The sequence below is a fragment of the Syngnathus leptorhynchus genome, chromosome 21 (genome assembly GCF_054491065.1).
Source record: "Syngnathus leptorhynchus isolate UIUO chromosome 21, UIUO_Slep, whole genome shotgun sequence".
NCBI classification, from domain to species: domain Eukaryota; kingdom Metazoa; phylum Chordata; class Actinopteri; order Syngnathiformes; family Syngnathidae; genus Syngnathus; species Syngnathus leptorhynchus.
The window spans coordinates 762,425-906,603 of record NC_141215.1 but is presented as its reverse complement, the minus strand read 5'-3'; the positions used below and the strand labels follow the sequence as shown (position 1 = coordinate 906,603).

The 144,179-nt window shown below is 39.4% G+C and overlaps 5 protein-coding genes, 3 long non-coding RNA genes and 1 pseudogene across 45 annotated transcripts; 4 read left to right on the top strand and 5 right to left on the bottom strand.

The window, feature by feature from the left end:
- The first annotated feature begins 26,369 nt into the window (after nt 1-26,369).
- LOC147039985 (DNA (cytosine-5)-methyltransferase 3B-like) lies at nt 26,370-29,473 on the top strand (annotated as a pseudogene).
- Nucleotides 29,474-31,848: 2,375 nt separating this feature from the next.
- On the bottom strand, nt 31,849-40,510 carry LOC147039984 (uncharacterized). Its single transcript, XR_015063128.1, has 3 exons — nt 39,506-40,510; nt 37,434-37,872; nt 31,849-37,359 (listed from the first exon to the last, which is right to left on the bottom strand). It is a non-coding gene; the product is annotated as an uncharacterized LOC147039984 (long non-coding RNA).
- Nucleotides 40,511-40,691: 181 nt separating this feature from the next.
- On the bottom strand, nt 40,692-53,157 carry LOC147039983 (uncharacterized). Of its 2 annotated transcripts, XR_015063227.1 has the most exons (8): nt 48,103-53,156; nt 47,973-48,019; nt 47,781-47,858; nt 47,546-47,671; nt 45,896-47,429; nt 45,738-45,809; nt 45,511-45,657; nt 40,692-45,166 (listed from the first exon to the last, which is right to left on the bottom strand). It is a non-coding gene; the product is annotated as an uncharacterized LOC147039983 (long non-coding RNA). The 2 variants fall into 2 exon arrangements; XR_015063226.1 differs by having other exon boundaries at nt 47,973-53,157.
- A 3,622-nt stretch (nt 53,158-56,779) lies between these two features.
- Nucleotides 56,780-72,111, top strand: LOC147039982 (uncharacterized). Of its 29 annotated transcripts, XM_085902915.1 has the most exons (10): nt 61,590-61,776; nt 62,087-62,170; nt 62,304-62,395; nt 62,630-66,965; nt 68,023-68,174; nt 68,245-68,369; nt 68,479-68,604; nt 68,704-71,019; nt 71,110-71,181; nt 71,263-72,106. In XM_085902915.1, the coding sequence occupies exons 1-7, from the start codon at nt 61,724-61,726 to the stop codon at nt 68,584-68,586; spliced, it is 4,950 nt and encodes a 1,649-aa protein (XP_085759041.1). In that variant the 5' UTR covers nt 61,590-61,723; the 3' UTR covers nt 68,587-68,604; nt 68,704-71,019; nt 71,110-71,181; nt 71,263-72,106. The 29 variants fall into 29 exon arrangements, with proteins under 29 accessions (XP_085759015.1, XP_085759017.1, XP_085759020.1 ...); XM_085902912.1 differs by having other exon boundaries at nt 62,304-66,965; nt 71,263-72,107; XM_085902914.1 differs by adding an exon at nt 61,876-61,914 and having other exon boundaries at nt 61,710-61,776; nt 62,087-66,965; nt 71,263-72,107.
- Nucleotides 66,424-111,091, bottom strand: LOC147039981 (uncharacterized). The gene is made up of 2 exons (XR_015063228.1): nt 80,668-111,091; nt 66,424-73,002 (listed from the first exon to the last, which is right to left on the bottom strand). It is a non-coding gene; the product is annotated as an uncharacterized LOC147039981 (long non-coding RNA).
- Nucleotides 104,524-115,666, top strand: LOC147039980 (uncharacterized). Of its 9 annotated transcripts, none has more exons than XM_085902926.1 (3): nt 104,524-108,831; nt 110,148-110,231; nt 110,363-115,666. In XM_085902926.1, exon 3 carries the CDS (start codon nt 111,269-111,271, stop codon nt 113,012-113,014), a length of 1,746 nt encoding a protein of 581 aa, XP_085759052.1. In that variant the 5' UTR covers nt 104,524-108,831; nt 110,148-110,231; nt 110,363-111,268; the 3' UTR covers nt 113,015-115,666. The 9 variants fall into 9 exon arrangements, with proteins under 9 accessions (XP_085759052.1, XP_085759050.1, XP_085759049.1 ...); XM_085902924.1 differs by having other exon boundaries at nt 104,524-110,231; nt 110,363-110,454; nt 110,689-115,666; XM_085902923.1 differs by having other exon boundaries at nt 104,524-110,454; nt 110,546-110,595; nt 110,689-115,666.
- Nucleotides 113,519-123,499, top strand: LOC147039979 (uncharacterized). Its single transcript, XM_085902927.1, has 10 exons — nt 113,519-114,112; nt 114,944-115,004; nt 116,067-116,088; nt 116,172-116,218; nt 116,333-116,410; nt 116,520-116,645; nt 116,762-118,295; nt 118,382-118,453; nt 118,534-118,680; nt 119,025-123,499. The coding sequence occupies exons 1-2, from the start codon at nt 113,519-113,521 to the stop codon at nt 114,992-114,994; spliced, it is 645 nt and encodes a 214-aa protein (XP_085759053.1). The 3' UTR covers nt 114,995-115,004; nt 116,067-116,088; nt 116,172-116,218; nt 116,333-116,410; nt 116,520-116,645; nt 116,762-118,295; nt 118,382-118,453; nt 118,534-118,680; nt 119,025-123,499.
- An 11,341-nt stretch (nt 123,500-134,840) lies between these two features.
- On the bottom strand, nt 134,841-135,812 carry LOC147039978 (uncharacterized). The gene has a single exon (XM_085902666.1). It carries the CDS (start codon nt 135,810-135,812, stop codon nt 134,841-134,843), a length of 972 nt encoding a protein of 323 aa, XP_085758792.1.
- A 51-nt stretch (nt 135,813-135,863) lies between these two features.
- Nucleotides 135,864-137,139, bottom strand: LOC147039977 (uncharacterized). Its single transcript, XM_085902667.1, has 2 exons — nt 137,051-137,139; nt 135,864-136,736 (listed from the first exon to the last, which is right to left on the bottom strand). Exons 1-2 carry the CDS (start codon nt 137,081-137,083, stop codon nt 135,864-135,866), a joined length of 906 nt encoding a protein of 301 aa, XP_085758793.1. The 5' UTR covers nt 137,084-137,139.
- Nucleotides 137,140-144,179: the final 7,040 nt, after the last annotated feature.

Below are 144,179 nucleotides of genomic sequence, written 5' to 3'. Positions count from 1 at the left end.
GCTCCTTCTGGGGACTCCATCGTTCTACTGGGTGACTTCAATGCTCACGTGGGCAATGACAGTGAGACCTGGAAGGGCGTGATTGGGAGGAACGGCCCCCCTGATCTGAACCCGAGCGGTGTTCTATTATTGGACTTCTGTAATCGACACAGATTTTCTATAATGAACACCATGTTCAAGCATAAGGGTGTCCATGTGTGCACTTGGCACCAGGACACCCTAGGCCGCAGTTCGTTGATCGACCTTGTAGTCGTGTCATCGGATTTCCGGCCGCATGTTTTGGACACTCGGGTAAAGAGAGGGGCGGAGCTGTCAACTGATCACCACCTGGTGGTGGGTTGGCTCCGATGGTGGGGGAAGATGCCGGTCCGACCTGGCAGACCCAAACGCTCTGTGAGGGTCTGCTGGGAACATCTGGCAGAATCCCCTGTCAGGAAGAGCTTCAACTCCCACCTCCGGCAGAGCTTTTCCCACGTCCCGGGGGAGGCGGGGGACATTGAGTCCGAGTGGACCTTGTTCCGCGCCTCCATTGTTGAGGCAGCCGACCGGAGCTGTGGCCGTAAGGTTGTTGGTGCCTGTCGTGGCGGCAATCCCCGAACCCGCTGGTGGACACCGGCGGTAAGGGATGCCGTCAAGCTGAAGAAGGAGTCCTATAGGGCCTTTTTGGCCTGCGGGACTCCGGAGGCAGCTGACAGGTACCGGATGGCCAAGCGGAACGCGGCTTCGGCGGTTGCTGAGGCAAAAACTCGGGCGTGGGAGGAGTTTGGCGAGGCCATGGAGAATGACTTCCGGACGGCCTCGAGGAAATTCTGGTCCACCATCCGGCGTCTCAGGAGGGGGAAGCAGTGCACGGTCAACACTGTTTACAGTGGAGATGGTGTGCTGCTGACCTCGACTCGGGATGTCGTGAGTAGGTGGGGGGAATACTTCGAAGACCTCCTCAATTCCACCAACACGCCTTCCTTTGTGGAAGCAGGGCCTGGGGACTCTGAGGCGGACTCTCCAATCTCGGAGGTCGAAGTCACTGAGGTAGTTAAAAAACTCCTTGGTGGCAAGGCCCCGGGGGTGGATGAGATCCGTCCGGAGTTCTTAAAGGCTCTGGATGTTGTGGGGCTGTCTTGGCTGACACGCCTCTACAGCATTGTGTGGACATCGGGGACGGTGCCTCTGGATTGGCAGACTGGGGTGGTGGTTCCCCTCTTTAAGAAGGGGGACCGGAGGGTGTGTTCCAATTACAGGGGAATCACACTCCTCAGCCTCCCTGGTAAGGTCTATTCAGGGGTGCTGGAGAGGAGGATCCGTCGGGAGGTCGAACCTCGGATTCAGGAGGAGCAGTGTGGCTTTCGTCCTGGCCGTGGAACAGTGGACCAGCTCTACACCCTCGGCAGGATCCTCGAGGGTGTATGGGAGTTCGCCCAACCAGTACACATGTGCTTTGTGGACTTGGAGAAGGCGTTCGACCGTGTCTCTCGGGAGGTTCTCTGGAGGGTGCTTCAGGAGTACGGGGTGCCGAGCCAACTGATAAGGGCGGTTCGGTCCCTGTATCACCGATGCCAGAGTTTGGTCCGCATTTCCGGCAGTAAGTCGGATTCGTTCCCAGTGAGGGTTGGACTCCGCCAAGGCTGCCCTTTGTCACCGATTCTGTTCATAATTTTTATGGACAGAATTTCTAGGCGCAGCCGAGGCGTTGAGGGGGTCCAGTTTGGGGACCTCAGCATCGCGTCACTGCTTTTTGCAGATGACGTGGTGCTGTTGGCTTCTTCAGTCCGTGATCTCCAGCTCTCACTGGAGCGGTTCGCAGCCGAGTGTGAAGCGGTCGGGATGAGGGTCAGCCCCTCCAAATCCGAGTCCATGGTCCTCGGTCGGAAAAGGGTGGAATGCCCTCTCCGGATCGGGGATGAGATCCTGCCCCAAGTGGAGGAGTTCAAGTATCTTGGGGTCTTGTTCAAGAGTGAGGGCAGGATGGAGCGCGAGATCGACAGGCGGATCGGTGCAGCGTCGGCAGTAATGCGGACTATGTACCGTTCCGTCGTGGTGAAGAGAGAGCTGAGCCAAATGGCAAAGCTCTCGATTTACCGGTCGATCTACACTCCTACCCTCACCTATGGTCACGAGCTATGGGTCGTGACCGAAAGAACGAGGTCCAGGATACAAGCGGCTGAAATGAGTTTCCTCCGCAGGATGTCCGGGCTCTCCCTTAGAGATAGGGTGAGAAGCTCGGTCATCCGGGAGAGACTCGGAGTAGAGCCGCTGCTCCTCCACGTTGAGAGGAGCCAGATGAGGTGGATCGGGCATCTCATCAGAATGCCTCCTGGACGCCTCCCTGGGGAGGTGTTCCGGGCATGTCCCACCGGTAGGAGACCCCGGGGACAACCCAGGATGCGCTGGAGAGACTATGTCTCTCGGCTGGCCTGGGAACGCCTTGGGATCCCCCGGGATGAGCTGGATGAAGTGGCTGGGGAGAGGGAGGTCTGGGAGTCCCTCCTAAAGCTGCTGCCCCCGCGACCCAACCCCGGATATGCGGAAGAAGATGGATGAATGGATGGATAGTCTATCTGATTTGCACCACAAAACAAAAGCAATTTTGAAAGATGTGTCAAATTAAATGATAATGGAATCGTATGTAGTAATACAACACCTTACTACATATGGGTTCTCTAAGTTATAAAACATAAATTTTGATTTTTATTCGAATTTCTAAGATTCTTGTGATAAATGATGAAAAGATGATTGTAAAGTAACTAAAGAAGGTACAAGACAGTGAAAATGTCTAATCGTTTGCTAGTTGGATCGCTCCCCATTCAGGGAAGCCATCCATTTATTTGCTAAGCTAGTTGTGGAAGCAGTCCAATTGCCACGAAAAGTAGCTACGTATATGCACGTGTGCAGGCCACACGTACGAGACTGATAAAGTGTCAAGATGTAACGGGCTTGCTGACAGAACCGCTTAGCTGCAGCGCAAAAGTCAAAAGATTCTCCACCAGTACGCTGGTAGAAGTGAGAATCACCACAGGATCTTTTCGTTATCCTACTGAAAACACCCGACTTTAGAAACCCCTATGGTTTTACAGTTGGGACCAAATTGATTAAAATGGGGAACGGAAAGAGCAAAATTAATATCCGAGATAATCTAAAATGTAAAGATTGGAAAATATTTGAAAGGCAGGATCCTGATCGAATTAATAATCTAGATAAACGGATCAAAAAATACAAATTTGAGGGAGAGCCAAAAGAAATACAAGAGCGGGAGGAAAAAACACAGGCTACAAATTCGAAACAAAAGATCTTAGTAAAAGTAAAATAGAGAATAAATTAGACAAGATGAGCAAAAAGGTGTTCTTAGTGTGCTCTTTGTGGTCTTTCATGTGTGCCAAACGTGTGTGCTAGCGTGTGTGTGTGCGTGCGTGTGCGCGCAGAGGATCCTCATGAATGAGTGTATGTGTGTGTGAGTGTGAGTGAGATGTGTGTCCTATGGAAGAAATTAGTCATGGAGAATGTTCAGGAGCCTGTTGAGCGATAATAGGGAAGTTGAGAAGTAGACGATGGTATGTTTAAGTTGGTTGGAGAAACTAAGATGATCGAGGTGTGGCAGTAGAGAAAATAAGGTGTGTGGCAGTAGAGAATATAAAGTGTGTGACAGAAAGTGACTAGAAAGGTGGCTTGATAGGATGAGAATAAGAGACAACAAATGTTGTGTCGAAGACAGTGAAAAATGTTGAATGTGAACATGATGAAGGGGGAACAGTAAAGTAGGCCTGCCCTTTGAGAGGGTGAGATTGAGGAGCGTGCCTGTGCTTGCGCGTAGTCGCAGGTCTGGGCTGTGCACGTGGGCCTGTGCTATGCTCGTGTGGGTGGTGGGCCGGCATCATGATTGTTGCAGGAAATGGCCAGCCTGTGAGCAATCAACATTGATGCCGCGTCCCCCCCCTCGCACGGGGTGTGCTATGGCTGGGTGAGGCAGAGAAAGTGTGAGTTTTTAAGAGAATGTTTGAAGAAGAGTAATGCTTAAGGAAGTGGTGACAACATTTGCATGAAGGATAAAAGGCACTGATGAGAAAAAAAGTATAACCAAAACGTCATCCTCTATGACGTTTGCGCAGCGTTGTTTGTTGGTATTGTTTGTGAGCTGTGTCTGTGCTGTTTTTTGTGTTGTCTGTGTGCTGTCAGTGTTATGTGTTAAAAGGATGAAATTGGCTAGAATAGGTGCAAAAAATTTTTTTTGTTAGACTGTAGTCTATCTGATTTGCACCGCAAAACAAAAGCAATTTTGAAAGATGTGTCAAATTAAATGATAATGGAATCGTATGTAGTAATACAACACCTTACTACATATGGGTTCTCTAAGTTATAAAAACATACATTTTGATTTTTATTCAAATTTCTAAGATTCTTGTGATAAATGATGAAAAGATGATTGTAAAGTAACTAAAGAAGGTACAAGAAAGTGAAAATGTCTAATCATTTGATAGCTGGATCGCTCCCCATGCGGGGAAGCCATCCATTTATTTGCTAAGCTAGTTGTGGAAGCAATCCAATTGCCTCAAAAAGTAGCTATATGCACGTGTGCAGGGCACACGTACGAGACTGATAAGGTGTCAAGAGGTAACGGGCTTGCTGACAGAACCGCATAGCTGCAACGCAAAAGTCACTTCAAACTTTTATACACGCAGGAAGCAGATTAAATTACTGAAACATTTTTAAAGATGTGCAGCGACCAAGTCCATAGACTGAAATTCAATTATGGACGAAAAGAGGGGCAAGAGTAGAGAATGGCATCTATAGATGACCAGAAGACTGACCTATCCTACCAAAAAACAAAAACAACGATAAAATGGGCAGAAATATTGAGCCATGGTGTGTCACATGGCTCAAGAGGAGGGATAGTGGGGCAGGTCAGTCAGCTTTATACAACATATGGATTTGATTCATATTCAAAACATTTATAAAAAAAACAAAAAAAAAATAAAAAATTGTAGAGCTTGTTTGACATGTGCTAAAGACAATCCATAGGGTTATAATGCCAGATCATAATAGATGCATTCTCAAAATGGATTGAATTGACTTAAAAATGAACACTGAATGCCTTAACAGGGGCAAAAATGTTATGTAAAGAAACAATGACGTTGTTGCATGTTGGGTGGCTATCTTTGTTGCCGTTTTGTTAACTTTAACAATCTGGTATTTGTGGGAACTAAGAGTCATAATGAATAGGGGAGAGATGTATTGGCAACTTATATAGAACACTCCCAAAATTATGCTGCATTGTGTTGATTTAAAAAAAATCAATTTGGCCTTTGCAGTGTGATCCGCTGTGTTGCATCTGGCCATGGAGAAAGTATGATGTTTATTTGTGTACTTTGTCAACAACCGATGTAGATGTTAAAGAATGAAATTAATATCTCTAAAATGAATGTGGATAATTGGTTTCAGGTAACTATAAGAGTAACTGGTAAAAGAAACAAATGGTTGACAATGGCAAAACAAGCTGCAAACCAGAGAACAAGAACAAAAAAAGTCATACGTCAAGTCAAGTCAATTCTTTATGTTGTACCGTTGCCATTGACCAAAGATTGTGTGAAATCTGTCACGCCTACTGATTGTGAAATGTGCGACAGAGATATAATATCTGTTGAGAAAAAAAACAAAACAAAACATTGCTTTCAGAGAATGTAGTCAAGCGAAATTGTATATGTATCGACATGCCAAGATCTGGGGAAAAGCTGGTAAAAACTAAAATGCCTTTAAATTTGAGTGGCGACGATGATCTGACTGAAATTCATGCAATTGGAGTCCCAAGAGGAGTTCCTGATTGAGAAGAATTAATTGACCAAATTGCAGCAGGATGGGAGTCCTCCATTTGCTGCTGGTGAACGATGAACAAGAACGTTGACAGGATGAATTACATCCATTGCAACATGCAAAAATTGGGCAAACAGACACAAGCGAGACTTGAGGCAGTGCATGAACAGCTAGCCTTCCCCAATGGCCTTCCAGAATCGCTTTGCTCTTGATATGTTGTTGTCTGAGAAAGGGGGGGTCTGCGCCATGTTCAGAGAACAATGCTGTACCTTCATCCCCAACAACACCACCCCTGATGGGAGCCTGACGGAGGCCATTGCAGGCCTGCGTTCCCTCAACATGAGGATGAAAGAGCACTCTGGTGTGGACACATCAATGTGGGACAACTGGACGGATGCCTTTGGGAAGTATAAAGCCCTTGCGTCCTCAATTATAGTGTTAATTGCAATATTTGCTGCTATACTCACCTTGCGTGGATGTTGTTGTATTCCATGTCTGCGTGCTCTGTTTATTCGTCTCATCACTACAGCAATATTGCCCATGGAAGACAAGATGGCCCGGGTATGCCTAATGTCTGAACGCCAGCATGTTGATGATAACGGTGAGGATGATGGAATTCTTGCATTTGAGTTTACAGACTTTTTCCCAGATCTGTGTGTTTCTGAATGATGATGTCGCAACGGTTATCCTTTTGGTGTGAACATGTTTGTGCTCATACTTGTGATCCGACAACTGAGAGAAGTGGTTGTTTTTTGGTAATGTAAAAAATTTAGCAAATATGTGATAAACAGGAGGGAAATGTTGGAATAATCTCGGGGGAAGCCTTGGCCTGTGTTGGGTCTAAATATGATCAGACATTAAATCACATGCTGGAACGAAGAGGAGAAGACAACCAGGATGAGTTTACTCGCGAGGAGAACGATAGAGAAAGGAAGCTCAGTTACAATCTCCACCAGTTCTGAGTTCCTCCTCCACGTGCTCCTCTTTTTAATGTCTTGGTTGCCCTGGTTACAGAGGCGTTGCCACACTAAAGGGAGGGGAGATCGTGGCTGTAGCAATGCTGATTAGCTAAGGAATATAGTGTAGTGTGACCTAGCACTTGTTGGCCCTCGACCCCCGCATTGGGACTGCAGAGTCTGATTTCTTCCCCCAACCAGTTGTCCTCTCCATGAGTGGCCGAGTCCTCCTCGACTGTGATCAGATAACTTGAAGCACGTTGAATGTCGCTTACCTGTGGAACAATGCAACTAAACCCTTGCTAAGTTTATCTTCTTAGTAAACTAACACAACACATAATAATAATAATAATAATATCTAGTCCTACCTAAACATTTCAACACATATTAAGTAAATGTAAGGTAACTGGTACACAGTTCCTTAAACGAACATTGAGTAAATATGGGATAACTTTAATGTGACTACTTCAAACTGTATATAACCAGTTTCAATCATCTACAATCTATGAATCAAAGCTACAGTTAACTAAAAGGAATGAAGTCCCTTTAAACTGAACAAAGAACATTTCGCCTATGCAAAGAAGCTCTGCTCATTGTTAGTGAAGGCCTCTTACAAAACAAACACAAAAGTAACATAAGGACAGGAAGGAACCATAAGGCTGACGGAGATCAAAAGACATTCCTTAAACCAAAGTATTTGGTTTTAAAGGAGAGTCGTAAACTCGTAAAATATAAGGCCTCCTGGTATGGCAGGCCAAGGCTTCCCCCGAGATTATTCCAACAGCCTGCCAGACCAGGAGGCCTTATCTTTTACGGGTTTATGACTCTCCTTTGAACTAAGTACTACCTATTCAGTTCAGGGAATGTCCCCTCCTGAGACGCCGGATGGTGGACCAGAATTTCCTCGAAGCCGTCCAGAAGTCATTCTCCATGGCCTCGCCAAACTCCTCCCACGCCCGGGTTTTTGCCTCAGCAACCGCCGAAGCCGCGTTCCGCTTGGCCACCCGGTACCTGTCAGCTTCCTGCGGAGTCCCACAGGCCAAAACGGCCCTATAGGACTCCTTCTCCTACAGGCACCAACAACCTTACGGCCACAGCTCCGGTCAGCTGCCTCAACAATGGAGGCGCGGAACATGGTCCACTCGGACTCAATGTCCCCCGCCTCCCCCGGGACGTGGGAAAAGCTCTGCCGGAGGTGGGAGTTGAAGCTCTTCCTGACAGGGGATTCTGCCAGACGTTCCCAGCAGACCCTCACAGAGCGTTTGGGTCTGCCAGGTCGGACAGGCATCTTCCCCCACCATCGGAGCCAACCCACCAACAGGTGGTGATCAGTTGACAGCTCCGCCCCTCTCTTCACCCGAGTGTCCAAAACATGCGGCCGCAAATCCGATGACACGACTACAAGGTCGATCAATGAACTGCGGCCTAGGGTGTCCTGGTGCCAAGTGGACACATGGACATCCTTATGCTTGAACATGGTGTTCATTATAGAAAATCTGTGTCGAGCAGAGATCGGGTTCAGATCGGGGGGGCCGTTCCTCCCAATCACGCCCTTCCAGGTCTCACTGTCATTGCCCACGTGAGCATTGAAGTCACCCAGTAGAACGATGGAGTCCCCAGAAGGAGCTCTCTCCAGCACTTCCTCCAGGGACTCTAAGAAGGGTGGGTACTCTGAGTTGCCGTTCGGTGCATAGACACAAACAGCAGTCAGGACCCATCCCCCCACCCGAAGGCGGAGGAAGGCTCTCTTGCTCACCGGGGTGAGCCCCAATGTGCAGGCGCCCAGCCGGGGGGCAATAAGTATGCCAACACCTGCTCGACGCCTCACCGTGGGCAACTCCAGAGTGGAAGAGAGTCCAGCCCCTCTCGAGAGGGCTTGTACCAGAGCCCAAACTATGTGTGGAGGCAAGTCCGATTTAGGGCTATACAAATAAACTTGACTTGTCTAGTCGCTCGGGCTCCTTTCCAGCAAGAGAGGTGACATTCCATGTCCCTAGAGCCAGCCTCTGCATCCGGGAATCGGACCGCCAAGGTCCCCGCCTTTGACCGCCGCCCAGCTCACTATTGACCCGACCCCTTTGGCCCCTCCTATAGGTGGTGAGCCTATTGGAAGGGGGACCCACGTTTTCTCTTCGGGCTATGCCCGACCGGACGCCATGAGCGAAGGCCCGGCCACCAGGCGCTCGCCTTCGAGCCCCACCTCCAGGCCTGGCTCCAGAGAGGGGCCCCGGTGACCCGCGTCCGGGCGAGGGAAAACTACGTCCATATATTTTATTCTTCATAAGGGGTCTTCTGAGCCGTGCTTTGTCTGGCCCCTCACCTAGGACCCTTTTGCCATGGGTGACCCTACCAGGGGCATGAAGCCCCAGACAACATGGCTCCTAGGATCATAGGGGCAACATATGATATCCAAAAGATAATGTACCGTATTTTTCAGACGATAGGTTGTGTTTTTTTTATCATAGTTTGGGGGGGGACTTAGACTCAGGAGCAACTTATATGTGAAATTATTCACAAATTTTCAAAATTTATAAATCCCCAATGTAGTGAAACCGCAATAAACGAACCGTGATGTTGCAAGGAATTACTTTTATTTGAACTTCAACTGACAGCAGCGGCACAGTGCACACACGGCGGTGTTTACATAAAGGACAAAGGATTCGATCACGGGATTGAATGACTTGGAGTGACAGAGATTGTTTGATAAAATAGTTGTTTATAATTATATGGGCCTGTTGAATAATTTCAACTGCAACTGAGACGAGTCCGACGTCAGGGGCGCGGCATTGTTGACATAAAGGACGATCGATGGATTTAATGATTTGGAGTGACACAGATGGTTTGATAATATTGTTGCTTGTATAATAGTTATTTGATATATCATTTATACATCATTATATGGCCCTGCGGAATAATTTGAACTGCAACCGACGTCAGCGGCGCAGCGCACACCCAGCAATTTTTTTTATTTTTCTTATTTACCACACAAAAAAACAAACAAACACAAATGTCACATGAAGAAAGAAAATAATTCAAAGAAAATAGTCATGCGCAAGGAGGACGAGAAACCCTGACGGACGTATAAGGTGTCTCCCTCAGACTTCAAGTTAAAATGAAAGAAATTTTTTTAAAAATAAATCTAATCAATTAATTAGCCTACTATTTGAAGTAGGATTAAAATCTGTAATTAGAAAGGGATGGTAATAATAATAAACAAATAATGATAAATCCTAGCAAATAAGCAAATAATATCATCAAGGCAAAATAATAATAAACTGCAACTGAGATGAGTCCGACGTCAAGGGCGCGGCGCGGCATTGTTGACATAAAGGACGATCGATGCATTTAATGATTTGGAGTGACACAGATGGTTTGATAATATTGTTGCTTGTATAATAGTTATTTGATATCATTTATACATCATTATATGGGCCTGTGGAATAATTTGAACAGCGACCGAAGTCAGCGGCACAGCGCACACCTAGCAATTTTTTTTATTTTTCTTATTTACCACACAAAAAAAAACTCACAAATGTCACATGAAGAAAGAAAATAATTCAAAGAAAATAGACATGCGCAAGGAAGACGAGAAACCCTGACGGACTTGTAAGGTGTCTCCCTCAGACTTCAAGTTAAAATTAAAGAAATTTTTTTAAAAATAAATCTAATCAATCAATTAGCCTACTATTCGAAGTAGGATTAAAATCTGTAATTAGAAAGAGATGGTAATAATAACTTAATAAACAAATAATGATAATAAATTCTAGCAAATAAGCAAATAATATCATCATCAAGGCAAAATAATAACAATACCCAAGGTAACAAGCACCCTAGCTCAGGTAATTAAGCTTTGTCTTTGACCCCAAACGCACGACACAACGGAAATGAGATTTAGCCTTCAAAGGCGTGTTTATTTCTCAAAGTACAAGACAAGTCAGTCTAGGAGAACTCAGGAAATAAAGGCAACAAAGGTATTTCTCTTTAGTCTCTTGAAAAATCCACACGGGAAAAACTCGGGGGGGGGGGGGGAAACTAGATTTGTAATCCACAAAAAGAAATCCACAGAAAGTCAGGAATTACCACAGGTGAGAGGAGGCTTGTAATCCAAATCAAGAAGGAATCCAGCAGCAGCATCTTAGAGAGAGATCCTCACACTGGAGCTGACAACACGAACCTGCAACTGGTGACTGGGAAGCAGGCAGCTATATACCAGCCCTGCTGAGCTGATGAGCTGCAGGTGGTTGATTGCTGATTGGCCTCAGGTGCGAGATGAAGCACCTCTGGTCCTGGAAGGAGGCTTAGAGAGGCGGGTCCTAACAGTACCCCCCGGTCCACGGGAGCCACCTGGCGACTTGCCAGGTTTGTCGGGATGGGACCGATAAAACTCTGAGCAGATCAGGACTCATGATCACCTGGCGGGAAACCCAACTCCGTTCCTCTGGGCCATAGCCCTCCCAGTCCACTAAATATTGGAACCCCTGCCCTCGGCGCCGGACGTCCAAGAGCCGACGGACCTTCCACTGGGGGTGCCCATCCACGATTTCAGGGGGAGGTGGTGCTGGGGCAGGAGGCATCAGAGGGCTCTGGGAGACCGGTTTGATGCGTGACACATGAAAAACTGGGTGAATCTTCATGGAGGCTGGAAGCTTAAGTTTCACCGCTGCAGGGCTGAGCACCTTCGTGATCTCGAAGGGTCCGACAAACCGGGGATTCAGCTTCTTAGCGGTTGACTGGAGTGTAAGGTCCTTGGAGGAAAGCCACACTTCTTGCCTTGGACGATACACAGGTGCTGGGGATCGACGTCGATTGGCCCCTCGACGGGCCCGTTCCACCGTCTGGAGCAGGGCGGCTCTGGTGGTCTCCCAGACCTGACGACAACGCCTCAGATGCTCCTGCACCGAGGGAACTGTCACTTCTGACTCGTGTGCAGAGAACAGGGGAGGTTGGTAACCCAGGGATACCTCGAAGGGGAAGAGGCCGGTGGCAGAGCTGACCAGGGAGTTGATGGCGTACTCAACCCAGGGGAGGAAACAGCTCCAGGAGGTGGGTTTCTTGGCGGCGACACAACGAAGAGCCGACTCGACACTTTGGTTCATCCGCTCCATCTGCCCATTAGTCTGCGGGTGGTACCCAGAAGAAAGACTAACAGAGGCGCCCAGCCCCTTGCAGAATGCTCGCCATACTTGGGAGACAAATTGAGGACCTCGGTCCGAAACAATGTCCTTAGGAAGACCATGGAGGCGGAAAACGTGGCTTGTCAGAAGGTCCGCTGTCTCAGTAGATGATGGGAGTTTTGGGAGAGCCACCAGGTGTACTCCTTTACTGAAGCGGTCCACCACTGTCAGAATCACAGTGTTACCCTGTGAGCGAGGCAGTCCGGAGACAAAGTCCAATGCAACGTGGGACCAGGGCCGGCTAGGAGTGGGGAGGGGCTGCAACAGACCAGCGGGCGCCTGGTGAGAGGCCTTGCTGCGGGCGCAGACAGGGCAGGCCATGACAAAGTTCTTGACGTCATTTCTCATAGTGGGCCACCAGAACCTCCGGGCCAGGAAGGTGAAGGTCCGATGGACCCCTGGGTGACAAGAAAACCGACTGGCATGGCCCCACTGAAGAACTCGAGACCTGACTGAGTCCGGGACGAACAGACGCCGTGGAGGCACATTCCCTGGAGCAGGATGGGAGCTTAATGCTTGTCTAACCACGGTCTCAATCTCCCAGGTGACCACGCCAACCACTTAAGTCTCCGGGAGGATGGCGGTTGGTTCTCCTGATGGGGGCTCCTTCGGGTGTAGCCGGGAAAGAGCGTCCGCCTTGGTGTTGCGGGAGCCAGGGCGGTACGTCAGTGTGAACTCGAACCGACTGAGGAAGCTGGCCCACCGAGCTTGTCGACCATTGAGGCGCTTAGTAGCACGGACGAATGTCAAGTTCTTATGGTCCGTCCAGATGGTGAAAGGCTGCTCCGCTCCCTCCAAGTAATGGCGCCACTCCTCCAGGGCAGCCACCACCGCCAGCAGCTCCCGGTTCCCGATATCGTAGTTCTCCTCGGCGGGAAGGTATCGGCGGGAGAAGAAGGCGCAAGGGTGAACCTTCTGGTCGGATGCTGACCTCTGGGAAAGAACCGCTCCTAACCCGGTATCTGAAGCATCCACCTCCACAATGAACTGCCTCTTGTGGTCAGGCTGAAGCAGCACTGGAGCACTGGTGAACCTATCCTTGAGGGACTGGAAGGCAGTGCGAGCAGCCTGGTACCAGATAAATGGCTGGGCGGGGGAGGTCAGCCTGGTGAGGGGTTCAGCCACTCCGCTGTAGTTCCGGATAAACCTCCTGTAGAAGTTTGCAAACCCAAGGAAACTCTGCAATTCCTTACGGGTTGTGGGTTCGGCCCAGTCCACCACCGTCTGGATCTTGCGGGGATCAGCTCGAGTCCGGCCCTTCTCCACGATGAAGCCCAGGTAGTCGACAGAGTCCGAGTGGAACCGGCATTTCTCTGCCTTAACGAAGAGCCGGTTGTGGAGGAGGCGTTCTAAAACCCGGCGGACATGCCGGACATGCTCCTCGAGTGTCCTGGAAAAAATGAGGATGTCATCCACGTAGACTACCACAAAGTCATCGAGCATGTCGCGGAGAACATCATTTATGAGTGCCTGGAATACTGCCGGGGCGTTGGTGAGGCCGAACGGCATTACCAGGTACTCATAAAGGCCATGGGGTGTCTTAAAAGCGGTCTTCCACTCATCCCCTCTCCGGATCCAGACCAGATGGTAGGCACTCCGGAGATCCAGCTTGGTAAAGACCGTTGCCTGAGTGAGGGGCTCGAGAGTGGAACTCATCAGAGGAAGGGGATATTTGTTCTTAATGGTTATATTGTTTAGTTGGCGGTAATCAATGCAGGGACATAGACCACCGTCTTTTCTCTTCACAAAAAAGAAACCAGCTGCCACCTGGGAGGACGACGGTCGAATGAGCCCTGCCGCCAACGACTCTGAGATGTATTCTTCCATGGCAGCCTTCTCAGGGATAGACAGACTGTACAAACGGCTACCGGGCAGGGCAGCCCCAGGGCGGAGGTCGATAGCACAGTCATAAGGCCGATGTGGGGGTAGAGACTGAGCCCGGGTCTTGCTGAAAACCTCCCCAAGATCATGATACTCAGGAGGAACAGAGGAGATGTCAGGAGCGGGAACACTGGAGGCAGTACGAGGGAGCGGACCAGGAGCAGCTTGAAGACACTGGGCATGGCAGGAGGGGCTCCACTCCAAGATTGTGCCAGAGGACCAGGCGATGTGTGGCTCATGCTTCATAAGCCAGGGGCGGCCCAGAACCACAGGGATTAATGGGGAATGGATGACAAAAAAATGGATTCTCTCCACGTGGTTCCCTGCAACGGTGAGAGAGAGAGAGCCGGAACGTTGTGTGACACTAGCCAGTTGTCGCCCATCCAGTGCGAAGGTCTCCGTGGGTCTCTCCAGTCTCTCTAGTGGGATATCGGCCTGGTTAGCAAATTCCGAGTCCAGGAAACACCCATCTGCCCCAGAGTCAATAAGCGCACCAACTGTGAGTCTCTGGCCGGCCCATGCGAGAGTAACGCTCACCAGATGGTTAGCAGGAATGGGGTTGCAGGAACAGGAAAGGCGGCTCATCAGGATCTCCCGAGGTCCTGATGAGCCTAATCTTTTGGCAAGACTGGGCAGTTGCTGATACGATGTCCCTTCTGGCCGCAGTAGAGACAGAGGCCTGCCTTGAAACGGACCCCTCGTTCCGCCGGAGTAAAGCGTGTGCGTCCCAGCTGCATAGGTTCCTCCCCGGTCAATGTCTGGGATGTGGCAGGAACCCCTAAAGGGGGATTAACATGAACAGGGGTGCTGTCCGGTTGGGAAGTGGGCAGTGTTCCCCGCGGAGCTCGCTCGCACCTCCTCTCACGGAGGCGTCCATCGATCCGAGTGGCGAGGTGGATCAGGTCGTCAAGGGAGGTAGGTTCCTCTCGGGTGGCTAGTTGATCCTTCACGGCGTCACTTAGACCCTTCTGGAAAGTGACACGAACCGACTGGTCATTCCAACCACTCTCCGCCGCGGCCAGCTCGAACTCCAATGCGTAGTCTGCAACACTGCCGCTGCCCTGCTGGATACTGCTTAGTCGCGTGCCAGGGTCCCGGCCATAGATGGGGTGATGGAAAACCTTCCGAAGTTCAGCCACAAAGTCCCGGTAAGAGAGGCAGAACCCAGCCCCCATAGACCAGGAGGCAGTAGCCCACTGTGCTGCCCGGCCTGTGAGGAGGTTGGTCATGTAAGCAACCCGAGCTGCATCGGATGAGAACATGCTTGGCTGATGAAGGAAGACCAGCTCACACTGCATGATGAATGTGGCGCAGGTCTCGAAGTTGCCGTCAAAAGGTCGTGGACTTGAGAGACAGGGCTCCCGGGAGGCATTGGGCCCCGTAGGGTTAGCTGGGGTGACGCCCACAGGGGCGGGGCCAGCTGGGACTGCAGGAACTGGTTGGCCCTGCGGCTGGATGCTGAGGGCCGCTGTGAGAGCCTGTAACTGCTGCAGAATCTCTGCCTCTTGATCCGCCAGCGCCGCCTGCTGGGCTGCCAGAGCATCCACGGAGGCCCGCAGAAGCCGGACCTGCGCCCGAAGGCCCCGCACAGCAACAGAGGCCTCCCGCAGTTGCCGCGTGTGGGAATTAGTTAACTGAAACTGCTTGAGGAGAGCAGCGTGGACTGGATTAGTTCCCACACTGTCTGTGCCGGCTGGGGTCGTCATGGCAGGTTCGTACTGTTAAGGTTTGTCTTCGACCCTAAACGCACGACACAACGGAAATGAGATTTAGCCTTCAAAGGCGTGTTTATTTCTCAAAAGTACAAGACAAGTCAGTCTAGGAGAACTCAGGAAATAAAGGCAACAAAAGTAATTCTCTTTAGTCTCTTGAAAAATCCACACAGGAAAAACTAGTGGGGGGGGGGAAAACTAGACTTGTAATCCACAAAAAGAAATCCACAGAAAGTCAGGAATTACCACAGGTGAGAGGAGGCTTGTAATCCAAATCAAGAAGGAATCCAGCAGCTAGAGAGAGATCCTCACACTGGAACTGACAACACGAACCTGCGACTGGTGACTGGGAAGCAGGCAGCTATATACCAGCCCTGATGAGCTGCAGGTGGTTGATTGCTGATTGGCCTCAGGTGCGAGCTGAAGCACCTCTGGTCCTGGAAGGAGGTTTAGAGAGGCGGGTCCTAACAGTAATACTAGTCAAGTCAAGTCAAGTTTATTTGTATAGCCCTAAATCACAAGCAGTCTCAAAGGGCTTCACATAGACAATCAATTGACAATAATTCTCAAAGCATCCCCTGATCTTAGGCTCCCAAAAGGGCAAGGAAAAACTCAAAAACCCCTACCAGGGGAAAAATGAGAAACCTTGAGAAGGGACCACAGATGGAAGGATCCCCCTTTCAGGATCACCAGGCTGCAATGGATGCAAAGAGGGCACATAAAATACATAATATGGAAATCAAAAAGTGGATGTCCAGGCCAAAGCCAAGAGCTGTCGGAGGTGCCTTCGATTGTCCTGGCAGTGTCCTCCAGGAGGGTATTCCACTGCAGTTCCCTCATGCTGAATTGGTCCACGAGAATCTAGATAGCCATCGTCAGCTTGGGTGTCACCTAACCACCTCCCCAGCCGGGGAGGGGTGGGGGGAGTGGGGTCGGGGAGAGGTTAATTAAAGGCCATATCATAGAAATACGTCTTTAAACGTGTCTTAAATGTTTCTACTGAGGTAGCAGTTCTAATGTCCATTGGCAGGGCATTCCAGAGCTCTGGAGCCCGAATGGAAAATGCTCTAGCCCCTGCAGACATTTTCTTGGCCCTCGGTGTCACTAAAAGACTAGCGTTTTGCGAACGAAGGTTACGAGACAGAACATAAGGAACAACTAAGTCGACGAGATATGAAGGCGCTAAGCCATGCAATGATTTATAGGTTAATAGAAGAACCTTGAAGTCACATCTTAAATGGACCGGGAGCCAATGTAAATTGGCTAATATTGGGGTAATGTGATCAAATTTTCTTGTCCGTGGGAGCAGCCTTGCAGCAGCATTTTGTACTAACTGTAGACTTTTGATGCTGGACTTGGGAAGACCAGAGAATAATGCATTACAGTAGTCCAGGCGCGACGTGATAAATGCATGTATAATAATTTCGGCATCACCGGTCGAGAGGATTGGGCGAATCTTAGCAATATTACGAAGGTGAAAAAATGCTATTCTGGTTATATTTTTAATATGCTTTTGAAAGGAGAGAGTTTGGTCAAATATTACCCCAAGATTAGTTACAGTATCACTCTGAGTGATAGTACGGCTAACTAGAGTTATAGCGGTTTCCTTAAATAAATGTTGATAACGAGCTGGACCAATTATCAACATTTCAGTTTTATCTGGGTTCAGACGAAGGAAGTTGAGAGACATCCATTGCTTGATCTCTGCAAGGCATGCCTCAAGATTACAACAGTCCCGCGGATCTGTCATTGATAATGGCATATATAATTGGGTGTCATCCGCATAACATTGAAAACTAATATTATATTTACGTATTATGTTCCCAAGCGGAGTCATATAAATATTAAATAGAATTGGTCCTAGTTCCGATCCCTGTGGGACACCACACGTAACTTTATAGAGCTCAGAGGGCGCATTGCCATGGACCACTCGGTGCGTCCTGTCTGATAGATACGAATGAAACCAGTCTAGTGCTGACCCCGAAATACCAACACAACCTTTAAGACGCTCTAATAAAATATTGAAGTCAACAGTGTCAAAGGCAGCACTAAGATCGAGTAGTAACAATACCAATGAAGTATTTGAATCCATAGCTAAGAGGAGATCATTAGTCACTTTAGCAAGTGCTGTCTCAGTGGAATGATTAGCTCTAAACCCAGACTGAAAAGATTCATATCGATTATTAGCGACCATGTAATCAATAAGCTGCTGCGCTACTACTTTTTCAAGCAGTTTTGCAATGAATGGGAGATTTGAAACTGGCCTATAGTTACTGAGACAGTCCGGGTCAAGATTTGGTCGCTTAAGTAGCGGTTTAATGATAGCGGTTTTAAAGGCTGTAGGCACTATCCCAGAGGAGATAGACAGATTAATTATATTTAGAACGGACGGTCCTAAGATTTGAAAAAATTCTTTAAGTAGCGTGGTTGGAAGCGGGTCAAGTAAACATGTTTTTTGTTTAGCCGCACTAACTAATTGTGTAAGCCTTTCGAGGGACACGCTTTTAAAATTTGAAAGGGTTATTGCATGATCATCGGCGCCGGTAATCGGCGGTCCCGACTGAGTGATCGGAATGGTCATCTTGATCTGGTCCCTAATGGATTCAATCTTTCGAGCAAAGCTTTCATGAACTTGTCAGCCGAGTGAAAGGAGCTATCGGGGTTGGCTGGCGTAGTGTTAGCTTTGCCACCGTATCAAATAGGTATTTAGGATTGTTCTTATTGAGATTAATGACCTGCGAAAAATAACGAGTTTTTGCTAAGATAAGCGCATCTTTATATTTCAGGAGGCTGTCGCGCCATGCCTGATGGAAAACCTCAAGTTTGGTTAAACGCCATTTGCGCTCATGCTTTCTACTTAATTGTTTAAGCGAACGTGTTTCATCTGTGAACCACGGAGTAGGCAGTCTACGGCGAGTTTTTTGACGTAGCGGCGCCACAGAGTCAATGGCATTTAACAATGTAGCATTGAATTCATTTGTAAGATTATCAATAGAGCCGGTATATGAGGGCAATACGGCAGTTGCTGGTCGCGGTAGCCCAGATAGCGCAGTCGCAGTCATGGAGTTAATATTACGGCTGCTGTAATTCTGATTGCTCTCTTGTCTTTGACTAAGAACTAAAATTTCTAATTTTATTAAGTAGTGATCAGACAAAACAGTAGTGTATGGCAGTACTGTTATATTAGAGGTTGCCAGTCCTCGGGATAATACCAAATCTAAGGTATTACCATTCTTATGCGTTGCTACCTGTACGGCTTGCGTAAAACCAAACGTATCAATTAGAATCTGAAACGCCGAAGTAAGTGGCTCTGACGGTAAATTCATGTGGACGTTAAAATCGCCCATGATTATTATATTTTCCGCGTTTGTCACTAGATCAGCCACGAATTCTGAAAATTCATCCAGGAAGCTAGCGTAGGCCCCAGGTGGACGGTAAATAACAGCAAGATAAAATGACGGTAAAGCGGTAGATCGGACAGTGAGAACTTCAAATGTTTTAAATATGTTAATCGAACGAGGCGTAAATCTAAGATCGGAATTTGAGATGAGGGCAACACCCCCACCCTTTTTTCGAGGACGCGCCACATGCGAGCTCACAAAATTTGGAGGCGAGGCCTCATTAAGCTGTAGCAGTTCATTAGGTCTTAACCAGGTCTCGCAAAGACCAAATATATTTAGATTATGTTCCGTGATGAGGTCATTAACGAGAACTGCTTTTGTATGAAGCGATCTAATATTCATAAAACCAAGTTTAAGTGTAATCGGTTGGTCAGGGTTTGTATTTATCAGAGGATTTTTGAACGAAATGAAAGTAAGATTGTGTTCTCTAGGCCTGACATCACCTCTCAATTGTTTATTCGCGCGGTGGGACGATACAACCGTAGGAATTTGATAGTAAATATTTGGTACACACGTAATATTATCTGAAACAGGCACCATATCATCAGCTATACCGGTCGGGGTGGAGCGTTTGGATTTGTCTGCCACCTCAGTAGAAAGTGTGTTCATGTGTACTGTAGCACTATTCAAACTGTGACGCTCTAGTCTACACAAGGAGCTATGTGCATGCTGGAAGTCTAGCCTAGTGCTAGTTAACGTTAACTTAACTGCGGCCGTGCGAGTTGGGTTCGCCGCTAGCCTGGCCCGGACGCCTCCACGCTTTCCCCTCTTCTGCCTCCTCGCACACCGCTTCCGACGCTGCTTGTCCGGGGAAGGAGTAGCAGACGAGTCCGGCGATGATTCAGGCCGGAGCAGTTCGTACGGGGGGCAACTCAAGTCTAGCTTTATTTCTGGTGTGATGACAGTGATAGTCTTCCCTTCTGTGAAAGCTATTGAGTGTAGTGGGGAACTGATTGTGGGTTGCTTTGAAGACAAACTGAGCTGTGTGGAAAATGTTTACCTGGTATATGCTGAGAATTGATAGTTCCTGAAATACCGGGAGTGAATGAGCAAGGTAGTTAGCATGTAGAATGATTCGGACACAACGCTTTTGTAGACAATAGATGCAATTCAACTTGGTAGGATGAGTGCTGGCCCAAATTACGTTGCAATTGATATATGGATAGATTAGGGAGTAATAGAGCATCAGAGTTGTTTTTCTGTCCAAAGTATGCCGTAGTTTGCTCAAAATACCAGTATTCCTCGCAATATTGGAAGATATTGTACTAATATGAGGTTTCCAGCATTGTTTGTCATCAATTAATATGCCCAGAAATTTGACAGATGAAGAGAAATTAATTTATTGTCAATAAAGACCGCTACGTCTTTGTTGCCCAAACAACTTTTCCCACATTAGAACTATATATATATATATATATATATATATATATATATATATATATATATATACAATTTATTTGCTTTGAACCACGGAGAAAACATTTGCAATTTGTTGTTTTTTACTAAGAGAAGGTGTTTGAGATTGCTATGTGAATAAACATCATCAGCAATCAAGATGGTTGACAGATGGTGAGAGGCTCTACAGAGGTCGTTAATATAAATGAAAAATAACGGGTCCAAGAATGGAACCTTGTGGGACTCCACATTTGATGTCTAACTGGGAGGAGTTAAAGCCCTTAATTGAAACATATTGTTTTGTCTCTTTCAAGTAGCTGGCAGACCAATGCAGTGAGACATCAGAGAGACAAATATGCTTTAATTTTGATCAGAGAATCTCATGGTCTATTGTATCAAATACCTTGGATAAATCAAGGAAAACTGCAATCGAGTATTCTTTCATATCATGAGCTCTCTGATAAATGAGAGATAGCCATGTACGTTGAATGAGACTTACGAAAGCCATACCGGTGTTCATATAGTATATTGTGATTATTGAGGAAGCTACACAGTCTATTGTGGTCAGGTTTTTCCAAGATCTTGGACATGACAAGCAAAATGGATATTGAGCGATAATTGGTAAGAACTGTCGTGTCATCATTTTTAAAGATTGGTACAATTTTAGCCAACTTTAGTTCCTGTGGGACAAGCCCTTTGAGAAAGACAAATTAAAATGTAACACAAGCGTTTCACAATCCAGATTGCAACTTCTTTCACAAGTCTGGAGTCAAAGTGTTCATGACCAGAAGAAGTGTTTATCAGAGATGAAATTATGTTATGAATCTCTTGTTCAGTTGCTGGGGTCAGAGTAAAAGCTGCAGAAGTGTTAGTCTCCACTTGTAATTGATTGGGTATCTGCTACTTGTAGAATTTGTCTGGTTAAGGTTGGTCCAATTTCTGTGAAGAATTCATGAAATTTACAGCCTATTGTTTCGGGATCTGATAAAGGCTTGTCATTTACTATGAACTCAGAGGGGAATGGATTGGATGATTTCTTTTTATTCAGGAATTCCTTTATTGTAGACCACAAGGCTTTCATGTTCTTGCTGCTTCTGACGATTTCATCGGCATAATGTTTCTTTTTTGCAGCTCTGATCACATGGTTGAGTTAGTTTCTATATTGTTTGTACTTATCATGATTCATAGATAAAAGATTAGCGATGAATTTTTTGTACAGTTTATTTTTGTGCCTAATAGATTTAGTAAGTGTCCGACTAGCCCAAGGCTTCGAACAAGATTCACGTTTGAGACTTCTATTCTTTATGGGAAAAGAATAATTCTAACGCTTGGTCAGTTCCTCCAAGAATATTGTGTATGCCTGCTGGGGATCAGGGTTCCTTAATACAGCATCCCAGCTACCGTTTTGAACTTGCATTTTAAACTTGGAGATTGATTGTTGAGTCTATGTGTCCATAGGCTTCCCAGTAGGAAGAAGAGTGTTTGCTCATGAGGATGTAAGAGAGAATATGGGAAGGTGATCAGAGATATCGGCGTATAGAATTCCAGACGAAGTGATCTCTGTCAAGTATGTTAGTAAATATATTGTCTATTAAGGTTGCTAAATTTTCTATTATTCTCGTAGGTTTAGAAATCATAGGCTTAAAACAGAAAGACTGAGTTTGTTCCTCAGAGTCCATAATGTTGATGTTGAAATACCCCACGAGGAAACATTTCTTATTTTCATGAGATATTAGAGATAGCACATTGGTGAGATGGTTAACAAAATCAAGTATCTTAGATTTTGGAGGTTTATAAATGCACCCTATAACTGTTCGATTGGACTCTATGAATACTGCTTCTCCACTCAGCTCAAAGCATTGTTCAATATCAGGTCTTTCTTTATATTCCAACATACTACTAACATACAGTGAAACACCTCCTCAATTCTTGTCTTCTCCGCATCTGTACTTACTGTAATTGTCCAAGGCATAGTAATCAGAATTATCTTTGTGTACCCAAGTTTCAGAGATGCCAGTAACAGAAAAGGGAAAATTGAGGTTGGAGATAGTTAGAGCAAGATGGGCAAAGTTTTGAGGAAGAGTACGGGCATTTACATGCAGAAGAGATTCACTGGAATTATGGAATTGATCGCTGGCTGTTCTAAATTCATCATCAAGTAAATATTTGCATTTGTCAGTTACACTTTGATTCATGAAATTAAAACAATCAACATCAGGATGGTCAATTGATAATGTATTCCATGGAGAGTCATTAGTACTGTTGATGTCAAGTTCAATTTCTGCACTTCTATATGAGGAAATATTGTGCAATGTCGGGATCATTGAAGAAGTAACGTCAGAAAACCGTCATGCATCACAGAGGAAGTAGGCCTACCTATGCAAATTTGTCCAACTCCTCCAATCTCCTAACCATGATCACTCTAGCCTGCTCAGGTGCTCCATTCAGTTTTATGTACATTTTGCAGTTAGAGGACCAATCTTTCCCTCTTTACGGAGGAACCGAGCCCTCTTGGCTATGTCGGCATTGGTTTTGGTCAGATGTTCATTTCTATACACATTTGACCCTTTCAACATTCTACCTTGGCGCAGAAGGCTGGTTTTAAATTTTCTATTGGTGAACCTCATGATGATAACCGGCCTGCTCTTATCTTTCTGGGGAAGAGAATGGCAAGCTTCTATGTCATTTTCATTTATGCTGATGTGTTTTTTTTGTAGAAATTCTATCACTTGCTGCTGCACTGTATCTTCCTGATCACTAAGCTCTGTTCCCCTGGTCACAGCTCCTGACCTTGCCGCACCCGCGTATGAGCATTGTTGACATAAAGGACGATAGATGGATTTAATGATTTGGAGTGACACAGATGGTTTGATAAAAGTGTTTCTTGTATAATAGTTATTTGATATATAATTTATATATCGTTATATGTGTCACGATTGAAATGGAGCAGGGCGACCAAGTGCAGCTTGGACCAGGGTTTATTGGAGGAAACAAAGACAAACTCTGCAAACTGACATGACTTAACAAAACGATAACATGACTGACTAACCGAAAACAGACTTGAAAACGACAGGGACCAAAAAATACATGAAGACGACACGACATCAAAACAACAGCAACCGCAACAAAAAGACAATGATCCGACGGGGCATGAGGGGCAGACAGGACTTATATACATGACAGGTAGGTAACAAGAGGCAGGTGAGAATAATCAAACTAATCAGGGGCAGGAGGGGAGGGGCGAGCACACAGACCGAAACCATGACAACAGACACATGGTGGAACGGCTGGGTACGAGACGTGACAATATGGGCCTGTGGAATAATTTGAACTGCAACCGACGTCAGTGGCGCACACCTGGCATTGTTGACATAAAGGACGATTGAAGGATATAATGATTTGGAGTGACACAGATGTTTTGATAAAGGTGTTATTTATGTTATATTTATTTGGATAACTGTCAATGTTACGTCAGGCCCGTTCTCAGCTCTTCGTTTGTGTTTGTCACGTTAGCATACCGTATCGTTTAGCCTGTTGTTGCTCGTTCATGTCTGTTCTTGTTGGATTTTGTCAAATAAATTTCCCCCAAAATGCGACTCCGCTGCGACTTACATATGTTTTTATTCACGCGTTTTATGGCTAATGCGACGTATATTCCGGAGTGACTTTTAGTCCGAAAAATACGATAGATCGTACCTGTTTTTGCAAACGTGATTATGCGTTAGCATCTGGTATAGTGCATGAAGGCAAAGCATAAAAAAAAAATTGAAACAGCGATAAACGAAACCGCGATATAGCAAGGGATTACTGTAATTTGAATTTCAAGTGACAGTTAGCGGCAGTTGTTTACATAAAGACAAGGATTCGATCACGGGATGACGAAGATGATGAAGGGCCCCACACACTACCGGCATCATTAGCAGTTTTGTTTGTAAGTGACACGGAGGATTTAATGATTTTGAGTGATACAAAAGGTTTGAAAAACTATTATGGAATTTCCGCACGCCCGGTCCTACTCTACGGAGCCCTCATTCACCTCCGTGGATGGAAGTCTTATTTAAGACACTAGCTGCCAGTGATCATGCAAATCTTTCCCACTGAGGTGTTTTGGATGCTGTTTAATCTGCAGATTTCTTACCTATTTAGCAAACAATGTTTGCACTTTAATTTCCATGTTGAAACTTGAATTTTTGAATGGATTTGTTTGTATCCTACTGTTTTGGGTTTGTTTGTTTGCATGAAGTAGTACTGCTTTAGCAGGCACTGCTTGTTGCACAAAAATATGTTACAGTAAATTTTGTAAATGTGTCCTTCAAATGGTAAAACTATTGTAAATGTATCCTCCTACAATGTTTATACGTACTTATATGATCTGATTGGTTGTGATCCCTGATTGGTGCCCCTCGTACCCAGCCAACCCATCAGTGCAGGGAGAAGTGGCTTCATCAGTGATTGGTTTCAGATGTGCCACCAGGTGCACTGATTGAACCTCCTATTTAGAAAGGACTCTGTGCATTCAGGCTGGATGTTAGTGTCGTGAGAGTTGTGTTGCAGAGTCAATCTGTCTCCATAATTGCTTGGGTGTGTTTGTGCTGGTGCCCTTACTTTGTGTCAGGGTCCATTCACCTTGTGATGATGAGGAAAACCTTCTTAACACAATAAAGCATTCCAATATAATGATGGCAAAATGAAGCTCAAGACATGAAGCATTTCAGAAAAATGTGTGAAGTTGTGATTTATGTCTTGAGACATTGTATGCTCATTAGGGACACCTATTTCTAGCAATCGTGCGGAAAAATTATAGTAAAAAACGGAACAAGCTGTACCGCAGGGATTGCTTTTATGGCAGACAGTCGTTCTCTATGCTCATCTATAATAAATATGATTCTCTTTGCTCTTACTTGTCCGTAAAGAGTCGGACACAGGCAACTCAGTCACAGGCCATTCCAATTTAACAATGGCAAATTTACCAGCCTTTTTGTCTGCTTTTTGAAGCCTGCACTATGTTGTAAGTTCCTTTAGTCTTATGATTGGCAAAATTTCATGACAGTTTTGTTCCTTTTTCCGATGTCATTGATCTTGATAGAAATTTATAAAAAATAAAGACATCATAAAAACACGTCACGTCCTGAACCTAAACTCTCATGAGTGGGGAATTCAATTGGATTCTGTCGAATGTGAATTATGCTGGTGAAAATATGAAAACTTTGCTTTGGGAATATTGAAACTATGTCCCAAATTAAATGACCTTATGTATATAGATAATTCCTTGAATGATTATATACATTGTTTATCACAGGCGTGCTGTGGGCCAATTGGAATATTCATCTCCCTGGTTCCACTGTTTTATATGTCTTTGGCGCCAGCCATGATGTTCAGTTGAAATAAACTACAGTAACGGCAACCCTGGTGTGATCATTGACGCATTTGAGAGCAAACTTTTATATGGCATCAGGAATTAAGATGAACCTTCTCGCTGGCGAGTTTTTAACTTTTCTTTACCGTGTACGTGCAGTGCTTGTTTATTACGTTACGTTTTGTCCGCGTTGGCTACCATAACGCCAACAAGCCACTCTTCTCTGCAATGGCGGACGTATTTTGCAGGCCCGACCCCCTCATTTTCAACGAGAACATCACCGAGAATTGGAGGTTTTTTGAAAGGGAATATGTTTTCATTGCCGCGACACAGTCATACGGAAGAGGATTAGGGCCAGTGAAGAAAAAAAAAAACGAGGGGTGACAGGATTCTGACTTTTTTTCTCAGAATTCTGACTTTAAAGTCAGAATTCCCCATTTCTGACTTTAAAGTCAGAATTCTGACTTCAAAGTCAGAATTCAGACTTTATTCTCAGAATTTTGACTTTAAAGTCGGAATTCAGACTTTATTCTCAGAATTGTGACTTTATTCTCAGAATTCTGACTTTATTCTCAGAATTCTGACTGAATTCTGTCACCCCTCGTTTTTCTTTTTGGCTGCGCTTCAATGCTCTGTTTAATGGTTTAGGATCAATACAGACTCTTGGCTTGCCATTCTGTTTCTGTACCACCACCATGATTCAGTCCGTGCTGCAGTCAACAGGGGTGATTATTTCTCTGCGTTGCAGATCTGTGAGCTCCTCCATCAACGCTTTCATCAGTGCAACAGGGACCCGTCGCTTTGGCAGCTGTACAGGCTTCACATTGCGTTTATCTCCATTTTATATTTTCCTTCCAGACATCCATCTCCAGTGAACACATCGGCATAGCTTGTCTTAATCTGTTCCATTGTCCACTGTTTAGTTGAGTATCCCTGTCGTGACTATCTCATCTGCAGCCATGATATTCTCATGGTGCACTCTGATCAGCTTCATTGCCTCACTGGCATTCCTGCCCAGGAGTGGAACTGCATCCTCTGTATTTACCACTTGAAACTCTAAGCGACATTGTTTGTGATTTCGTGGATTTCTAAGTTTGATTTTGCCTTTCCCCACTGGCGTCACCTTACTTTTGTTATACATAACTAGCACTGTGGTAGTTGTTCCAGCTTCATGTCAGGGTTCAACAGGTTAATTGGAATAACATTGCATATAGCCCCACAGTCTATCTGAAATTTGACCAGGTTGTTTCCTAATAACATGCCAGCAAAGAGAAGCTGGGTGTTAGACTTAGCTGTGTTTATTCATTGCACTGTGCTCTTGCTGCAACCACATCCGTGCCCGAGCCTGTCTACACTCTAGGCACTGTATCAGTTATATGTGATACATCCTCAAATCAATCGCTCACGCCTTCTGTTACTACGGCCTTCACGTTCTGCTTCCACGTTTGGTCTGTTCTACCCCTGCATTTCACCGCAAACTGGTTCTCTTTGCCGCACTTATTTCCAAATGCCGGGCACTTAAACATTTCTCATGTGTCTTCCCTCAGAATTTACAATCCACCAAGTTGTCAAATTTTCTCTTGTACCGCATTTCTTGTACAGTGTGTCCTCATCTGACGGACCGGTGATAGTTTTAACATTTAAAACTTTTAAAAACATTTAACAATTATAAGTTACATCTGGCCCTTTGAGGACAGCCATTATGCTGTGGCCCTCAGTGAAAATGAGTTTCACCCCCCTGGATTAAAGCCTTCTACACAGCCAATGTGACGGACGAAGAATACAATGCCGTGACCGCCAAGAACAACTGTGACATCCGCCTGTATCTGCTACCTAAACCCGCTACTTAAAGCAGAAGGAAACTCATCTTCCGCTGAAGACTGTGAACCTGAGCCGCTAGCCAACGGCAAGGACCTGGGAATTGCGAATGATGACTCTGACAGTGAATGCTCGACGGCGAGCAATGGCGGGCATTTCAGACAGCCCCAATAGGCAAATTATACTGCAAGCTATCACAGTTATGGAATTGAAGGAATGGTATACAAAATATATAAAGCCATGTCACATAGCCCTTACAAAGTTAAAAAGCTGACCATAAATGACAGCCTACTTGACGTGAATGGCGACTCTGGCAAAAGGGTGGAAAACACACGACCCAGATATACAACACACAAAGGTCGACGGAAAGCCAATTACCAGGATGGAAACAGGTTTTTGACTGGAGAGCTCATATGGGGGAAGGTAGGGGGTTTCTCTTGGTGGCCCGGCTTGGTGATTCCTTGGAAAACCAAATTTTCACCTCCAGGTGTACGGAGGGTTGAATGGTTTGGTGATGGAACCTTCTCAAAGATCCCAACGGAAGCGTTGATGCCTTTACATAATTTCACTCAATGTTTCTGCAAAAATTCATTTGCCAGCCTGCCCACTTACAAGGCCACCATCTTCCAAGTCATAGAGCTGGCAAGTGAACGCTCTGAGAAATCTATTGAAGAATCAAAAGAAGATGAAGAAAAAGAAATGAATCTGATGCTGGACTGGGCAGTGAAAGGATTTCTGCCATCAGGGCTGCAGGGATTTGTGCCACCTGCCATTCATGAAGCTGGCCAATTGTCCAATTCGGATTGGACTGAGTCTGACTACCACCCGCCTGTGAAAAGGAGACATGCTTTTAAGAGTCGGGCAAGCACTACACCTTCACAAGAGACAATTTAATTGAGAAGCTTAGAGACAAAAAGGCACAACAATCGAAGATTGTTGTTTGGCTTGTGGGTCGCCTGACGTGGTCGCGCAGCACCCATTGTTTGAAGGCAGTCTTTGTTTCAAATGCAAAGAAAACTTTACAGAAACACTGTATCGCTACGACGAAGATGGCTATCGGTCCTACTGCACCGTTTGCTGTGTCGGAACAGAAGTCATTTTTTGTGGCAACGCCAGCCGTTGCAAATGTTTCTGTAAGGTGTGTGGAGATCCTGGTGGGATGGGGAACCTTTCGTGAGCTGAAAGGTATTGATCCATGGAGCTGCTACATTTGCCAGCCAACGCAGTGCGAGGTAAAGCTCAAACTCAGGCCAGAGTGGAGTGTTAAGGTCCAAGACTTCTTTGCCAACAACAGTGCGCTACATCGCATCAGAGATTTGTGAAGATTCCATCGCATCAAGCATGCTGGCAAGATTGAATAAGTCAACGATGTCCGCATCATCACAAAGAAACACTTTGCTGAATGGGGCCCTTTTGACTGGATGATAGGAGGAAGTCCTAGCAACGACCTTGCCATGGGGACATATCCTACGGAAAGGATTGTTTGAGTGCACTGGAAGACTCTTCTTTGAATTTCTACCGCATTTTGACGCTGCTGAAGGCGAAGGAGAGTTACGACCGGCCTTTTTTCAGGCTTTTTGAAAATGTGGTGTTCATGTCCAGCAGAGACAAGATGGACATCTGCAGATTCCTGGAGTGCATTCCAATGATCATCGATGCCGTGACTGTCAGCCCCGCACATCGAGCTTGCTACTTCTGGGGAAACTTCTTAGGTATGAATGAATTGGCCGGCGGCCCCATCCCTGGATTAAAAAGCGAATCTTCAGGATTGTTTAGAAGTTGGCCGTGCAGCAAAGCTGGACAAGGTGTGAACCATCACAAGAAAAACTCCATGGTTCTAAGGAAATTGGGACTTCCTGTCATCATGAAAGGCATCATGTGGTATACCTAAATGGAGCAGATTTTTTATTTCCCCAAATACTACACGGATGTGAAGAACATGGGCCGCCTGCAGTGCTGTATAAAATCATTGTGGTTGTGATTATTGGTCATGAAATTAATCAAACTGTTATAGGTTTTAATCTATCGATCCATCCAATCTATCTATCTGTCTGACCTACCTAACTACCTACCCAACACCACCCACCCAATCAATCCATCCATCCATCATGTTCAATCGGGGTGGGGTGTTTTAAACACAATAGATTGTCATGAATTTTCTTTATGCAGGAACTGGAAGAAGAGGCATTTTATGTTGTGGCCTTTAAAATAAAAGGAGAGCAAGTCTATTTCGTGGACGCCACAAAAAGGGTTCCACTGACTGAACCAAAGATTCCCCGATGGCCCTAATTTTCCCCAGAGGGGTTTCTGTGGTAATTTTGTTTTATTTTTTGTTCGATTGTTTGTATTTATAATTTATTAATTTCTTGTTACTTATTTATTGTTCTGTTTAAAATGTTCTGTTTAAAGTTAAATGCACAAAATAGTCATTGTTTAATTTTTTTATTAAATGAATTTAATCTAAATTATGATATTTCTCCACTTAGTTATATTTAGTTGTCCGTGTATAAATTGTGTTGCATCATTATATTGTATGTATTAGTTGTATCAATTCAATAGATGCTTTCAATTTTTCCCACATATGTTTCAGACAATATTTGTTTAATTATGAGAAATTGTTTTTGACAATTCCTACACTGAAATACCATTTATTCGGCCATATTTAGTTTTTCTTTCATGCGTTGGCTATATAACCACATAAGCTACAACAAAACCAGAAAAAAAGTAACTAGGTTTTTGCAAAACTTTGCTTAACGTGCAACATGTTGGGTGAGCGACTTATACTCAGGAGTGACTTATTTGATTTTTTTCACAAATTTCCAAAATTCAAAAATCCGCGATGTAGTGAAACCGCAAAAAACGAACCGCGATGTAGCAAGAGATTACAGTCATTTGAACTGCAAGTGACGTCATCTGTGCCGCGCAGCGGTTGTTTACATAAAGGCCAAATGATTCGATCACGGGATGACGAAGATGTCCCACGTACGACCAGCATCATTAGCGGCTTTGTTTGTAAGTGACACGGAGGATGAAGAGTTTGAAGGATTAAATGATTTGGAGTGACACAGAAGGTTTGAAAAACTATTATGGCTTTTAGGCACGTCCGGTCACACTCTACGGACCTTTCTTTCACCTTCGTGGATGAAAGTCGCAGGCCGGTGTTCGGCCGGGTGGCTGTCTGGGGACGGTGGATGGGGCTCGGACATGGCTTTTACACACGCCCGGTCCTATTTGTGGAGCTCTTCCACCTTCGTGGCTGGAAGTTCAGTAGTTTTTGCCTCGTTAAACTCTTGTTTTGTTAAATAAAGAGTCATTTACAAAACCCACGTCTTTCCTGGTACTTTTTAAACGCTACAATATAGTTATATACTAGGTCTGTGCGGCGCGCGTGCGCAGCATTGACATGGAGGAATTTGATCGATGGACTTAATGATTTGGAGTGACACAGATGGTTTGATAAACGTGTTATTTATGTAATACTTACTTGAATAACTCTGAATGTTACGTCAGGCCCGTTCTCAGCTTCTCGTTTGTGTATGTCACGTTTAGCCTGTTGTTGCTGGTTCATGTCTTTTTTTGTTGGATTTTGACAAATTTGCCCCAAAAGTGCGACTTATACGCTGGTGCGACTTATGTTTTTTTTTTTTTTCACTTTATTGTGCATTTTATGGCTGGTCCGACTTAGTCGGAAAATTACGGTATTCCCTTTCACAAACACTCTGCGGTGTTCTCGTTGAAAATGAGGGGGCTGGGTTTGCAAAATACGTCCACCATTACAGAGAAGAGTGGCTTGTTGGCGTTATGGGATTAAACAAAACTTAACGTAATAAACAAGCACTGCACACACACTGTAAAGAAAAGATAAAAACTCGACAGCGAGAAGTCTCATCTTATTCCTGACACCATGTAAAGGTTTGCTCTCGAGTAAGTCACTGATCACACGAGGGTTGCCGTTACTGTAGTTTATTTCAAAAGAACATTATGGCTGGCGTTAAAGACATAAAACAGTGGAACCAGGGAGATGAATATTCCGATTGGCCCACAGCACGCCAGTATGGTGGCCTGTGATAAACAATGTATATAATCATTCAAGGAATGATCTATATACATAAGGTAATTCAATTTACCTTGGGACATAATTTCAATATTCCCAAAGCAAAATTTTCATATTTTCACCAGCATAATTCACATTCGACAGAATCCAATTGAATTCCCCACTCATGAGAGTTTAGGTTAAGGACGTGATGTGGTTTTATGATGTCTTTATTTTTTCTAAATTTCTATCAAGATCAATGACATCGGAAAAAGGAACAAAACTGTCATGTGCAAATAATGTTGAGACTAAAGGAACTTATGACATTGTGAAGGCTTCAAAAAGCAGACAAAAAGGCTGGTAAATTTGCCATTGTTAAATTGGAATGGCCTGTGACTATTGCCTGTGAGTCTCTTCACGGACAAGCAAAAGCAAAAGAGAAGCATATTTATTCTCGATGAGCATAGGGAACGACGGTTTGCCATAAAAGCAATCCCTGCGGTACAGCTTGTTCCTTATTTGGCTATCAAATATTTCCGCACGATTGCTAGAAATAGGTGTCCCTAATGAGCATACAATGTCTCAAGACATGAATCACAACTTCACACATTTTTCTGAAATGCTTCAAGTCTTGAGCTTCATTTTGCCATCATTATATTAGAATGCTTTATTGTGTTAAGAAGGTTTTCTCATCATCACAAGGTGAATGGACCCTGACACAAAGTAAGGGCACCAGCACAAACACACCCAAGCAATTATGGAGACAGATTGACTCTGCAACACAACTCACATGACACTAACATCCAGCCTGAATGCACAGAGTCCTTTCTAAATAGGAGGTTCAATCAGTGCACCTGGTGGCACATCTGAAACCAATCACTGATGAAGGCGCTTCTCCCTGCACTGATGGGTTGGCTGGGTACGAGGGGCACGAATCAGGGATCACAACCAATCAGATCATATACGGCCTCAAAACATTGTAGGAGGATACATTTACGATATTTTTACCATTTGGAGGACACATTTACAAAATATTATACTGTAACATATTTTTGTGCAACAAGCAGTGCATGCCAAAGCAGTACTACTTCATGCAAACAAACAAACAAACACAAACAAACAAACAAACAAACCCAAAACAGTAGGATACAAACAATTCCATTCAAAATGTCAAGTTTCAACATGGAAATTAAAGTGCAAACATTGTTTGCTAAACAGGTAAGAAATCTGCAGATTAAACAGCATCCAAAACACCTCAGTGGGAAAGATTTGCATGATCACTGGCAGCTAGTGTCTTAAATAAGACTTCCATCCACGGAGGTGAATGAGAGCGCCTTAGAGTAGGACCGGGCGTGCGGAAAAGCCATGATAGTTTTTCAAACCTTCTGTGTCACTCCAAATCATTAAATCCTCCGTGTCACTTACAAACAAAGCCGCTAATGATGCCGGTAGTGTGTGGGGCCCTTCATCATCTTGTGATCGAATCCTTTTCTTTATGTAAACAACCGCCGCTGACTGTCACTTGAAATTCAAATTACAGTAATCCCTTGCTACATTGCGGTTCGTTTATCGCTGTACCAATTTTTGTTTTTTGTTTTGCCCATGCGCGATACCAGATAACGCATAATCACGTTTGCAAAAACAGGTACGATCTATTGAATTTTTTGGACTAAAGGTCACTCCGGAATATACGTTGCATTAGCCATAAAATGCGTGAATAAAAACATATGTAAGTCGCAGCGGAGTCGCATTTTGGGGGAAGTTTATTCGACATAATCCAACAACAAGAACAGACATGAACGAGCAACAACAGGCTAAACCAGGGGTGGGCAATTATTTTTTCCATGGGGCCACATGAGAAACTGAAAATATTGTGGAGGGCCGGCCAAAAGGCTGAACTCAATTCTTCATATTATTAATTGCATTTCTTTATAAAAAGCAGTAAATAACATTATTATTGACAAGCTGGTAAGAGTATATATCATAATTAAGTAATGAAAAAGTGAGTTTTCCTTGCAAAAAATGTCATTTATTCAATCAAATTTACCCAAAACAATGGTAAACAAAATGTGAACGTTTTTTACTATCTGTGACATTTATCCAATAAACTTAGATGCAGGCTATCAGGTAATCAATATCTCTGAAGAAAAGCATGTAATTAAATAATTAAATCACTAAAACAACATAATAAAAACACACTAAACATGCAAATAAAAATAACCACACTACAATTAAAATCATGCACAACTCAACCATAAAAACATGCTTTAAAACTTCTACCTTCTTACATTTTTAAATTCTTTTTTCTTGTTCAGTGAGAGAAATCTAGTCTCTGCTGTGCTTTAACGAGTGCATCGAAGTGAGGTTGCATGTCTGAGGTGGAGTCTCGTAATGCCGACTCAAATTGTAGTCTTTAAACACGGCGATCTGCTCCCCGCAAACTAAACACACGGCTTTACCTCCGACTTCAGTAAATAAATACTTAGCAGTCCAGTTTTTGTTGAAAACCCTGCATTCGGCATCTACCTTTTTTTAGCAGCGGGCATTTCTGAGGGCTTAAGTCTTGTGACTTGGACACAAGATTGGACAATGATCCAATCATGCGCACGTCTCGCACGCCTTGATATACGTATTGCGTCATCATGTACGTGAATAAAAAACAACTTCAAAATAAAAGCAACGCAGCTTCAGTCCATGCATCAAGTAAAATAAGAAAATATGTTTATTTTGTAATTTCCAATGAACCTTACACGGGCCAGTCAAAGTCAACCAAAGGGCTGTATGTGGCCCGCGGGCCGTACAATGCCCAGGTCTGGGCTAAACGATACGGTATGCTAACGTGACATAAACACAAACGAAGAGCTGAGAACGGGCTTGACGTAGCATTGACAGTTATCCAAATAAATATAACATAAATAACACCTTTATCAAAACATCTGTGTCACTCCAAATCATGATATCCATCAATCGTCCTTTATGTCAACAATGCCAGGTGTGCGCCACTGACGTCGGTTGCAGTTCAAATTATTCCACAGGCCCATATAACAATATATAAATTATATATCAAACTAGAAAATGCAATTTCTGGAGAAATTGCGTGTGAAGGCGAAGAAGCTGAAATTATCTTGGGGAATGCTTTTTGCATTAAGTGCATAAAATGATAATTATATTTAAAGATTTGGGGAATGCTACAGAATTATGTTGAAACTCGGAACAGGTTGAATTTGGCAAATAACGAAAGAATTAGAAGGGAAAAGCAAATTTCATATGATTGGACGTGAATTTCAAAGTTATAAATTTCAAATCATTGTTAAGTGAGAAGTTGTACAGTAGGTAGGCATAAGATGCATGAGCTAAATGTTGAAAGGGTTGAATTGGTGGCAAAATTAATAAATTAGAAAGGAAAAACGCTGTCTCGAACCTTGAATTTTCGAAAAACCAGTATGCAAGAAAACCAGTAAGCGAGTAAAAACAGTACATACGCAAGAAATATTAGTCAACAAGAAAAAACAGTCAGCAAGATAACTAGTAAGAATCAAGTCTGAATCTGTTGTTATTCGGCATAACATAACATCTGCATGACCGTGGGACGGTGGGAAACGAAATTTCGATCTCTTTGTGTGTCTTAACATGTGAAGAAATTGACAATAAAGCGGACTTTGACTTTTTTTTTACTTTGACAACATAACATCCACCAGGTGTCAATGCTGAGCGACAGTTATTAGGCATAAGATGAACAGTTTAAAGATGGAACATGTCGAAAAAGACATTGCTGTCCACAAAGCCCAGTGGAAAATAAGGATGCTGAGGACAAAGATACTGCTGCTTTGAGGTTGGGGATGCTTGAATAATCTGCAGCAAAATCAAAAACAACACCAAAAATAATTCCTCAATCCACATTAAAAGTAAAATAACATTGAGTTTCTTTAAAAGTTGACAGAATTACATTGCATGTCCAATGAAAAAATATGCATATCTCTTCAAACTTGTTATAAATGTAAGGCTGTGTGTGCAATTCTAACAGACAGAAATAATGAAGCCAGCTCATCTGCTCTGCAACATATTTATTTTCTGCGTTCTCTACTGGCAAAAATACATATTGCATTTAGACGTATGGGTTTCTTCCTCTAAAGGTAAAATACCATATGCTATACATTAAAATCATGTACTATACATTAATACCATTAACTACATATTAAAACAAAACTATAGCGACGGTATTTGCTATGAACAAAATAGTCAACTGGGTCACCTAAATCGGCAGATGAGGCTGCTGGTAATGATTTTCAACATCCACCAGGTGCTGAGCGACACAATCAACAGATAGGGAGTGTACTGCTTATCACCCAACATATTGAACATTTAGCAAAGTTTAGTAAAGACCTAGACTTTTTTTCTGGTTTTTGTTTTAGCTTATGTGGTTATCAAGACAACCCATGAAAGGAAAATTAAATATGTCCGAAGAAGTTGTATTTTGCTGTAGGAATAGTTAATAACAATTTATCATAATTAAAAAAAAATATTTGGAAAAGTATGGGAGGAAAAAATTTTAAAGCATCTAATTGAATTGATACATTGATACAATTGATACATTTAATATCATGACGCAACACAATTTATACACGGGCAACTAAATATAACTAAATGGTGAAATATATTATAATTTAGATTACATTAATTCAATTTAATAAAAAAACAACAACCAATGACTAGTTTGTGCATTTAACTTTAAACTTTAATAATCAAACACTTTGAACACAACAACAAACAAGTAACAAGAATAGAACAAAAAATAAAACACAATCATCATTTAAACCCCTCTGGGGGGAAATTGGCTTTATCAGGGAATCTTTCGTTCCACTGAATCAGTGGAACCATTTTAATATTGTTGGCGGCATCAACAAGCTCAACTTGTTCGCCTTTAATTTTATAAGCAACAACGTGAAATCCCTCTTGGTCCAGTTCCTGCGTAAAGAAATTTCATGACAATTAGATAGATAGAAACCTAAAAAAATTTGATTAATTTCATGACCATAATCACAACCACAATGATTTTACAGGCAAGGAAGCAAGTGAAATTGTATGTCTTCCTGATAGGGCTGTATCTGCGACAAAATCTGATCAAGTTGGTGATCCAGATTTGGAAAATACTCCTAAAGCATGAGTCTGACTTCAGCCTTGATGATGATGAGCCACTGATAGCAGTTTATCTCAAGTAAATATCAGTATTGATTCAATTTAGAATACTTTTGTTTATACACTGGAAAAAAACGCTTGCTTTAGGTTCCTTTATGACAGTACTTTCTGTGAAGTGGAGCTCCACACCACCAAAACACGCTGTCATCATATGTGTCAAGGAGAGGCGCTGTCCAACCTTGACACAAAAGAAGTTGGCTTCGCGCCATCGGAGAACTTTTATTTCACTTTGATCCTATAATGAAAATGTCAAATTAGTACTAGCTGTTGAAATATAGATCTAGACTACAATTACTAAAGTAACATGATGCCTTAAGGGCCCTTACTCAGGTGAAATGAGTGTGGTATATCTAGACACACACGTGTACACACACGTGTACACACACGTGTACACACACGTGTACACACACGTGTACACACACGTGTACACACACGTGTACACACACGTGTACACACACGTGTACACACACGTGTACACACACGTGTACACACACGTGTACACACACACACGTAGTGTGAGAGAGAGAGCACACACGTAGTGTGAGAGAGAGAGAGAACAATCAGTTTACTTTTTTTAAATAGAAAATGCCCAATGGCACCGGCATCCCTCTTGTATAAACCATTCTGATGGGGAGAATCTAAAAAAGAAAGACTGATTAAACTTCAATACTTCATGAAGGAGAGGGAACTAAAAGAGAAGGACTGATCTTACAGCAGAGACAGTGCCATCGGTTGTGAAAAGGACACCTGCCTCATGGCAAATGTCCTTCAATGGCCGGCTCATACTGGTAGGGTACAAGAGGGCCGTCCCCTTCTCCTCCAACTCCGGGGTCACCTCCATCCTCCCAGCGATGTAAATGGAGGTGTTTGTCCGGGAGAGGAGGACCCCTTCCTCTCGCCCCCGGCCAAAATTAATAAAACGGAAAGTACCTCCGACAGAGACGTCGGAGGCTAAATTAGGAAATAAAATGAATTTACAAAGATGGTGGCCATCACACAGGGCCACCACTGTATTCGAGTGTGAGGCCCCAGCCTCCACCGTGTTGTCCTCCTTTAAAACCCATCTAGAATATTTTGTCATGGTTTTGGAGGCCACGACTTTGGCTGTGAGTGCCTTTGGCACTTGTTGGAGGCTCCATAAGTTTTCCATTCTGAAAAAAATGAATAAAAATAATAACTGATCAGCAGAGACATAATTACTACAGCACTTATATATGGTTTAATTAGTCTACATGATGACATAAATTGATTTCATAAAATAGCAGCCCTACCCCTTTGGAAGGTGTAAATGTGTATACCCTTCCCCAAATGAGTGTTGTTGAATTGTTTTTATCTATCTATCTATCTATCTATCTATCTATCTATCTATCTATCTATCTATCTATCTATCTATCTATCTATCTATCTATCTATCTATCTATCTGTGATATAATTGTTTATTTATTTCCAATGAACTACTTCCAGTTTAGTGTATTTTGGAAGTTGTTAAGAGTACACTCCTTTGATCTAAAATTGCATTCTCTACATAATTTAGGAAGCTCATATAATGTTGGCACCTGTACATTTGTTCCCACGCTAAGCAAAGATTGTAATAAATTAGCACTCTAATAAGTGATTATACATTTATATGTGCACTCTAAGAAAGAAATTACGCTTTCACAAAAAAGGATACAGCGGATTGCAAAACACATTACACAACCTGTAAATCTTACAATTTAAAACTATAATTCCTTACAAAATAACATTTGTGTACAAAACTGATAAAGCCAACATAAATTTTAAGCCAATTTAACATGACTGCCTTCATTTTCTCATGTACAATTTGCACAAAGACATTGATTATTTTACATCTGATCGCATTAAAATTCACTGGAAAACATCCGTGCAAAGGCATTAACAATCATCATTAAAAGCCTCATTTTAAGAAATGAATAAGACTGACTATTTTCTATTTGTTATAGGGAAATAAACATCTGCATTCTACTGCCAGAAACGGTGCTGAGAGTTGACTTTTTTATCTAGCCGCGCAACTCGCATGATTGACAGCGCCACGTTTTTTTTTTTCTGGCCGCGCTTCGTTCCCAGGCTTTTTTTCCCTCATGCGGTTCGGATCAAAAGAGGTGGCCAGCCTTGTTTAGGCGGCATCACAATATCACACGGATAAAATAACATTTATAATTGTACAAATAAGGTTATACAATATGACTTGGATTATTTGCTCATTTCGTTTGAGAGTACGCACTACTGAATGATATTTAGTCAAGACACACAAAATGCACCAAGATGTGCATTCTCTGTCTTAAGAACTAAACCATACGAAGAAATATATTGTTCGAGAGATGCTTACTAATGGATACATTTCTTGAGGTCATAGGACTGGTCTAAAGATATAATAACATACATTTTCAAGGTCATAGGACTCATTTAATAGTTTTACACTTGCCGTCGTGCGCGAGTTTTTTTTAGTTTCTTTTTTCCATTGTGCTTGAATTCCAGTTCTTCTTCAACCAAATCGGTACAATTATTATACCTTGTAAGAAACGAACCTGAAGACGTCTTACTCAAATTCGCGTGTACAGGGCTTTTCGGAACATTTGAAAAGGCCTGTCTGTACACGCTAAAAAGTGAGGATGTGACTTAATTTTCACCCAGTTTAAAGTAGCAACTACTAATTTAAACAGTAACACAATGGTCTACAGTACAAAAATAGACTACAAAGTGTTTATAAATGTTTTGGGAAAATCAAATTTCGGATTGGGGTGAGATTGATAAAAAGCGTCTTACCTTTTTCGATGTCTGGGAAACTCTGGCGGGAACTGGAGTGCGCCCCAACATCTTTGAGGGTAGTGGGAAACTTCAACTACAGTGCAGGCTAAACAGATATGCAACATTAGCATATGCAAGCAATAAAGAGTGTCAGATACACATATCCCTGTAAATTCGTGTGAAATGTGACTATACGATTGAGTGAACATGTTTCAGCATTTTAAGATGATGTTCATGATATACATACTACGATCATAGCCCTTGTGAATTCCGATTTCTGTGAATGTATCACAACCCACAACCCTACGCGATGTTAATACGTAGTATCGACCAATATGATATTAATTACACACGGAAGAAATAAAAATACTAACAGCGAAACACATGTGAAATGTGATTCTACGATTGAGAGCTGTCAGTCATGGTCAAAACATATTTTTCACCATGACTACAGTTCTGATGACCAGTTCTAAACGCCATTCTCTGCTGCCAGATGTTGTTCACCAAGTATAAATTGGCAATGACTAAGTGGTGAAATAAATGGGAATATGAACATAATGAATTAGTATTAAACAAATAAATGTCTGATTTGTGTATTTAGTAAGGTGCTTAGTTTTGACTCTTATCTAGCAGCCCAAATCCACGTGTAAACGACTTTTATAAAACTTAGAAAAGGCATTTACACGCGGATGTCTAGTAAATGAAATGTGAGGATATAGGAATACTTCATTTTCACAGAGTTTAAAGTGGCGAATACTAATTTCCACAGCAACAGAAACGCAATAGTTTACAGAGCACTGGGTCTGATTGGCTACCATTACGCTGCCTGAACCAACCGCTCACGTAATTGCACGCTGCCTTAGCTAACCGCTCATGTAATTGGGCGCTGGCTTAGCCAATCGCTAACTGATTTATTACGTTAACACTGAAACTGTCTTGTGTTCAGCAGTTTGACGACAATGTGAAAGTAAAAACAAAACACAAATGAAAATCTAATTAGTGTGAAGGCCTTCACACTATTATTAGTGTGAAGGCCTTCACACTATTATTAGTGTGAAGGTGAAGACCTTCACACTACTGTTAGTGTGAAGGTCTTCACCTTCACACTAACAGTAGTGTGAAGGTCTTCACCTTCACACTAACAGTAGTGTGAAGGTCTTCACCTTCACACTACTGTTAGTGTGAAGGTGAAGACCTTCACACTATTGTTATTGTTGTCCTTTATTAGTGTGAAGACCTTCACACTATTGTTATTGTTGTCCTTTATTAGTGTGAAGGCGAAGGCCTTCACACTGTTAGTGTGAAGGTGAAGACCTTCACACTATTGTTATTCTACTTTTTTGTTGTGCCCGTTTTTTTGTCCCTTAACTACTTCCACATACTTCAACCGATTCACTCCGTTCCACTTTTCACTTATTCCAAATATTCAGGAATCGACTGCTCACATTTTTTTCATTCAAAAAAATTTCCGTTTTCGCAAAATTCAGAAATTTCCGGCAATTTTTGCCCCATTCATTCTTAATGGAAGATTCAACATTTCACATTTACATTGTTCCAGTTTGAAATTCACATAATTCAACACATTCAAATCACATTGGGGACATTCCCGAACTTGCCAAATTAAAAAATTTCACGTTTTCACTTTTCAAATGTTCACAAAATTTCGTTTTTCACTTCTAATTTCTACATACCTCAACCGATTCAACTCGTTCCAACTTTACACTGTTCATCTTTTGCCCACCTATTCCACACCTTCCCATTTAGCAAAAATTTCACATTTTTCAGATTTGAAATTAAACCAAATTTTCCAAAATTTCCTTTTTCCACTCTAATTTCTACATTTTTAACCGATTCAACCCATTCCAACTTCCAACTCTTCATATTCTTCCTCCCTATTCCCCAAATTCACACTTACCATAAATTCCACATTTTCAAATTTGAAATTCAACCAAATGTTCCAAAATTTCCTTTTTCATTTCTACATTTTTCAACCAATTCAACCCATTCCGACTTTCAACTCTTCATATTCTTTCTCCATATTTCCCAAATTCACACTTACCATAAATTCCACATTTTCAAATTTGAAATTCAACCAAATTTTCCAAAACTTCCCTTTTCCACTCTAATTTCTACATTTTTCAACCGATTCAACTCGTTTCAACATCATTCTGCAGCATTCCCCGAGTATTTATTCACCTTCACACGCAATTTCTTCAGGAATTGCAAATTCTAGTGTTATTCTACTTTTTTGTTGTGCCCGTTTTTTTGTCCCTTAACTACTTCCACATACTTCAACCGATTCACTCCGTTCCACTTTTCATTTATTCCAAATATTCATGACATGGGTGCTCGTATTTTTTACATTCAAAAAATTTTCCGTTTTCACAAAATTCACAAATTTCCGGCATTTTTTGCCCCATTCATTCTTAATGGCAGATTTAACATTTCACATTTACGTTGTTCCAGTTTGAAATACACATAATTCAACACATTCAAATCACATTGGGGACATTCCTGAACTTGCCAAATTCAAAACTTTCACGTTTTCACGTTTCAAATGTTCACAAAATTTCGTTTTTTACTTCTAATTTCTACATACCTCAACCGATTCAACTCGTTGCAACTTTCAACTGTTCATCTTTTGCCCACCTATTCCACACTTTCCCATTTAGCAAAAGTTTCACATTTTTCAAATTCGAAATTCAACCAAATTTTCCAAAATTTCCTTTTTCCACTCTAGTTTCTACATTTTACAACCGATTTAACCCATTCCGACTTTCAACTCTTCATATTCTTCCTCCCTATTCCCCCAATTCACACTTACCATAAATTCCACATTTTCAAATTTGAAATTCAACCAAAGTTTCCAAAATTTCCTTTTTCCACTCTAATTTCTACATTTTTCAACCGATTCAACCCATTCCAACTTTCAACTCTTCATATTCTTCCTCCCTATTCCCCAAATTCACACTTACCATAAATTCCACATTTTCAAATTTGAAATTCAACCAAATTTTCCAAAATTTCTTTTTTCCACTCTAATTTCTACATTTTTCAACCGATTCAACCCATTTCGACTTTCAACTCTTCATATTCTTCCTGCCGATTCCCCAAATTCACACTTACCATAAATTCCACATTTTCAAATTTGAAATTCAACCAAATTTTCCAAAACTTCCCTTTTCCACTCTAATTTCTACATTTTTCAACCGATTCAACTCGTTTCAACATCATTCTGCAGCATTCCCCGAGTATTTATTCACCTTCACACGCAATTTCTTCAGGAATTGCAAATTCTATTGTTATTCTACTTTTTTGTTGTGCCCGTTTTTTTGTCCCTTAACTACTTTCACATACTTCAACCGATTCACTTCGTTCCACTTTTAATTTATTCCAAATATTCATGACATGGGTGCTCACATTTTTTTCATTCAAAAAATTTTCCGTTTCACAAAATTCACAAATTTCCGGCAAGTTTTGCCCCATTCATTTTTAATGGCAGATTCAAAATTTCACATTTACATTGTTTCAGTTTGAAATTCACATAATTCAACACATTCAAATCACATTGGGAACATTCCCAAACTTGGCAAATTCAAAAATTTCACGTTTTCACGTTTCAAATTTTCACAAAATTTCCCTTTTCACTTCTAATTTCTACATACTTCAACCGATTCAACTCGTTCCAACTTTCAACTGTTCATCTTTTGCCCACCTATTCCACACCTTCCCATTTAGCAAAAATTTCACATTTTTCAAATTCGAAATTCAACCAAATTTTCCAAAATTTCCTTTTTCCACTCTAATTTCTACATTTCTACAGTCAAATATTTAAGTGGCACGAAGAGCTGTACTTTCAAACAGTAAATTTAAACTCTTCCCAATGAATAGTGCAACTGCACCCCATCCAACCCCAAACTTTGGCAGAAATCAATGTAGGAAAATGGACAGCATTGGCAAAATAGAATGTTTATTGACATATTTCAGCCACTTCTCCCTGTGAATACACAAGTTTAAGGGAGAGTCCATCTACTGGTATTTTTACACACTCACGCCAATACTTATTTCCACCCCCTCCCCATCCACCAACTAGATCTCCTCCTCTTTTCCATCATTACTCCAATGGCGACAAATTGGACCGTTGACTCGTAGAGCTAGTGAAGAAAAACACAATTAGGTTTGCTCAGGTGACAACTGAAGAATTATATGCACCTCAAAAGGTCACAAATAAATCAATAAAGTTAAAGGTGAATTAATCACGGTCACATCGCATGCAATTACTAATTCACAGGGTGTCCATTAAGTCCTTCCGTTATCTGTACCGTTTTGTCCCCACCTGGGGGGGTTGTTCGCAGACACGCTGGTCACAGTTCAACAGCCTTTCTCGTAAAGTTTTTTTTGGTCCAAAAATCAAGTTGTGGGACTCGAAATAATGATTAAATGAAATAAAAATGGTAAATTAATTATGATGATTAAATAAAATAAAAATGGTAAATTAATGATGACGATGTTGAATGGAATGAATGAAGAAGAATGAAGAATAAATACCGGCCTGACATTAGATTCGTACCTACTCAGCAAAGTGACAATCGTTGAATGTCCCATTCTCAACTTACTGAGCTAAACAGTGATATACTTTTAAAGCGGTAGAGTAATGCTAAATCCAAAGAAATAAATTGGTTAAAGGTAAATTAATTATGATGATGATATTGGATGAAATAAATTATTTAAATGTGTTAAAATTAATTGAATAAATGAATGACTAAAAAATAATAGCCACTGTCAGATTCAAATCCACTCGGGAACGTAGACCGTGTTGAATGGGCCATTCCCTTCTAACTGAGCTAAACAGTGACTTGGTGTTGCTATGGTGGAATGATGCTATTAAACGAGAAATAAAAATGGTAAATTATTAAAATGATGTTTTTAAATTAAAATTAAATGAATAAATAAATGAATGAATAGTTAAGGAAGAAATCATGATAAAACTTGTCAGATGTCTGATTCGAACTCACTCGGGATCATGGCACGTGTTGATTATTTCATTCTCTACTAACTGAGCTAAACAGTGACTTAGAGTTACTGCGGTGAAATGATGCTATTAAACGAGAAATAAAAATGGTAAATTGAAATTTGCAAATTACGCAAAAACTGTAAATGTTATGAACTAGAAAAATGGCAGCAAGCATTACATGAACTTTTCAGTTGCACGCAGAGATATGCTTTCAAACAGCAAATTCAAACGCTTCTCAATGAAAGGCACAACTGCATTCCATCCAACCCCAAACTCTAGCAGATTTCACTGCATCTGACAAAATAATGCAGTCAAATATTTAAGTGGCACGAAGAGCTGTACTTTCAATCAGAAAATTTAAACTCTTCCCAATGAATAGTGCAACTGCACCCCATCCAACCCCAAACTTTGGCAGAAATCAATGTAGGCAAATGGACAGCATTGGCAAAATAGAATGTTTATTGACATATTTCAGCCACTTCTCCCTGTGAATACACAAGTTTAAGGGAGAGTCCGTCTTGTGGTATTTTTGGCATGTGGGGAAAAGCCTGGCGCCAAACACTCACGCCAATACTGAATTACACCCCCTCCCCATCCACCAACTTGATCTCCTCCTCTCCCATCATTACTCCAATGGCAATAAATTGGACCGTTGACTCGTAGAGCTAGTGAAGAAAAACACAATTAGGTTTGCTCAGGTGAAAACTGAAGAATTATATACCTCAAAAGGTCACAAGTCAATAAAGTTAAAGGTGAATTCATCACCGTCACATCACATGCAATTACTAATTCACAGGGTGTCCATGAAGTCCTTCCATTATCTGTACCGTTTTGTCCCCACCTGGGGGGGTTGTTCGCAGACACGCTGGTCACAATTCAACAGCCTTTCTCGTAAAGTTGTAAAATGTGAACGAGATTGTACGGAAAGCCGGCATTCGTGATATTATACTCGTTCATTCAAAACAACCTAAACTTATTAAATTCCTTTTCACAGCCTTTTTCTACTCACAGATATCTTTGAATGTTGGGTCGTGTTGAGGGACAGTCCAAAATCATTTGTCACAGCGTTGAGGTGTGAAAATGTGTAAAATGCCCCGACCTTGATTGGGGTCAAGTTCGCCTCCCTCCACACCGCCACTCTCACCACAGCTTCTTCCTGCAATAGTTTTAAACCAAATATTACTTCAGTACGCGCATGTGTGAAGTACAATAACAGTAAATCGACAAATCAATTACTTGTTTCACGAAAATGATGCTCAATGGCACCAACCGAGCCCCGCGCACAGAGACCAATCTGCTCTGCTGTTTCTAATTTGGAACAAACAGGCAAGGGAACACGTTTTTTTTTTTTAAATATATATTTAAACATACATTTGTGTGTTAAGTAAACTTACACTTTCAACCCTCAATGTTGATCAGTCCCTCAGGAGGGTTTTTAATTACCTCACAGAGAGACATCGGGGACGAGGGGGGGGAAATCAAGGCGAGCGCCTCAGCCTTTAAGGCATCGGTGCACTCCACCTCCGCCCTCATGTAGACCTTGCTGGCCGATTTGCAGTGGAGCACATTCGAGTTTGCCGCGTCCATCGCAAAATGTGCGAAAACATAACTGTTGCCCTCTGTGACCATACCAGCCAGGTGACTAAACAGAGTCACCTTCATTGGACTGGTACCGTCACAGAGGGCAACAGTCACATTTTCATAACTCCCATCCATCCGGAAGCCGGACACACCGTCTGGCTTCCAGCCTCTGCCCAGGTGTCCTTTCTCACGCCCACCACTTTGGCATTCAGTATTGTTTTGTTCATTCTGAAAGAGAAAGTGACAATTAAGATCCAGACTTTTTATATTTATGAGCATGTGATTCCAAGTATGTGAAGTGAATGTCTAAAAATGTGCAAAGTAGTTGGCAATTTGGCATATCACATCCCACTGTTGCATTTGGGGACAAGTTGAATCATTTTGCCTTCACTCAATCCAATTGTAAAAGTGATGACCTAAAGCAGACAAAGCAACATTAACTGTTGCTTGTTTTCGTAGCATGTGACTTTATTAATTATCCTTTGTTTGTCTGTGTATGGACTTTAACTTTAAACCAGCAATGTCATTCCTCGTTAACTCCAATTGCAAGCACATGCATACGGCCATTTTGTCCCACTGCGGACACATGGACAGCCAATTTTCCTCGTGCAAAACCCTTGCTCACGTCAAGACGTAAAATGTTTTACTGATTCAAGAAATAACAAATGTAAATAATATCAACAAGAATAAAATGAATAAATGGGACTTGATTTAAATGTGTTCAAATTCACATTTAAATAGCGGAAACACAAAACATGGAAACCAAACCAAGTTGGTGATTTTAGGACCAAAAAAACAGAATGATTTATTTTTTCCAGCTGAATAAAGTTAAAAAAAAAAAAGTCCCAATGATCATCGTCACACACACATCTGGGTGAGGTGAAATTTGTCCTCTGCATTTAACCCATCCCCATGTGATTTTGATCCATCCCCTGGGGGAGAGGGGAGCAGTGAGCAGCAGCAGTGCCGCGCTTGGGAATCATTTGGTGATCTAACCCCCCCAATTCCAACCTTTAATGCTGAGTGCCAAGCAGGGAGGCAATGGGTTCCATTTTTATAGTCTTTGGTATGACCAATATTTCCATAATATGGAAATCAAAAAGTGGATGTCCAGGCCAAAGCGAAGAGCTGTCAGAGGTGCCTTCGATTGTCCATGCAGTGTCCTCTAGGAGGGTATTCCGCTGCAGTTCCCTCATGCTGAAAAGCGAGGAGCCGCCGGCGGTGCCCTCGATTGTTCCATGGAAGAATCGGCAAAAGTCCCGTTCGCCATGCCGGTTTGGGAGTTTGTGTTCCATGATGCCGGCCTCCATCGTACGAGTGTTTTTCAAAAACTTGACTGTCGCTGTTCTACAATATAATATAATTATCAATTCATTTTTGAAAATCACATTACAGTACTTCAAGCATATGTACAACTAGTATCCATGTACTAAAGAGTGAATGACATGAACGCAATAACAAACCTGCGTCTTCTTCTTCAGTCATTTGTCTGGCAAGACAGGCCAAATCCCATCAAGATAGAGTACCAAAGGGGCCAAACTCCCGTCTTGACAAACGGAGGACGTGGAGCCGCGGGAAACACAGAAAAACTAAAACAACAAACATTGAGTCGGTTGGGGATACGAGTTGAAAAACACATATAAAATTAAAGGGGGTGTTTTGTGACAATAGTCAATAATAGATTTGTTGGCTACTCACAGAAGAATAAGTTGTGCTTCTTGCTTCCCTGGTGTGGGAGTCATTGGTCCGTGATGAAAGTTTTTGCATGCTCAAGGTCTTTGTGGAGAAAAAATAAAGGACAATCCAAGTAAAAATGTAGGATTCTGCAGAGGGTATACACAAGCTTGGCTGTGAATTACAAAATGTTACAAGGCAATATGTCACGGTTACCTCTGGCCTCCGTTGTGAGATGAACTGCTTTCGCCAGATAAAAGAAACTGTTCAAATACAGAAGAGTGAAATACAAGCATTTAGTGTCTTTCGAAAGAAATGGAAAAAAAATAATCGACGAGCAACTTACCTCGTCTGTTTTCTGTTCTCGCCTCGTGATTATGACATTAAAAAAAAATTGAAAATAAAAATAATTATGATAAAAAAAAATAAAGTTTAAAAGGCTTTCCCTTAAGTCATCTTTAAAATCGATGGTTAATTTAGAAAATTTAGAAACATTTTAAAAGTTAAAAATGTTTTAAAGTCCTTCCCTGAAGTCATCTTTAAAATTTGATTGTAGAATTAGAATGAAAAAAAATGTAAAAGGTTAAAAAGTCACCCCTTAACTCATCTATGCGTTCATTTAGAAAATTGAATCATATTAAAAGTTCAAAAGTTTGAAAGTTAAATATTTAAATAGTTAACATTTTTAAAAGTGTAATATTTAAATCAAGTTGAGTTAAGGGAAGGCTTTTTTAAATTTTAAAAGCCTTCCCTTAGATGGACAATTGGACGAAATCTCCCGTCGATCCGAAAGACGAGTAGACCGGCAGTTAAAGATTGTTTTAGGTGTCAAGCGGCCGCGCCATCCCCTCGCCACCCTCTTGCCTTCAGAAGATTGTTTGCCCAGCAGGTGCGGATACTGCCACATGCGGGGCGGCCCAAGAGGGTGCAGCTCTAAAGCATCCCCAACCCAACCCTTGAACGCCAAGTGTCAAGCAGGGAGGAATCGGGTTCCAATTTTTTTGTAGTCTTTGGTGTGACTCGGCCGATGGATCAAAGCCACGCCCTCCCAGTCTCAGGGCGAACACTCGTACCACAAGGCCACTGAGCTGGTTGAGTGCCTTCCCTTAACTCAACTTGATTTACATCTACAGAAATGAGATCAGCCATTTAAAATATCAGCATGATATATGAGCCGTCATTTATACTATCAGCGGAAAATATAAAGTATATGGCTATTCACATTGGTCTGTAGTATTATTTTTTTTTATAATGGTGAGGTTTCTGCCTGATGCCAACATTACATTTGGCTTTCTGAGCCACCTACGCCTCTGATACCATCTCATCTCAATTCAACAAATCACCCACGACACACCACCACTTACGCCGTCTCAATTTAATAAAAAGAAATAAACAATGACTCATTATTTCGAGTCCCACAATAGTGTGAAGTGCCTTCGCCTTCACACGCAATTTCTCCAGAAATTGCCAATTCTAGTTAGTGTGAAGGCGAAGGCCTTCACACTATTGTTATTGTGTGAAGGCGAAGGCCTTCACACATATGTTATTCTACTCCATTCACTTTATTATTATTATTATTAGTGTGAAGGTGAAGACCTTCACACTATTGTTATTCCTGTCCTTTATTAGTGTGAAGGTGAAGACCTTCACACTATTGTTATTCCTGTCCTTTATTATTAGTGTGAAGGTGAAGACCTTCACACTATTGTTATTCCTGTCCTTTATTAGTGTGAAGGCGAAGGCCTTCACACTATTGTTATTAGTGTGACACTATTGTTATTCTACTTTATTTTTCTTCTTCTTATTAGTGTGAAGGCGAAGGCCTTCACACTATTGTTATTCTACTTTATTTTTCTTCTTATTAGTGTGAAGGCGAAGGCCTTCACACTATTGTTATTCTACTTTATTTTTCTTCTTATTATTATTATTAGTGTGAAGGCGAAGGCCTTCACACTATTGTTATTCTACTTTATTTTTCTTCTTATTAGTGTGAAGGCGAAGGCCTTCACACTATTGTTATTCTACTTTATTTTTCTTCTTATTATTAGTGTGAAGGCGAAGGCCTTCACACTATTGTTATTCTACTTTATTAGTGTGAAGGCGAAGGCCTTCACACTATTGTTATTCTACTTTATTTTTCTTCTTCTTATTAGTGTGAAGGCGAAGGCCTTCACACTATTGTTATTCTACTTTATTTTTTTTTTATTAGTGTGAAGGCGAAGGCCTTCACACTATTGTTATTCTACTTTATTTTTCTTCTTATTATTATCCTACTTTATTCCTCCCACTTTTTTGACACCTAACTACTCCCACATGCTTTAACCGATTCACCCCATTCCAACTTTCACACGTTCCAAAAATTCACGGCATGACTGCTAGTATTTCATTTGTTCATAACATTTACCGTTTTTGCATAATTAGCAAATTTGTGCCTTAAAATCCCCCATTCATTCTTAATGGCGCATTAGACACGAGCGACGTTCAGGAGTGAGTTCAAATTTTGACATCTGACAACTTTTTTCATGATTTCTTTCCTTAACTCGTTTATTTAACTCTTTTATTTTTTATTTATTTATTTTCCATTCATTCATTTAGTTATTCATTTAATTTTAAGTTAAAAACATCATTTTACCGTTTTAACGGCATTTACCATTTTTATTTCTTGTTTAATATCATCATTCCACCGCAGCAACACTAAGCCGCTGTTTAGCTCAGTAAGAAGAGACTGGAATTTGGAGCACGAGCGCTGTTCCGTGCGAGTTCGAATCCGGCTTGACCAATATTTTTTTTTCATTCATTCAATTTTAACACATCACTTTAATAATTATTTTTATCATCATCATTAATTTAACATTTTTATGTCATTTAATCATCATTTCGAGTCCCACAATAGTGTGAAGTGCCTTCGCCTTCACACGCAATTTCTCCAGAAATTGCCAATTCTTTCTAGTTATTATCCTACTTTATTCCTCCCACTTTTTTGACACCTAACTACTCCCACATGCTTTAACCGATTCACTCCATTCCAACTTTCACACGTTCCAAAAATTCACGGCATGACTGCTAGTATTTTATTTGTTCATAACATTTACCGTTTTTGCATAATTAGCAAATTTGTGCCTTAAAATCCCCCATTCATTCTTAATGGCGCATTAGACACGAGCGACGTTCAGGAGTGAGTTCAAATTTTGACATCTGACAACTTTTTTCATGATTTCTTTCCTTAACTCATTTATTTAACTCTTTTATTTTTTATTTATTTATTTTTCATTCATTGATTTAGTTATTCATTTAATTTTAAGTTAAAAACATCATTTTACCGTTTTAATGTTCACCATTTTAATTTCTTGATTAATAGCAACATTCCACCACAATAAACCTAGTCGCTGTTTAGCTCAGTGAGAAAACAATGGTCCCTAAACACGAGCCACGTCCGCGAGCGAGTTCGAATCCTGCTTGGCCATAATTTTTTTTTCATTCATTCAATTTTAACACATCACTTTAATAATTACTTTCATCATCATCATTAATTTACCGTTTTTATTTTTCATTTAGTTATTCATTTAATTTTAAGTTAAAAACATCATTTTACCATTTTAACGTTCACCATTTTAATTTCTTGATTAATAGCAACATTCCACCACATTAAACACATAGTCGCTGTTTAGCTCAGTGAGAAAACAATGGTCCCTAAACACGAGCCACGTCCGCGAGCGAGTTCGAATCCTGCTTGGCCATGATTTTTTTTTCATTCATTCAATTTTAACACATCACTTTAATAATTACTTTCATCATCATCATTAATTTACCGTTTTTATTTGATTTAATCATCATTATTAATTTACCATTTTTCTGTCATTTAATCATCATTTCGAGTCCCACAATAGTGTGAAGTGCCTTCGCCTTCACACGCAATTTCTCCAGAAATTGCCAATTCTAGTTAGTGTGAAGGCGAAGGCCTTCACACTATTGTTATTCTACTTTATTTTTCTTCTTATTATTATTATTAAACAATTTATTCCTCCCACTTTTTTGACACCTAACTACTCCCACATGCTTTAACCGATTCACCCCATTCCAACTTTCACACGTTCCAAAAATTCACGGCATGATTGCTAGTATTTTATTTGTTCATAACATTTACCGTTTTTGCATAATTAGCAAATTTGTGCCTTAAAATCCCCCATTCATTTTTAATGGCGCATTAGACACGAGCGACGTTCAGGAGTGAGTTCAAATTTTGACATCTGACAACTTTTTTCATGATTTCTTTCCTTAACTCGTTTATTTAACTCTTTTATTTTTTATTTATTTATTTTCCATTCATTCATTTAGTTATTCATTTAATTTTAAGTTAAAAACATCATTTTACCGTTTTAACGGCATTTACCGTTTTTATTTCTCGTTTAATATCATCATTCCACCACAGCAACACTAAGCCGCTGTTTAGCTCAGTAAGAAGAGACTGGAATTTGGAGCACGAGCGCTGTTCCCGTGCGAGTTCGAATCCGGCTTGACCAATATTTTTTTTTCATTCATTCAATTTTAACACATCACTTTAATAATTATTTTCATCATCATCATTAATTTAACATTTTTATTTTATTTAATCATCAATTTACCAATTTTATGTCATTTAATCATCATTTCGAGTCCCACAATAGTGTGAAGTGCCTTCGCCTTCACACGCAATTTCTCCAGAAATTGCCAATTCTAGTTAGTGTGAAGGCGAAGGCCTTCACACTATTGTTATTCTACTTTATTTTTCTTCTTCTTATTATTATCCTACTTTATTCCTCCCACTTTTTTGACACCTAACTACTCCCACATGCTTTAACCGATTCACTCCATTCCAACTTTCACACGTTCCAAAAATTCACGGCATGACTGCTAGTATTTTATTTGTTCATAACATTTACCGTTTTTGCATAATTAGCAAATTTGTGCCTTAAAATCCCCCATTCATTCTTAATGGCACATTAGACACGAGCGACGTTCAGGAGTGAGTTCAAATTTTGACATCTGACAACTTTTTTCATGATTTCTTTCCTTAACTCGTTTATTTAACTCTTTTATTTTTTATTTATTTATTTTCCATTCATTCATTTAGTTATTCATTTAATTTTAAGTTAAAAACATCATTTTACCGTTTTAACGGCATTTACCGTTTTTATTTCTTGTTTAATATCACCATTCCACCGCAGCAACACTAAGCCGCTGTTTAGCTCAGTAAGAAGACAATGATCCTAAGAACACGAGCCACGTCCGCGAGCGAGTTCGAGTCCCGGTTGGCCATAATTTTTTTATTCATTAATTCTTCATTCATTCAATTTTAACACATTTTAACAATTATTTTCATCATTCATTTAGTTTTTCATTTAATTTTAAGTTAAAAACATCATTTTACCGTTTTAACGGCATGTACCATTTTTATTTCTCGTTTAATATCATCATTCCACCACAGCAACACTAAGCCGCTGTTTAGCTCAGTAAGAAGAGACTGGAATTTGAAGCACGAGCGCTGTTCCCGTGCGAGTTCGAATCCGGCTTGACCAACATTTTTTTTTCATTCATTCAATTTTAACACATCACTTTAATAATTATTTTCATCATCATCATTAATTTAACATTTTTATTTTATTTAATCATCAATTTACCAATTTTATGTCATTTAATCATCATTTCGAGTCCCACAATAGTGTGAAGTGCCTTCGCCTTCACACGCAATTTCTCCAGAAATTGCCAATTCTAGTTAGTGTGAAGGCGAAGGCCTTCACACTATTGTTATTCTACTTTATTTTTCTTCTTATTATTATTAAACAATTTATTCCTCCCACTTTTTTGACACCTAACTACTCCCACATGCTTTAACCGATTCACTCCATTCCAACTTTCACACGTTCCAAAAATTCACGGCATGACTGCTAGTATTTTATTTGTTCATAACATTTACCGTTTTTGCATAATTAGCAAATTTGTGCCTTAAAATCCCCCATTCATTCTTAATGGCGCATTAGACACGAGCGACGTTCAGGAGTGAGTTCAAATTTTGACATCTGACAACTTTTTTCATGATTTCTTTCCTTAACTCATTTATTTAACTCTTTTATTTTTTATTTATTTATTTTTCATTCATTGATTTAGTTATTCATTTAATTTTAAGTTAAAAACATCATTTTACCGTTTTAACGTTCACCATTTTAATTTCTTGATTAATAGCAACATTCCACCACAAAAAACACAGTCGCTGTTTAGCTCAGTGAGAAAACAATGGTCCCTAAACACGAGCCACGTCCGCGAGCGAGTTCGAATCCTGCTTGGCCATAATTTTTTTTTCATTCATTCAATTTTAACACATCACTTTAATAATTACTTTCATCATCATCATTAATTTACCGTTTTTATTTTTCATTTAGTTATTCATTTAATTTTAAGTTAAAAACATCATTTTACCATTTTAACGTTCACCATTTTAATTTCTTGATTAATAGCAACATTCCACCACAATAAACACATAGTCGCTGTTTAGCTCAGTGAGAAAACAATGGTCCCTAAACACGAGCCACGTCCGCGAGCGAGTTCGAATCCTGCTTGGCCATGATTTTTTTTTCATTCATTCAATTTTAACACATCACTTTAATAATTACTTTCATCATCATCATTAATTTACCGTTTTTATTTGATTTAATCATCATTATTAATTTACCATTTTTCTGTCATTTAATCATCATTTCGAGTCCCACAATAGTGTGAAGTGCCTTCGCCTTCACACGCAATTTCTCCAGAAATTGCCAATTCTAGTTATTATTATTAAACAATTTATTCCTCCCACTTTTTTGACACCTAACTACTCCCACATGCTTTTACCGATTCACTCCATTCCAACTTTCACACGTTCCAAAAATTCACGGCATGACTGCTAGTATTTCATTTGTTCATAACATTTACCGTTTTTGCATAATTAGCAAATTTGTGCCTTAAAATCCCCCATTCATTCTTAATGGCGCATTAGACAAGAGTGACGTTCAGGAGTGAGTTCAAATTTTGACATCTGACAACTTTTTTCATGATTTCTTTCCTTAACTCGTTTATTTAACTCTTTTATTTTTTATTTATTTATTTTCCATTCATTCATTTAGTTATCCATTTAATTTTAAGTTAAAAACATCATTTTACCGTTTTAACGGCATTTACCGTTTTTATTTCTTGTTTAATATCATCATTCCACCGCAGCAACACTAAGCCGCTGTTTAGCTCAGTAAGAAGACAATGATCCTAAGAACACGAGCCACGTCCGCGAGCGAGTTCGAGTCCCGGTTGGCCATAATTTTTTTATTCATTAATTCTTCATTCATTCAATTTTAACACATTTTAACAATTATTTTCATCATTCATTTAGTTTTTCATTTAATTTTAAGTTAAAAACATCATTTTACCGTTTTAACGGCATGTACCATTTTTATTTCTCGTTTAATATCATCATTCCACCACAGCAACACTAAGCCGCTGTTTAGCTCAGTAAGAAGAGACTGGAATTAGAAGCACGAGCGCTGTTCCCGTGCGAGTTCGAATCCGGCTTGACCAATATTTTTTTTTCATTCATTCAATTTTAACACATCACTTTAATAATTATTTTCATCATCATCATTAATTTCCCATTTTTATTTTATTTAATCATCAATTTACCAATTTTATGTCATTTAATCATCATTTCGAGTCCCACAATAGTGTGAAGTGCCTTCGCCTTCACACGCAATTTCTCCAGAAATTGCCAATTCTAGTTCTACTTTATTTTTCTTCTTCTTATTAGTGTGAAGGCGAAGGCCTTCACACTATTGTTATTCTACTTTATTTTTCTTCTTATTAGTGTGAAGGCGAAGGCCTTCACACTATTGTTATTAGTGTGAAGGCGAAGGCCTTCACACTATTGTTATTCTACTTTATTTTTCTTCTTCTTATTATTATCCTACTTTATTCCTCCCACTTTTTTGACACCTAACTACTCCCACATGCTTTAACCGATTCACTCCATTCCAACTTTCACACGTTCCAAAAATTCACGGCATGACTGCTAGTATTTTATTTGTTCATAACATTTACCGTTTTTGCATAATTAGCAAATTTGTGCCTTAAAATCCCCCATTCATTCTTAATGGCGCATTAGACACGAGCGACGTTCCTAGTTCGAATTTTGACATCTGACAACTTTTTTCATGATTTCTTTCCTTAACTCGTTTATTTAACTCTTTTATTTTTTATTTATTTATTTTCCATTCATTCATTTAGTTATTCATTTAATTTTAAGTTAAAAACATCATTTTACCGTTTTAACGGCATTTACCGTTTTTATTTCTTGTTTAATATCATCATTCCACCGCAGCAACACTAAGCCACCGTTTAGCTCAGTAAGAAGACAATGGTCCTTTGAACACGAGCCACGTCCGTGAGCGAGTTCGATCCCGGTTGGTGATAATTTTTTTATTCATTAATTTTTCATTCATTCAATTTTAACACATTTTAATAATTATTTTCATCATTCATTTACTTATTCATTTAATTTTAAGTTAAAAACATCATTTTACCGTTTTAACGGCATGTACCATTTTTATTTCTCGTTTAATAGAATCATTCCACCAGAATAGCACTAAATCGGTGTTGAGCTACTTCCACGAGGGCGTTCGAATCCCGCTTGGCCATAATTTTTTTATTCATTAATTTTTCATTCATTCAATTTTAACACATTTTAATAATTATTTTCATCATCATCATTATTTTACCATTTGTATTTTATTTAATCATATTATTAATTTACCATTTTTATTTCATTTAATCATCATTTCGAGTCCCACAATAGTGTGAAGTGCCTTCGCCTTCACACGCAATTTCTCCAGAAATTGCCAATTCTAGTTATTATTAAACAATTTATTCCTCCCACTTTTTTGACACCTAACTACTCCCGCATGCTTTAACCGATTCACCCCATTCCAACTTTCACACGTTCCAAAAATTCACGGCATAATTGCTAGTATTTTATTTGTTCATAACATTTACCGTTTTTGCATAATTAGCAAATTTGTGCCTTAAAATCCCCCATTCATTCTTAATGGCGCATTAGACACGAGCGACGTTCAGGAGTGAGTTCAAGTTTTGACATCTGACAACGTTTTTCATGATTTCTTTCCTTAACTCATTTATTTAACTCATTTATTTTATATTTATTCATTTTTCATTCATTCATTAATTTATTCATTTAATTTTTATGTAAAAACATCATTTTACCGTTTTAACGGCATTCACCATTTATATTTGTTGTTTAATAGCATTATTCCACCACAGCTATATTAAGTCGGTGTTTAGCTCAGTAAGAAGAGAACGGTGCTATCAACAATTCCACCTTAAAGGAGTGAGTTCAAATCCCACGTGGCCATTATTTTTTATTCATTCCATTTTTATTCATTCAATTTTAACACATCACTTTAATAATTATTTTATGAAACATCATAATTTAACATCTTTATTTCTAATAGCATCATTTCACTGCACAAATAGTTAGTCAGTGTTTAGCTCAGTAAGTAGAGAACATGGCACATTCAATTATTACACATACACATTATTCTTTATTCATTAATTTAATTTTATCACATTTTGCCTTTCATCATCATATTTGATGTACTATATTTATTTTATTTAGTAAATCAGTAGGTCATTGTTTAGCTCAGTAATTAGAGCATCAGATATCCGACCTCAACTTTTTTCATTTTACGTAAAACATTGTTTCCCACTTTAGTTTTAGTTTTACCAATTTATTTTATTTAACATCATTTATCGTCATTAATTTACCATTTACATTGGGCGGCTTGTCATTACACATTCGCGGGCTTCTACCATTTTTCCCTTCATTAAGCAAATTCCAGCACTTTAATAATCGAAAACTGTTTAGTTCAGTAGGTAGAGCATCAACCTTCTAACCTCATTGTTGTGCACTGGTCGACTTTCTCAACATCCATTTTTGTCATGTTTTTTTAATCTTACTAATTTTAACACATAATTTTACCAATTTTATTCAACATCATTCATAATAATTAATTTACCATTTAAATTGGCCGTCTTATTACACATTAGCGCGCTTCTACCATTTTTGCCTTCATTTAGCAAATTCCAAGAAACAAAACCGCAAAGCATTGTTTAACTCAGTCGGTAGAGCATCTGACTCTGATCTTATAGTCATGGGTTCGAGCCCCGCACAAGGTAACCTTCTAAACTTCCACTTTTATCATGATTTTTGGCATCGATGACACGGGCCTGTTTAGATTGCTCGCGGCTGACCAGACGTAAGTATATGTGATGTCTTGGTGAGATATTAAGATAGACTCGCGAGCAATCCCCCGCCCGCCGCGACGGCATCTTTAGGTTTTGTGGCAGTGGAATAAAGCATTCATTTCCAACGGTACGCGAATGCATCATCTGTTATACAGTTCAGTGCCGTCGATTACGCACCTGTTCAGATTGCCTGCGGCTGACCAGACGTAAGTAAATGTGGTGTCTCGGTGCAATATTAACAATTATAAATGTTCAATTTACACGACGCTAACCGTAATGTTATTATTGAAATTTCCAAACAGATGAGCAGTTTCGCGTTGCTGTTTTTGTGGTGTGATGTAGACTTTTCGCACCGTTTATACACTTGAGCTAGCAAACTTCGTTTGTGTGGATTAAGTAAAAAGTAGCTGTTGTACTGTTGTAAAAGTCAGGGATGATAATTATCCGCGGATTTCCATGTTTTTGTCCGTCGAAAGTATCATTTTCGTGGTTCGTGTAAATTTGTTGCAAAAATTATTTTTTTATACATGGGAGGAGCGGCCGGCCTGTAAATGTTAGCTTCGGCGACTCGCGAGCATTCCCCCCGCCCGCCGCGACGGCATCTTTAGGTTTTGTGTATTCTCTGTCAAGATATGATCAGCTATGGAGGTAGCGGCGCTCGGAATATTAGAGGATCACATCGAAACAAAAAACACACAAAGCAGAGTAGATCAGTGTGTATCAAACTGAACTATAAATATGGTTTTCTTTATGCACGTTTTCTCAATGCACCTGTATACGTGGCTCTGAATAATTTCCCCTTCCAAGGTGTTCTATATAACTAGCTTTTGTGGATAACGCAATTCCAAAGGTGATTTTTTTTTCTTTGAAATTCAATTTTGCATGTGTGCAATATTTCGTTATATTGAAAAAAATTAAGCTTTTTTTGTTCCATATTTTATAATCAAAACTAAATATGGTCGCTATGAAAAGGTTTGTTATCAAATGTGGAGGAAGATATTTTTCAATAAATATCGATGTCGGCCCTCGACCTCATCCAAGTTTCTAATTTTGGACCGCTGCGTGTTTGACTTTGACACCCCTGCCCTAGATTAAGTACAAATGTGCGCCTCTTATCTTGAAGCGCCTTATGGTGCGGAAAATACTGTAACTAGATTGCATTTTCACCCAGAACAATTATTCATTACCCAATGCCATTACCAGACGTGTCATACAATGTGTTTCCCAACATCAATTTCTTAATGCACCTGTATACGTGGCTCTGAATAATTTCCCCTTCCAAGCTGTTCTACATAACTAACTTTTGTGGATAACGCAATTCCAAAATTTTGCACCACAAAGTCTGCATAAGATTGAGGGTTTGCTGTATTTGTTCTATTTCTCTGCACAGGTCTTTGAACTGCGGCTGATCTGTGGCTGATCCAGCTGACTTCCGGCTGATCCTGCTGACCTGTGGCTGATTCCCCCAATACCCTTTCTTGTCTCTGCTCTACCTATTGTTTCTGCCTTCCTTCTGTCTAAACCCATTTGTTCTGAAAACTATTTGCTAACACCATGCCGAAAAAGGGCAGGAGATCACAGTCTGTAAAGTTGTGCTGGGAGCGACGTGCTAAAACACGTAGCTCCCAAGCACCTCTTCCACCTTCTGCTGATATCTCTGCCCAGCATGTGTGTGCTGTTGAAGCAACTGAAAGAGATACAAACGATTTGCAAATGGAGAAACATGATACAAATGATACGCAAATGAAAAGAGCTATTCCAAATGATATAGGACACTGAAAAGAAAATTCCTGCTGAAGTTTCCATTGCGGTAATGGTACCAGTGCAACACGATTTGGTAATGTATGTGATGGCAACTCACAGCCAAGCCCATCTGAGATATGGCCAATCCAGAAACAGTCAATGTGTGGCTAATTCTGTAACATTTCTGGCTTTCCTGCAGGATATAAATAACTTGACTACCTCTGACCTGGATGCTGTTCTCAGTGTGGGTAATGAACTGTATACATGTACTGTGGCTGCATTGAAAGCCCGAGGATGCTTTCTAAACAGTTTTTTGACGGTTGATGAACTTCCAGAGATTGTAAGTGGTTCCACACAACGGCATGTGTTAATAAGGAGTATGTCAATGTGTGGTTCTTTCACCTCTTTCCATGGAGATGCGCTCTTTCTGAACCTTTGTGACAGACTTGAGTGCTTGACATCAGAGGTCAGTTGTGCTCTTCTGATTATGCAGTCGACGTGCATTGCAGTTTTCCGAGACCACCAAGGCAAGTACGGGTATTTTGATCCCCACTCTAGAGGACGAGATGGTCTCCCTGTTCCCAATGGCACAGCTGTCATGATGCTTTTTGTGCGTCTGAATGACCTTCGGAATAAATTGACAGAGCTCTACACACGTTTGCAATGCTCCTGTAATTCTCAGTATGAGCTTGTACCGGTCCAGTTTGAACCTATTCATGTTACTACAAATGACATTGAGATGGTGCCATGTACTTCATTGCAATCTAAGCTGGTAAGCAAAGCAGTTTCCGAGACCTCATATTTGGAGATGAGTGATTCTTCAACACCTGCCGGTGAACAACGTCACTGCCACAAGTTGATTGATGACGACACAGAAGCGGTTTCTTGGACTACAGGTAAAATGCTCCAACGCTTGTCAAAAATTTCGAAATCAAGTAGGAGAAAATTTCTAAGACGAATGAAGGCACAGGAAAATTTGAATGATAAATTTGAACAAAGACGTACAAAACAAGAACTAACGAGAAGAAACAAAAATCTGAGAAATAAGGAAAGGTACAGTAAAAATTTAGAGATTAGACAAAAGAAGAGGTGTTATGTTACAACGCGTTATCAGCAAGATGTACATTTTCGCACTAAACAAATGTCCTATTATACACAACGTAAGACTGATCATATCTTTAAGGAGAAAACTCGTTCCCGCTTCTTACTTCGTTATAAGACGGATGATTGTTTTCGAATGGGACGATGCACCTACAGCATGCAACGTTACAGTGACGACCCTGAGTTTAATGCAAGACAACGTTCCTACGTAACGCAACGTTACCGTGACGACCCTGAGTTTAATGCAAGACAACGTTCCTACGTAACGCAACGTTACCGTGACGACCCTGAGTTTAATGCAAGACAACGTTCCTACGTAACGCAACGTTACCGTGACGACCCCGAGTTTAATGCAAGACAACGTTCCTACGTAACGCAACGTTACCGTGACGACCCTGAGTTTAATGCAAGAAAACGTTCCTACGTAACGCGACGTTACCATGACGACCCTGAGTTTAATGCAAGAAAACGTTCCTACGTAACGCGACGTTACCGTGACGACCCTGAGTTTAATGCAAGAAAACGTTCCTACGTAACGCGACGTTACCGTGACGACCTTGAGTTTAATGCAAGACGGCGCGTTTATATTACACAGCGTTATTCAAGCAATCCTGAATTCAGAGCCAGACATCAGGAAATCATGAGGTCCATTATGAGAACGAAATCGGATTCATTGCGGAATAAAACAATGACCAGAGCAAGTGTGCTTTTACAAAAATACAAAATCATAAACCGGCTATGTAGAGAGCGAAATGACTGCGCATTAATGAAAGCTGTCGACCTATTCAAAGACCAAATTAAGAATGGACCCACATTTGTTTGCACAGTTTGCCACAGAGCCCTATTTCCCAACCAGGTACAGTCTTGTCGGCGTCACCTTTATAAGAAGAACCGCGATGTTGTTGAGCGCTGTCTCACGGGACAATTTGTTCATATTTGCAATGACGAATGTCAGACGTCTTGTAGAGTGCCGGCTGAAAGAAAACTAGAGTGGGTATGTCACACCTGCCATACACATCTCAAAGATGGTAAAATGCCAGCTTTGGCTGTTTCAAACAATCTCACGCTAGCTGCTATTCCAACAGAATTGCGTGGATTGAACATATTAGAGAGACACCTCATTTCCAAATGCATAGCGTTTGCCAAAATTGTCCCACTTCCCAAAGGTCAACAACGAGGCATTCGCGGAAATGTTGTGTGCGTGCCATCGGAAGTACAGGAGACGGTCAATGTCTTGCCAAGGATAAGAAGTAAGTCGCAGATGTTGAGAGTGAAACTGAAGAGACGACTTTGCTACAAAGGCCATCAGTTTTTTCAAACTGTCACTTGGTCCAAGCTAATGAGCGCTCTGATAAAATTGAAGCAAATTCATCCACAATACAGAAGCCTAACTATCCGCGACGATCCGGACCTTTGCGACCCAACCCTCGCTGATGATGATGATGGCAGCTCAGGTGAAGCGGAAATGAGCGACAGTGAGTACAATGAGGAAGCTCTGGAGGAGATATACAGATTTGAGAGTGATGCTCTGCGTGGAATGAACGGTGAGTCACAAAATGTCAACAGTGGTAACAATCAGCAAAGAGAAAATGTAGAAGATGGTGATCAACCTAACGGTGGAGTTGTACTTGAATCATGTCTCCAACCAAGTGACGTGTCGGAGGAAATTATGAGTTTTACCGAGGGCATTTACTCTGTTGCTCCTGCAGAAAGAAATAACCCAGTAAGCTTTTTCAAGACTCCCAAACTTGAGGCCATGGCTTTTCCGGTGCAGTTCCCGACAGGGCAAAACACGCTCGATGGAGAGAGACCGATAAAACTCACACCGAGCAAGTATTTCAAAACCCGACTGTGTTGTGTGGACGACCGTTTTGCCAGGGATCCGACCTACTTGTTCTTTGCTCAGTTTGTGACCGAAATCTACCAGGCGATGTCGAGCATGACAATACAGCTACGCAAAGGTAAACCGTTTACCCGAGATGGTCGAAGAATTACCAACGCGATGCTTCAGGACAAACGACAAGTTGAAAAGTTGGTGCGCAGCAAACACGCCGTCCGCTTCATGATGCCACTGAGAGGCACGCCAGCCTATTGGGAGAGAACCACCAAAGACCTTTTTGCGATGATCCGACAGCTGGGCACACCCACGTTCTTTTGCACATTTTCTGCTGCCGAAATGCGTTGGGAAGAGGTCATCGTCGCCATTAAAGCGCAACGAGGTGAGGTAGTGAATTTTGCTGAACTGGACTGGGCCACCAAGTGTGAAATTCTAAGGGGCAATCCGGTGACGACGATGCGCATGTTTGACAAACGTGTGGAAGCTCTGTTCAGAGATTTGATCCTCTCTCCGGCACAACCGATTGGCGAAGTGGTAGACTACTTTTACCGATTAGAATTTCAGCACAGAGGAAGTCCTCACATTCATTGCCTCATATGGGTTCGAGGTGCTCCTGTATTTGAGGAATCTTCAGACAAAGCCATCTGTGATTTTGTATCCCGCTACATCTCGGCTGAGCTTCCGGACCCGCTGAAAGAACCCGATCTGTACAAAAAAGTCACAGAAGTCCAGATGCACAGCAAAAGTCACTCCAAAACGTGTGTCAAACACCCGGGTGCGAATTGCCGCTTTGGATTCCCCAAACAACCGTGCCATGAAACGACGATCGTCAGACCTGCCCCCGTCGACGATGACGATCGAGATCGACGCGGGGAGGGTCGGTCGGCGGCCAATGCTAAGCTTGTTTCCGTGCTAAATCTGCTGAATCAACCTGAAACTTCATCCCTGACTTTGCCTCAGCTACTGGCTAAATGCGAGCTCACCGGCGACGACTACATGAGCTGTTTGCAAGCGACGGCCTCGTCGAATTCTGTCGTGCTGAAGCGTGAACCGAAAGACTGCTGGGTCAACTACTACAACCGCCATTTGCTTCTTGCCTGGGATGGAAATCTGGACATCCAATACATCCTGAATGCCTATTCTTGCATCGCATACATCTGCAGCTACATCAGCAAAGCTGAACACGGTTTGAGCCAATACCTGAAATCGGTGATTGAAAACTCCCGCAGCGAAAATGTCAACGAGAGCGATGAAATGAAGCAAATTATGCAAGCGTACTCCAAAAAAAGAGAAGTGAGCGCCCAGGAATGTGTCGCACGCGCATGCGGCTTGCATATGAAACAGTCCTCTCGCAGTGTGATATTTGTACAAACCAGTGACAATGCGCTGAAAATGAGTTATCCTATCTCAGTGCTTGAGGGCAAAACCCAGGACTCTCACGAAGTGTGGATGACTGCCCTGCCGGACAAATATAAATGCAGACCTCAAACGGAGGAATTTGAAGTAATGTGCTTGGCTGATTTTGCATCAACGTGCAGAATTGTTTATGGCAAACAAGTCAAAGGTAAGAACGTTTTGCGTCTGCTGAACGACATGGGATTTGTACAGAAAAGAACAAGAAAATCTGCGGTCATCAAATACTGTAAATTTTCAGAACAAAAGCATCCCGAGGAATATCACTGCACCTTGCTCAAGCTGTACCTGCCTCATCGTGCTGATTGCCAGTTAAAATCTGAACGCTTTCCCACATCTCAGTTGTTCCACGAGCACGCCTGCGTACAGTTACCGTATGCCGACCGTGTGGAGCGCGTGTGCGAAATCGTCAAAAGGAACAGAAAACGATACGAGAAACACAGCGGAGACATCGACGAAGCCATCAGGGAGATGGAGGAAAGTGGGCTCAACGTAAACGAATGGTGCCACCTGGCTCCCGAGAGTGAGCTGCAAAGACTCGAATGCATCGAGGAAATCGACGCGAGAGACGACCCGAATGAGAACGTGGAGGAAAATGTCCCCGACTATAACGTGAGGTCGGCGACAACGGAAATGTCCATCGTGGCTGAACCCGCTGCCATCGATCCCACGGTGTTACGCGGTATGTATCGAAACCTGAACCGAAAGCAAGCGTCAGTCTTCTACAAGGTCCGCGATTGGTGCGTAAAACGTCTGTGTAGCTCAAAGCCGATTGAGCAGTTTTTCTACTACGTCAACGGTGGCGCCGGGACCGGCAAATCACATTTGATCAAATGTATCCATGCGGAGGCCACGAAACTACTGCTCAGACTACCACGACTGGCTGAGGAAGCAGACGTTTCCAAACAGACTGTTGTTCTCGCAGCCTTCACCGGTACGGCGGCGTTCAACATTTCAGGGACAACTTTGCATTCTCTCCTCAAACTGCCGAGAAGTCTCAAACCTCCGTATCAAGGCCTGGGCAACAAACTGGACGAAGTCAGAGCGGAGCTCTCGATCGCTGAAATACTAATTATCGACGAGATTTCCATGGTGTCAAAAGACCTCTTTGCCTACGTCGATACCAGATTGAAACAAATCAAAGGAGCCAATTTACCTTTTGGCGGCATGTCTGTTCTTGCTGTTGGAGATTTTTTTCAGCTCCCTCCCGTGAGACAATCCAAACCTTTGTGCGTGTACGATCCCACTCGGCTGGACCACTGGCGCGGCAACTTCAAAAAGATCACGCTCACGGACGTCATGAGGCAGAAAGACGACGTAGCCTTTGCTGAGCTGCTGAACCGACTCCGCGTCAAAGACAAGTCTGACCGACTGTCGGAACCGGACGCAGCTCTGCTTGCTACGAGGTACGCTTCTCCGGTAATGTGTCCAAAGAATATTCTGCATATTTTTGCCACCAATAAACAGGTAGATGGTCATAATTCCGCGATGCTGAATCTGCTTCATAAGGACATTGTACAAATCGACGCGGATGACTACAAGAAAGACAAAAAAACTGGCAGAATGGCAAGGCAAGCGACCCCTGTCCAAGGACCTAAGAACGGGTTGCCCGACTCGATCAAAGTTGCAGTCGGCGCTCGCGTTATGGTCACACGCAATATTGACGTCGGAGCAGGTCTGTGCAATGGGACGTTTGCAAAAGTTGTGCAATTGGTGAACTACCCGAATGAAGCGCGTGTACAGAAAGTCGGGTTGGAACTAGACTGCGTGACTAAGACGGCGAGTGCTGCGAATTCTGTGTTCATTGACAGACAGGAGGAGAGGATGCAGAATTCTGGAGTGGTGCGCCGGCAGTTTCCCATCAAGCTTGCTTTTGCCTGCACGATCCATAAGGTACAAGGCATGACGACGTCAGAGGCTGCGGTTTCGCTGAAAGGCGTTTTCGAACACGGCATGGGCTACGTAGCTCTGAGTAGAGTGACTTCGCTCAGTGGTCTGCATATTCTGCATATGGATGAGCAAAGAATTCATGCAAATCCAGAAATCACTGCTCCTCTCGCTGAGATGACAGAGGATTCTTTGGACAGCGTAATGCCTCTGTTTCACGTGATGCCGAGGGTAGATAGAGCAAACGACCTGGTCGTCGTCCATCATAACACCGAAGGGCTGTCTTGTCACGTGCGGGATATCGCGTGTCACCACGAACTGCGTTTTGCTGATGTTTTGTGCTTCACAGAAACACACCTCCGAGAATCTGCGGCTGCCTGCTTGGAAGGCTATACCATGTTTCACAGGAACCGAAGTGATTCTTACACAACCTGTCCCGACTTGGTGACAAAACGTGGCGGTGGCGTAGGTATTTGTGTCAAAAGTCACATCGCAGCCCAGGAAAAGAAATACGTACAGGGTGTGACCGATATTGAATTTGTTGCGGTGAAACTTGAAGCTCCCATCAATTTGTTAATCGCTGCCGTTTACAGGCCTCCAGGCCACAGTCTGCGGACCTTTCTGCCAAGCTTGGAAAATCTCTTACGGTATCTTGAAGTCATGGACCATCATCAGATCTTGGTATGTGGCGATTTTAACGAAGATACGCTCTCTGCCTCGTACAAGCCCGTTCTTGAATTGTTTCGCTCAAAGGGTTACACGCAGCTCATAACCACTGCTACCACTGACAAAAACACATTGATTGACCTCATTTTTGTCTCTCGACCTCAGCGTGTTCTTTATTCAGGTGTCCTGCAAACATACTACAGCTATCACAATCCTGTTTTCTGTGTTTTGAATAGTCAAAGGTAAGTCAAATCTAAATTGTGTATTTCAGCATTTGGAAAAATAACATGGACGGAAATCAGACGGCGTAAGTGGTGGTGTGTCGTGGGTGATTTGTTGAATTGAGATGAGATGGTATCAGAGGCGTAGGTGGCTCAGAAAGGCAAATGTAATGTTGGCATTAGGCAGAAACCTCACCATTATAAAAAAAAATAATACTACAGACCAATGTGAATAGCCATATACATTATATTTTCCGCTGATAGTATAAATGACGGCTCATATATCACGCTGATATTTTAAATGGCTGATCTCATTTCTGTAGATGTAAATCAAGTTGAGTTAAGGGAAGGCACTCAACCAGCTCAGTGGCCTTGTGGTACGAGTGTTCGCCCTGAGACTGGGAGGTCGTGGCTTTGATCCATCGGCCGAGTCACACCAAAGATTACGTAAAAATTGGAACCCGATTCCTCCCTGCTTGACACTCGGCGTTCGAGGGTTGGGTTGGGGATGCCGCACCCTCTTGGGCCGCCCCGCATGTGGCAGTATCCGCACCTGCTGGGCAAACAATCTTCTGAAGGCAAGAGGGTGGCGAGGGGATGGCGCGGCCGCTTGACACCTAAAACAATCTTTAACTGCCGGTCTACTCGTCTTTCGGATCGACGGGAGATTTCGTCCAATTGTCCATCTAAGGGAAGGCTTTTAAAATTTAAAAAAGCCTTCCCTTAACTCAACTTGATTTAAATATTACACTTTTAAAAATGTTAACTATTTAAATATTTAACTTTGAAACTTTTGAACTTTTAACATGATTCAATTTTCTAAATGAACGCATAGATGAGTTAAGGGGTGACTTTTTAACTTTTTACATTTTTTTTCATTCTAATTCTACAATCAGATTTTAAAGATGACTTCAGAGAAGGACTTTAAAACCTTTTAACTTTTAAAATGTTTCTAAATTTTCTAAATTAACCATCGATTTTAAAGATGACTTAAGGGAAAGCCTTTTAAACGTTATTTTTTTTATCATAAATTTTTTTATTTTTATTTTCAAATTTTTTTTAATGTCATAATCACGAGGCGAGAACAGAAAACAGACGAGGTAAGTTGCTCGTCGATGATTTTTTTTCCATTTCTTTCCAAAGACACTAAATGCTTGTATTTCACTCTTCTGTATTTAAACAGTTTCTTTTATCTGGCGAAAGCAGTTCAACTCACAACGGAGGTCAGAGGTAACCGTGACATATTGCCTTGTTGTAACATTTTGTAATTCACAGCCATGCTTGTGTATACCCTCTGCAGAATCCTACATTTTTACTTGGATTGTCCTTTATTTTTTCTTCACAAAGACCTTGAGCATGCAAAAACTTTCATCACGGACCAATGACTCCTACACCAGGGAGGCAAGAAGCACAACTTATTCTTCTGTGAGTAGCCTACAAATCTATTATTGACTATTGTCACGAAACACTCCCTTTAATTTTACATGTGTTTTTCAACTGGTATCCTCAACCGACTCAATGTTTGTTGTTTTAGTTTTTCCGTGTTTCCCGCGGCTCCACGTCCTCCGTTTGTCAAGACGGGAGTTTGGCCCCTTTGGTACTCTACCTTGATGGGATTTGGCCTGTCTTGCCAGACAAATGACTGAAGAAGAAGATGCAGGTTTGTTAATGCGCTCATGTCATTCACTCTTTAGTACATATGCTTGAAGTACTGTAATGGGATTTTCAAAAATGAATTGATAATGATATTATATTGTAGCACAGCGACAGCCAAGTTTTTGAAAAACACTCGTACGATGGAGGCCGGCATCATGGAACATAAACTCCCAAACCGGCATGGCGAACGGGACTTTTGCCGATTCTTCCGTGGAACAATCGAGGGCACCGCCGGCGGCTCCTCGCTTTTCAGCATGAGGGAACTGCAGCGGAATACCCTCCTAGAGGACACTGCCAGGACAATCGAAGGCACATCTGACAGCTCTTCGCTTTGGCCTGGACATCCACTTTTTGATTTCCATATTATGGAAATATTGGTCATACCAAAGACTAAAAATGGAACCCATTGCCTCCCTGCTTGGCACTCAGCATTAAGGTTTGGAATTGGGGGGGTTAGATCACCAAATGATTCCCGAGCGCGGCATCGCTGCTGCTCACTGTTCCCCTCTCCCCCAGGGGATGGATCAAAATCACATGGGGATGCAGAGGACAAATTTCACCTCACCCAGATGTGTGTGACGATGATCATTGGGACTTTTTTTTTTTTTTTAACTTTATTCAGCTGAAAAAAATAAATCATTCTGCTTTTTCATCTCCGAGGTTTTTTTGGTCCTAAAATCACCAACTTGGTTTGGTTTCCATGTTTTGTGTTTCCGCTATTTAAATGTGAATTTGAACACATTTAAATCAAGTCCCATTTATTCATTTTATTCTTGTTGATATTATTTACATTTGTTATCTATTGAATCAGTAAAACATTTTACGTCTTTTGACGTGAGCGAGGGTTTTGCACGAGGAAAATTGGCTGTCCGTGTGTCCGCAGTGGGACAAAACGGCCGTATGCATGTGCTTGCAATTGGAGTTAACGACACTCTACCACTAGGCCACTGAACTGGAACTTTTGTATTGTTTTCAGTTCATATAAACTTTTAGCTTGTATATTTTTTTCTTATTATTATTTTAGCAGATGCACTAATTGTTTGGCAATTTTTTATTTTGTTGTACATGTGACAATGACAACGATCTATCTATTTATCTATCTGTGTAACTAATAAAGTTGTGATCCTATGCCCAAACAGCTTTTTTTTTTTTTTTTCGACTCCACCGCGCATAAAAGCGGGTGGAGACTCCAAGGTGCCCTTATCACAGCAAACCTGAAGACAGAGGTGAGTGGTTTCACAGGTAGCTCTCCTCCAATTTAAAATTTGATTTTTGATAAACACTGAGGCATGTGCCAAATTCATTTTTTAATTATTTTAGCCTGGACTGATGTCATGTTGTGCAAAATTCCAAACCAGGTGGAAGTTAAGTGTTCTAAAATCCTCTCTTTTCATTTACTATACTTGGAACCGATATTGTCCTGTTGTCAAAATGCAACTTTTCTGAGGTAAATTCTGATGAATTTGGTATGAATTTACTCCATCTGATGGATGAAAGTGAAAATAAGTCGTGAAACAAACATAGGTGGCACTTCTAAATCTGCTATATTGTTTTACCTGTGAAAATTAATGCTGTATCATTAAAAAGGCTGTTCAAAGTCTGTGAGCAAGGGTTTTGCACGAGGTAAATTGGCTGTCCATGTGTCCGCAGTGGGACAAAATGGCCGTATGCATGTGCTTGCAATTGGAGTTAACGAGGAATGACATTGCTGGTTTAAAGTTAAAGTCCATACACAGACAAACAAAGGATAATTAATACAATCACATGCTACGAAAAAAAGCAACAGTTAATGTTGCCTTGTCTGCTTTCGGTCATCGCTTTTACAATTGGATCGAGTGAAGGCCAAATGATTCAACTTGTCCCCGAATGCAACAGTGGGATGTGATATGCCAAATTGCCAACTACTTTGCACAATTTTAGACATTCACTTCACATACTTGGAATCACATGCTCATAAATATAAAAAGTTTGGATCTTAATTGTCACTTTCTCTTTCAGAATGAACAAAAAAATAATAAATGCCAAAGTGGTGGGCGTCAGAAGGGACACCTGGGCCAGAGGCTGGAAGCCAGACGGTGTGTCCGGCTTCCGGATGGACGGAAGTTACGAAAATGTGACTGTTGCCCTCTGTGACGGTACCAGTCCAATGAAGGTGACTCTCTTTAGTCACCTGGCTGGTATGGTCACAGAGGGCAACAGTTACGTTTTCGCACATTTTGCGAAGGACGCGGCAAACACCAATGTGCTCCACTGTAAATCGGCCAGCAAGGTCTATATGGGGGCGGAGGTGGAGTGCACAGATGCCTTGAAGGCTGAGGCGCTCGCCTTAATTTTCCCCCCCTCGTCCCCAATGTCTCTCTGTGAGGTGATTAAAAACCCTCCTGAGGGACTGATCAACATTGAGGGCCGTGTTGAAAGTGTAAGTTTACTCAACACACAAATGTATGTTTAAATATATATTTAAAAAAGTGTTCCCTTGCTTAAACACTGTCTGTTTGTTCCAAATTAGAAACAGCAGAGCAGATTGGTCTCTGTGCGCGGGGCTCGGTTGGTGCCATTGAGCATCATTTTCGTGAAACAAGTAATTGATTTGTCGACTTTACTGTTATTGTACTTCACACATGCGCGTACTGAAGTAATATTTGGTTTCAAACTATTGCAGGAAGAAGCTGTGTGGAGGGAGGCAAACGTGACCCCAATCAAGGTCGGGGCACTTTATTCATTTTCACACCTAAATGCTGTGACAAATGAATTTGGACTGTCCCTCAACACGACCCAACATTCAAAGATATCTGTGAGTAGAAAAAGGCTGTGAAAAGGAATTTAATAAGTTTAGGTTGTTTTGAATGAACGAGTATAATATCACGAATGCCGGCTTTCCGTACAATCTCGTTCACATTTTACAACTTTACGAGAAAGGCTGTTGAATTGTGACCAGCGTGTCTGCGAACAACCCCCCCCCCCCCAGGTGGGGACAAAACGGTACAGATAATGGAAGGACTTCATGGACACCCTGTGAATTAGTAATTGCATGTGATGTGACAGTGATGAATTCACCTTTAACTTTATTGACTTGACCTTTTGAGGTATATAATTCTTCAGTTTTCACCTGAGCAAACCTAATTGTGTTTTTCTTCACTAGCTCTACGAGTCAACTGTCCAGTTCATTGCGATTGGAGTAATGATGGGAGAGGAGGAGATCAAGTTGGTGGATGGGGAGGGGGTAGAAATTAGTATTGGCGTGAATGTTTGGCGCCAGGCTTTCCCCCACATCCCAAAAATACCCCAAGAAGGACTCTCCCTTAAACTGGTGTACTCAGAGGGAGAAGTTTCTGAAATATATCAATAAACATTCTATTTTGCCAATGCTGTCCATTTGCCTACATTAATTTCTGCCAAAGTTTGGGGTTGGATGGGGTGCAGTTGCACTATTCATTGGGAAGAGTTTAAATTTTCTGATTGAAAGTACAGCTCTTAGTGCCACTTAAATATTTGATTGCAATATTTTGTCAGATGCGGTGAAATCTGCTACAGTTTGGGGTTGGATGGAATGCAGTTGTGCCTTTCATTGAGAAGCGTTTTAATTTTCAGTTTGAAAGCATATCTGCGCACAACTGAAAAGTTCATGTAATGCTTGCTGCCATTTTTCTAATTCATAACATTTACTGTTTAGCTCAGTTAGAGAATGAAATATTCAACATGTGCCATGATCCTGAGTGAGTTCGAATCAGATGTCTGACAACTTTTATCATGACTTCTTTCCTTAACATTAATTTTTTTATTCATTCATTTAATTTTAATTTAAAAACATTTAACATTTTTATTTCTTGTTTAATACCATCATTCCACCGCAGCAACACTGAGTCACCGTTTAGCTCAGTTAGAAGGGAATGGCCCATTCAACACGCTCCACGTTCCCGAGTGGGTTCGAATCTGATAGCCGCTGTTGCTTTTTATTCATTTATTCAATCATTTTCATTCATTGAATTTTAGTTTAAAAACATCATTTTAATAATGTCATTTCTTGTTTAATAGTATGATTCCACCATGATCTACCGCTTTCATAGTTGTCTCTGTTTAGCTCAGTAAGAAGAGAATGGGGCCGTACATACGAGCGCTGTTCCCGTGTGAGTTCGAATCCTGCTTGGCCAATAATTTTTTTTCATTCATTCAATTTTAACACATCACTTTAATAATTATTTTCATCATCATCATTAATTTCCCATTTTTATTTTATTTTATCATCAATTTACCATTTTTATGTCATTTAATCATCATTTCGAGTCCCACAATAGTGTGAAGTGCCTTCGCCTTCACACGCAATTTCTCCAGAAATTGCCAATTCTAGTTAGTGTGAAGGCGAAGGCCTTCACACTATTGTTATTAGTGTGAAGGCGAAGGCCTTCACACTATTGTTATTCTACTTTATTTTTCTTCTTCTTATTATTATCCTACTTTATTCCTCCCACTTTTTTGACACCTAACTACTCCCACATGCTTTAACCGATTCACTCCATTCCAACTTTCACACGTTCCAAAAATTCACGGCATGACTGCTAGTATTTTATTTGTTCATAACATTTACCGTTTTTGCATAATTAGCAAATTTGTGCCTTAAAATCCCCCATTCATTCTTAATGGCGCATTAGAAACGAGCGACGTTCAGGAGTGAGTTCAAATTTTGACATCTGACAACTTTTTTCACGATTTCTTTCCTTAACTCGTTTATTTAACTCTTTTATTTTTTATTTATTTATTTTCCGTTCATTCATTTAGTTATTCATTTAATTTTAAGTTAAAAACATCATTTTACCGTTTTTATTTCTTGTTTAATATCATCATTCCACCGCAGCAACACTAAGTCGCTGTTTAGCTCAGTAAGAAGACAATGGTCCATTGAACACGAGCCACGTCCGCGAGCGAGTTCGAGTCCCGCTTGGCCATAATTTTTTTATTCATTAATTTTTCATTCATTCAATTTTAACACATTTTAATAATTATTTTCATCATTCATTTAGTTATTCATTTAATTTTAAGTTAAAAACATCATTTTACCGTTTTTACCGATTTCTTGTTTAATATCATCATTCCACCACAGCAACACTTAGCCGCTGTTTAGCTCAGTAAGAATACAATGGCGTTTGGAGTACGAGCCACTTCCGCGAGGGAGTTCGATCCCGGTTGGCGATAATTTTTTTATTCATTAATTTTTCATTCATTCAATTTTAAACATTTTAATAATTATTTTCATCATCATTAATTTATTATTTTTATTTTATTTAATCATCATTAATTTACCATTTTTATTTCATTTAATCATCATTTCGAGTCCCACAATAGTGTGAAGTGCCTTCGCCTTCACACGCAATTTCTCCAGAAATTGCCAATTCTAGTTATTAAACAATTTATTCCTCCCACTTTTTTGACACCTAACTACTCCCACATGCTTTAACCGATTCACTCCATTCCAACTTTCACACGTTCCAAAAATTCACGGCATGACTGCTAGTATTTTATTTGTTCATAACATTTACCGTTTTTGCATAATTAGCAAATTTGTGCCTTAAAATCCCCCATTCATTCTTAATGGCGCATTAGACACGAGCGACGTTCAAGTTCGAATTTTGACATCTGACAACTTTTTTCATGATTTCTTTCCTTAACTCATTTATTTAACTCTTTTATTTTTTATTTATTTATTTTTCATTCATTGATTTAGTTATTCATTTAATTTTAAGTTAAAAACATCATTTTACCGTTTTAACGTTTCACCATTTTAATTTCTTGATCAATAGCAACATTCCACCACAAAAAACACACAGTCGCTGTTTAGCTCAGTGAGAAAACAATGGTCCCTAAACACGAGCCACGTCCGCGAGCGAGTTCGAATCCTGCTTGGCCATAATTTTTTTTTCATTCATTCAATTTTAACACATCACTTGACATCACATGTCAAATTTTGACATCTGACAACTTTTTTCATGATTTCTTTCCTTAACTCGTTTATTTAATTAGTGTGAAGGCGAAGGCCTTCACACTATTGTTATTCTACTTTATTTTTCTTCTTATTATTATTATTAAACAATTTATTCCTCCCACTTTTTTGACACCTAACTACTCCCACATGCTTTAACCGATTCACCCCATTCCAACTTTCACACGTTCCAAAAATTCACGGCATGATTGCTAGTATTTTATTTGTTCATAACATTTACCGTTTTTGCATAATTAGCAAATTTGTGCCTTAAAATCCCCCATTCATTCTTAATGGCACATTAGACACGAGCGACGTTCAGGAGTGAGTTCAAATTTTGACATCTGACAACTTTTTTCATGATTTCTTTCCTTAACTCGTTTATTTAACTCTTTTATTTTTTATTTATTTATTTTCCATTCATTCATTTAGTTATTCATTTAATTTAAGTTAAAAACATCATTTTACCGTTTTAACGGCATTTACCGTTTTTATTTCTTGTTTAATATCACCATTCCACCGCAGCAACACTAAGCCGCTGTTTAGCTCAGTAAGAAGACAATGATCCTAAGAACACGAGCCACGTCCGCGAGCGAGTTCGAGTCCCGGTTGGCCATAATTTTTTTATTCATTAATTCTTCATTCATTCAATTTTAACACATTTTAACAATTATTTTCATCATTCATTTAGTTTTTCATTTAATTTTAAGTTAAAAACATCATTTTACCGTTTTAACGGCATGTACCATTTTTATTTCTCGTTTAATATGATCATTCCACCACAGCAACACTAAGCCGCTGTTTAGCTCAGTAAGAAGAGACTGGAATTTGAAGCACGAGCGCTGTTCCCGTGCGAGTTCGAATCCGGCTTGACCAATATTTTTTTTTCATTCATTCAATTTTAACACATCACTTTAATAATTATTTTCATCATCATCATTAATTTAACATTTTTATTTTATTTAATCATCAATTTACCAATTTTATGTCATTTAATCATCATTTCGAGTCCCACAATAGTGTGAAGTGCCTTCGCCTTCACACGCAATTTCTCCAGAAATTGCCAATTCTAGTTATTAGTGTGAAGGCGAAGGCCTTCACACTATTGTTATTCTACTTTATTTTTCTTCTTCTTATTATTATTAAACAATTTATTCCTCCCACTTTTTTGACACCTAACTACTCCCACATGCTTTAACCGATTCACCCCATTCCAACTTTCACACGTTCCAAAAATTCACGGCATAATTGCTAGTATTTTATTTGTTCATAACATTTACCGTTTTTGCATAATTAGCAAATTTGTGCCTTAAAATCCCCCATTCATTCTTAATGGCGCATTAGACACGAGCGACGTTCAGGAGTGAGTTCAAATTTTGACATCTGACAACTTTTTTCATGATTTCTTTCCTTAACTCGTTTATTTAACTCTTTTATTTTTTATTTATTTATTTTCCATTCATTCATTTAGTTATTCATTTAATTTTAAGTTAAAAACATCATTTTACCGTTTTAACGGCATTTACCGTTTTTATTTCTTGTTTAATATCATCATTCCACCGCAGCAACACTAAGCCGCTGTTTAGCTCAGTAAGAAGACATTGGTCCTTTGAACACGAGCCACGTCCGCGAGCGAGTTAGAGTCCTTCTTGGCCATAATTTTTTTATTCATTAATTTTTCATTCATTCAATTTTAACACATTTTAATAATTAGTGTGAAGGCGAAGGCCTTCACACTATTGTTATTCTACTTTATTTTTCTTCTTATTAGTGTGAAGGCGAAGGCCTTCACACTATTGTTATTCTACTTTATTTTTCTTCTTCTTATTAGTGTGAAGGCGAAGGCCTTCACACTATTGTTATTCTACTTTATTTTTCTTCTTCTTCTTATTATTATTAAACAATTTATTCCTCCCACTTTTTTGACACCTAACTACTCCCACATGCTTTAACCGATTCACCCCATTCCAACTTTCACACGTTCCAAAAATTCACGGCATAATTGCTAGTATTTTATTTGTTCATAACATTTACCGTTTTTGCATAATTAGCAAATTTGTGCCTTAAAATCCCCCATTCATTCTTAATGGCGCATTAGACACGAGCGACGTTCAGGAGTGAGTTCAAATTTTGACATCTGACAACTTTTTTCATGATTTCTTTCCTTAACTCGTTTATTTAACTCTTTTATTTTTTATTTATTTATTTTCCATTCATTCATTTAGTTATTCATTTAATTTTAAGTTAAAAACATCATTTTACCGTTTTAACGGCATTTACCATTTTTATTTCTTGTTTAATATCATTCCACCGCAGCAACACCAAGTCGCTGTTTAGCTCAGTAAGAAGACAATGGTCCATTGAACACGAGCCACGTCCGCGAGCGAGTTCAAATCCCGCTTGGCCATAATTTTTTTATTCATTAATTTTTCATTCATTCAATTTTAACACATTTTAATAATTATTTTCATCATTCATTTAGTTATTCATTTAATTTTAAGTTAAAAACATCATTTTACCGTTTTAACGGCATGTACCATTTTTATTTCTCGTTTAATAGCATCATTCCACCAGAGCAGCTCTAAGTCGCTGTTTAGCTCAGTAAGAAGACAATGGCGCTTTGAACATGAGCCACTTCCACGAGGGCGTTCGAATCCCGCTTGGCCATAATGTTTTTATTCATTAATTTTTCATTCATTCAATTTTAACACATTTTAATAATTATTTTCATCATCATCATTAATTTACCATTTTTATTTTATTTAATCATTAATTTACCATTTTTATTTCATTTAATCATTATTTCGAGTCCCACAATAGTGTGAAGTGCCTTCGCCTTCACACGCAATTTCTCCAGAAATTGCCAATTCTAGTTATTAAACAATTTATTCCTCCCACTTTTTTGACACCTAACTACTCCCACATGCTTTAACCGATTCACCCCATTCCAACTTTCACACGTTCCAAAAATTCACGGCATAATTGCTAGTATTTTATTTGTTCATAACATTTACCGTTTTTGCATAATTAGCAAATTTGTGCCTTAAAATCCCCCATTCATTCTTAATGGCGCATTAGACACGAGCGACGTTCAGGAGTGAGTTCAAATTTTGACATCTGACAACTTTTTTCATGATTTCTTTCCTTAACTCGTTTATTTAACTCTTTTATTTTTTATGTATTTATTTTCCATTCATTCATTTAGTTATTCATTTAATTTTAAGTTAAAAACATCATTTTACCGTTTTAACGGCATTTACCGTTTTTATTTCTTGTTTAATATCATCATTTCACCGCAGCAATACTAAGCCGCCGTTTAGCTCAGTAAGAAGACAATGGTCCTTTGAACACGAGCCACGTCCGTGAGCGAGTTCGATCCCGGTTGGTGATAATTTTTTTATTCATTAATTTTTCATTCATTCAATTTTAACACATTTTAATAATTATTTTCATCATTCATTTAGTTATTCATTTAATTTTAAGTTAAAAACATCATTTTACCGTTTTAACGGCATGTACCATTTTTATTTCTCGTTTAATAGAATCATTCCACCAGAATAGCACTAAATCGGTGTTTAGCTCAGTAAGAAGACAATGGCTCTCTGAACACGAGCTACTTCCACGAGGGCGTTCGAATCCCGCTTGGCCATAATTTTTTTATTCATTAATTTTTCATTCATTCAATTTTAACACATTTTAATAATTATTTTCATCATCATTAATTTATTATTTTTATTTTATTTAATCATCATTAATTTACCATTTTTATTTCATTTAATCATCATTTCGAGTCCCACAATAATGTGAAGTGCCTTCGCCTTCACACGCAATTTCTCCAGAAATTGCCAATTCTAGTTATTATTAGTGTGAAGGCGAAGGCCTTCACACTATTGTTATTCTACTTTATTTTTCTTCTTATTAGTGTGAAGGCGAAGGCCTTCACACTATTGTTATTCTACTTTATTTTTCTTCTTATTATTATTAAACAATTTATTCCTCCCACTTTTTTGACATCTAACTACTCCCACATGCTTTTACCGATTCACTCCATTCCAACTTTCACACGTTCCAAAAATTCACGGCATGACTGCTAGTATTTCATTTGTTCATAACATTTACCGTTTTTGCATAATTAGCAAATTTGTGCCTTAAAATCCCCCATTCATTCTTAATGGCGCATTAGACAAGAGTGACGTTCAGGAGTGAGTTCAAATTTTGACATCTGACAACTTTTTTCATGATTTCTTTCCTTAACTCGTTTATTTAACTCTTTTATTTTTTATTTATTTATTTTCCGTTCATTCATTTAGTTATTCATTTAATTTTAAGTTAAAAACATTTTACCGTTTTTATTTCTTGTTTAATATCATCATTCCACCGCAGCAACACTAAGTCGCTGTTTAGCTCAGTAAGAAGACAATGGTCCATTGAACACGAGCCACGTCCGCGAGCGAGTTCGAATCCCGCTTGGCCATAATTTTTTTATTCATTAATTTTTCATTCTTTCAATTTTAACACATTTTAATAATTATTTTCATCATTCATTTAGTTATTCATTTAATTTTAAGTTAAAAACATAATTTTACCGTTTTAACGGCATTTACCGTTTTTATTTCTTGTTTAATATCATCATTCCACCGCAGCAACACTAAGCCGCTGTTTAGCTCAGTAAGAAGACAATGATCCTAAGAACACGAGCCACGTCCGCGAGCGAGTTCAAGTCCCGGTTGGCCATAACTTTTTTATTCATTCATTCAATTTTAACACATTTTAATAATTATTTTCATCATTCATTTAGTTTTTCATTTAATTTTAAGTTAAAAACATCATTTTACCGTTTTAACGGCATGTACCATTTTTATTTCTCGTTTAATAGCATCAGTCCACCAGAATAGCATTAAATCGGTGTTTAGCTCAGTAAGAAGACAATGGCGCTCTGAACACGAGCTACTTCCACGAGGACGTTCGAATCCCGCTTGGCCATAATTTTTTTATTCATTAATTTTTCATTCATTCAATTTTAACACATTTTAATAATTATTTTCATCATCATCATTAATTTAACATTTTTATTTTATTTAATCATCAATTTACCAATTTTATGTCATTTAATCATCATTTCGAGTCCCACAATAGTGTGAAGTGCCTTCGCCTTCACACGCAATTTCTCCAGAAATTGCCAATTAGTGTGAAGGCGAAGGCCTTCACACTATTGTTATTCTACTTTATTTTTCTTCTTCTTATTATTATCCTACTTTATTCCTCCCACTTTTTTGACACCTAACTACTCCCACATGCTTTAACCGATTCACTCCATTCCAACTTTCACACGTTCCAAAAATTCACGGCATGACTGCTAGTATTTTATTTGTTCATAACATTTACCGTTTTTGCATAATTAGCAAATTTGTGCCTTAAAATCCCCCATTCATTCTTAATGGCGCATTAGACACGAGCGACGTTCAAGTTCGAATTTTGACATCTGACAACTTTTTTCATGATTTCTTTCCTTAACTCATTTATTTAACTCTTTTATTTTTTATTTATTTATTTTTCATTCATTCATTTAGTTATTCATTTAATTTTAAGTTAAAAACATCATTTTACCGTTTTAACGTTCACCATTTTAATTTCTTGATTAATAGCAACATTCCACCACAAAAAACACATAGTCGCTGTTTAGCTCAGTGAGAAAACAATGGTCCCTAAACACGAGCCACGTCCGCGAGCGAGTTCGAATCCTGCTTGGCCATAATTTTTTTTTCATTCATTCAATTTTAACACATCACTTTAATAATTACTTTCATCATCATCATCATTAATTTACCGTTTTTATTTTTCATTTAGTTATTCATTTAATTTTAAGTTAAAAACATCATTTTACCATTTTAAAGTTCACCATTTTAATTTCTTGATTAATAGCAACATTCCACCACAAAATACACATAGTCGCTGTTTAGCTCAGTGAGAAAACAATGGTCCCTAAACACGAGCCACGTCCGCGAGCGAGTTCGAATCCTGCTTGGCCATGATTTTTTTTTCATTCATTCAATTTTAACACATCACTTTAATAATTAGTGTGAAGGCGAAGGCCTTCACACTATTGTTATTCTACTTTATTTTTCTTCTTATTATTATCCTACTTTATTCCTCCCACTTTTTTGACACTTAACTACTCCCACATGCTTTAACCGATTCACTCCATTCCAACTTTCACACGTTCCAAAAATTCACGGCATGACTGCTAGTATTTCATTTGTTCATAACATTTACCGTTTTTGCATAATTAGCAAATTTGTGCCTTAAAATCCCCCATTCATTCTTAATGGCGCATTAGACACGAGCGACGTTCCTAGTTCGAATTTTGACATCTGACAACTTTTTTCATGATTTCTTTCCTTAACTCGTTTATTTAACTCTTTTATTTTTTATTTATTTATTTTCCATTCATTCATTTAGTTATTCATTTAATTTTAAGTTAAAAACATCATTTTACCGTTTTAACGGCATTTACCGTTTTTATTTCTTGTTTAATATCATCATTCCACCGCAGCAACACTAAGCCACCGTTTAGCTCAGTAAGAAGACAATGGTCCTTTGAACACGAGCCACGTCCGTGAGCGAGTTCGATCCCGGTTGGTGATAATTTTTTTATTCATTAATTTTTCATTCATTCAATTTTAACACATTTTAATAATTATTTTCATCATTCATTTAGTTATTCATTTAATTTTAAGTTAAAAACATCATTTTACCGTTTTAACGGCATGTACCATTTTTATTTCTCGTTTAATAGAATCATTCCACTAGAATAGCACTAAATCGGTGTTTAGCTCAGTAAGAAGACAATGGCTCTCTGAACACGAACTACTTCCACGAGGGCGTTCGAATCCCGCTTGGCCATAATTTTTTTATTCATTAATTTTTCATTCATTCAATTTTAACACATTTTAATAATTATTTTCATCATCATCATTAATTTAACATTTTTATTTTATTTAATCATCAATTTACCAATTTTATGTCATTTAATCATCATTTCGAGTCCCACAATAGTGTGAAGTGCCTTCGCCTTCACACGCAATTTCTCCAGAAATTGCCAATTCTAGTTCTAGTTATTATCCTACTTTATTCCTCCCACTTTTTTGACACCTAACTACTCCCACATGCTTTAACCGATTCACCCCATTCCAACTTTCACACGTTCCAAAAATTCACGGCATGACTGCTAGTATTTTATTTGTTCATAACATTTACCGTTTTTGCATAATTAGCAAATTTGTGCCTTAAAATCCCCCATTCATTCTTAATGGCGCATTAGAAACGAGCGACGTTCAGGAGTGAGTTCAAATTTTGACATCTGACAACTTTTTTCACGATTTCTTTCCTTAACTCGTTTATTTAACTCTTTTATTTTTTATTTATTTATTTTCCGTTCATTCATTTAGTTATTCATTTAATTTTAAGTTAAAAACATTTTACCGTTTTTATTTCTTGTTTAATATCATCATTCCACCGCAGCAATACTAAGTCGCTGTTTAGCTCAGTAAGAAGACAATGGTCCATTGAACACGAGCCACGTCCGCGAGCGAGTTCGAGTCCCGCTTGGCCATAACTTTTTTATTCATTAATTTTTCATTCATTCAATTTTAACACATTTTAATAATTATTTTCATCATTCATTTAGTTATTCATTTAATTTTAAGTTAAAAACATCATTTTACCGTTTTTACCGATTTCTTGTTTAATATCATCATTCCACCACAGCAACACTAAGCCGCTGTTTAGCTCAGTAAGAATACAATGGCGTTTGGAACACGAGCCACTTCCGCGAGGGAGTTCGATCCCGGTTGGCGATAATTTTTTTATTCATTAATTTTTCATTCATTCAATTTTAACAGATTTTAATAATTATTTTCATCATCATCATCAATGCCGTGCCATTTTTATTTTATTTAATCATCAATTTACCATTTGTATGTCATTTAATCATCATTTTGAGTCCCACAATAGTGTGAAGTGCCTTCGCCTTCACACGCAATTTCTCCAGAAATTGCCAATTCTAGTTAGTGTGAAGGCGAAGGCCTTCACACTATTGTTATTCTACTTTATTTTTTTTTTTATTATTATTATTAAACAATTTATTCCTCCCACTTTTTTGACACCTAACTACTCCCACATGCTTTTACCGATTCACTCCATTCCAACTTTCACACGTTCCAAAAATTCACGGCATGACTGCTAGTATTTCATTTGTTCATAACATTTACCGTTTTTGCATAATTAGCAAATTTGTGCCTTAAAATCCCCCATTCATTCTTAATGGCGCATTAGACAAGAGTGACGTTCAGGAGTGAGTTCAAATTTTGACATCTGACAACTTTTTTCATGATTTCTTTCCTTAACTCGTTTATTTAACTCTTTTATTTTTTATTTATTTATTTTCCATTCATTCATTTAGTTATCCATTTAATTTTAAGTTAAAAACATCATTTTACCGTTTTAACGGCATTTACCGTTTTTATTTCTTGTTTAATATCATCATTCCACCGCAGCAACACTAAGCCGCTGTTTAGCTCAGTAAGAAGACAATGATCCTAAGAACACGAGCCACGTCCGCGAGCGAGTTCGAGTCCCGGTTGGCCATAAGTTTTTTATTCATTAATTTTTCATTCATTCAATTTTAACACATTTTAATAATTATTTTCATCATTCATTTAGTTTTTCATTTAATTTTAAGTTAAAAACATCATTTTACCGTTTTAACGGCATGTACCATTTTTATTTCTCGTTTAATAGCATCAGTCCACCAGGATAGCATTAAATCGGTGTTTAGCTCAGTAAGAAGACAATGGCGCTCTGAACACGAGCTACTTCCACGAGGGCGTTTGAATCCCGCTTGGCCATAATTTTTTTATTCATTAATTTTTCATTCATTCAATTTTAACACATTTTAATAATTATTTTCATCATCATCATTAATTTAACATTTTTATTTAATTTAATCATCAATTTACCAATTTTATGTCATTTAATCATCATTTCGAGTCCCACAATAGTGTGAAGTGCCTTCGCCTTCACACGCAATTTCTCCAGAAATTGCCAATTCTAGTTAGTGTGAAGGCGAAGGCCTTCACACTATTGTTATTCTACTTTATTTTTCTTCTTCTTATTATTATCCTACTTTATTCCTCCCACTTTTTTGACACCTAACTACTCCCACATGCTTTAACCGATTCACTCCATTCCAACTTTCACACGTTCCAAAAATTCACGGCATGACTGCTAGTATTTTATTTGTTCATAACATTTACCGTTTTTGCATAATTAGCAAATTTGTGCCTTAAAATCCCCCATTCATTCTTAATGGCGCATTAGAAACGAGCGACGTTCAGGAGTGAGTTCAAATTTTGACATCTGACAACTTTTTTCACGATTTCTTTCCTTAACTCGTTTATTTAACTCTTTTATTTTTTATTTATTTATTTTCCGTTCATTCATTTAGTTATTCATTTAATTTTAAGTTAAAAACATCATTTTACCGTTTTTATTTCTTGTTTAATATCATCATTCCACCGCAGCAACACTAAGTCGCTGTTTAGCTCAGTAAGAAGACAATGGTCCATTGAACACGAGCCACGTCCGCGAGCGAGTTCGAGTCCCGCTTGGCCATAATTTTTTTATTCATTAATTTTTCATTCATTCAATTTTAACACATTTTAATAATTATTTTCATCATTCATTTAGTTATTCATTTAATTTTAAGTTAAAAACATCATTTTACCGTTTTTACCGATTTCTTGTTTAATATCATCATTCCACCACAGCAACACTAAGCCGCTGTTTAGCTCAGTAAGAATACAATGGCGTTTGGAATACGAGCCACTTCCGCGAGGGAGTTCGATCCCGGTGGGCGATAATTTTTTTATTCATTAATTTTTCATTCATTCAATTTTAACACATTTTAATAATTATTTTCATCATCATTAATTTATTATTTTTATTTTATTTAATCATCATTAATTTACCATTTTTATTTCATTTAATCATCATTTTGAGTCCCACAATAGTGTGAAGTGCCTTCGCCTTCACACGCAATTTCTCCAGAAATTGCCAATTCTAGTTATTAAACAATTTATTCCTCCCACTTTTTTGACACCTAACTACTCCCACATGCTTTAACCGATTCACCCCATTCCAACTTTCACACGTTCCAAAAATTCACGGCATAATTGCTAGTATTTTATTTGTTCATAACATTTACCGTTTTTGCATAATTAGCAAATTTGTGCCTTAAAATCCCCCATTCATTCTTAATGGCGCATTAGACACGAGCGACGTTCCTAGTTCAAATTTTGACATCTGACAACTTTTTTCATGATTTCTTTCCTTAACTCGTTTATTTAACTCTTTTATTTTTTATTTATTTATTTTCCATTCATTCATTTAGTTATTCATTTAATTTTAAGTTAAAAACATCATTTTACCGTTTTGTTCACCATTTTAATTTCGTGATTAATAGCAACATTCCACCACATAAAACACATAGTCGCTGTTTAGCTCAGTGAGAAAACAATGGTCCCTAAACACGAGCCACGTCCGCGAGCGAGTTCGAATCCTGCTTGGCCATAATTTTTTTTTCATTCATTCAATTTTAACACATCACTTTAATAATTACTTTCATCATCATCATTAATTTACCGTTTTTATTTTTCATTTAGTTATTCATTTAATTTTAAGTTAAAAACATCATTTTACCATTTTAACGTTCACCATTTTAATTTCTTGATTAATAGCAACATTCCACCACAAAAAACACATAGTCGCTGTTTAGCTCAGTGAGAAAACAATGGTCCCTAAACACGAGCCACGTCCGCGAGCGAGTTCGAATCCTGCTTGGCCATGATTTTTTTTTCATTCATTCAATTTTAACACATCACTTTAATAATTACTTTCATCATCATCATTAATTTACCGTTTTTATTTGATTTAATCATTATTAATTTACCATTTTTCTGTCATTTAATCATCATTTCGAGTCCCACAATAGTGTGAAGTGCCTTCGCCTTCACACGCAATTTCTCCAGAAATTGCCAATTCTAGTTTTTCTTCTTCTTCTTATTATTATCCTACTTTATTCCTCCCACTTTTTTGACACCTAACTACTCCCACATGCTTTAACCGATTCACTCCATTCCAACTTTCACACGTTCCAAAAATTCACGGCATGACTGCTAGTATTTTATTTGTTCATAACATTTACCGTTTTTGCATAATTAGCAAATTTGTGCCTTAAAATCCCCCATTCATTCTTAATGGCGCATTAGACACGAGCGACGTTCAAGTTCGAATTTTGACATCTGACAACTTTTTTCATGATTTCTTTCCTTAACTCATTTATTTAACTCTTTTATTTTTTATTTATTTATTTTTCATTCATTGATTTAGTTATTCATTTAATTTTAAGTTAAAAACATCATTTTACCGTTTTAACGTTCACCATTTTAATTTCTTGATTAATAGCAACATTCCACCACTAAAAACACATAGTCGCTGTTTAGCTCAGTGAGAAAACAATGGTCCCTAAACACGAGCCACGTCCGCGAGCGAGTTCGAATCCTGCTTGGCCATTATTTTTTTTTCATTCATTCAATTTTAACACATCACTTTAATAATTACTTTCATCATCATCATTAATTTACCGTTTTTATTTTTCATTTAGTTATTCATTTAATTTTAAGTTAAAAACATCATTTTACCATTTTAACGTTCACCATTTTAATTTCTTGATTAATAGCAACATTCCACCACATAAAACACATAGTCGCTGTTTAGCTCAGTGAGAAAACAATGGTCCCTAAACACGAGCCACGTCCGCGAGCGAGTTCGAATCCTGCTTGGCCATGATTTTTTTTTCATTCATTCAATTTTAACACATCACTTTAATAATTACTTTCATCATCATCATTAATTTACCGTTTTTATTTGATTTAATCATCATTATTAATTTACCATTTTTCTGTCATTTAATCATCATTTCGAGTCCCACAATAGTGTGAAGTGCCTTCGCCTTCACACGCAATTTCTCCAGAAATTGCCAATTCTAGTTATTATCCTACTTTATTCCTCCCACTTTTTTGACACTTAACTACTCCCACATGCTTTAACCGATTCACTCCATTCCAACTTTCACACGTTCCAAAAATTCACGGCATGACTGCTAGTATTTCATTTGTTCATAACATTTACCGTTTTTGCATAATTAGCAAATTTGTGCCTTAAAATCCCATTCCACCACAGCAACACTAAGCCGCTGTTTAGCTCAGTAAGAAGAGACTGGAATTTGGAGCACGAGCGCTGTTCCCGTGCGAGTTCGAATCCGGCTTGACCAATATTTTTTTTTCATTCATTCAATTTTAACACATCACTTTAATAATTATTTTCATCATCATCATTAATTTAACATTTTTATTTTATTTAATCATCAATTTACCAATTTTATGTCATTTAATCATCATTTCGAGTCCCACAATAGTGTGAAGTGCCTTTGCCTTCACACGCAATTTCTCCAGAAATTGCCAATTCTAGTTCTACTTTATTTTTCTTCTTCTTATTATTAGTGTGAAGGCGAAGGCCTTCACACTATTGTTATTCTACTTTATTTTTTTTTTTATTATTATTATTAAACAATTTATTCCTCCCACTTTTTTGACACCTAACTACTCCCACATGCTTTTACCGATTCACTCCATTCCAACTTTCACACGTTCCAAAAATTCACGGCATGACTGCTAGTATTTCATTTGTTCATAACATTTACCGTTTTTGCATAATTAGCAAATTTGTGCCTTAAAATCCCCCATTCATTCTTAATGGCGCATTAGACAAGAGTGACGTTCAGGAGTGAGTTCAAATTTTGACATCTGACAACTTTTTTCATGATTTCTTTCCTTAACTCGTTTATTTAACTCTTTTATTTTTTATTTATTTATTTTCCATTCATTCATTTAGTTATTCATTTAATTTTAAGTTAAAAACATCATTTTACCGTTTTAACGGCATTTACCGTTTTTATTTCTTGTTTAATATCATCATTCCACCACAGCAACACTAAGCCACCGTTTAGCTCAGTAAGAAGACAATGGTCCTTTGAACACGAGCCACGTCCGTGAGCGAGTTCGATCCCGGTTGGTGATAATTTTTTTATTCATTAATTTTTCATTCATTCAATTTTAACACATTTTAATAATTATTTTCATCATTCATTTAGTTATTCATTTAATTTTAAGTTAAAAACATCATTTTACCGTTTTAACGGCATGTACCATTTTTATTTCTCGTTTAATAGAATCATTCCACCAGAATAGCACTAAATCGGTGTTTAGCTCAGTAAGAAGACAATGGCTCTCTGAACACGAGCTACTTCCACGAGGGCGTTCGAATCCCGCTTGGCCATAATTTTTTTATTCATTAATTTTTCATTCATTCAATTTTAACACATTTTAATAATTATTTTCATCATCATCATTATTTTACCATTTGTATTTTATTTAATCATATTATTAATTTACCATTTTTATTTCATTTAATCATCATTTCGAGTCCCACAATAGTGTGAAGTGCCTTCGCCTTCACACGCAATTTCTCCAGAAATTGCCAATTCTAGTTATTAAACAATTTATTCCTCCCACTTTTTTGACACCTAACTACTCCCACATGCTTTAACCGATTCACCCCATTCCAACTTTCACACGTTCCAAAAATTCACGGCATAATTGCTAGTATTTTATTTGTTCATAACATTTACCGTTTTTGCATAATTAGCAAATTTGTGCCTTAAAATCCCCCATTCATTCTTAATGGCGCATTAGACACGAGCGACGTTCAGGAGTGAGTTCAAATTTTGACATCTGACAACTTTTTTCATGATTTCTTTCCTTAACTCGTTTATTTAACTCTTTTATTTTTTTTTTATTTATTTTCCATTCATTCATTTAGTTATTCATTTAATTTTAAGTTAAAAACATAATTTTACCGTTTTAACGGCATTTACCGTTTTTATTTCTTGTTTAATATCATCATTCCACCGCAGCAACACTAAGCCGCTGTTTATCTCAGTAAGAAGACAATGGTCCTTTGAATACGAGCCACGTGCGCGAGCGAGTTCGAGTCCCGCTTGGCCATAATTTTTTTATTCATTAATTTTTCATTCATTCAATTTTAACACATTTTAATAATTATTTTCATCATTCATTTAGTTATTCATTTAATTTTAAGTTAAAAACATCATTTTACCGTTTTAACGGCATGTACCATTTTTATTTCTCGTTTAATAGCATCATTCCACCAGTGCAGCACTAAGTCGCTGTTTAGCTCAGTAAGAAGACAATGGCGCTTTGAACACGAGCCACTTCCGCGAGCGAGTTCGATCCCGGTTGGCGATAAATTTTTTATTCATTAATTTTTCATTCATTCAATTTTAACACATTTTAATAATTATTTTCATCATCATCAATGCCGTGCCATTTTTATTTTATTTAATCATCAATTTACCATTTGTATGTCATTTAATCATCATTTTGAGTCCCACAATAGTGTGAAGTGCCTTCGCCTTCACACGCAATTTCTCCAGAAATTGCCAATTCTAGTTATTAGTGTGAAGGCGAAGGCCTTCACACTATTGTTATTCTACTTTATTTTTCTTCTTCTTATTAGTGTGAAGGCGAAGGCCTTCACACTATTGTTATTCTACTTTATTTTTTTTTTTATTAGTGTGAAGGTGAAGACCTTCACACTATTGTTATTCCTGTCCTTTATTATTATTATTATTTTACTTATTCTGCCTGTTTTTTCGGCGTTTAACTACTTCCACATACTTCAACCGATTCACTCCGTTCCACTTTTCACATATTCCAAATATTCATGACAGGTGTGCTCACATTTCAAACATTCAAAAAATTTTCCGTTTTCACAAAATTCACAAATTTCCGGCAATTTTTCCCTGCTTTTAATCATCATTATTAATTTACCATTTTTCTGTCATTTAATCATCATTTCGAGTCCCACAATAGTGTGAAGTGCCTTCGCCTTCACACGCAATTTCTCCAGAAATTGCCAATTCTAGTTATTATTATTAAACAATTTATTCCTCCCACTTTTTTGACACCTAACTACTCCCACATGCTTTAACCGATTCACCCCATTCCAACTTTCACACGTTCCAAAAATTCACGGCATGATTGCTAGTATTTTATTTGTTCATAACATTTACCGTTTTTGCATAATTAGCAAATTTGTGCCTTAAAATCCCCCATTCATTCTTAATGGCACATTAGACACGAGCGACGTTCAGGAGTGAGTTCAAATTTTGACATCTGACAACTTTTTTCATGATTTCTTTCCTTAACTCGTTTATTTAACTCTTTTATTTTTTATTTATTCATCATCATCATTAATTTAACATTTTTATTTTATTTAATCATCAATTTACCAATTTTATGTCATTTAATCATCATTTCGAGTCCCACAATAGTGTGAAGTGCCTTCGCCTTCACACGCAATTTCTCCAGAAATTGCCAATTAGTGTGAAGGCGAAGGCCTTCACACTATTGTTATTCTACTTTATTTTTAGTGTGAAGGCGAAGGCCTTCACACTTTTGTTATTAGTGTGAAGGTGAAGACCTTCACACTATTGTTATTCCTGTCCTTTATTATTAGTGTGAAGGCGAAGGCCTTCACACTATTGTTATTCTACTTTATTTTTTTTTTTATTAGTGTGAAGGCGAAGGCCTTCACACTATTGTTATTCTACTTTATTAGTGTGAAGGCGAAGGCCTTCACACTATTGTTATTAGTGTGAAGGCGAAGGCCTTCACACTATTGTTATTCTACTTTATTTTTCTTCTTATTATTATCCTACTTTATTCCTCCCACTTTTTTGACACTTAACTACTCCCACATGCTTTAACCGATTCACCCCATTCCAACTTTCACACGTTCCAAAAATTCACGGCATGACTGCTAGTATTTCCTTTGTTCATAACATTTACCGTTTTTGCATAATTAGCAAATTTGTGCCTTAAAATCCCCCATTCATTCTTAATGGCGCATTAGACACGAGCGACGTTCAGGAGTGAGTTCAAATTTTGACATCTGACAACTTTTTTCACGATTTCTTTCCTTAACTCGTTTATTTAACTCTTTTATTTTTTATTTATTTATTTTCCGTTCATTCATTTAGTTATTCATTTAATTTTAAGTTAAAAACATCATTTTACCGTTTTTATTTCTTGTTTAATATCATCATTCCACCGTAGTAACACTAAGTCGCTGTTTAGCTCAGTAAGAAGACAATGGTCCATTGAACACGAGCCGCGTCCGCGAGCGAGTTCGAGTCCCGGTTGGCCATAACTTTTTTATTCATTAATTTTTCATTCATTCAATTTTAACACATTTTAATAATTATTTTCATCATTCATTTAGTTTTTCATTTAATTTTAAGTTAAAAACATCATTTTACCGTTTTAACGGCATGTACCATTTTTATTTCTCGTTTAATAGCATCAGTCCACCAGAATAGCATTAAATCGGTGTTTAGCTCAGTAAGAAGACAATGGCGCTCTGAACACGAGCTACTTCCACGAGGGCGTTCGAATCCCTCTTGGCCATAATTTTTTTATTCATTAATTTTTCATTCATTCAATTTTAACACATTTTAATAATTATTTTCATCATCATCATTAATTTAACATTTTTATTTTATTTAATCATCAATTTACCAATTTTATGTCATTTAATCATCATTTCGAGTCCCACAATAGTGTGAAGTGCCTTCGCCTTCACACGCAATTTCTCCAGAAATTGCCAATTCTAGTTAGTGTGAAGGCGAAGGCCTTCACACTATTGTTATTCTACTTTATTTTTCTTCTTATTATTATTAAACAATTTATTCCTCCCACTTTTTTGACATCTAACTACTCCCACATGCTTTTACCGATTCACTCCATTCCAACTTTCACACGTTCCAAAAATTCACGGCATGACTGCTAGTATTTCATTTGTTCATAACATTTACCGTTTTTGCATAATTAGCAAATTTGTGCCTTAAAATCCCCCATTCATTCTTAATGGCGCATTAGACAAGAGTGACGTTCAGGAGTGAGTTCAAATTTTGACATCTGACAACTTTTTTCATGATTTCTTTCCTTAACTCGTTTATTTAACTCTTTTATTTTTTATTTATTTATTTTCCGTTCATTCATTTAGTTATTCATTTAATTTTAAGTTAAAAACATTTTACCGTTTTTATTTCTTGTTTAATATCATCATTCCACCGCAGCAACACTAAGTCGCTGTTTAGCTCAGTAAGAAGACAATGGTCCATTGAACACGAGCCACGTCCGCGAGCGAGTTCGAATCCCGCTTGGCCATAATTTTTTTATTCATTAATTTTTCATTCTTTCAATTTTAACACATTTTAATAATTATTTTCATCATTCATTTAGTTATTCATTTAATTTTAAGTTAAAAACATAATTTTACCGTTTTAACGGCATTTACCGTTTTTATTTCTTGTTTAATATCATCATTCCACCGCAGCAACACTAAGCCGCTGTTTAGCTCAGTAAGAAGACAATGATCCTAAGAACACGAGCCACGTCCGCGAGCGAGTTCAAGTCCCGGTTGGCCATAACTTTTTTATTCATTCATTCAATTTTAACACATTTTAATAATTATTTTCATCATTCATTTAGTTTTTCATTTAATTTTAAGTTAAAAACATCATTTTACCGTTTTAACGGCATGTACCATTTTTATTTCTCGTTTAATAGCATCAGTCCACCAGAATAGCATTAAATCGGTGTTTAGCTCAGTAAGAAGACAATGGCGCTCTGAACACGAGCTACTTCCACGAGGACGTTCGAATCCCGCTTGGCCATAATTTTTTTATTCATTAATTTTTCATTCATTCAATTTTAACACATTTTAATAATTATTTTCATCATCATCATTAATTTAACATTTTTATTTTATTTAATCATCAATTTACCAATTTTATGTCATTTAATCATCATTTCGAGTCCCACAATAGTGTGAAGTGCCTTCGCCTTCACACGCAATTTCTCCAGAAATTGCCAATTCTAGTTATTATTATTAAACAATTTATTCCTCCCACTTTTTTGACACCTAACTACTCCCACATGCTTTTACCGATTCACTCCATTCCAACTTTCACACGTTCCAAAAATTCACGGCATGACTGCTAGTATTTCATTTGTTCATAACATTTACCGTTTTTGCATAATTAGCAAATTTGTGCCTTAAAATCCCCCATTCATTCTTAATGGCGCATTAGACAAGAGTGACGTTCAGGAGTGAGTTCAAATTTTGACATCTGACAACTTTTTTCATGATTTCTTTCCTTAACTCGTTTATTTAACTCTTTTATTTTTTATTTATTTATTTTCCATTCATTCATTTAGTTATTCATTTAATTTTAAGTTAAAAACATCATTTTACCGTTTTAACGGCATTTACCGTTTTTATTTCTTGTTTAATATCATCATTCCACCGCAGCAACACTAAGCCGCTGTTTAGCTCAGTAAGAAGACAATGATCCTAAGAACACGAGCCGCGTCCGCGAGCGAGTTCGAGTCCCGGTTGGCCATAACTTTTTTATTCATTAATTTTTCATTCATTCAATTTTAACACATTTTAATAATTATTTTCATCATTCATTTAGTTTTTCATTTAATTTTAAGTTAAAAACATCATTTTACCGTTTTAACGGCATGTACCATTTTTATTTCTCGTTTAATAGCATCAGTCCACCAGAATAGCATTAAATCGGTGTTTAGCTCAGTAAGAAGACAATGGCGCTCTGAACACGAGCTACTTCCACGAGGGCGTTCGAATCCCTCTTGGCCATAATTTTTTTATTCATTAATTTTTCATTCATTCAATTTTAACACATTTTAATAATTATTTTCATCATCATCATTAATTTAACATTTTTATTTTATTTAATCATCAATTTACCAATTTTATGTCATTTAATCATCATTTCGAGTCCCACAATAGTGTGAAGTGCCTTCGCCTTCACACGCAATTTCTCCAGAAATTGCCAATTCTAGTTAGTGTGAAGGCGAAGGCCTTCACACTATTGTTATTCTACTTTATTTTTCTTCTTATTATTATTAAACAATTTATTCCTCCCACTTTTTTGACATCTAACTACTCCCACATGCTTTTACCGATTCACTCCATTCCAACTTTCACACGTTCCAAAAATTCACGGCATGACTGCTAGTATTTCATTTGTTCATAACATTTACCGTTTTTGCATAATTAGCAAATTTGTGCCTTAAAATCCCCCATTCATTCTTAATGGCGCATTAGACAAGAGTGACGTTCAGGAGTGAGTTCAAATTTTGACATCTGACAACTTTTTTCATGATTTCTTTCCTTAACTCGTTTATTTAACTCTTTTATTTTTTATTTATTTATTTTCCGTTCATTCATTTAGTTATTCATTTAATTTTAAGTTAAAAACATTTTACCGTTTTTATTTCTTGTTTAATATCATCATTCCACCGCAGCAACACTAAGTCGCTGTTTAGCTCAGTAAGAAGACAATGGTCCATTGAACACGAGCCACGTCCGCGAGCGAGTTCGAATCCCGCTTGGCCATAATTTTTTTATTCATTAATTTTTCATTCTTTCAATTTTAACACATTTTAATAATTATTTTCATCATTCATTTAGTTATTCATTTAATTTTAAGTTAAAAACATAATTTTACCGTTTTAACGGCATTTACCGTTTTTATTTCTTGTTTAATATCATCATTCCACCGCAGCAACACTAAGCCGCTGTTTAGCTCAGTAAGAAGACAATGATCCTAAGAACACGAGCCACGTCCGCGAGCGAGTTCAAGTCCCGGTTGGCCATAACTTTTTTATTCATTCATTCAATTTTAACACATTTTAATAATTATTTTCATCATTCATTTAGTTTTTCATTTAATTTTAAGTTAAAAACATCATTTTACCGTTTTAACGGCATGTACCATTTTTATTTCTCGTTTAATAGCATCAGTCCACCAGAATAGCATTAAATCGGTGTTTAGCTCAGTAAGAAGACAATGGCGCTCTGAACACGAGCTACTTCCACGAGGACGTTCGAATCCCGCTTGGCCATAATTTTTTTATTCATTAATTTTTCATTCATTCAATTTTAACACATTTTAATAATTATTTTCATCATCATCATTAATTTAACATTTTTATTTTATTTAATCATCAATTTACCAATTTTATGTCATTTAATCATCATTTCGAGTCCCACAATAGTGTGAAGTGCCTTCGCCTTCACACGCAATTTCTCCAGAAATTGCCAATTCTAGTTAGTGTGAAGGTGAAGACCTTCACACTATTGTTATTCCTGTCCTTTATTATTATTATTATTTTACTTATTCTGCCTGTTTTTTCGCCGTTAAACTACTTCCACATACTTCAACCGATTCACTCCGTTCCACTTTTCACTTATTCCAAATATTCAGGAATCGCGCGCTCAAATTTTATACATTCAAAAAATTTTCCGTTTTCACAAAATTCACAAATTTCCGGCAATTTTTTCCCCATTCATTCTTAATGGCAGATTCAACATTTCACATTTACGTTGTTCCAGTTTGAAATTCACATAATTCAACCCATTCAAATCACATTGGGGACATTCCCAAACTTGGCAAATTCAAAATTTTCACATATTCACGTTTCAAAATTTCACAAAATTTCACAAAATTCCACAAAATTCCACAAAATTTCCTTTTTCACTTCTAATTTCTACATACTTCAACCGATTCAACTCGTTCCAACTTTCAACTCTTCATATTCTTCCTACCTATTCCCCAAATTCCCACTTAACAAAAATTCCACATTTTTCAAATTTGAAATTCAACCAAATTCTGCAAAATTTCCTTTTTCCACTCTAATTTCCACATTTTTCAACCGATTCAACCCATTCCACTTTTCAACTCTTCATATTCTTCCTACCTATTCCCCAAATTCCCACTTAACAAAAATTCCACATTTTTCAAATTTGAAATTCAACCAAAATTTCCTTTTTCCACTCTAATTTCAACATTCTTCAACCGATTCAACCCATTCCAATTGTATTCACTTTGTTCAACTTATGCATTTTCGCTAACTTTTTCAATTTTTGTCCGATTCAACCCGTTTCAACATTTATCTCCGAGAGTGACAACTAGACAGCCGTATATTTCGTTTCGTTCCAAATTTCAAAACTTTTTGGCGCAATTTTTTTTTAAAATTCCCATTCATTCTCAATGGGGATTTATAATTTGCTCTAACTTCTACATTTTTCAACCGATTCAACCCATTCCAACTTTCAACTCTTCATATTCTTCCTGCCTATTCCCCAAATTCACACTTACCATAAATTCCACATTTTCAAATTTGAAATTCAACCAAATTTTCCAAAATTTCCCTTTTCCACTCTAATTTCTACATTTTTCAACCGATTCAACTCGTTTCAACTTTCAACTCTTCATGTTCTTCCTCCCTATTCCACAAATTCACACTTACCATAAATTCCACATTTTCAAATTTGAAATTCAACCGAATTTTCCGAAATTTCCCTTTTCCACTCTAATTTCGACATTTTTCAACCGATTCGACTCGTTTCAACATCATTCTTCGGCATTCCCCGAGTATTTATTCAACTTCTTCACCTTCACACGCAATTTCCTCAGGAATTGCAAATTCTAGTTATTATTATTAAACAATTTATTCCTCCCACTTTTTTGACACCTAACTACTCCCACATGCTTTTACCGATTCACTCCATTCCAACTTTCACACGTTCCAAAAATTCACGGCATGACTGCTAGTATTTCATTTGTTCATAACATTTACCGTTTTTGCATAATTAGCAAATTTGTGCCTTAAAATCCCCCATTCATTCTTAATGGCGCATTAGACAAGAGTGACGTTCAGGAGTGAGTTCAAATTTTGACATCTGACAACTTTTTTCATGATTTCTTTCCTTAACTCGTTTATTTAACTCTTTTATTTTTTATTTATTTATTTTCCATTCATTCATTTAGTTATTCATTTAATTTTAAGTTAAAAACATCATTTTACCGTTTTAACGGCATTTACCGTTTTTATTTCTTGTTTAATATCATCATTCCACCGCAGCAACACTAAGCCGCTGTTTAGCTCAGTAAGAAGACAATGATCCTAAGAACACGAGCCACGTCCGCGAGCGAGTTCGAGTCCCGGTTGGCCATAACTTTTTTATTCATTAATTTTTCATTCATTCAATTTTAACACATTTTAATAATTATTTTCATCATTCATTTAGTTTTTCATTTAATTTTAAGTTAAAAACATCATTTTACCGTTTTAACGGCATGTACCATTTTTATTTCTCGTTTAATAGCATCAGTCCACCAGAATAGCATTAAATCGGTGTTTAGCTCAGTAAGAAGACAATGGCGCTCTGAACACGAGCTACTTCCACGAGGGTGTTCGAATCCCGCTTGGCCATAATTTTTTTATTCATTAATTTTTCATTCATTCAATTTTAACACATTTTAATAATTATTTTCATCATCATCATTAATTTAACATTTTTATTTTATTTAATCATCAATTTACCAATTTTATGTCATTTAATTAGTGTGAAGGCGAAGGCCTTCACACTATTGTTATTCTACTTTATTTTTCTTCTTCTTCTTATTATTATCCTACTTTATTCCTCCCACTTTTTTGACACCTAACTACTCCCACATGCTTTAACCGATTCACTCCATTCCAACTTTCACACGTTCCAAAAATTCACGGCATGACTGCTAGTATTTTATTTGTTCATAACATTTACCGTTTTTGCATAATTAGCAAATTTGTGCCTTAAAATCCCCCATTCATTCTTAATGGCGCATTAGACACGAGCGACGTTCAAGTTCGAATTTTGACATCTGACAACTTTTTTCATGATTTCTTTCCTTAACTCGTTTATTTAACTCTTTTATTTTTTATTTATTTATTTTCCATTCATTCATTTAGTTATTCATTTAATTTTAAGTTAAAAACATCATTTTACCGTTTTAACGGCATTTACCGTTTTTATTTCTTGTTTAATATCACCATTCCACCGCAGCAACACTAAGCCGCTGTTTAGCTCAGTAAGAAGACAATGATCCTAAGAACACGAGCCACGTCCGCGAGCGAGTTCGAGTCCCGGTTGGCCATAATTTTTTTATTCATTAATTCTTCATTCATTCAATTTTAACACATTTTAACAATTATTTTCATCATTCATTTAGTTTTTCATTTAATTTTAAGTTAAAAACATCATTTTACCGTTTTAACGGCATGTACCATTTTTATTTCTCGTTTAATATCATCGTTCCACCACAGCAACACTAAGCCGCTGTTTAGCTCAGTAAGAAGAGACTGGAATTTGAAGCACGAGCGCTGTTCCCGTGCGAGTTCGAATCCGGCTTGACCAATATTTTTTTTTCATTCATTCAATTTTAACACATCACTTTAATAATTATTTTCATCATCATCATTAATTTAACATTTTTATTTTATTTAATCATCAATTTACCAATTTTATGTCATTTAATCATCATTTCGAGTCCCACAATAGTGTGAAGTGCCTTCGCCTTCACACGCAATTTCTCCAGAAATTGCCAATTCTAGTTAGTGTGAAGGCGAAGGCCTTCACACTATTGTTATTCTACTTTATTTTTCTTCTTCTTATTATTATCCTACTTTATTCCTCCCACTTTTTTGACACCTAACTACTCCCACATGCTTTAACCGATTCACTCCATTCCAACTTTCACACGTTCCAAAAATTCACGGCATGACTGCTAGTATTTTATTTGTTCATAACATTTACCGTTTTTGCATAATTAGCAAATTTGTGCCTTAAAATCCCCCATTCATTCTTAATGGCGCATTAGACACGAGCGACGTTCAAGTTCGAATTTTGACATCTGACAACTTTTTTCATGATTTCTTTCCTTAACTCATTTATTTAACTCTTTTATTTTTTATTTATTTATTTTTCATTCATTCATTTAGTTATTCATTTAATTTTAAGTTAAAAACATCATTTTACCGTTTTGTTCACCATTTTAATTTCTTGATTAATAGCAACATTCCACCACAAAAAACACATAGTCGCTGTTTAGCTCAGTGAGAAAACAATGGTCCCTAAACACGAGCCACGTCCGCGAGCGAGTTCGAATCCTGCTTGGCCATAATTTTTTTTTCATTCATTCAATTTTAACACATCACTTTAATAATTACTTTCATCATCATCATTAATTTACCGTTTTTATTTTTCATTTAGTTATTCATTTAATTTTAAGTTAAAAACATCATTTTACCATTTTAACGTTCACCATTTTAATTTCTTGATTAATAGCAACATTCCACCACAAAATACACATAGTCGCTGTTTAGCTCAGTGAGAAAACAATGGTCCCTAAACACGAGCCACGTCCGCGAGCGAGTTCGAATCCTGCTTGGCCATGATTTTTTTTTCATTCATTCAATTTTAACACATCACTTTAATAATTACTTTCATCATCATCATTAATTTACCGTTTTTATTTGATTTAATCATCATTATTAATTTACCATTTTTCTTTCATTTAATCATCATTTCGAGTCCCACAATAGTGTGAAGTGCCTTCGCCTTCACACGCAATTTCTCCAGAAATTGCCAATTCTAGTTCTAGTTATTAAACAATTTATTCCTCCCACTTTTTTGACACCTAACTACTCCCACATGCTTTTACCGATTCACTCCATTCCAACTTTCACACGTTCCAAAAATTCACGGCATGACTGCTAGTATTTCATTTGTTCATAACATTTACCGTTTTTGCATAATTAGCAAATTTGTGCCTTAAAATCCCCCATTCATTCTTAATGGCGCATTAGACAAGAGTGACGTTCAGGAGTGAGTTCAAATTTTGACATCTGACAACTTTTTTCATGATTTCTTTCCTTAACTCGTTTATTTAACTCTTTTATTTTTTATTTATTTATTTTCCATTCATTCATTTAGTTATTCATTTAATTTTAAGTTAAAAACATCATTTTACCGTTTTAACGGCCTTTACCGTTTTTATTTCTTGTTTAATATCATCATTCCACCGCAGCAACACTAAGCCGCTGTTTAGCTCAGTAAGAAGACAATGATCCTAAGAACACGAGCCACGTCCGCGAGCGAGTTCGAGTCCCGGTTGGCCATAACTTTTTTATTCATTAATTTTTCATTCATTCAATTTTAACACATTTTAATAATTATTTTCATCATTCATTTAGTTTTTCATTTAATTTTAAGTTAAAAACATCATTTTACCGTTTTAACGGCATGTACCATTTTTATTTCTCGTTTAATAGCATCAGTCCACCAGAATAGCATTAAATCGGTGTTTAGCTCAGTAAGAAGACAATGGCGCTCTGAACACGAGCTACTTCCACGAGGGCGTTCGAATCCCGCTTGGCCATAATTTTTTTATTCATTAATTTTTCATTCATTCAATTTTAACACATTTTAATAATTATTTTCATCATCATCATTAATTTAACATTTTTATTTTATTTAATCATCAATTTACCAATTTTATGTCATTTAATCATCATTTCGAGTCCCACAATAGTGTGAAGTGCCTTCGCCTTCACACGCAATTTCTCCAGAAATTGCCAATTCTAGTTATTTTACTTATTCTGCCTGTTTTTTCGGCGCTTAACTACTTCCACATACTTCAACCAATTCACTCCGTTCCACTTTTCACTTATTCCAAATATTCAGGAATCGCGCGCTCACATTTTATACATTCAAAAAATTTTCCGTTTTCACAAAATTCACAAATTTACGGCAATTTTTTCCCCATTCATTCTTAATGGCAGATTCAACATTTCACATTTACGTTGTTCCAGTTTGAAATTCACATAATTCAACACATTCAAATCACATTGGGGACATTCCCAAACTTGGCAAATTCAAAAATTTCACGTTTTCACGTTTCAAATTTTCACAAAATTTCACAAAATTTCACAAAATTTCCTTTTTCACTTCTAATTTCAACATACTTCAACCGATTCAACTCGTTCCAACTTTCAACTGTTCATCTTTTCCCTACCTATTCCACACCTTCCCATTCAGCAAAAATTTCACATTTTTCAAATTTGAAATTCAACCAAATTCTGCAAAATTCTCGTTTTTCACCTCTAGTTTCCACATTTTTCAACCGATTCAACCCATTCCACTTTTCAACTCTTCATATTCTTCCTACCTATTCCCCAAATTCCCACTTAACAAAAATTCCACATTTTTCAAATTTGAAATTCAACCAAAATTTCCTTTTTCCACTCTAATTTCAACATTCTTCAACCGATTCAACCCATTCCAATTGTATTCACTTTGTTCAACTTATGCATTTTCGCTAACTTTTTCAATTTTTGTCCGATTCAACCCGTTTCAACATTTAACTCCGAAAGTGACAACTAGACAGCCGTATATTTCGTTTCGTTCCAAATTTCAAAACTTTTTGGCGCAATTTTTTTTAGAAATTCCCATTCATTCTCAATGGGGATTTATCATTTGCTCTAACTTCTACATTTTTCAACCGATTCAACCCATTCCAACTTTCAACTCTTCATATTCTTCCTCCCTATTCCCCAAATTCACACTTACCATAAATTCCACATTTTCAAATTTGAAATTCAACCAAATTTTCCGAAATTTCCTTTTTCCACTCTAATTTCTACATTTTTCAACCGATTCAACTCGTTTCAACTTTCAACTCTTCATATTCTTCCTCCCTATTCCCCAAATTCACACTTACCATAAATTCCACATTTTCAAATTTGAAATTCAACCAAATTTTCCGAAATTTCCTTTTTCCACTCTAATTTCGACATTTTTCAACCGATTCGACTCGTTTCAACATCATTCTTCGGCATTCCCCGAGTATTTATTCAACTTCTTCACCTTCACACGCAATTTCCTCAGGAATTGCACATTCTAGTTCTACTTTATTTTTTTTTTCTTCTTATTATTATCCTACTTTATTCCTCCCACTTTTTTGACACTTAACTACTCCCACATGCTTTAACCGATTCACTCCATTCCAACTTTCACACGTTCCAAAAATTCACGGCATGACTGCTAGTATTTCATTTGTTCATAACATTTACCGTTTTTGCATAATTAGCAAATTTGTGCCTTAAAATCCCCCATTCATTCTTAATGGCGCATTAGACACGAGCGACGTTCCTAGTTCGAATTTTGACATCTGACAACTTTTTTCATGATTTCTTTCCTTAACTCGTTTATTTAACTCTTTTATTTTTTATTTATTTATTTTCCATTCATTCATTTAGTTATTCATTTAATTTTAAGTTAAAAACATCATTTTACCGTTTTAACGGCATTCACCGTTTTTATTTCTCGTTTAATACCATCATTCCACCGCATTAACACCATGTCGCTGTTTAGCTCAGTAAGACTACAATGATGTTTGGAACACAAGTCACTTCCACGAGTGAGTTCGATCCCGGTTGGTGATAAATTTTTTTTCATTAATTTTTCATTCATTCAATTTTAACACATTTTAATAATTATTTTCATCATTCATTTAGTTATTCATTTAATTTTAAGTAAAAAACATAATTATACCGTTTTAACGGCATGTACCATTTTTATTTCTCGTTTAATATCATCATTCCACCACAGCAACACTTAGCTGCTGTTTAGCTCAGTAAGAAGAGACTGCAATTTGGAGCACGAGCGCTGTTCCCGTACGAGTTCGAATCCCGCTTGACCAATATTTTTTTTTTTTCATTCATTCAATTTTAACACATCACTTTAATAATTATTTTCATCATCATCATTAATTTACCGTTTTTATTTTATTTAATCATCATCAATTTACCATTTTTTTGTCATTTAATCATCATTTCGAGTCCCACAATAGTGTGAAGTGCCTTCGCCTTCACACGCAATTTCTCCAGAAATTGCCAATTCTAGTTCTACTTTATTTTTTTTTCTTCTTATTATTATCCTACTTTATTCCTCCCACTTTTTTGACACTTAACTACTCCCACATGCTTTAACCGATTCACTCCATTCCAACTTTCACACGTTCCAAAAATTCACGGCATGACTGCTAGTATTTCATTTGTTCATAACATTTACCGTTTTTGCATAATTAGCAAATTTGTGCCTTAAAATCCCCCATTCATTCTTAATGGCGCATTAGACACGAGCGACGTTCCTAGTTCGAATTTTGACATCTGACAACTTTTTTCATGATTTCTTTCCTTAACTCGTTTATTTAACTCTTTTATTTTTTATTTATTTATTTTCCATTCATTCATTTAGTTATTCATTTAATTTTAAGTTAAAAACATCATTTTACCGTTTTAACGGCATTCACCGTTTTTATTTCTCGTTTAATACCATCATTCCACCGCATTAACACCATGTCGCTGTTTAGCTCAGTAAGACTACAATGATGTTTGGAACACAAGTCACTTCCACGAGTGAGTTCGATCCCAGTTGGTGATAATTTTTTTATTCATTAATTTTTCATTCATTCAATTTTAACACATTTTAATAATTATTTTCATCATTCATTTAGTTTTTCATTTAATTTTAAGTTAAAAACATCATTTTACCGTTTTAACGGCATGTACCATTTTTATTTCTCGTTTAATATCATCATTCCACCACAGCAACACTAAGCCGCTGTTTAGCTCAGTAAGAAGAGACTGGAATTTGGAGCACGAGCGCTGTTCCCGTGCGAGTTCGAATCCGGCTTGACCAATATTTTTTTTTCATTCATTCAATTTTAACACATCACTTTAATAATTATTTTCATCATCATCATTAATTTAACATTTTTATTTTATTTAATCATCAATTTACCAATTTTATGTCATTTAATCATCATTTCGAGTCCCACAATAGTGTGAAGTGCCTTCGCCTTCACACGCAATTTCTCCAGAAATTGCCAATTCTAGTTATTATTAGTGTGAAGGCGAAGGCCTTCACACTATTGTTATTCTACTTTATTTTTCTTCTTCTTATTAGTGTGAAGGCGAAGGCCTTCACACTATTGTTATTCTACTTTATTTTTCTTCTTCTTATTATTATTAGTGTGAAGGCGAAGGCCTTCACACTATTGTTATTCTACTTTATTTTTCTTCTTCTTATTATTATTAAACAATTTATTCCTCCCACTTTTTTGACACCTAACTACTCCCACATGCTTTAACATATTCACCCCATTCCAACTTTCACACGTTCCAAAAATTCACGGCATAATTGCTAGTATTTTATTTGTTCATAACATTTACCGTTTTTGCATAATTAGCAAATTTGTGCCTTAAAATCCCCCATTCATTCTTAATGGCGCATTAGACACGAGCGACGATCAGGAGTGAGTTCAAATTTTGACATCTGACAACTTTTTTCATGATTTCTTTCCTTAACTCGTTTATTTAACTCTTTTATTTTTTATTTATTTATTTTCCATTCATTCATGTAGTTATTCATTTAATTTTAAGTTAAAAACATCATTTTACCGTTTTAACGGCATTTACCGTTTTTATTTCTTGTTTAATATCACCATTCCACCGCAGCAACACTAAGCCGCTGTTTAGCTCAGTAAGAAGACAATGATCCTAAGAACACGAGCCACGTCCGCGAGCGAGTTCGAGTCCCGGTTGGCCATAATTTTTTTATTCATTAATTCTTCATTCATTCAATTTTAACACATTTTAACAATTATTTTCATCATTCATTTAGTTTTTCATTTAATTTTAAGTTAAAAACATCATTTTACCGTTTTAACGGCATGTACCATTTTTATTTCTCGTTTAATATCATCATTCCACCACAGCAACACTAAGCCGCTGTTTAGCTCAGTAAGAAGAGACTGGAATTTGAAGCACGAGCGCTGTTCCCGTGCGAGTTCGAATCCGGCTTGACCAATATTTTTTTTTCATTCATTCAATTTTAACACATCACTTTAATAATTATTTTCATCATCATCATCATTAATTTAACATTTTTATTTCATTTAATCATCAATTTACCAATTTTATGTCATTTAATCATCATTTCGAGTCCCACAATAGTGTGAAGTGCCTTCGCCTTCACACGCAATTTCTCCAGAAATTGCCAATTCTAGTTATTAAACAATTTATTCCTCCCACTTTTTTGACACCTAACTACTCCCACATGCTTTAACCGATTCACTCCATTCCAACTTTCACACGTTCCAAAAATTCACGGCATAATTGCTAGTATTTTATTTGTTCATAACATTTACCGTTTTTGCATAATTAGCAAATTTGTGCCTTAAAATCCCCCATTAGACACGAGCGACGTTCCAGTTCGAATTTTGACATCTGACAACTTTTTTCATGATTTCTTTCCTTAACTCATTTATTTAACTCTTTTACTTTTTATTTATTTATTTTTCATTCATTGATTTAGTTATTCATTTAATTTTAAGTTAAAAACATCATTTTACCGTTTTAACGTTCACCATTTTAATTTCGTGATTAATAGCAACATTCCACCACATGAAACACATAGTCGCTGTTTAGCTCAGTGAGAAAACAATGGTCCCTAAACACGAGCCACGTCCGCGAGCGAGTTCGAATCCTACTTGGCCATAATTTTTTTTTCATTCATTCAATTTTAACACATCACTTTAATAATTATTTTATGATTCATAATTTAACATCTTTATTTCTAATAGCATCATTCCACTGCCCAAATAGTTAGTCAGTGTTTAGCTCAGTAAGTAGAGAACATGGCACATTCAATTATTACACATACACATTATTCTTTATTCATTCATTTAATTTTATCACATTTTCTTCATCATATTTGATGTACTATATTTATTTTATTTAGTAAATCAGTAGGTCATTGTTTAGCTCAGTAATTAGAGCATCAGATATCCGACCTCAACTTTTTTCATTTTACGTAAAACATTGTTTCCCACTTTAGTTTTAGTTTTACCAATTTATTTTATTTAACATCATTTATCGTCATTAATTTACCATTTACATTGGGCGGCTTGTCATTACACATTCGCGGGCTTCTACCATTTTTCCCTTCATTAAGCAAATTCCAGCACTTTAATAATCGAAAACTGTTTAGTTCAGTAGGTAGAGCATCAACCTTCTAACCTCATTGTTGTGCACTGGTCGACTTTCTCAACATCCATTTTTATCATGTTTTTTTAATCTTACTAATTTTAACACATAATTTTACCAATTTTATTCAACATCATTCATAATAATTAATTTACCATTTAAATTGGCCGTCTTATTACACATTAGCGCGCTTCTACCATTTTTGCCTTCATTTAGCAAATTCCAAGAAACAAAACCGCAAAGCATTGTTTAACTCAGTCGGTAGAGCATCAGACTCTGATCTCATAGTCATGGGTTCGAGCCCCGCACAAGGTAACCTTCTAGACTTCCACTTTTATCATGATTTTTGGCATCGATGACACGGGCCTGTTTAGATTGCTCGCGGCTGACCAGACGTAAGTATATGTTATGTCTTGGTGAGATATTAAGATAGACTCGCGAGCAATCCCCCGCCCGCCGCGACGGCATCTTTAGGGTTTGTGGCAGTGGAATAAAGCATTCATTTCCAACGGTACGCGAATGCATCATCTGTTATACAGTTCAGTGCCGTCGATTACGCACCTGTTCAGATTGCCTGCGGCTGACCAGACGTAAGTAAATGTGGTGTCTCGGTGCAATATTAACAATTATAAATGTTCAATTTACACGACGCTAACCGTAATGTTATTATTGAAATTTCCAAACAGATGAGCAGTTTCGCGTTGCTGTTTTTGTGGTGTGATGTAGACTTTTCGCACCGTTTATACACTTGAGCTAGCAAACTTCGTTTGTGTGGATTAAGTAAAAAGTAGCTGTTGTACTGTTGTAAAAGTCAGGGATGATAATTATCCGCGGATTTCCATGTTTTTATCCGTCGAAAGTATCATTTTCGTGGTTCGTGTAAATTTGTTGCAAAAATTATTTTTTTATACATGGGAGGAGCGGCCGGCCTGTAAATGTTAGCTTCGGCGACTCGCGAGCATTCCCCCCGCCGCGACGGCATCTTTAGGTTTTGTGTATTCTCTGTCAAGATATGATCAGCTATGGAGGTAGCGGCGCTAGGAATATTAGAGGATCACATCGAAACAAAAAACACACAAAGCAGAGTAGATCAGTGTGTATCAAACTGAACTATAAATATGGTTTTCTTTATGCACGTTTTCTCAATGCACCTGTATACGTGGCTCTGAATAATTTCCCCTTCCAAGGTGTTCTATATAACTAGCTTTTGTGGATAACGCAATTCCAAAGGTGATTTTTTTTCTTTGAAATTCAATTTTGCATGTGTGCAATATTTCGTTATATGTTGAAAACAATTAAGCTTTTCTTGTTCGATATTTTATAATCAAAACTAATTAGGGTCGCTATGAAAAGGATTGTTATCAAATGTGGAGGAAGATATTTTTCAATAAATATCGATGTCGGCCCTCGACCTCATCCAAGTTTCTAATTTTGGACCGCTGTGTGTTTGACTTTGACACCCTTGCCCTAGATTAAGTACAAAGTATTCATCGTAGTTGAATGTGCGCCTCTTATCTTGAAGCGCCTTATGGTGCGGAAAATACTGTAACTAGATTGCATTTTCACCCAGAACAATTATTCATTACCCAATGCCATTACCAGATGTGTCATACAATGTGTTTCCCAACATCTATTTCTCAATGCACCTGTATACGTGGCTCTGAATAATTTCCCCTTCCAAGCTGTTCTATATAACTAGCTTTTGTGGATAACGCAATTCCAAAATTCTGCACCACAAAGTCTGCATAAGATCGAGGGTTTGCTGTATTTTTTCTCTTTCTCTGCACAGGTCTTTGAACTGCGGCTGATCTGTGGCTGATCCAGCTGACTTCCGGCTGATCCTGCTGACCTGTGGCTGATCCCCCCAATACCCTTTCTTGTCTCTGCTCTACCTATTGTTTCTGCCTTCCTTCTGTCTAAACCCATTTGTTCTGAAAACGATTTGCTAACACCATGCCGAAAAAGGGCAGGAGATCACAGTCTGTAAAGTTGAAGCACCTCTTCCACCTTCTGCTGATATCTCTGCCCAGCATGTGTGTGCTGTTGAAGCAACTGAAAGAGATACAAATGATTTGCAAATGGAGAAACATGATACAAATGATACGCAAATGAAGAGAGCTATTCCAAATGATATAGGACACTCTGAAAAGAAAATTCTTGCTGAAGTTTCCATTGCGGTAACGGTACCAGTGCAACACGATTTGGTAATGTATGTGATGACAACTCACAGCCAAGCCCATCTGAGATATGGCCAATCCAGAAACAGTCAATGTGTGGCTAATTCTGTAACATTTCTGGCTTTCCTGCAGGATATAAATAACTTGACTACCTCTGACCTGGATGCTGTTCTCAGTGTGGGTAATGAACTGTATACATGTACTGTGGCTGCATTGAAAGCCCGAGGATGCATTGAAAGCCCGAGGATGCTTTCTAAACAGTTTTTGGACGGTTGATGAACTTCCAGAGATTGTAAGTGGTTCCACACAACGGCATGTGTTAATAAGGAGTATGTCAATGTGTGGTTCTTTCACCTCTTTCCATGGAGATGCGCTCTTTCTTAACCTTTGTGACAGACTTGAGTGGTGCTTGACATCAGAGGTCAGTTGTGCTCTTCTGATTATGCAGTCGACGTGCATTGCAGTTTTCCGAGACCACCAAGGCAAGTACGGATATTTTGATCCCCACTCTAGAGGACGAGATGGTCTCCCTGCTCCCAATGGCACAGCTATCATGATGCTTTTTGTGCGTCTGAATGACCTTCGGAATAAATTGACAGAGCTCTACACACGTTTGCAATGCTCCTGTAATTCTCAGTATGAGCTTGTACCGGTCCAGTTTGAACCTATTCATGTTACTACAAATGACATTGAGATGGTGCCATGTACTTCATTGCAATCTAAGCTGGTAAGCAAAGCAGTTTCCGAGACCTCATATTTGGAGATGAGTGATTCTTCAACACCTGCCGGTGAACAACGTCACTGCCACAAGTTGATTGATGACGACACAGAAGCGGTTTCTTGGACTACAGGTAAAATGCTCCAACGCTTGTCAAAAATTTCGAAATCAAGTAGGAGAAAATTTCTAAGACGAATGAAGGCACAGGAAAATTTGAATGATAAATTTGAACAAAGACGTACAAAACAAGAACTAACGAGAAGAAACAAAAATCTGAGAAATAAGGAAAGGTACAGTAAAAATGTAGAGATTAGACAAAGGAAGGGGTGTTATGTTACAACGCGTTATCAGCAAGATGTACATTTTCGCACTAAACAAATGTCCTATTATACACAACGTAAGACTGATCATATCTTTAAGGAGAAAAATCGTTCCCGCTACTTACTTCGTTATAAGACGGATGATTGTTTTCGAATGGGACGATGCACCTACGTAACACAACGTTACCGTGACGACCCTGAGTTTAATGCAAGACAACGTTCCTACGTAACGCAACGTTACCGTGACGACCCCGAGTTTAATGCAATACAACGTTCCTACGTAACGCAACGTTACCGTGATGACACCGAGTTTAATGCAAGATAACGTTCCTACTTAACGCAACGTTACCGTGATGACCCCGAGTTTAATGCAAGAAAACGTTCCTACGTAACGCAACGTTACCGTGACGACCCGGAGTTTAATGCAAGAAAACGTTCCTACGTAACGCAACGTTACCGTGACGACCCTGAGTTTAATGCAAGAAAACGTTCCTACGTAACGCGACGTTACCGTGACGACCCTGAGTTTAATGCAAGATGGCGCGTTTATATTACACAGCGTTATTCAAGCAATCCTGAATTCAGACCCAAACATCAGGAAATCATGAGGTCCATTATGAGAACGAAATCGGATTCATTGCGGAATAAAAAGTTGACCAGAGCAAGTATGCTTTTCCAAAAATACAAAATCATAAACCGGCTATGTAGAGAGCGAAATGACTGCGCATTAATGAAAGCTGTCGACCTATTCAAAGACCAAGTTAAGAATGGACCCACATTTGTTTGCACAGTTTGCCACAGAGCCCTATTCCCAACCAGGTACAGTCTTGTCGGCGTCACCTTTATAAGAAGAACTGCGATGTTGCTGAGCGCTGTCTCACGGGACAATTTGTTCATATTTGTAATGACGAATGTCAGACGTCGTGTAGAGTGCCGGCTGAAAGAAAACTAGAGTGGGTATGTCACACCTGCCATACACATCTCAAAGATGGTAAAATGCCAGCTATGGCTGTTTCAAACAATCTCACGCTAGCTGCTATTCCAACAGAATTGCGTGGATTGAACGTATTAGAGAGACACCTCATTTCCAAATGCATAGCGTTTGCCAAAATTGTCCCACTTCCCAAAGGTCAACAACGAGGCATTCGCGGAAATGTTGTGTGCGTGCCATCGGAAGTACAGGAGACGGTCAATGTCTTGCCAAGGATAAGAAGTAAGTCGCAGATGTTGAGTGAAACTGAAGGGACGACTTTGAAAAAACTGATGGCCTTTGTAGCAAACTGTCACTTGGTCCAAGCTAATGAGCGCTCTGATAAAACTGAAGCAAATTCATCCACAATACAGAAGCCTAACTATCCGCGACGATCCGGACCTTTGCGACCCAACCCTCGCTGATGATGATGATGGCAGCTCAGGTGAAGCGGAAATGAGCGACAGTGAGTACAATGAGGAAGCTCTGGAGGAGATATACAGATTTGAGAGTGATGCTCTGCGTGGAATGAACAGTGAGTCACAAAATGTCAACAGGGGTAACAATCGGCAACGAGAAAATGTAGAAGATGGTGATCAACCTAATGGTGGAGTTGTACTTGAATCATGTCTCCAACCAAGTGACGTGTCAGAGGAAATTATGAGTTTTACTGAGGGCATTTACTCTGTTGCTCCTGCAGAAAGAAATAACCCAGTAAACTTTTTCAAGACTCCCAAACTTGAGGCCATGGCTTTTCCGGTGCAGTTCCCGACAGGGCAAAACACGCTCGATGGAGAGAGACCGATAAAACTCACACCGAGCAAGTATTTCAAAACCCGACTGTGTTGTGTGGACGACCGTTTTGCCAGGGATCCGACCTACTTGTTCTTTGCTCAGTTTGTGACCGAAATCTACCAGGCGATGTCGAGCATGACAATACAGCTACGCAAAGGTAAACCATTTACCCGAGATGGTCGAAGAATTACCAGCGCAATGCTTCAGGACAAACGACAAGTTGAAAAGTTGGTGCGCAGCAAACACGCCGTCCGCTTCATGATGCCACTAAGAGGCACGCCAGCCTATTGGGAGAGAACCACCAAAGACCTTTTTGCGATGAATCGACAGCTGGGCACACCCACGTTCTTTTGCACATTTTCTGCTGCCGAAATGCTTGGGAAGAGGTCATCGTCGCCATTAAACAACGAGGTGAGGTAGTGAATTTTGCTGAACTGGACTGGGCCACCAAGTGTGAAATTCTACGGGGCAATCCGGTGACGACGATGCGCATGTTTGACAAACGTGTGGAAGCTCTGTTCAGAGATTTGATCCTCTCTCCACCACAACCGATTGGCGAAGTGGTCGACTACTTTTACCGATTAGAATTTCAGCACAGAGGACGTCTTTACATTCATTGCCGCATATGGGTTCGAGGTGCCCCTGTATTTGAGGAATCTTCAGACAAAGCCATCTGTGATTTTGTATCCCGCTACATCTCGGCTGAGCTGCCGGACCTGCTGAAAGAACCCGAACTGTACAAAAAAGTAACAGAAGTTCAGATGCACAGCAAAAGTCACTCCAAAACGTGTGTCAAACACCCGGGTGCGAATTGCCGCTTTGGCTTCCCCAAACAACCGTGCCATGAAACGACCATCGTCAGACCTGCCCCCGTCGACGATGACGATCGAGATCGACGCGGGGAGGGTCGGTTGGCGGCCAATGCCAAGCTTGTTTCCGTGCAAAATCTGCTGAATCAACCTGAAACTTCATCCCTGACTTTGCCTCATCTACTGGCTAAATGCGAGCTCACCGGCGACTACTACATGAGCTGTTTGCAAGTGACCGCCTCGTCGAGTTCTGTCGTGCTTAAGCAAAACCCCAAAGACTGCTGGGTCAACTACTACAACCGCCATTTGCTTCTTGCCTGGGATGGAAATCTGGACATCCAATACATCCTGAATGCCTACTCTTGCATCGCATACATCTGCAGCTACATCAGCAAAGCGGAACACGGTCTCAGCCAATACCTGAGATCTGTGATTGAAAACTCCCGGAAGGAAAATGTCAACGAGAGCGACGAAATGAAACAAATTATGCAAGCGTACTCTAAGAAGAGAGAAGTGAGCGCTCAGGAGTGTGTCGCGCGCGCATGCGGCTTGCATATGAAACAGTCCTCTCGCAGTGTGATATTTGTACAAACCAGTGACAATGCGCTGAAAATGAGTTATCCTATCTCAGTGCTTGAGGGCAAAACCCAGGACTCTCACGAAGTGTGGATGACTGCCCTGCCGGACAAATATAAATGCAGACCTCAAACGGAGGAATTTGAAGTAATGTGCTTGGCTGATTTTGCATCATCGTGCAGAATTGTTTATGGCAAACAAGTCAAAGGTAAAAACGTTTTGCGTCTGCTGAACGACATGGGATTTGTACAGAAAAGAACAGGGAAATCTGCGGTCATCAAATACTGTAAATTCTCAGAACAAAAGAATCCCGAGGAATATCACTGCACCTTGCTCAAGCTGTACCTGCCTCATCGTGCTGATTGCCAGTTAAAATCTGAACGCTTTCCCACATCTCAGTTGTTCCACGAGCACGCCTGCGTACAGTTACCGTATGCCGACTGTGTGGAGCGCGTGTGCGAAATCGTCAAAAGGAACAGAAAACGGTACGAGAAACACAGCGGAGACATCGATGATGCCATCAGGGAGATGGAGGAAAGTGGGCTCAACGTAAACGAATGGTGCCACCTGGCTCCTGAGAGTGAGCTGCAAAGACTCGAATGCATCGAGGAAATCGACGCGAGAGACGACCCGAATGCGAACGTGGAGGAAAATGTCCCCGACTATAACGTGAGGTCGGTGACAACGGAAATGTCCATTGTGGCTGAACCTGCTGCCATCGATCCCACGGTGTTACGCGGTATGTATCGAAACCTGAACCGAAAACAAGCGTCAGTCTTCTACAAGGTCTGCAATTGGTGCGTAAAACGTCTGTGTAGCTCAAAGCCGATTGAGCAGTTTTTCTAACTATGTCAACGGTGGCGCCGGGACCGGCAAATCACATTTGATCAAATGTATCCATGCGGAGGCCACGAAAATACTGCTCAGACTACCACGACTGGCTGAGGAAGCAGACATTTCCAAACAGACGGTTGTTCTCGCAGCCTTCACCGGTACGGCGGCGTTCAACATTTCAGGGACAACTTTGCATTCTCAAACTGCCGAGAAGTCTCAAACCTCCATATCAAGGCCTGGGCAACAAACTGGACGAAGTCAGAGCGGAGCTTTCGATCGCTGAAATACTAATTATCGACGAGATTTCCATGGTGTCAAAAGACCTCTTTGCCTTCGTCGATACCAGATTGAAACAAATCAAAGGAGCCAATTTACCTTTTGGCGGCATGTCTGTTCTTGCTGTTGGAGATTTTTTTCAGCTCCCTCCCGTGAGAATCCAAACCTTTGTGCGTGTACGATCCCACTCGGCTGGACCACTAGCGTGGCAACTTCAAAAAGATCACGCTCACGGACGTCATGAGGCAGAAAGACGACGTAGCCTTTGCTGAGCTGCTGAACCGACTCCGCGTCAAAGACAAGTCTGACCAACTGTCGGAACCGGACGCAGCTCTGCTTGCTACGAGGTACGCTTCTCTGATAATGTGTCCAAAGAATATTCTGCATATTTTTGCCACCAATAAACAGGTAGATGGTCATAATTCCACGATGCTGAATCTGCTTCATAAGGACATTGTACAAATCGACGCGGATGACTACAAGAAGGACAAAAAAACTGGCAGAATGGCAAGGCAAGCGACCCCTGTCCAAGGACCTAAGAACGGGTTGCCCGACTCGATCAAAGTTGCCGTCGGCGCTCGCGTTATGGTCACACGCAATATTGACGTTGGAGCAGGTCTGTGCAATGGGACGTTTGCAAAAGTTGTGCAATTGGTGAACTACCCGAATGAACCGCGTGTACAGAAACTCGGGTTGGAACTAGACTGTGTGACTAAGACGGCAAGTGCTGCGAATTCTGTGTTCATTGACAGACAGGAGGAGAGGATGCAGAATTCTGGAGTGGTGCGCCGGCAGTTTCCCATCAAGCTTGCTTTTGCCTGCACGATCCATAAGGTACAAGGCATGACGACGTCAGAGGCTGCGGTTTCGCTGAAAGGCGTTTTCGAACACGGCATGGGCTACGTAGCTCTGAGTAGAGTGACTTCGCTCAGTGGTCTGCATATTCTGCATATGGATGAGAAAAGAATTCATGCAAATCCGGAAATCACTGCTGCTCTCGCTGAGATGACAGAGGATTCTTTGGACAGCGTAATGCCTCTGTTTCACGTGATGCCGAGGGTAGATAGAGCAAACGACCTGGTCATCGTCCATCATAACACCGAAGGGCTGTCTTGTCACGTGCGGGATATCGCGTGTCACCACGAACTGCGTTTTGCTGATGATTTGTGCTTCACAAAAACACACCTCCGAGAATCTGTGGCTGCCTGCTTGGAAGGCTATACCATGTTTCACAGGAACCGAAGTGATTCTTACACAACCTGTCCCGACTTGGTGACAAAACTTGGCGGTGGCGTAGGTATTTGTGTCAAAAGTCACATCGCAGCCCAGGAAAAGAAATACGTACAGGGTGTGACCGATATTGAATTTGTTGCGGTGAAACTTGAAGCTCCCATCAAGCTGCCGTTTACAGGCCTCCAGGCCACAGTCTGCGGACATTTCTGCCAAGCTTGGAAAATCTCTTACGATATCTTGAAGTCATGGACCATCATCAGATCTTGGTATGTGGCGATTTTAACAAAGATACGCTCTCTGCCTCGTACAAGCCCGTTCTTGAATTGTTTCGCTCAAAGGGTTACACGCAGCTCATAACCACTGTTACCACTGACAAAAACACATTGATTGACCTCATTTTTGTCTCTCGACCTCAGCGTGTTCTTTATTCAGGTGTCCTGCAAACATACTACAGCTATCACAATCCTGTTTTCTGTGTTTTGAATAGTCAAAGGTAAGTCAATTCTAAATTGTGTATTTCAGCATTTGGAAAAATAACATGGACGGAAATCAGTGTGTCAAAAGTGGTGGTGTGTCGTGGGTGATTTGTTGAATTGAGATGAGATGGTATCAGAGGCGTAGGTGGCTCAGAAAGCCAAATGTAATGTTGGCATCAGGCAGAAACCTCACCATTATAAAAAAAAATAATACTACAGACCAATGTGAATAGCCATATACTTTATATTTTCCGCTGATAGTATAAATGACGGCTCATATATCATGCTGATATTTTAAATGGCTGATCTCATTTCTGTAGATGTAAATCAAGTTGAGTTAAGGGAAGGCACTCAACCAGCTCAGTGGCCTTGTGGTACGAGTGTTCGCCCTGAGACTGGGAGGGCGTGGCTTTGATCCATCGGCCGAGTCACACCAAAGACTACAAAAAAATTGGAACCCGATTCCTCCCTGCTTGACACTTGGCGTTCAAGGGTTGGGTTGGGGATGCTTTAGAGCTGCACCCTCTTGGGCCGCCCCGCATGTGGCAGTATCCGCACCTGCTGGGCAAACAATCTTCTGAAGGCAAGAGGGTGGCGAGGGGATGGCGCGGCCGCTTGACACCTAAAACAATCTTTAACTGCCGGTCTACTCGTCTTTCGGATCGACGGGAGATTTCGTCCAATTGTCCATCTAAGGGAAGGCTTTTAAAATTTAAAAAAGCCTTCCCTTAACTCAACTTGATTTAAATATTACACTTTTAAAAATGTTAACTATTTAAATATTTAACTTTCAAACTTTTGAACTTTTAATATGATTCAATTTTCTAAATGAACGCATAGATGAGTTAAGGGGTGACTTTTTAACCTTTTACATTTTTTTTCATTCTAATTCTACAATCAAATTTTAAAGATGACTTCAGGGAAGGACTTTAAAACATTTTTAACTTTTAAAATGTTTCTAAATTTTCTAAATTAACCATCGATTTTAAAGATGACTTAAGGGAAAGCCTTTTAAACTTTATTTTTTTTTATCATAATTATTTTTATTTTCAATTTTTTTTTAATGTCATAATCACGAGGCGAGAACAGAAAACAGACGAGGTAAGTTGCTCGTCGATTATTTTTTTTCCATTTCTTTCGAAAGACACTAAATGCTTGTATTTCACTCTTCTGTATTTGAACAGTTTCTTTTATCTGGCGAAAGCAGTTCATCTCACAACGGAGGCCAGAGGTAACCGTGACATATTGCCTTGTAACATTTTGTAATTCACAGCCAAGCTTGTGTATACCCTCTGCAGAATCCTACATTTTTACTTGGATTGTCCTTTATTTTTTCTCCACAAAGACCTTGAGCATGCAAAAACTTTCATCACGGACCAATGACTCCCACACCAGGGAAGCAAGAAGCACAACTTATTCTTCTGTGAGTAGCCAACAAATCTATTATTGACTATTGTCACAAAACACCCCCTTTAATTTTATATGTGTTTTTCAACTCGTATCCCCAACCGACTCAATGTTTGTTGTTTTAGTTTTTCTGTGTTTCCCGCGGCTCCACGTCCTCCGTTTGTCAAGACGGGAGTTTGGCCCCTTTGGTACTCTATCTTGATGGGATTTGGCCTGTCTTGCCAGACAAATGACTGAAGAAGAAGACGCAGGTTTGTTATTGCGTTCATGTCATTCACTCTTTAGTACATGGATACTAGTTGTACATATGCTTGAAGTACTGTAATGTGATTTTCAAAAATGAATTGATAATTATATTATATTGTAGAACAGCGACAGTCAAGTTTTTGAAAAACACTCGTACGATGGAGGCCGGCATCATGGAACACAAACTCCCAAACCGGCATGGCGAACGGGACTTTTGCCGATTCTTCCATGGAACAATCGAGGGCACCGCCGGCGGCTCCTCGCTTTTCAGCATGAGGGAACTGCAGCGGAATACCCTCCTAGAGGACACTGCATGGACAATCGAAGGCACCTCTGACAGCTCTTCGCTTTGGCCTGGACATCCACTTTTTGATTTCCATATTATGGAAATATTGGTCATACCAAAGACTATAAAAATGGAACCCATTGCCTCCCTGCTTGGCACTCAGCATTAAAGGTTGGAATTGGGGGGGTTAGATCACCAAATGATTCCCAAGCGCGGCACTGCTGCTGCTCACTGCTCCCCTCTCCCCCAGGGGATGGATCAAAATCACATGGGGATGGGTTAAATGCAGAGGACAAATTTCACCTCACCCAGATGTGTGTGTGACGATGATCATTGGGACTTTTTTTTTTTTAACTTTATTCAGCTGGAAAAAATAAATCATTCTGTTTTTTTGGTCCTAAAATCACCAACTTGGTTTGGTTTCCATGTTTTGTGTTTCCGCTATTTAAATGTGAATTTGAACACATTTAAATCAAGTCCCATTTATTCATTTTATTCTTGTTGATATTATTTACATTTGTTATTTCTTGAATCAGTAAAACATTTTACGTCTTGACGTGAGCAAGGGTTTTGCACGAGGAAAATTGGCTGTCCATGTGTCCGCAGTGGGACAAAATGGCCGTATGCATGTGCTTGCAATTGGAGTTAACGAGGAATGACATTGCTGGTTTAAAGTTAAAGTCCATACACAGACAAACAAAGGATAATTAATAAAGTCACATGCTACGAAAACAAGCAACAGTTAATGTTGCTTTGTCTGCTTTAGGTCATCACTTTTACAATTGGATTGAGTGAAGGCAAAATGATTCAACTTGTCCCCAAATGCAACAGTGGGATGTGATATGCCAAATTGCCAACTACTTTGCACATTTTTAGACATTCACTTCACATACTTGGAATCACATGCTCATAAATATAAAAAGTCTGGATCTTAATTGTCACTTTCTCTTTCAGAATGAACAAAACAATACTGAATGCCAAAGTGGTGGGCGTGAGAAAGGACACCTGGGCAGAGGCTGGAAGCCAGACGGTGTGTCCGGCTTCCGGATGGATGGGAGTTATGAAAATGTGACTGTTGCCCTCTGTGACGGTACCAGTCCAATGAAGGTGACTCTGTTTAGTCACCTGGCTGGTATGGTCACAGAGGGCAACAGTTATGTTTTCGCACATTTTGCGATGGACGCGGCAAACTCGAATGTGCTCCACTGCAAATCGGCCAGCAAGGTCTACATGAGGGCGGAGGTGGAGTGCACCGATGCCTTAAAGGCTGAGGCGCTCGCCTTGATTTCCCCCCCCTCGTCCCCGATGTCTCTCTGTGAGGTAATTAAAAACCCTCCTGAGGGACTGATCAACATTGAGGGTTGAAAGTGTAAGTTTACTTAACACACAAATGTATGTTTAAATATATATTTAAAAAAAAAAAACGTGTTCCCTTGCCTGTTTGTTCCAAATTAGAAACAGCAGAGCAGATTGGTCTCTGTGCGCGGGGCTCGGTTGGTGCCATTGAGCATCATTTTCGTGAAACAAGTAATTGATTTGTCGATTTACTGTTATTGTACTTCACACATGCGCGTACTGAAGTAATATTTGGTTTAAAACTATTGCAGGAAGAAGCTGTGGTGAGAGTGGCGGTGTGGAGGGAGGCGAACTTGACCCCAATCAAGGTCGGGGCATTTTACACATTTTCACACCTCAACGCTGTGACAAATGATTTTGGACTGTCCCTCAACACGACCCAACATTCAAAGATATCTGTGAGTAGAAAAAGGCTGTGAAAAGGAATTTAATAAGTTTAGGTTGTTTTGAATGAACGAGTATAATATCACGAATGCCGGCTTTCCGTACAATCTCGTTCACATTTTACAACTTTACGAGAAAGGCTGTTGAATTGTGACCAGCGTGTCTGCGAACAACCCCCCCAGGTGGGGACAAAACGGTACAGATAATGGAAGGACTTCATGGACACCCTGTGAATTAGTAATTGCATGTGATGTGACGGTGATGAATTCACCTTTAACTTTATTGACTTGTGACCTTTTGAGGTATATAATTCTTCAGTTTTCACCTGAGCAAACCTAATTGTGTTTTTCTTCACTAGCTCTACGAGTCAACGGTCCAATTTATTGCCATTGGAGTAATGATGGGAGAGGAGGAGATCAAGTTGGTGGATGGGGAGGGGGTGTAATTCAGTATTGGCGTGAGTGTTTGGCGCCAGGCTTTTCCCCACATGCCAAAAATACCACAAGACGGACTCTCCCTTAAACTTGTGTATTCACAGGGAGAAGTGGCTGAAATATGTCAATAAACATTCTATTTTGCCAATGCTGTCCATTTGCCTACATTGATTTCTGCCAAAGTTTGGGGTTGGATGGGGTGCAGTTGCACTATTCATTGGGAAGAGTTTAAATTTTCTGATTGAAAGTACAGCTCTTCGTGCCACTTAAATATTTGACTGCATTATTTTGTCAGATGCAGTGAAATCTGCTAGAGTTTGGGGTTGGATGGAATGCAGTTGTGCCTTTCATTGAGAAGCGTTTGAATTTGCTGTTTGAAAGCATATCTCTGCGTGCAACTGAAAAGTTCATGTAATGCTTGCTGCCATTTTTCTAGTTCATAACATTTACAGTTTTTGCGTAATTTGCAAATTTCAATTTACCATTTTTATTTCTCGTTTAATAGCATCATTTCACCGCAGTAACTCTAAGTCACTGTTTAGCTCAGTTAGTAGAGAATGAAATAATCAACACGTGCCATGATCCCGAGTGAGTTCGAATCAGACATCTGACAAGTTTTATCATGATTTCTTCCTTAACTATTCATTCATTTATTTATTCATTTAATTTTAATTTAAAAACATCATTTTAATAATTTACCATTTTTATTTCTCGTTTAATAGCATCATTCCACCATAGCAACACCAAGTCACTGTTTAGCTCAGTTAGAAGGGAATGGCCCATTCAACACGGTCTACGTTCCCGAGTGGATTTGAATCTGACAGTGGCTATTATTTTTTAGTCATTCATTTATTCAATTAATTTTAACACATTTAAATAATTTATTTCATCCAATATCATCATCATAATTAATTTACCTTTAACCAATTTATTTCTTTGGATTTAGCATTACTCTACCGCTTTAAAAGTATATCACTGTTTAGCTCAGTAAGTTGAGAATGGGACATTCAACGATTGTCACTTTGCTGAGTAGGTACGAATCTAATGTCAGGCCGGTATTTATTCTTCATTCTTCTTCATTCATTCCATTCAACATCGTCATCATTAATTTACCATTTTTATTTTATTTAATCATCATAATTAATTTACCATTTTTATTTCATTTAATCATTATTTCGAGTCCCACAACTTGATTTTTGGACCAAAAAAAACTTTACGAGAAAGGCTGTTGAACTGTGACCAGCGTGTCTGCGAACAACCCCCCCAGGTGGGGACAAAACGGTACAGATAACGGAAGGACTTAATGGACACCCTGTGAATTAGTAATTGCATGCGATGTGACCGTGATTAATTCACCTTTAACTTTATTGATTTATTTGTGACCTTTTGAGGTGCATATAATTCTTCAGTTGTCACCTGAGCAAACCTAATTGTGTTTTTCTTCACTAGCTCTACGAGTCAACGGTCCAATTTGTCGCCATTGGAGTAATGATGGAAAAGAGGAGGAGATCTAGTTGGTGGATGGGGAGGGGGTGGAAATAAGTATTGGCGTGAGTGTGTAAAAATACCAGTAGATGGACTCTCCCTTAAACTTGTGTATTCACAGGGAGAAGTGGCTGAAATATGTCAATAAACATTCTATTTTGCCAATGCTGTCCATTTTCCTACATTGATTTCTGCCAAAGTTTGGGGTTGGATGGGGTGCAGTTGCACTATTCATTGGGAAGAGTTTAAATTTACTGTTTGAAAGTACAGCTCTTCGTGCCACTTAAATATTTGACTGTAGAAATGTAGAAATTAGAGTGGAAAAAGGAAATTTTGGAAAATTTGGTTGAATTTCGAATTTGAAAAATGTGAAATTTTTGCTAAATGGGAAGGTGTGGAATAGGTGGGCAAAAGATGAACAGTTGAAAGTTGGAACGAGTTGAATCGGTTGAAGTATGTAGAAATTAGAAGTGAAAAGGGAAATTTTGTGAAAATTTGAAACGTGAAAACGTGAAATTTTTGAATTTGCCAAGTTTGGGAATGTTCCCAATGTGATTTGAATGTGTTGAATTATGTGAATTTCAAACTGAAACAATGTAAATGTGAAATTTTGAATCTGCCATTAAAAATGAATGGGGCAAAACTTGCCGGAAATTTGTGAATTTTGTGAAACGGAAAATTTTTTGAATGAAAAAAATGTGAGCACCCATGTCATGAATATTTGGAATAAATTAAAAGTGGAACGAAGTGAATCGGTTGAAGTATGTGAAAGTAGTTAAGGGACAAAAAAACGGGCACAACAAAAAAGTAGAATAACAATAGAATTTGCAATTCCTGAAGAAATTGCGTGTGAAGGTGAATAAATACTCGGGGAATGCTGCAGAATGATGTTGAAACGAGTTGAATCGGTTGAAAAATGTAGAAATTAGAGTGGAAAAGGGAAGTTTTGGAAAATTTGGTTGAATTTCAAATTTGAAAATGTGGAATTTATGGTAAGTGTGAATTTGGGGAATCGGCAGGAAGAATATGAAGAGTTGAAAGTCGAAATGGGTTGAATCGGTTGAAAAATGTAGAAATTAGAGTGGAAAAAAGAAATTTTGGAAAATTTGGTTGAATTTCAAATTTGAAAATGTGGAATTTATGGTAAGTGTGAATTTGGGGAATAGGGAGGAAGAATATGAAGAGTTGAAAGTTGGAATGGGTTGAATCGGTTGAAAAATGTAGAAATTAGAGTGGAAAAAGGAAATTTTGGAAACTTTGGTTGAATTTCAAATTTGAAAATGTGGAATTTATGGTAAGTGTGAATTGGGGGAATAGGGAGGAAGAATATGAAGAGTTGAAAGTCGGAATGGGTTAAATCGGTTGTAAAATGTAGAAACTAGAGTGGAAAAAGGAAATTTTGGAAAATTTGGTTGAATTTCGAATTTGAAAAATGTGAAACTTTTGCTAAATGGGAAAGTGTGGAATAGGTGGGCAAAAGATGAACAGTTGAAAGTTGCAACGAGTTGAATCGGTTGAGGTATGTAGAAATTAGAAGTAAAAAACGAAATTTTGTGAACATTTGAAACGTGAAAACGTGAAAGTTTTGAATTTGGCAAGTTCAGGAATGTCCCCAATGTGATTTGAATGTGTTGAATTATGTGTATTTCAAACTGGAACAACGTAAATGTGAAATGTTAAATCTGCCATTAAGAATGAATGGGGCAAAAAATGCCGGAAATTTGTGAATTTTGTGAAAACGGAAAATTTTTTGAATGTAAAAAATACGAGCACCCATGTCATGAATATTTGGAATAAATGAAAAGTGGAACGGAGTGAATCGGTTGAAGTATGTGGAAGTAGTTAAGGGACAAAAAAACGGGCACAACAAAAAAGTAGAATAACACTAGAATTTGCAATTCCTGAAGAAATTGCGTGTGAAGGTGAATAAATACTCGGGGAATGCTGCAGAATGATGTTGAAACGAGTTGAATCGGTTGAAAAATGTAGAAATTAGAGTGGAAAAGGGAAGTTTTGGAAAATTTGGTTGAATTTCAAATTTGAAAATGTGGAATTTATGGTAAGTGTGAATTTGGGAAATATGGAGAAAGAATATGAAGAGTTGAAAGTCGGAATGGGTTGAATTGGTTGAAAAATGTAGAAATGAAAAAGGAAATTTTGGAACATTTGGTTGAATTTCAAATTTGAAAATGTGGAATTTATGGTAAGTGTGAATTTGGGGAATAGGGAGGAAGAATATGAAGAGTTGGAAGTTGGAATGGGTTGAATCGGTTAAAAATGTAGAAATTAGAGTGGAAAAAGGAAATTTTGGAAAATTTGGTTTAATTTCAAATCTGAAAAATGTGAAATTTTTGCTAAATGGGAAGGTGTGGAATAGGTGGGCAAAAGATGAACAGTGTAAAGTTGGAACGAGTTGAATCGGTTGAGGTATGTAGAAATTAGAAGTGAAAAACGAAATTTTGTGAACATTTGAAAAGTGAAAACGTGAAATTTTTTAATTTGGCAAGTTCGGGAATGTCCCCAATGTGATTTGAATGTGTTGAATTATGTGAATTTCAAACTGGAACAATGTAAATGTGAAATGTTGAATCTTCCATTAAGAATGAATGGGGCAAAAATTGCCGGAAATTTCTGAATTTTGCGAAAACGGAAATTTTTTTGAATGAAAAAAATGTGAGCAGTCGATTCCTGAATATTTGGAATAAGTGAAAAGTGGAACGGAGTGAATCGGTTGAAGTATGTGGAAGTAGTTAAGGGACAAAAAAACGGGCACAACAAAAAAGTAGAATAACAATAGTGTGAAGGTCTTCACCTTCACACTAACAGTGTGAAGGCCTTCGCCTTCACACTAATAAAGGACAACAATAACAATAGTGTGAAGGTCTTCACACTAATAAAGGACAACAATAACAATAGTGTGAAGGTCTTCACCTTCACACTAACAGTAGTGTGAAGGTGAAGACCTTCACACTACTGTTAGTGTGAAGGTGAAGACCTTCACACTACTGTTAGTGTGAAGGTGAAGACCTTCACACTAACAGTAGTGTGAAGGTCTTCACCTTCACACTAATAATAGTGTGAAGGCCTTCACACTAATAATAGTGTGAAGGCCTTCACACTAATTAGATTTTCATTTGTGTTTTGTTTTTACTTTCACATTGTCGTCAAACTGCTGAACACAAGACAGTTTCAGTGTTAACGTAATAAATCAGTTAGCGATTGGCTAAGCCAGCGCCCAATTACATGAGCGGTTAGCTAAGGCAGCGTGCAATTACGTGAGCGGTTGGTTCAGGCAGCGTAATGGTAGCCAATCAGACCCAGTGCTCTGTAAACTATTGCGTTTCTGTTGCTGTGGAAATTAGTATTCGCCACTTTAAACTCTGTGAAAATGAAGTATTCCTATATCCTCACATTTCATTTACTAGACATCCGCGTGTAAATGCCTTTTCTAAGTTTTATAAAAGTCGTTTACACGTGGATTTGGGCTGCTAGATAAGAGTCAAAACTAAGCACCTTACTAAATACACAAATCAGACATTTATTTGTTTAATACTAATTCATTATGTTCATATTCCCATTTATTTCACCACTTAGTCATTGCCAATTTATACTTGGTGAACAACATCTGGCAGCAGAGAATGGCGTTTAGAACTGGTCATCAGAACTGTAGTCATGGTGAAAAATATGTTTTGACCATGACTGACAGCTCTCAATCGTAGAATCACATTTCACATGTGTTTCGCTGTTAGTATTTTTATTTCTTCCGTGTGTAATTAATATCATATTGGTCGATACTACGTATTAACATCGCGTAGGGTTGTGGGTTGTGATACATTCACAGAAATCGGAATTCACAAGGGCTATGATCGTAGTATGTATATCATGAACATCATCTTAAAATGCTGAAACATGTTCACTCAATCGTATAGTCACATTTCACACGAATTTACAGGGATATGTGTATCTGACACTCTTTATTGCTTGCATATGCTAATGTTGCATATCTGTTTAGCCTGCACTGTAGTTGAAGTTTCCCACTACCCTCAAAGATGTTGGGGCGCACTCCAGTTCCCGCCAGAGTTTCCCAGACATCGAAAAAGGTAAGACGCTTTTTATCAATCTCACCCCAATCCGAAATTTGATTTTCCCAAAACATTTATAAACACTTTGTAGTCTATTTTTGTACTGTAGACCATTGTGTTACTGTTTAAATTAGTAGTTGCTACTTTAAACTGGGTGAAAATTAAGTCACATCCTCACTTTTTAGCGTGTACAGACAGGCCTTTTCAAATGTTCCGAAAAGCCCTGTACACGCGAATTTGAGTAAGACGTCTTCAGGTTCGTTTCTTACAAGGTATAATAATTGTACCGATTTGGTTGAAGAAGAACTGGAATTCAAGCACAATGGAAAAAAGAAACTAAAAAAAACTCGCGCACGACGGCAAGTGTAAAACTATTAAATGAGTCCTATGACCTTGAAAATGTATGTTATTATATCTTTAGACCAGTCCTATGACCTCAAGAAATGTATCCATTAGTAAGCATCTCTCGAACAATATATTTCTTCGTATGGTTTAGTTCTTAAGACAGAGAATGCACATCTTGGTGCATTTTGTGTGTCTTGACTAAATATCATTCAGTAGTGCGTACTCTCAAACGAAATGAGCAAATAATCCAAGTCATATTGTATAACCTTATTTGTACAATTATAAATGTTATTTTATCCGTGTGATATTGTGATGCCGCCTAAACAAGGCTGGCCACCTCTTTTGATCCGAACCGCATGAGGGAAAAAAAGCCTGGGAACGAAGCGCGGCCAGAAAAAAAAAAACGTGGCGCTGTCAATCATGCGAGTTGCGCGGCTAGATAAAAAAGTCAACTCTCAGCACCGTTTCTGGCAGTAGAATGCAGATGTTTATTTCCCTATAACAAATAGAAAATAGTCAGTCTTATTCATTTCTTAAAATGAGGCTTTTAATGATGATTGTTAATGCCTTTGCACGGATGTTTTCCAGTGAATTTTAATGCGATCAGATGTAAAATAATCAATGTCTTTGTGCAAATTGTACATGAGAAAATGAAGGCAGTCATGTTAAATTGGCTTAAAATTTATGTTGGCTTTATCAGTTTTGTACACAAATGTTATTTTGTAAGGAATTATAGTTTTAAATTGTAAGATTTACAGGTTGTGTAATGTGTTTTGCAATCCGCTGTATCCTTTTTTGTGAAAGCGTAATTTCTTTCTTAGAGTGCACATATAAATGTATAATCACTTATTAGAGTGCTAATTTATTACAATCTTTGCTTAGCGTGGGAACAAATGTACAGGTGCCAACATTATATGAGCTTCCTAAATTATGTAGAGAATGCAATTTTAGATCAAAGGAGTGTACTCTTAACAACTTCCAAAATACACTAAACTGGAAGTAGTTCATTGGAAATAAATAAACAATTATATCACAGATAGATAGATAGATAGATAGATAGATAGATAGATAGATAGATAGATAGATAGATAGATAGATAGATAGATAGATAGATAGATAGATAGATAGATAGATAGATAGATAAAAACAATTCAACAACACTCATTTGGGGAAGGGTATACACATTTACACCTTCCAAAGGGGTAGGGCTGCTATTTTATGAAATCAATTTATGTCATCATGTAGACTAATTAAACCATATATAAGTGCTGTAGTAATTATGTCTCTGCTGATCAGTTATTATTTTTATTCATTTTTTTCAGAATGGAAAACTTATGGAGCCTCCAACAAGTGCCAAAGGCACTCACAGCCAAAGTCGTGGCCTCCAAAACCATGACAAAATATTCTAGATGGGTTTTAAAGGAGGACAACACGGTGGAGGCTGGGGCCTCACACTCGAATACAGTGGTGGCCCTGTGTGATGGCCACCATCTTTGTAAATTCATTTTATTTCCTAATTTAGCCTCCGACGTCTCTGTCGGAGGTACTTTCCGTTTTATTAATTTTGGCCGGGGGCGAGAGGAAGGGGTCCTCCTCTCCCGGACAAACACCTCCATTTACATCGCTGGGAGGATGGAGGTGACCCCGGAGTTGGAGGAGAAGGGGACGGCCCTCTTGTACCCTACCAGTATGAGCCGGCCATTGAAGGACATTTGCCATGAGGCAGGTGTCCTTTTCACAACCGATGGCACTGTCTCTGCTGTAAGATCAGTCCTTCTCTTTTAGTTCCCTCTCCTTCATGAAGTATTGAAGTTTAATCAGTCTTTCTTTTTTAGATTCTCCCCATCAGAATGGTTTATACAAGAGGGATGCCGGTGCCATTGGGCATTTTCTATTTAAAAAAAGTAAACTGATTGTTCTCTCTCTCTCTCACACTACGTGTGTGCTCTCTCTCTCACACTACGTGTGTGTGTGTACACGTGTGTGTACACGTGTGTGTACACGTGTGTGTACACGTGTGTGTACACGTGTGTGTACACGTGTGTGTACACGTGTGTGTACACGTGTGTGTACACGTGTGTGTACACGTGTGTGTACACGTGTGTGTACACGTGTGTGTACACGTGTGTGTCTAGATATACCACACTCATTTCACCTGAGTAAGGGCCCTTAAGGCATCATGTTACTTTAGTAATTGTAGTCTAGATCTATATTTCAACAGCTAGTACTAATTTGACATTTTCATTATAGGATCAAAGTGAAATAAAAGTTCTCCGATGGCGCGAAGCCAACTTCTTTTGTGTCAAGGTTGGACAGCGCCTCTCCTTGACACATATGATGACAGCGTGTTTTGGTGGTGTGGAGCTCCACTTCACAGAAAGTACTGTCATAAAGGAACCTAAAGCAAGCGTTTTTTTCCAGTGTATAAACAAAAGTATTCTAAATTGAATCAATACTGATATTTACTTGAGATAAACTGCTATCAGTGGCTCATCATCATCAAGGCTGAAGTCAGACTCATGCTTTAGGAGTATTTTCCAAATCTGGATCACCAACTTGATCAGATTTTGTCGCAGATACAGCCCTATCAGGAAGACATACAATTTCACTTGCTTCCTTGCCTGTAAAATCATTGTGGTTGTGATTATGGTCATGAAATTAATCAAATTTTTTTAGGTTTCTATCTATCTAATTGTCATGAAATTTCTTTACGCAGGAACTGGACCAAGAGGGATTTCACGTTGTTGCTTATAAAATTAAAGGCGAACAAGTTGAGCTTGTTGATGCCGCCAACAATATTAAAATGGTTCCACTGATTCAGTGGAACGAAAGATTCCCTGATAAAGCCAATTTCCCCCCAGAGGGGTTTAAATGATGATTGTGTTTTATTTTTTGTTCTATTCTTGTTACTTGTTTGTTGTTGTGTTCAAAGTGTTTGATTATTAAAGTTTAAAGTTAAATGCACAAACTAGTCATTGGTTGTTGTTTTTTTATTAAATTGAATTAATGTAATCTAAATTATAATATATTTCACCATTTAGTTATATTTAGTTGCCCGTGTATAAATTGTGTTGCGTCATGATATTAAATGTATCAATTGTATCAATGTATCAATTCAATTAGATGCTTTAAAATTTTTTCCTCCCATACTTTTCCAAATATTTTTTTTTAATTATGATAAATTGTTATTAACTATTCCTACAGCAAAATACAACTTCTTCGGACATATTTAATTTTCCTTTCATGGGTTGTCTTGATAACCACATAAGCTAAAACAAAAACCAGAAAAAAAGTCTAGGTCTTTACTAAACTTTGCTAAATGTTCAATATGTTGGGTGATAAGCAGTACACTCCCTATCTGTTGATTGTGTCGCTCAGCACCTGGTGGATGTTGAAAATCATTACCAGCAGCCTCATCTGCCGATTTAGGTGACCCAGTTGACTATTTTGTTCATAGCAAATACCGTCGCTATAGTTTTGTTTTAATATGTAGTTAATGGTATTAATGTATAGTACATGATTTTAATGTATAGCATATGGTATTTTACCTTTAGAGGAAGAAACCCATACGTCTAAATGCAATATGTATTTTTGCCAGTAGAGAACGCAGAAAATAAATATGTTGCAGAGCAGATGAGCTGGCTTCATTATTTCTGTCTGTTAGAATTGCACACACAGCCTTACATTTATAACAAGTTTGAAGAGATATGCATATTTTTTCATTGGACATGCAATGTAATTCTGTCAACTTTTAAAGAAACTCAATGTTATTTTACTTTTAATGTGGATTGAGGAATTATTTTTGGTGTTGTTTTTGATTTTGCTGCAGATTATTCAAGCATCCCCAACCTCAAAGCAGCAGTATCTTTGTCCTCAGCATCCTTATTTTCCACTGGGCTTTGTGGACAGCAATGTCTTTTTCGACATGTTCCATCTTTAAACTGTTCATCTTATGCCTAATAACTGTCGCTCAGCATTGACACCTGGTGGATGTTATGTTGTCAAAGTAAAAAAAAAGTCAAAGTCCGCTTTATTGTCAATTTCTTCACATGTTAAGACACACAAAGAGATCGAAATTTCGTTTCCCACCGTCCCACGGTCATGCAGATGTTATGTTATGCCGAATAACAACAGATTCAGACTTGATTCTTACTAGTTATCTTGCTGACTGTTTTTTCTTGTTGACTAATATTTCTTGCGTATGTACTGTTTTTACTCGCTTACTGGTTTTCTTGCATACTGGTTTTTCGAAAATTCAAGGTTCGAGACAGCGTTTTTCCTTTCTAATTTATTAATTTTGCCACCAATTCAACCCTTTCAACATTTAGCTCATGCATCTTATGCCTACCTACTGTACAACTTCTCACTTAACAATGATTTGAAATTTATAACTTTGAAATTCACGTCCAATCATATGAAATTTGCTTTTCCCTTCTAATTCTTTCGTTATTTGCCAAATTCAACCTGTTCCGAGTTTCAACATAATTCTGTAGCATTCCCCAAATCTTTAAATATAATTATCATTTTATGCACTTAATGCAAAAAGCATTCCCCAAGATAATTTCAGCTTCTTCGCCTTCACACGCAATTTCTCCAGAAATTGCATTTTCTAGTTTGATATATAATTTATATATTGTTATATGGGCCTGTGGAATAATTTGAACTGCAACCGACGTCAGTGGCGCACACCTGGCATTGTTGACATAAAGGACGATTGATGGATATCATGATTTGGAGTGACACAGATGTTTTGATAAAGGTGTTATTTATGTTATATTTATTTGGATAACTGTCAATGCTACGTCAAGCCCGTTCTCAGCTCTTCGTTTGTGTTTATGTCACGTTAGCATACCGTATCGTTTAGCCCAGACCTGGGCATTGTACGGCCCGCGGGCCACATACAGCCCTTTGGTTGACTTTGACTGGCCCGTGTAAGGTTCATTGGAAATTACAAAATAAACATATTTTCTTATTTTACTTGATGCATGGACTGAAGCTGCGTTGCTTTTATTTTGAAGTTGTTTTTTATTCACGTACATGATGACGCAATACGTATATCAAGGCGTGCGAGACGTGCGCATGATTGGATCATTGTCCAATCTTGTGTCCAAGTCACAAGACTTAAGCCCTCAGAAATGCCCGCTGCTAAAAAAAGGTAGATGCCGAATGCAGGGTTTTCAACAAAAACTGGACTGCTAAGTATTTATTTACTGAAGTCGGAGGTAAAGCCGTGTGTTTAGTTTGCGGGGAGCAGATCGCCGTGTTTAAAGACTACAATTTGAGTCGGCATTACGAGACTCCACCTCAGACATGCAACCTCACTTCGATGCACTCGTTAAAGCACAGCAGAGACTAGATTTCTCTCACTGAACAAGAAAAAAGAATTTAAAAATGTAAGAAGGTAGAAGTTTTAAAGCATGTTTTTATGGTTGAGTTGTGCATGATTTTAATTGTAGTGTGGTTATTTTTATTTGCATGTTTAGTGTGTTTTTATTATGTTGTTTTAGTGATTTAATTATTTAATTACATGCTTTTCTTCAGAGATATTGATTACCTGATAGCCTGCATCTAAGTTTATTGGATAAATGTCACAGATAGTAAAAAACGTTCACATTTTGTTTACCATTGTTTTGGGTAAATTTGATTGAATAAATGACATTTTTTGCAAGGAAAACTCACTTTTTCATTACTTAATTATGATATATACTCTTACCAGCTTGTCAATAATAATGTTATTTACTGCTTTTTATAAAGAAATGCAATTAATAATATGAAGAATTGAGTTCAGCCTTTTGGCCGGCCCTCCACAATATTTTCAGTTTCTCATGTGGCCCCATGGAAAAAATAATTGCCCACCCCTGGTTTAGCCTGTTGTTGCTCGTTCATGTCTGTTCTTGTTGTTGGATTATGTCGAATAAACTTCCCCCAAAATGCGACTCCGCTGCGACTTACATATGTTTTTATTCACGCATTTTATGGCTAATGCAACGTATATTCCGGAGTGACCTTTAGTCCAAAAAATTCAATAGATCGTACCTGTTTTTGCAAACGTGATTATGCGTTATCTGGTATCGCGCATGGGCAAAACAAAAAACAAAAATTGGTACAGCGATAAACGAACCGCAATGTAGCAAGGGATTACTGTAATTTGAATTTCAAGTGACAGTCAGCGGCGGTTGTTTACATAAAGAAAAGGATTCGATCACAAGATGATGAAGGGCCCCACACACTACCGGCATCATTAGCGGCTTTGTTTGTAAGTGACACGGAGGATTTAATGATTTGGAGTGACACAGAAGGTTTGAAAAACTATCATGGCTTTTCCGCACGCCCGGTCCTACTCTAAGGCGCTCTCATTCACCTCCGTGGATGGAAGTCTTATTTAAGACACTAGCTGCCAGTGATCATGCAAATCTTTCCCACTGAGGTGTTTTGGATGCTGTTTAATCTGCAGATTTCTTACCTGTTTAGCAAACAATGTTTGCACTTTAATTTCCATGTTGAAACTTGACATTTTGAATGGAATTGTTTGTATCCTACTGTTTTGGGTTTGTTTGTTTGTTTGTTTGTTTGTGTTTGTTTGTTTGCATGAAGTAGTACTGCTTTGGCATGCACTGCTTGTTGCACAAAAATATGTTACAGTATAATATTTTGTAAATGTGTCCTCCAAATGGTAAAAATATCGTAAATGTATCCTCCTACAATGTTTTGAGGCCGTATATGATCTGATTGGTTGTGATCCCTGATTCGTGCCCCTCGTACCCAGCCAACCCATCAGTGCAGGGAGAAGCGCCTTCATCAGTGATTGGTTTCAGATGTGCCACCAGGTGCACTGATTGAACCTCCTATTTAGAAAGGACTCTGTGCATTCAGGCTGGATGTTAGTGTCATGTGAGTTGTGTTGCAGAGTCAATCTGTCTCCATAATTGCTTGGGTGTGTTTGTGCTGGTGCCCTTACTTTGTGTCAGGGTCCATTCACCTTGTGATGATGAGAAAACCTTCTTAACAAGTCAAGTCAAGTCAAGTTTATTTGTATAGCCCTAAATCACAAGCAGTCTCAAAGGGCTTCACATAGACAATCAATTGACAATTATTCTCAAAGCATCCCCTGATCTTGGGCTCCCAAAAGGGCAAGGAAAAACTCAAAAACCCCTACCAGGGGAAACATGAGAAACCTTGAGAAGGGACCACAGATGGAAGGATCCCCCTTTCAGGATCACCAGGCTGCAATGGATGCAAAGAGGGCACAAAATACATAATATGGAAATCAAAAAGTGGATGTCCAGGCCAAAGCGAAGAGCTGTCGGAGGTGCCTTCGATTGTCCTGGCAGTGTCCTCTAGGAGGTTATTCTGCTGCAGTTCCCTCATGCTGAATTGGTCCACGAGAATCGAGATAGCCGTCATCAACTTGGGTGTCACCTAACCACCTCCCCAGCCGGGGAGGGGTGGGGGGAGTGGGGTCGGGGAGAGGGAGCAAAACAAACTCCAGCCGAATCGGCTACTACAGGTTAATTAAAGGCCATATCATAGAAATACGTCTTTAAACGGGTCTCAAATGTTTCTACTGAGGTAGCAGTTCTAATATCCATTGGCAGGGCATTCCAGAGCTCTGGAGCCCGAATAGAAAATGCTCTAGCCCCTGCAGACATTTTCTTGGCCCTCGGTGTCACTAAAAGACTAGCGTTTTGCGAACGAAGGTTACGAGACGGAAAATAAGGAAAAACTAAGTCGACGAGATATGAAGGCGCTAAGCCATGCAACGATTTATAGGTTAATAGAAGAACCTTGAAGTCACATCTTAAATGGACCGGGAGCCAGTGTAAATTGGCTAATATTGGGGTAATGTGATCAAATTTTCTCATTTCCTTGCCCTTTTGGGAGCCTAAGATCAGGGGATGCTTTGAGAATTATTGTCAATTGATTGTCTATGTGAAGCCCTTTGAGACTGCTTGTGATTTAGGGCTATACAAATAAACTTGACTTGACTTGACTTGTCCGTGAGAGCAGCCTTGCAGCAGCATTTTGTACTAACTGTAGACTTTTGATGCTGGACTTGGGAAGACCAGAGAATAATGCATTACAGTAGTCCAGGCGCGACGTGATAAATGCATGTATAATAATTTCGGCATCACCGATCGAGAGGATTGGGCGAATCTTAGCAATATTACGAAGGTGAAAAAATGCTATTCTGGTTATATTCTTAATGTGCTTTTGAAAGGAGAGCGTTTGGTCAAATATTACCCCGAGATTAGTTACAGTATCACTCTGAGTGATAGTACGGTTATCTAGAGTTATAGCGGTTTCCTTAAATAAATGTTGATAACAAGCTGGACCAATTATCAACATCTCAGTTTTATCTGGGTTCAGACGAAGGAAGTTGAGAGACATCCATTGCTTGATCTCCGCAAGGCATGCCTCAAGATTACAACAGTCCCGCGGATCTGTCATTGATAATGGCATATATAATTGGGTGTCATCCGCGTAACATTGAAAACTAATATTATATTTACGTATTATGTTCCCAAGCGGAGTCATATAAATATTAAATAGAATTGGTCCTAGTACCGATCCCTGTGGGACACCACACGTAACTTTATAGAGCTCAGAGGACGCATTGCCATGGACCACTCGGTGCGTCCTGTCTGATAGATACGAATGAAACCAGCCTAGTGCTGACCCCGAAATACCAACACAACCTTTAAGACGCTCTAATAAAATATTGAAGTCAACGGTGTCGAAGGCAGCACTAAGATCGAGTAGTAACAATACCGATGAAGTATTTGAATCCATAGCTAAGAGGAGATCATTAGTCACTTTAGCAAGTGCTGTCTCAGTGGAATGATTAGCTCTAAACCCAGACTGAAAAGATTCATATCGATTATTAGCGACCATGTAATCAATAAGCTGCTGCGCTACTACTTTTTCAAGCAGTTTTGCTATGAATGGGAGATTTGAAACTGGCCTATAGTTACTGAGACAGTCCGGGTCAAGATTTGGTCCCTTAAGTAGCGGTTTAATAATAGCGGTTTTGAAGGCTGTTGGCACTATCCCAGAGGAGATAGACAGATTAGTTATATTTAAAACAGACGTTCCTAAGATTTGAAATAATTCTTTAAATAGTTTGGTTGGAAGCGGGTCAAGTAAACATGTTGTTTGTTTAGCCGCACTAACTAATTGTGTAAGCCTTTCGAGGGACACGCTTTTAAAATTTGAAAGGGATATTGCATGATCGTCGGCGCCGGTAATCGGCGGTCCCGACTGAGTGATCGGAATGGTCATCTTGATCTCATCCCTAATGGATTCAATCTTTCGAGCAAAAAATTTCATGAACTCGTCAGCCGAGTGAAAGGAGCTGTCGGGAGTTGGCTGGCGTAGTGTTAGCTTTGGATTGTTCTTATTGAGATTAGTGACCTGCGAAAAATAACGAGTTTTTGCTAAGATAAGCGCATCTTTATATTTCAGGAGGCTGTCGCGCCATGCCTGATGGAAAACCTCAAGTTTGGTTAAACGCCATTTGCGCTCATGCTTTCTACTTAATCGTTTAAGCGAACGTGTTTCATCTGTGAACCACGGAGTAGGCAGTCTGCGGCGAGTTTTTAGACGTAGCGGTGCCACAGAATCAATGGCATTTAACAATGTAGCATTGAATTCATTTGTAAGATTATCAATAGAGCCGGTATATGAGGGCAATACGGCAGTTGCTGGTGGCAGTAGCCCAGATAGCGCAGTCGCAGTCATGGAGTTAATATTACGGCTGCTATAATTCTGATTGCTCTCTTGTCTTTGACTAAGAACTAAAATTTCAAATTTTATTAAGTAGTGATCAGACTAAACAGTAGTGTAAGGCAGTACTGTTATATTAGAGGTTGCCAGTCCTCGGGATAATACCAAATCTAAGGTATTACCATTCTTATGCGTTGCTACCTGTACGGCTTGCGTAAAACCAAACGTATCAATTAGAGTCTGAAACGCCGAAGTAAGTGGCTCTGACAGTAAATTCATGTGGACGTTAAAATCGCCCATGATTATTATATTATCCGCGTTTGTCACTAGATCAGCCACGAATTCTGAAAATTCATCCAGGAAGCTAGCGTAAGCCCCAGGTGGACGGTAAATAACAGCAAGATAAAATGACGGTAAAGCGGTGGATCGGACAGTGAGAACTTCAAATGTTTTAAATATGTTAATCGAACGAGGCGTAAATCTAAGATCGGAATTTGAGATGAGGGCAACACCCCCACCCTTTTTTCGAGGACGCGCCACATGCGAGCTCACAAAATTTGGAGGCGAGGCCTCATTAAGCGGTAGCAGTTCATTAGGTTTTAACCAGGTCTCGCAAAGACCAAATATATTTAGATTATGTTCCGTGATGAGGTCATTAACGAGAACCGCTTTTGTATGAAGCGATCTAATATTCATAAAACCAAGTTTAAGTGTAATCGGTTGGTCAGGGTTTGTATTTATCAGAGGAGTTTTGAACGAAATGAAAGTAAGGTTGTGTTCTCTAGGCCTGACATCACCTCTCAATTGTTTATTCGCGCGGTGGGACGATACGACCGTAGGAATTTGATAGTAAATATTTGGTACACACGTAATATTATCTGAAACAGTCACCATATCATCAGCTATACCGGTCGGGGTGGAGCGTTTGGATTTGTCTGCCACCTCAGTAGAAAGTGTGTTCATGTGTACTGTAGCACTATTCAAACTGTGACGCTCTAGTCTACACAAGGAGCTATGTGCATGCTGGAAGTCTAGCCTAGCGCTAGTTAACTTTAACTTAACTGACTCCAAACCCATCCTGACAGGTGGTCTAGTCACCTGTGCTCCGGCCTGCTCTAAGGTGACCTGTCATGAGTGGCTCAAACAGTAATCTATATTTCTAGAAAGAGTGAAGGCGCCTTCACGGTTAGGATGAAGGCCGTCCTTCCTCAGCAGGTCGGGGCGGCCCCAGAAGGAGGACCAGTTATCTATGAAATACAGTCCCTGCTTTTTACAGAACCCAGCCATCCATCGATTAAGGGAGACTAATCTACTAAACCTCTCATCAGAGCCTCTCCCAGGCAGGGGGCCAGAGACAAATACTCGATGCCGACTCATCTTTCTGGCGAGATCACAAGTCCTCGCTATGTTTCTCTTTGTGATCTCAGATTGCCTCATCCTAACATCATTGGCGCCGACGTGTATCACTATATCAGAGTAGCTAGTGTTGTTGGAACTACGCTGTTGACTAGTCCTATTGCGAGTCAGCTCCCTAAGATTAGCTTCTATGTCGGGTGCTCTGCCCCCAGGAATACACATTACCGTGGCTGGATTTTTAAGCGTGATATTTCGGGTAATGGAGTCACCTATGACCAAGGTGCGAGGGCCAGTAGACCGAGATGACTTTGGACGGCTATGCGTCTTACCTGGCTCATCGCGATTAGCAAGCCGCTTGGGGCTAATGCTAACGGGGCTAGCGGGCTGACTACAGTCCGCGACTGTGTCTGCCACATCTACTGTTATCGCACTATTCTGCTCTAACTGGCGGACACGTCCCTCTAGCAGGGACAACCTCTCTAACAGAAGGGTGCAGTTGGTGCACGAAGCAGTACAAACCTCTTGTTCCGCAGCCATACTTACGTGTCCGATGATCGACGGTAGACAAACGGCCACCACAGTAGCACAGCATGAAGAATGCTGTGCTATCAATCCGCTTGATATTGTCATCTGCATATTGCTTCTCTGATAATAAAATGTCAGACTTTAACACAATAAAGCATTCTAATATAATGATGGCAAAATGAAGCTCAAGACTTGAAGCATTTCAGAAAAATGTGTGAAGTTGTGATTCATGTCTTGAGACATTGTATGCTCATTAGGGACACCTATTTCTAGCAATCGTGCGGAAATATTTGATAGCCAAATAAGGAACAAGCTGTACCGCAGGGATTGCTTTTATGGCAAACCGTCGTTCCCTATGCTCATCGAGAATAAATATGCTTCTCTTTCACTTTTTGGTTCTTTTATTACAAACAAGGTACTTTAGGTTGCATTACCTGACATGTTTCGGCATGAACTTCCGCCTTCATCAGAGTGTCACTGCTGTAGTTGTGACGCGTCTTTATCAGCTGATCGATGAATGAAGGCGTGACTCACCTGTCAGATTTGACAGATGAGTCACGCCCTCTGCTGTCCCTTCACCTCTCCAAAATGCTGCTCCAGGTGGTAGAGAGCATGTTGGCTCCCTCGTCTCTGTTGATGGTCCTCGGGCCTCGTTTACGGATCTCAATGGCCTCCCTGATCCAACGCTGATGTTTATTTTCTTCGGTGCGGATGACTCTGGCCTTTTCCCAGTCCATGATGTGGTTTTCTCTTTTACAGTGGTCGGTGATGACTGACTTGTAGTGTTCATGTTCTGCTCGCTGTTTTATTGCTCTTGTTTGTCTTATTGCTGTCTCCTTCTCACACTCCTTTTTGTGTTCCATTTTCCTGGTGATGAAATTCCTCCGTCTCTCCCCGATGTATGATTTATTGCATGATTTGCATGGTATCTCGTATATGGAGTTGCATTTGTTTTCCGGGTTGATACTGTCTTTTGGGTGGACCAGTATATGACGGAGTGTTGTGTGTGGTTTGATGGGTGTGTTTATGTTATATTTTTTCATGGCCCTTTTGATTCGTTCCGTAATGCCTTTCACATACGGCAACGTCACCATACCGCTGGGTTCTTGTCTTTGTGTTTTCTTTTTTCTTTCCCCCTGTGTTGTGTGTTTTTTGTTCTTTACCTGTTCTGCACCTTTAGTTATTGCCCATTGTGGATACTGACATTTCTTGAGTGCATTTTGTATGTGCTTTTTTTTCTGTGTTCTGTCCTCCTGGTCCGTGATTATTGTTGTTCGTTCGCATAGTGTTCTGACTACTGACAGTTTATGTATAGTGGGATATTCTGATGTCCAGAGGAGGTATTGGTCGGTGTGTGTGGGTTTTCTGTGTACTTTTATTTTTATGTCTCCGTTGTCTGTGTGGTGTATGTTGATGTCTAGAAAGGGAATGGATTGATCTGTTTCTTCTTTGTGAGTGAATTTTATGTTGCCAGTGGTGTCTATGGTGTTGAGGTGGTCTGTAAGGTGCAGTGTGTGTCCTGTTTTTGTTTTTTCCAGAATATCTACGTAGCGTCTCCATAGTGTGGGTTTGTATATATCCGGGGCTGTTGAGAGTGCTTTTTGTTCTAAATCCTCCATAAAAAAATTGCACATGATGGCAGAAAGAGGGTCTCCCATGGGGAATCCCTCTTTTTGCCTGTAGACTGTGTTTCTGTATTGGAAGTATGTGGAGGTGGCGATGAAATGGAGTAGTTGTGTGATGTCCTGTGCTGTTAGATTTGTCCGTCTCTTGAGTGTCCTGTCTGCTGATAGTCTGTCGTGCACGATGTGTATGGTGGCCTGTGTGGGTGTTTTTGTGAAGAGTGAAATGACGTCGTGTGATATAAACATTTCATCTTTCTGTACCTTTGTGTGTGAGTTCTGTGGCAAGTTGTTTTGAGTTTTGGCAGTGTTGTTCTGTGAGTCCTAATAATGGTTTTATTATTTCTGTGAGCGCTTTTGAAAGATTGTATGTGACTGACCCTATGCTGTCTACGATGGGGCGTAGAGGTGTACCTGGTTTGTGGATTTTGGGTGTACCATAGATTCTGGGGATGATGTTTGCTGTAGGTATTAAGTGATTGTATGACTGTTTGTCTATTTTGTTTTCAATGAGTAATGGTTTAAGTAATGCTTTCAGTTTATTTTTCTTGTCTTCTGTTGGGTCTTTTGTTATTACTTTGTAAGTGTCGTCTTGCAGTAGCTGTTTCATTTTTTCTTCATAAATGTCTGTCCATAATTACTGTTGTTCTGCCCTTGTCCGCTGGGAGGATTGAAATGTCTTTGTTTTTTGCTAAGGTGATCATTGCTTTTGCCTCCTGTTTTGTAATATTGCTGGGTGGTGATTTAGCCGTTTTTAATATACCTGCAACTTCATTTTGTAGTGCTGCTTTTTGTCCTGGATTATGTATTTTTTCGCATGCTAACTCTGTGGCTAAAATGAAATCATCGTGAGGTATGTTTTTGGGTGTGATCGCTTAGTTGAGTCCTTTTGTTAGTATGCTGCGTTCTGCCTGGGTGAGTTTGTGGCGTGATATATTGTGAATCCATTTATCGTTGATGCGTGTGTGGTCCGGTTGTGTCTTCTTTTGTGCGATAAGTCTGTCCAATTTCCCGATGTGTCGTTTTTTTGTGGCAGCAAATTCCTGTTCGTGTGTGTTTTCTAAATGTCCGTGTAGTGTTGTTTCAGTGGTATTGTCCAGGGCATACCGGTGTATTAATTTATCCATCAGTCGCTGCAGTTCATCGTTGATGTTGTTGAGCTTGTTGGTTGTGCAGCGTATACGTTCTTTGACCAGAGTCATCTGCACTCTCCTGATAATCTTTTCCGCGTTCCTGGTCGGGATCGGGTTTTTGATTGTCAGGCTGGCCGGCGTTGCTTCTTCATTCCGGCAGCGTAAATTGAACCTCAGGTGGTTTCTGTAGCGAGCTCGCTTTTTCGTCATCTTTTCAAGGAGGCGAAATTCCTTGACGCAGTTCTCCATAACCTTTTCGTAATAGTTGTACTAAGTTCATTTTGTTTCCTTTGTCAATCACTTTTTGGTTCTTTTATCACAAACAAGGTATTTTAGGTTGCATTACCTGACATGTTTCGGCACGTCTTTATCAGCTGATCGATGAATGAAGGCGTGACTCACCTGTCAGATTTGACAATCATAATTAAAAAAAATATCTTCTGAAAAATATGTGGGGAAAAACTGAAAGCATCTATTGAATTGATACAACTAATACATACAATATAATGATGCAACACACCATTTATACACGGACAACTAAACATAATAATAATGGTGAAATATCATAATTTAGATTAAATTGATTTAATTAAATAAATAAAAAATGACTAATTTGTGCATTTAACTTTAAACTTTAATAATAGAACATTTTAAACAACAAGAAACAAGTAACAAGAAATTCAAACAATGGAACAAAAAATAAAACAAAATTATCACAAAAACCCCTCTGGGGGGAAATTAGGGCCATCGGGGAATCTTTGGTTCAGTCAGTGGAACCCTTTTTGTGGCGTCCACGTGCTCGACAACATGAAATGCCTCTTCTTCCAGTTCCTGCAAAAAGAAAGTTCATGACAATCTATTATGTTTAAAACACCACGATAAAACATGATGGATGGATGGATGGACCTATCTGGGCGGAGATGCTCGGCCACCAGACCGTTCTCGGGGTAGTCCTCATATTTAATGTGAATGTTTTTGTGCTAGCTGAGTTATTAGGGGCATCGGTGTTTGGCTTACTCTTGTCGGCAAGCTCGGCCGTGTCGCTGTGGTCATTGTCTTTATCGGGGAAAGTTTCCAGCAATAGGGCATTGCGGTCGGGGCTTTTGGGCCTAGGGACTGCGAAGGCCGGGGAAGGGGTGGAAGAGCATGCCATACTTGCTTGGCCAGGGGGCTGTCCGGAGGATCTATTTGGGCATCTGTTTAAGCAGCTGGACAATGTCATTCAGACCCACATTATAGTCAAATATTGTGTGTCCATCTTCTATCCGTTTGCCCCAGTAGAAGAGGCTCACATTGAAGATATCCTGTATTTTCACAAAGAGAGTCTCGATTTTGGTCAGCCTTATTTTTCTCTGGGTAGTCTTCATATTTCACGTGAATGACGTCCTCTTCAGTGGAGTCCGTCTGCGACGTGGAGGCTCAGTTCTTGGAGTTTATTGTGTCGACGTTATTCCTGACAGTGTCCGTGCTTTGGCCCGGGCCAAGGGGCTGCTGTCCCTGCTTGCCCTCCAGCTTTCTGTTAGTCCTTTTAGGGGGCCGTCTCAGCTTGTTCTTGATGGGTCCTTTTGGGGCGTGGGTCACCTTTTCTAGACAGGCTTCAAACCAGGCCTGCAGTCTACTAGTTGATTAATTTTGTATTTCTTGATTCTCGGGTCCACTCGCGTGTTTTTGCTGGATGTCAGCGGTTAGGTGTCCGCACATGGGACTCGAAGGCTTGATGCCATTTTTTGTGCTAGCTGAGTTATCAGGGGCATCGGTGTTCAGCTTACTCTTGTCGGCAGGCTCGGCCGTGTCGCTGTGGTCATTGTCTTTATCGGGGAAAGTTTCCAGCAGTAGGGTGTTGCGGTCGGGGCTTTTGGGCCTAGGGACTGCGAAGGCCGGGGAAGGGGTGGAAGAGCATGCCATACTTGCTTGGCCAGGGGGCTGTCCGGAGGATCTATTTGGGCATCTGTTTAAGCAGCTGGACAATGTCATTCAGACCCACATTATAGTCAAATATTGTGTGTCCATCTTCTATCGGTTTGCCCCAGTAGAAGAGGCTCACATTGAAGATATCCTGTATTTTCACACAGAGAGTCTCGATTTTGGTCAGCCTTATTGTCGAAAGCCATTGCGATGCGGAACATCTCGAATCTGTGCATCCACCGCGGCCATTCTACTGGGCTTGAAAAGTCAAATGGGTCTGGGGGTGTCAGTTGCACAGCTGTTGCCATCTATCTTGATTCTCTCTCTCTTTCACGGGTGGGACCTCAGGTGCATCGTTGCTCGCCTCGCTTGCCTGTGTGCTCGTGCTAACAAGCTAGCACTCCGCTCGGGGCTCAGTCGTCATCTTCCTAGCGGTCAATTTCGGTTCAAATTGCACTCAAACTACCACGGAGACTTACAGTTCTCCACTACTGACACTATGTAAAATGATCACACTGGACACTGACGTGTTCCTTCGAGTTCTCTTTACTTCCGAACCTCGTGCCCACATTACATGCAATGCCTTACGGGAATCCCTAAGCATGCTGGGAATAGTAGTCTTAACTACTACTACATAATTTGAAAATGATCTTCGCAATAAGTGATGCAAAATATATCAAGATGTATAATCTTCTCTGCGTTCCATAGCTCGCTGGAAATCGGTACTCAGTGGGAGCTGCTACTAAAAAAGGAAATATAGTGCAGTTTCTGGAAGTCTTGCTACTACATACGTGGAAAAAATGGCACTCTTCTTGGACTCGAAGCGCAAAGAGCTGATGGACTTTATCAGCTGAATGTTGAAAGAGCATGTCAGTCATAGTGCAGTAATATAAATCTATATAATACAGTCATCCCTCGCTACATCGCGGTTCGTTTATTGCAGTTTCACTACATCTGGGATTTTTTTCCAAATTAAAAAAGAATAAAAATTCAAAATAAAACTTCCAGTTTGGGGAATTATGGCACAAAAGTTGCCCACGCACCAGTCGAAGGCAGAGAGTGCCCACACAATTGCAATGCGTACACTTTTTTTTATAATTTTTTTTAATAATAATAAGAGTTCTAAAAACATATTTACAGTATTGTACCTTGTTACAGGAAAATTGTTACAGTATTAATCCTGCACCACCTGGACACCCCAGGAACGTACGCCAGGATCCTGTTTGTGGATTTCAGCTCAGCGTTCAACACCATCGCTCCTGACATCCTCCAACAGAAGCTCATTCAGCTCGCTGTGCCTGCCTCCACCTGTCAGTGGATCACCAGCTTCCTGACCAACAGGAGATAGCGTGTTAGGCTGGGGAGCATCACATCTGGTACCAGGACCACCAGTACTGGCGCCCCACAGGGGTGCGTCCTCTCTCCACTGCTCTTCTCTCTCTACACCAACGATTTCTCCTCAGATGACTCTCCTGTGAAGCTCCTGAAGAATGCAGACGACACGACTCTCATCGGACTGATCCGGGACGGTGATGAGACTGCGTACAGACAGGAGGTGGAGTAGCTGGTTCACTGGTGCAGCTAAAATCACCTGGAGCTGAACCCGCTCAAGACCGTGGAGATGACTGGATTTTAGGCGAGATCCTTCACCACTTTCACCCCTCACTATCCGCAGTAATACTATACTCTCTTCAGACATCTTCAAGTTCCTGGGTACCACAATCTCACGGGACCTGAAATCGACCGGCCACATCGACTCTGTCCGGAAGAAGGCCCAGCAGAGGCTGTACTTCCTGAGACTGCTCAAGAAGTTCAACCTGCCGCGGGAGCTGCTGAAGACCTTCTACACTGCCATCATCCAGTCTGTCCTCTGCACCTCCATCACTGTCTGGTTTGGATTGGCCTCCAAACAAGACAAGCACAGACTGCAACGGACAATCAGGACTGCAGAAAAGATAATTGGAATCAACCTCCCATCTATCCAAGACTTGATGACTTGTACCTGTCCAGGACCAGGAAACGCGCAAGCAACATCTCTACAGACCCTTCTCACCCAAGTTACAGTCTGTTTGAACTACTCCCCTCTGAACGGCGTTATAGAGCTCTGTACGCCAAAACCAGCAGACACAGAGACAGCTTCTTCCCCCAGGCTGTTGCTCTGATGAACTCACACAACTCTTAGAGTCTCAGAGTCATTGCTGTACAATAACATCCTGCTCTCCACACCTTTTTGGATTGTCTACACTGTTTGCACTATGTGTCTTCTCTGCATCCATTGCAGCCTGGTCATCCTGGAAGAGGGACCCTCCCATCTGTGGTTTCTTCTCAAGGTTTCTCACTTCCCCTAGTCGGAGATTTGAGTTTTTCCTTGCCCTCATGGGAGTTTAAGATCAGGGGATGGTTGAGAATATTGTCATTTGTCATTTTCACAAGTCCTGAGTGTTGTTAGTCACCTAAATGTTGAACAGAGACTGTGATGTAACAAAGTCAAATTCCTTGTTTGGCACGCTCAAACATGGCGAATAAATTCATCTTGAATCTTGAAAAGAGTTCTAAAAACATTTACAGCATGTACCTTGTTATAAAAAATGTTATAATAATAAAAGCTGTTCTAAAAACATATTTACAGTATGTTATTAACTTCATCTTCTTCCGCTTATCCGGGGTCGGGTCGCGGGGGCAGCAGCTTTAGGAGGGACTCCCAGACCTCCCTCTCCCCAGCCACTTCCTCCAGCTCATCCCGGGGGATCCCAAGGCGTTCCCAGGCCAGCCAAGAGACGTAGTCTCTCCAGCGCATCCTGGGTCGTCCCCGGGGTCTCCTACCGGTGGGACATGCCCGGAACACCTCCCCGGGGAGGCGTCCATGAGGCATCCTGATGAGATGCCCGAGCCACCTCATCTGG

Coding starts and splice junctions, on each gene's coding strand:
- LOC147039979 (XM_085902927.1), top strand. CDS start 113,519: ATGAGGCAGAAAGACGACGTAGCCTTTGCTGAGCTGCTGAACCGACTC. Junction 114,113..114,943: donor TTGCCTGCACGATCCATAAG/GTACAAGGCATG, acceptor TTCTTTATTCAG/GTGTCCTGCAAACATACTAC.
- LOC147039982 (XM_085902889.1), top strand. CDS start 59,890: ATGGTACCAGTGCAACACGATTTGGTAATGTATGTGATGGCAACTCAC. Junction 66,966..68,022: donor TGTGTTTTGAATAGTCAAAG/GTAAGTCAAATC, acceptor CATAATCACGAG/GCGAGAACAGAAAACAGACG. Junction 68,175..68,244: donor ACTCACAACGGAGGTCAGAG/GTAACCGTGACA, acceptor TACCCTCTGCAG/AATCCTACATTTTTACTTGG.
- LOC147039980 (XM_085902919.1), top strand. CDS start 111,269: ATGCGCATGTTTGACAAACGTGTGGAAGCTCTGTTCAGAGATTTGATC.
- LOC147039978 (XM_085902666.1), bottom strand. CDS start 135,812: ATGGGTTTGGAGTCAGTTAAGTTAAAGTTAACTAGCGCTAGGCTAGAC.
- LOC147039977 (XM_085902667.1), bottom strand. CDS start 137,083: ATGAAGGCGGAAGTTCATGCCGAAACATGTCAG. Junction 136,737..137,050: donor TTCATGCCGAAACATGTCAG/GTAATGCAACCT, acceptor TTTTATTATCAG/AGAAGCAATATGCAGATGAC.